Source organism: Trichosurus vulpecula, chromosome 6, assembly GCF_011100635.1.
Source record: "Trichosurus vulpecula isolate mTriVul1 chromosome 6, mTriVul1.pri, whole genome shotgun sequence".
In the NCBI taxonomy this organism is placed as follows: domain Eukaryota; kingdom Metazoa; phylum Chordata; class Mammalia; order Diprotodontia; family Phalangeridae; genus Trichosurus; species Trichosurus vulpecula.
The window spans coordinates 55,146,394-55,266,632 of NC_050578.1; the positions used below are offsets into that span (position 1 = coordinate 55,146,394).

General features: G+C 38.5%; 1 protein-coding gene and 1 pseudogene across 1 annotated transcript; both read left to right on the top strand.

The window, feature by feature from the left end:
• The first annotated feature begins 10,044 nt into the window (after positions 1-10,044).
• On the top strand, positions 10,045-76,829 carry LOC118853723 (sodium/hydrogen exchanger 9B1-like). Its single transcript, XM_036763907.1, has 11 exons — positions 10,045-10,083; positions 18,556-18,676; positions 30,384-30,554; positions 42,855-42,997; positions 45,784-45,911; positions 47,387-47,562; positions 55,579-55,685; positions 56,627-56,779; positions 69,687-69,795; positions 70,411-70,547; positions 76,626-76,829. The coding sequence occupies exons 1-11, from the start codon at positions 10,045-10,047 to the stop codon at positions 76,827-76,829; spliced, it is 1,488 nt and encodes a 495-aa protein (XP_036619802.1).
• A 39,461-nt stretch (positions 76,830-116,290) lies between these two features.
• On the top strand, positions 116,291-116,843 carry LOC118853724 (annotated as a pseudogene).
• Positions 116,844-120,239: the final 3,396 nt, after the last annotated feature.

Here is a 120,239-nt window from a genome sequence, read left to right on the forward strand (position 1 = left end):
CTGCACAAATGAAGTCACTGTTGCCAATAGCGGTAGGTATTGTTAATTTGTTTAGGGGAGTGGGATAGGAAGAGAAAATTAAAGGTGTTTACCATCATTTTCAGGTGGTATTTATTCCAGCATAAATGTTCATAATGAGCATTCTATATTCTATGTTCTGTATTCCATAAGTAAGATGTTCGTGAAAGTGCTCTGAAAAGAGTATCCCACTCTATACAAATGTTTGTCATTGTCAGTGCTTTTTCCCAGTCTGGTTTGTGTAAGTCTTGAGAGAGGCTGATAATCACTCACTCAGTGCCATACAGAGAGAAGCCATGACTTAAAAGGAGACCTTGAGACCTGTAATCAATTCAGGAAGTTTTCATAAAAGGATCATCTGCCCTTCTCAAAAGGTAAGCTATTCTTATGAGATGTCTAGAAGTAGTATGTGTTTTTCAGATTGAAGAAACTGGGGTTGATGTAAAAAATGGGAAATGGATAGAGGAAAGACATCAAAGCTGATTACAATAGTTTCTTACAGAATTTTAACCAATTTCACTCAATTGCTGTTAGAAGGGTAAAAGAACTCTTAATCAGCAGGTACTTGATGTCATGCAGAGAGATGGCACCCAGCAGTAGCACTGGTTTAGATTATAATAGCAACTCATTTGTAAAATTTAACATGGGAAAATAAAATAAAATCTTCCAAAAGACAGATGGTGGAAAATTATAGACAGTATCACCTTTACCACAGTAAAATAGCAAGATGCAATGAAGGAAACAAAGAGTTTAAAAGCTCAGCAAGATTTACAACTAAGCAGAATCATCCTGAGGGCGTTAAGGATAACACTGAAAAGAGGTCAGTAAGAGGTGAAAGATGAAAAAGATCTGCAAAGATTTTTATAGCAAACTCTTTTCACCATGGAGAACAGTAGAGCCACCATAGTTGGTCTCTAACATCACATTCTTGGATTATAGAGGAAGTATAAATAGTACTGGGAAAAAAACAAGAAAGGAAACTGGATGAAACCAAGTGCACACAAAGAAGATCCATGATGGAATCACTGCAGTTTTAGAGTGGTAAGTTTGTTTATCAGTATATCTTAAGAATGGAAGCTATGAAAGGTGTGGAAAACATTTTGGATCTTATTACTACCAAGAAAAGTCAACTGAGAGATCACTAATAAATACCAACTCACCTATGTAAACTTTTATTTTCCTATCTATGTAAGTTTTTATGAGAATAAGCATATACATCAAGGGCATCATGTTGAGGATAGTAGGGAACAGGTTTTTGTAAGCAATATTTCACACTGTATGTTACATCTTTGTCATTGTACACAAAAAAGGTAGAAAAAACCGAATACCACTGTGCTGATTGCTGACTAGATAAAACCTTCTGATTTGGTAAAAGAGATGTTGCCTTTAGAGGCTCTCCAGCAGTAAGATGATCCCCATGAAATATGTGAAAATCATGTTAGTTTCTGTAACAACATAGATAACCTTGTTAGATGCTCACCTCATCATTAATACGATGAAAATCACACAACAGGGAGACACATGCTTTCAATCACTTTCATAGAGGATATTTAGCACAGCAGCCAGATTAAAGAGGGATTCCTCGAAGGTGATGAAATCCTTGAGATGCTGCTGTTTTCAACATTGCACTGACGAGCCACACAAATGAGATCCACAAACATTTAAAAGCATGGCTCCTTAGCACTTTGTGTGTCATGGACTCTTTTGTCAGTCTGGTGAATTCAGCCTATGAACCCATCTAAAAATAATGTTTTTAAATAATTGAAGGGAATGCTAAATTTGAATCATGAGGCAGTGAAAATAAAGATGCAATTTTCCCATCCAAGTTCACAGACTCCCTAAAATCTATTCAATTCTGTCTTGGAGTTTATAGACCTCAGGTTAAGAACTCCTGCTCTACAGAGTTTGGTATTAATATTCACATAGGAAAAACCAAATAGATAAAGAATGCCTGTGGTCAGGTGATGGTATGAAAATGAATGGACGATCTACAACGCTCATCTACCCATATCTTGTGCAGATAGTGCAAACAGACAAGTAAGGCCCAGAACTGAACAGGAGAAAGAGAATGGACTGGATTATTTTGGAGAAATTACAAAGTTTTATGGTGACCTCCAAGCTCCTCCCTAATATTAATGCATATCTTTTTAATACCAGCATTCTTACAATGTTGTTGTTTTACTGAGTCATGGAACATTAAAATTTCCAGAGAAATGAACTTAAGAATTGGTAAAAGGGCAAAGGAAATGCTCATGGTGATATGTGATAAGCTAGGAATTCTGAAGAAGTGGGGTAAAGGAAGTTATCAATGTAATGCATGAGAGAAAGAAAGAAGCTAAGCTGGTCGTGTTAAAATGGAGGCTAACCGATTGTCTAGCACACATGCCAAGGACATCCTCACAGGGTTAGGAGATGAAATGGACTCACAGAACTTAGCAGACTATCTGTGGTCACTTTATGGACCTAGACAAGTGTCATACAGAATAGGCAGGCAAGATTGTGGCCTGTAAGGTTGGAAGGAATACCTGCACATTGGGTCAGAAATTCAACGAGTATTGAAGATTTGGGTAACCATGTTAATCAAAAGATATGTTGGTTAGGGATTGAGACCTAGTTCCAAAATAGATTGTAAAACTGCAGTTATTAGGTATCCTTTAAGTACAAACAACGGTATAACCTTTTAGGATAATTTCCAAAGATAGTAATCAATTGGCTTTTACCAGTACAATGCACCTCTTTGTCAGGAAGAAAAATGAAGATACTGTAAATATAGCTAATGTCCAATTGATTTTTAGTTTCATGAAAAGAATATCTTCTATATCTATCATCTCTAACTCTAAAAAAATGCTGCCTTTCAAATGTTGTGGATAGCATTGAAGATGTTGTGGATGGCATAAAAGATCATGGAGAAAAGCACTAAAGTGATGAAGGTAAAAGAACACTGAGGATAAAAACACATGAAACATCATTATTTGAATCAAAAGAAAAAAACTTTTATAGCATTTTCAAATGGTAATTTTATTCAATGACTTTTTAGCATATGCTTGTATATATATTTTTCTAACAACGAGATCAGTGTTGTGGAAAGAATAGTGGAAGTCAGATGACCCGATTGTTGTTGTTCAGTCATTTCGGCTGTGGCCTACTCTTCATGAGCCCACTTAGGGTTTTCTTGGCAGAGATACTGGAGTGGTTTGCCATTCTTTCTCCAGCTCATTTGACAGATGAGGAAACTGAGGCAAACAGAGTTAAGTGCCTCGCCCAGGGTCACACAGCTAGTAAGTGTCTGAGACCAGATTTGAACTCAAGAAGATGAGTCTCCCTGATTCCTGGCCTGGTGTTCTATCCAGTGTACCACTTAGTTGGCCAAGAGGGCCCAGTAGCTTTGGACAAATCATTTCCCCTTTCTAGGCTTCAGTGTCCTCACCTAAAAAATGGGAGAGGGACTAAGTGACTCTCATGGTCCCTTCCCGTCTAAATCCTACGATCTCGTTTTCGGGATGTGGATTATATTTAGGGGCAACCTATGTTTGTATCGGTAAGGACCTGCCTGGGAGTCAGGGAGACTAGAGTTGAAGTCCTTCCTCTGCTATACACTAGCCTTGTGACCCTCTCATTTAATCTTTATGTATGAGGCTGCTCCCTAAGACTACGAGATGCAGAGTGGTTGCTATTCTGCATTAGGAGAGAGAGTGGCCTCACCAAGAATACTGTGCAACAATGGAATTGCTGTCCTGGACCAAGAATATAAAAAAATGCTATCATTGTTCCTGTCCCATAGCTATAATTTACCTTAATCAGTCATCCAAATATTTATGGAACTAACTTTAAATGAAGAAGATATGTCCTAGTGATGCACTTGTGTGAGAGATTATCACAAGTAGATATAATTAAGAAAACATTCTAGGACATCAGAAAATGGGGTGTTTGGTATAAAAATGCTTTCTAAAAAGACAGGCCCACTTAGAGAATGAGTAAGTCCAGTCTCCAGGAAGATTCTCTGTGATGCAGCACTGACTCCTAGTTCTTTGAATATTGTTGGGTTGGGTTTCTTTCTTTTTGGGGTAGCATGGGGGAGGGGGTGATGGAGGGATATGGTTTGTTTGAGAAAGGAAAAGGGTTTCTTGGGCAGATTCTTTGGGGATTTTGAGGAGAGTAATCTCCTGGACAGCTGGAGAGAGAAATCAAGTTCCTAATTGGAGGTGGATTCAAGTTCCACTGAGTACCTACTCTCCTCCACAGTTCTTTTTTGCTCACCTTGAAACCTGGAACTGTTTCCTCAGCCTGCCTTGTCTCGAACAATGTTCAGTGTGCTGAGCAGGTATTCCAGGCAGAGAGACAAGTATTTTGTCTCAAGTTACATTGACCAGCTCAAACAAGCTATTAAAACAAGTCTTGTGGTTACAGAGATGCTCTGGCTCTCATGGATAGTGGAGAGGCTTCTCAAGATGTTAAGCCAGCAAGGAAAAAAGAAAATCTATGTCTTTGCACAACTGAGATTGAAGGTGATTGCTCAGGGAATGCTTTAGTTCCTTATGAAGCCAGGTAACCAATAAAGCTGAGAAGCAGATAATTGGTGATACTGGTGATTCCTCCCCCAGTCTCTGAGCTTTACTTAAGTCAAGCAAATTCAGATAGAAGGAAGTGATAGCCTTCTTCATAGCAATGGTCTCAAAAGTAGGGGGCTGTGGAACAAGTTCAAGTGGTACATCTGTGGCTTGATTGCAAGGATTATATGATCTGTAAATCCTTTTTTCTTTCCCCCCTCCCCACTATGACCAATTGTGGGACTGTTTCCAATACTCCCTCCCACCACTGGCTTTCTGTGTGGTTGTCCTGAGTGTGTGTCCCTTGGGGCAGTTCTAACCCAGTCAAACCTAGGCACCTGCAGCAGCTGTACAGACAGAATATGTGCCCTCCTCCCCCGATACCCCCAACGGCCCCAGCATCTTTGTTTCCCTTCACTGCTTCCTCAGGTATCCCTTAGCAGTTAGAATCTGTGATCTGATGCAAATGGCTAGTGAGTAACCTCTGTCCCCATTCCTCGACCCTGCAAATCAGACTAGGTCACTCAGCAAACCACTTAGCAAACTTCAATGGCACCCTAATGACCTTAGGATCAAATATTTTCATCTTTATAATTTTTTTAAAATTTCTCTTTTTGTAATTTTTATAATATTATATATTATATAAATATGTAACATTTATATAATATATAATTATTACATTTCATATAATATAATATACAAATACATAATATTTATAGTTTTATGATCAAGTTTATATAAGTGATATTTTTGTTATTTTTATAACATGCATAATCATTAGTACAGCAGTGCATGGATAAAATTTACAAATAAGTAAGTATACATATAGAATAGCTAGGTGGCACAGTGGATAGTGCCCTGGGCCTGGAGTTAGGAAAACTTTAGTTCGAATCCAGCCTTGGACACTTACTAGCTGTTTGACCCTGGGCAAGTCGTTTAACCCTCTTACCTCAGCTTCCTCATCTGTAAAATATGCTGGAGAAGGGAATGTCAAACCACTAGTATCTTTGCCAAGAAAACCCAATGAGGTCACAAAGAGTCAGATATGACAAATGACTGAGCAACCAAAAAAAATCATATGTTGGGATGCATGCTCAAGACATTTTTTATTGCTGGGGTGTATGATCAAAATAGATTTAAAGAACACTGCTCTACAGAAACATTTGCGGAACTGCCCAGACCAAGGGCCTATATAGGTCTACAGCAGGCAGAAGCACTCACTTCTCACTGATTTATGGGATTCGGTAGTATTTCAGGAGGACATATCTTCTTGGCCTCCTATCTTACTTCAGAGCTCTTGGTAGAGCAGAGATTCTGACTCAGGATATTGTTTATCTGAGTCTATGGGTCACCAGAAAGAGCTGCAGAGTTGGCCTTGTCGGGTTGATTGATAGGGACAAAGTCACTGATATGAACCGATCAAAGATCTTGTGTCTTAGTGTGGTTCTGGAGTGCCTTCTGTTGCTACTTTATCGATAAAGTATCTAGGGAAAAGCCAGCTATGAACTACAACATTAGGACCAGGCAGGTAGATGAGCAAGCTGAACGTACATCAAGGGATCAGGAGAGCCTCAGAAGCCAGATGTCGGACAGCCAACAAGGAACCTCCCACACGGCTGAGACCTGTCTGAGGTCAAGTAGCTTTCAGAGCAGTTCTTAAGCTCCTTATTTGCTGCTAATACCTGTTTCTGTTGTTCTTGTTGTTGTTTTTTGGCAGGGCAATTGGGGTTAAGTGACTTGCCCAAGGTCACACAGCTAGTACATGTGTCAAGTGTCTGAGGCCGCATTTGAACTCAGGTCCTCCTGACTCCAGGGCTGGTGCTCTATTCACTGCGCCACCTAGCTGCCCCCACTAATACCTGTTATACACAGTCCTGGTAATCCCTTTTTCTTTCCAGGATTACTGATCCCTCTTGTCTATTTTGATCCTACCTTGTCCGTGTAATACTTGCTGATTGCCTGGTTCCTAAATTTCTGCCAAGATCTGTAAGCTTCTGTTTCCTCATATGTTAAGCAAGGGTGTTGGATTTAGAAGTGCCTTCCAGCTCTAAATCTGCAATCCTAGGAGTTTCTGCTTGTCTGACACCAAGATTCTCTGCTTACTTGTACCTAGGCAATTCACCAGCTTGGGAACCCAAACCTAGGTCTGATTTGTGGCTTTTCCTGACCTTGCATCTTGTGTGCGCCCTACTTCAGACTGACTCCTTGGCACTGACTTGCCATACCTTTCCCAGGCAGGGCTACACCTCCTTATACATGCAGCCTTCTATGACATATATACCCTGGCGTGACAATGAGCAGCAATTTTGATGCCACACCCAGTTCAGTGAAATGAAACTCTTGTAAATGAGTTCTACATCTAGACGGATGGATCTTAGTTCCTCCTACGAAATTCTTTCTACTACAGCAGATAGATTCAGCCAACTGTAATTTATTAGGTGAGATGCTATGCAATAACTGAACTTTTGTTGAAAAATCTTCAAATTAAAATCCAACTAATGATTATTAACTACCATGTACAAGGCATTGTACTGGAAGCTGGGAATACAACACAATAGAAAAACAAAATGATCCGGTCCTTCCAGGAACAATGTGATGTCCCTAGATCAGCATAACATAAAGTACAGAGTAATTGGGGGGATGGAGGGAAGAGAGCCCCAAATCCCAGCATATTTGCTGATGGAGAGAACAAATTCAGCAGAAGATGATGAGGGCCGCGCAAAAGAGGTGACCCCTAGGCCAAGCCTTGAAGAAAGATAAAGATTCTGAAAGCTAGAGTTGAGAAAGTTCATTCCAACTGTGGGACATGGTCTGCCTGAATACAAGGAGGCCCAAGGATAAACTGTTGAGTTGGAGACCAGTGAATAGTCCATTTTTTCTGAAATGGAATGCATGAAGAGAAGTCATATGAAATAAGCCTAGAAAGGTAGGCTGAAGCCAAATTGTGGAAGGCCTCAAATGTCAGGCTCAGAAGTTTATATTGTGACATTTAAAAAGTTCAAGAGATGTAGTTTCTGGGTAATTAATAATTTTATTAATAATGCTAGCATGTTATTAATAAAAGAGGTCAGTGGCACTCTCAAACACCAAAGACCCCTCATGGTAGTGGGCTCACAGTTTATATGCCATCCACTCTAATTGGTTAACAACCAATGAGAAAATGAACATTATAACGAGATGTGGGCTCATTCTAATGAGTGTCTTTGGGGGTATGTGGCTTGATCACCCAAGTCTTGGTCAAAGAGACTTATCAATATACATATCAAAGAGGGAATCCGCTTCTACCCCAAACCTGCCTGGCCAAACACAATAAACAGGAATTCACCAGTTCTCTCAGCCTAGTTCAGTAAGTTTTTCCCAAGATTTTCTATAATGGTTGTTTTCAGAATAAGGATGTGGAAAATCCTTTAATCCTAATTCAATAATTGGTTTTTAATATGAGAAAGAAATGATAATTTCCCTCAATTTTTTTAGAGGTAGTAGGGAAGTGGAAACCTTCCATTGAAGGTTTGTGAGCCGAGGAGTGATCTAGTGACTTAGCAATATTATTTTAGTAGCCATGCAAGGAAAGGTGATTTGGAGAGGGAAGAATAAGACCAAATAGGATCCTATTGCAACAGTCTAAGCAGGAGATGATGAGTCCTGAGCTAGGGTGGTGGCCATGTAATGGAAAGAAGGGGACAGACAGGAGAGATACTGTGGAGGTAGAATCAACAGGACTTAGCAACCAGATATGGTGATGGATTGACAGGGAAGGAAAAGTCAAGGAAAGACGAATCTCAAGTTTTAACCCTGGGCGACTTGGAGTAGAAGTCAGAAAGTTTCAGGGAGGAGCAGGTTTGGGGTAGGGGTAGGGAAAGGTAATGAGTTCAGTTTTTTAGACATATGATGATGTTGCAACAATTTGGCTAGCAACTGTTGTGGGGGTGAAAGACCAACACAAGCCCAACAACAAGGACACTGCCAGCAGAGGTTCTTTTGATCTGTTTTACTAAGGAAAGCAGCGTTAACGGGTTAACAGTCTTATTTCAATCCAACATGCAAATATCATTCACTTAGTTCAGGGGAAAAAGCCAGCACCCGGAACTTCAGAGCAAATACAAACAAATTACAAACATACATTATAAATACAATTCATAGTTACCAAGAAACCAACATCTGAGTTCAGGAGCCTGGGAGCTCATAACAACGGCTGGCCCAGAGTCACGTGCCACTCCTCCTGTGGCTCAGAGCCCCAAGCAAATAGCTCTGTTCTCTCTTTTTATATACTCTTTAGACATCATCAGATGTCATCTGAGCGACCAGAACTTAGGCTCCTACTATTGGCTCTGGTCTTGGCAACTCCCCTTGGGACCCTGAGGGCTTCACGCCCACATAGGCTTAGCACCTGGTAGTTAGGGGTTTGGGCCTGGGGCTTTGCACCTAGTAAGGCTTAATCAAGGACAATTAATTTAGCATTCTAAAACAGTAAAAAAAAAAGTCCCAACTATTAATTGATATTACAGTTGAATGACCAAATTTTTGGTTATGTTGAATTGGAGGTGTTATTGTTAGGATATGTAGGTAGAAGATATCTAGCAGACAGATAGAAATGCAGGAATGGAATTCAAGTGAGAGATTCTGTCAGTCAACAAACATTTATTAAGATTTGAGTTGGAGGGAACTGATATGCAAATTCTAGTACAAATTGAAGTATACTTTTTAACTTTATTTTTCTTGTTTTAAGTGTGTTTTCTTTTGCAACATGGCCAATATGGAAATATGTTTTACATGATTCTACACGTATAATTGATATCATATTGCTTGCCTTCCCAAGGAGTGGAGGAAGGGTAGGAGCGAGGGAGAGAATTTGGAACTCAAAATTTTAAAAAATGAGTGTCAAAAAAGTTTTACATGTCATTGGGAAATATTTAATGAAATACAAATATATTAGAAAAAAAGATTAGAGTTGAACATATATATATATTATATACATATAATATATATATACCTGCATAGAGATCTTATATCTATATATCCATTGTATTTTAGAAAGAGAGTCTGAACAGAGCCTTGAGGGATACCTACTAAGTGTTGCTAGAAGACAGATGAAGAATTGGCAGAAGAAACTGAGGAGTAGTCTGACAGGCAAAAACAAATGAAAATTGTTGCTTATTTTTGCAATGTGAAGAGAGAAACCATAAGAGCCAAATTATTTAGAGTTAAGAGGTGTCCTACGTCCTTCTAGTTGAACCTCATCTTTCTCTAGGTGAGGAAAGTGAGTCCAGGAAAGGGTGAATGACTTGTTTAAAATCATAAAGGGTGAAAGTGGCAGACCCAGAATTTGAACCTAGGCTCATGACCCCAAACCTAGCATTCTCCTAGTGATTAAAAAGAAACATCTGAGGACAAGAGTCCCATCTGGCTTGATTGCTGAGTATGTGTTCTAGTTCCTTTTTCAGTTTTCTTTTCCTTTTAAATCCTTCCTAGCAAACACATCATGGAAGTGAAAAATGAAGACCCCCAAGCATTTACTCAGGTAAGGTTGGTCATGTCTTACAAAACTATTTCAATCATCAGACAGAAGGTTCATTCATATTTTTCTAGAAAATTTCATATAAAGTGTAAACACTAATCAAATTTTTTAGTGGTTGGTTATTCGAGTATGAGAAATGCTTTGGGGGAATGAGCAGAGGTTGGTTATGGGCATATAGAGATGCTTAAAGAGGGAGGGTGGAACAAAGTGATTACAGGATCAAAATAGGTTTAGGTAAAAGCTAAAGAGGTGGTGTTTGTGAGGGCTAGACCCATTGGCTTAGAGATGAGCGAGTAGTGTAGGTGGAACAAAGCTGAGAATCTCATCACTTGGTGGCCAGCCCTCTGATGATGACCCTCTCTAACCTTACCAAGACAATGACATCTAGACCATGTGTCCATAGATTGTACTCAAACGCTTTTATCACTTTTTGGGCCTTCTAGAGTTTCACCTGCCACACAACCCAGGGCATGAGATCTCAGTGCCCCCTAAATAATGTCTTTAGAATGTAAGCTTTCCCAAGATATATGTAAGGTCCTTCAGAATAGGTGCAGTTTCATCTTTATCTCTGTATCCCCAGCATCTCAAACAATGCCTGGCATAGTAGAGGTACTTGGTAAATATTTATTAAATTGAAAAGGAGTGAAAGGACTTGGGTTCAAATCCAAGCTCTGTCGCCCTACTATGTGACCCTACGTGTCCCCTTGATCTAACCTCTCAGAGTCTCCCTTTCTTCCTCTTTAAAATGAAGTGCTTGGACTATAATCTCTAAGGTCCTTTGTTAGCTCTTAATTACATAATGGTATAAGAATAGCTAGCCTTAGAAGGAAGTTCAAAATGAGACACAGACCAACAGAGGGTTTTGTTACTGATGTATTAATTAAATGTACATTTATATTCTCTTACAAAAGTTGTTGTGTTGTGTTGTATGTGGTTTGTCCTTCTTTCTCAAAGAGGACGATGACCCCAGGAAGGTGATGCCATGACTTGCAAGTGAAGTGGATTTAAGTGAGGGAGGGCTGTGCAAAAATCACCAGCCTCACTTTCTTTTCCTGAACATTAAAGAAGTTCATAATTGCATATTCAGTCTTTTTCTCTTCTTTGCATATTGAAATGCCCATGTTTGTTGATGTTTATTTCCATAATTTAAAAGAAAACTAAAAATTTTAAAAATAGGGTAGTTAACTTTCCCCAGAAGAGATGTGAAAATGCACTTCCCTCTTTTTTTTTTTTTTTTGCAAAGGTGGAGACTCTAGATGTGGGACACTGTGTGTAATATCAGATTTTTGGAAGTGTTGGTCAGTTTTGCTGAACTGGTTTTCTCCTTCATTTTTATTCTTTGTTATGGCTCTCTGAGACTGGGAGGGGGGACAGTACATTAGGGAACGTAAGGGAATGTAAAAACTAAAGATATCAATAAAAAAAATTTTTTTTAAAAGAATAGCTATTCTAGTGAGGAAAATACCACTAATTTGGGAAGGGGTTCCTTCCACATTCATTAAAAATCTGAAATACACAATATTTAAAATGGGGCAGCAAGGTGGTACAGCGGATTGCGGAGGAACATCCAAGTTCAAATCTAGCCTTAGATACTTACTAGCTAAGTGACCCTAGGCAAGTCACTTAACCCCTATTTGCCTCAGTTCCTCATCTGTAAAATGGGGATGCACTGGAACAGGAAATGGCAAACTATTCCAGCATCTTTGCCAAGCAAACCCCATGGACTATGATCATGGAGTCACAAAGAATGAGACATGACTGAAGGACCAAACAACAAACAACAACAATATTTTAAAAGTCATAAAATTTTATTACTTAGCATTTGCTTTATCATGCTAAGTAGTGCATTTAGCAGATTAAGTATATTTTAAATTCAGCCCCAGCTAGCTGAATTTAATAAATAAATATAAATTAAAAGCATTTATTAGCATATCATTAAGTACACTGATTCGATTCAACTGATATAGGTGACACGCTAATCAAATATGTAGATAACACAGTGCTAAGAGTAGGATACAAGAGGATTTCAAAAGCCTAGACTTATTGGCCATAATTTAAGAAATGTAAAATCCTACACTTGGGTTAAAAGAAATCTTTAAAAGCTTAAGATTGGGTAAGTGTGGCCAGGGGTGTGTTTTTGTATAAAAAAGACCTGAAGGTATTTGTGGACTGGTTGTTTGTTTGTTGTCCTTTGTGGCCGATCAGACAAATGTGAGCTTGGAATGCTCTACCACAGGTTGGGCACAAATAGTCCGCATGAACATTTGGGATGGATACTCCAAATTTGTGCGTTCTGCATTTCCTTTGAGCCGTCTCAATTCTGCTTTGCTCATACAGCACGGCACCTTCTCTGATGTGGGCACGCCATGCTGTGCCAGTGTCTCCCATGTTACACAATCCCAAAGTTCTTAAGAGAGACCTTGAGAGTGTCCCTGTATCACTTCTTCTGACAACCATGAGAATGCTTGCCCTGTGTAAGTTCTCCATAATATAGTCTTTTTGACAAGTGTACATTTTGCATTCGAACAACGTGGCCAGCCCATTGGAGCTGCGCTCTCTGAAGCAGAGGTTGAATGCTTGGCAGTTTAGTTTGAGTGAGGACCTCAGCATCTGGTACTTTATCCTGCCAGGTGATCTTCAGAATCTTCCTAAGACAAGCCAAATGGAAGCAATTGTGTTTCCAAGCGCGGTGCTGGTAGACTGTCCAGGTTTCACAGGCATACAGCAATGAGGTCAGCACAACATCTCTGTAGACCTTCAATTTGGTAATCAGTCTAATACCTCTTCTCTCCCATACTTTTCTTCTGAGCCTCCCAAACACTGAGCTAGCTCTGGCAATGCGTGTGTCAACCTGATTATCAATGTGTACATCCCTGGAGAGTACACTCACAAGGTAAGTGAACTTATTTACAGCATTCAAAACTTCTCCATTTGCTGTAACTGATAGTTCCACATATGGATGGTGTGGTGGTGGCTGATGGAACACCTGTGTTTTCTCGGTATTAATTGTTAGGTCAAAATTAGCACAAACAGCAGAGAATTCACCCATATTTTGTTGCATCTCAACTTGAGAGACTGCATTGAGTGCACAATCATCTGCAAACAGAAAATCATGCACCAATACTCCCTCCACTTTGATCTTGGCTTGTAGCCTTTTCAAGCTGAAGAATTTACCATCAGTGTGGTAGCTGACCTTGATGACGTGTCAATCTTCATTGAAAGCATTTGACAACATGACTGAAAACATCATGCTAAAAAGCATGGGAGTAAGCACACAGCCTTGTTTCACTCCATTGGTGACTAGGAAAGCACGAGCATTGTCCATTATACAGAACCTGGGCAAGCCTGCTATCATGAAATTGACATACAATGCTGGTGAAATTCTCCAGGCAACCAAATTTTGACATAATTTTCCACAAGCCCTCATGACTAACAGTATCAAAGGCCTTGGTCAGATCTACAAACATTGTATACAGACCTCTGCTCTGCTCCTCCTAGCCTTTCTCCTGGAGTTGTCAGGCAGCAAACATTGTATTGACTGTTCTTCGGCCTTTTCTGAAGCCACACTGGCTCTCAGGTAAATGACTATCTTCCAGGTGAAGGATCAGCCTATTAAAGAGGACTCTGGCAAGAATCTTGCCAGCAATGACTAAGAGAGAGATGACCACCCTGTGATTGTCACAGGACAATCTGTTTCCTTTACCTTTATAGAAATGGACAATGGAAGCATCCTTAAACTCATGGGGGATAACCTCCTCTTGCCATACAACCTGGAAAATGTCAGTCAGCTTTTGTATGAGCAATGGACCTCCTACCTTATAACTCTCAGCTGGAATAGAACCATCACCAGATGCTTTGCACACTAAAGGAGTCTAATGATATTCAAAACCTCTTCTTCCGTTGGAACTTCAGCGAGGGAGGGATAGTCTTCAAACTGAGGTAAATGGTCAATGGCCTCAGCATTGATTGATGATGGTCTGTTGAGAACACTATGGAAGTGTTCAACCCATCTCTCTAGGATCTTATCCTTATCACTAATCAATGTGGCTCTATCAGCACTGAGTAGTTGAGATGCACCATAGATCTTTGGCCCATAAATAGCCTTCAGGGCGTCATAAAAGCACTTTGGATTGTTACGGTCAGCATGAAACTAAATTTCATCTGCTTCTTGCTGAGCCAAGAATCCTGCATCTCTCTGAGCTTTGCTTGTACTTTACTTTTGAAGGCATGAAATGATGCCTTCTTAGAGAAAGATAAACTATCCTGCTGGTAAACCCTATGGAGTTCTCATTTTTCATTTAGCAGCTTCTGAATTTTCCCAACATTTTCATCAAACCAATCTTAGTGTTTACTAGTATTCCAGCCTAGATGAGCAAATACCAGATCTCTGAAAGCTGCCCACTCCTTTTCTGCTCCACTGTTGCTATTTTATGCTGGCTCAACTTTCCCTCCAAATTAGCAACAAACTCTTCCCTCTCAGAGAAGAGCTCTAATTTGTTGACATTAATTCTTCTGGTAGTCATTTTGCCTTGTGGCTGCCACTTCCATTGAATGTGAATATTTAGCTTGGAGAGGATAAGTCTATGATCAGTCCTACACTCTGCACCACACGTTTCCTTCATCATTCTCACATCCTGTCTGTCTCTTCTCCTTGCAGTCACATAGTCTATCAAATGCCAATGTTTGCTGCAAGGGTGCATCCATGAAGTACTATTGTGTTTAGATAAATGGAAGACAGTGTTGGTGATGAGAAGGTCATGAGTTCCACAAGTCTTCAGTAGTAAGTCACCATTGCTGTTGATGTTTCCAACTCCATTCCTCCCCAGGACTCTCTGCCAAGTCTGGTAGTCTGAGCCTACTCTAGCATTAAAGTCACCCAGAATTATAAGCTTGTCCTCTTTTGACATATTGATGCTGAGAGTCTCCAGGTCTTCATAAAATTTTTCTTTTACCTCACTAGGGTTTGTCATGGTGGGAGCATAGGCACTGATGATGGTGGCATGACATTTTCCTGCAAGTGGCAATCACATTGTCATGAGCCTATTGTTCAGTCCTTTGGCAGGCGTACACACTTTTTGACTAGATTAGTTTTGATTGCAAAACCTACACCAGCTTCACAGTGCTCCCCTTCACTTTGGCCACTCCAGAAAAACATGTATCCAGCTTCACTTCAGTAAGCTAGCCTTCATTTGCCAGCCTTGTTTCACTCAGGGCTGCTATTTGGATGTGATATCTGCTGAGTTCTGTCACAACAGGAGCTGTTCATCTCTCAGGTCTACTGGGTTTTGTGTTGTCTATAAGTCTGTGCGCATTCCATGTGCTGATGTTGAGTGGAATCATCTTTGCAGAGGTTTTTGTACTTTTTTTGTGTGTTTTGACCACAGAGTGGGATTCCCTGGACCTGCCACAGTAATCAGGCCAGGGTTGGGTAAGCAGACAATTTTTAGGGCACTTTTTCTAGCCCCTTCCTCACACCAGGAGGTGAGCAGTGTGATCCTTAAAAGACTGCTCAGACACTGAGGGGGCTGCCAAATCCCACTGCTGCTTCCAGTGAGAAACGACTCTGTGGCCTGGGCTGCCTGTGTGCAGGATTGTGACTACAGCTCCCAGTGTATCTGCACCCGCTGCTTCGTCACTTGATTGTCACTACAGGACTTTGAGAAAGGTATAAAGGTGAAATGGTATGGGTGATGTCTTTTGATTCGTGGGTAGATTGGATTTAAGTGAGGCAGAGTTGCATGAAGTTGTCAGCCTCACTCTCTTCTCCAGAGTCATCACAGTCCAGTGGTGAGAGAGTCAAGATGACTGGTAATGGCTCAAGATGTAGCGGATGACCTTGGCGTGTCAATGTCTAACCAAGCTCTAAGCTCTCCACAGAGCCTACTTCAGTGCCTTCATGGCCATTGGAACATGTCCCGCAGCGGTGGTGTCAACTATCCTGTGATGGCGTGACCATATGATGAAGTAATGAACACAAAAAGACAAAGACATGGGGCTAAGCGAGTCGTATAGTGAAGCTATAGACTGATTTTAATGGAGTTACTGACAGTATTTTATACAGGTTAATTGCTGAGTCATCCTGACTTCAAGGAAAAGTACAATAAAGCATTGACTAAGTTTTTTGTCTCCTTGTTCCTGGAAACGAGACGCCAGTATCCTACAGGCTAACAAATTGAAACATTCCTACTCTTTCCCATGTAGATAAACATACTGGAACATTTCTGTTCTTTCCCATGTGGATAATCAGCTGCGAAGGTGGGTTTTCTTTACCACATCTTCTTATCCTGCACCTGGCCTAGCCATGAATAGACCCATTTTCAATTGACCCTGCCTTGCAGAGGTCTAAGAAGCCTAAACAGGACATAGCTGGCTCCCCACAGGAACAAATTGTTCTCATCTGCCCATTTTACCAGGGGAAATCTTCATGTGCTTGGGGTAGACATCCCCCTAACTCACCAATGGGTTTGAGACCTGTTGGTTACCCTCGACCTGGTTTAGCCTGTCTGCTGAAACAGTTGACTGGGGTGTGGCTGCTGCACATGCTACAGCTTCTTGGAGACAGAGGTGAAAGTTAGGTGGAACAAGTGGACACCAAAGGTAGAAAGCAGCCCTGAAAAGGGCTCAGCACCCATCATACCGAGGTATTAGTCTTCCCTGAACACACCCTATATTCTTTTTGTGGGCTACAAGTTCAAGGACAGTGGAATATGACAGCCAAAAGAGATTTTGTAACCTGAGGTAGCATTGAAAATTTTATTGTCCTGAATATGGAAAGTGAGCCCATGAAACTCTGCCCTGATCATAAGTTATCTAGAACTATGTGCTCAGTTCTGAATGCTGCATTGTATTATACACATCGATTAAATCAAGATCCCCTAGAAAGGATGACCAGGACAGTGAGAGAGGTCTTCAAACCATGACATTTCATGATTGGTTGAAAGAACTGGGGATACTTAGCTTAGCCAGGGGTGGGGAACCTGAGACTTTGAGGCCATATGTGGCCTTCTAGGTCTTCAAGTGCGACACTTTGACTGAATTCAAACTTTATAGAACAAATCCCCTTAATAAAAGGCCTAGGCAATAGGAAATGTAACTGGGATGTGAGAGTACTCTTCAAGTATTTATGATATTGTCATGAGGAGGAGGAATTTGATGTAATTTGCTTGATGGTGTGGCATAGAGAAAGCCACTAAGCTGGCCTTTAATCAGGAACACTTGGGTTCTGACACATAATGACTATGTGACACTGGGAAAGTTATTTACCTTCTCAGTGTTCTAGGTGACTCTTAATATCATAAATTGCTGAAAGAGTGCAGACCTGAAGAAGGAATTTCTCTATATCAATAAAATCACAGGTCCAGTTCCTATCCTTATCTCCATTCTTGGCTCTAGGCAGGGTGCAGGAGTGGGGGAGTGGGGTGGGGTTAACAATTTAGTAATTTTTCTCATGTAATTCCAAATTGTTTTCCAGAATGCTTGGATCTGTTCAGATCTCCACCAACCAAGAATTAATTAGTGTGCCTGACTTCCCCACCACCCCTCCAACAATGATTTTTTCCATTGTTTACCCTTATTTTCAATTTGGTGCATGTGTGTGTGTGTGTGTGTGTGTGTGTGTGTGTGTGTGGTGATTTCTCAGTGTTTTAGTTACATTTCTCTTTATAATTAAAAAAATATTTATTTTTAAATGTGGTAGTTGATCATTTGCATTCCGCTATTTGAAAGCTGTTCATATTCTTTGACTTTATCAATTGGAGATAAGCTTAGTCATAAATTTGTGTCAATTTCCTGTAGCTTTTGTACATCAGACTTTTATTAGATGTTTTATGTAAAGATTTCCTAATCCATAACTTTTTTTAGTTACATTTGCTGTGTCTGTGCAAAAGCCATGGTTTTATATCACTATTGCATCACTATTGCTAAATTGTCCAATTTAGCTTTTATAATCTTTCATGGTTATGAATTTTTGAGGGGGACTTTTAATTACATATCTGTTATAAAGACACACATGACATCTACATAAATGTACACTTGAGTGCCAGACAATTCATGTTTATATAATTTTGAGTCAAGGTGAACTAGAAACACCATTGTAACTCCTCAGACTGCCACTTCATTCACTGTTTGCAAACTGAACCACTATATAAATGTAAGTATTAATGTTATAATTGTTATCAATGAAGACACCATAGGATATTAGTCTCTATTTGATCCCCATTTGGGGGGAAGGCAGCTGGGGTTAAGTGACTTGGCCAGGGTCACTCAGCTAGTAAGTGTCTGAGGTCTCGTTTGAATTCAGGTTCTCTTGATTCTATGCCTGGTGCTCTATCCTCCGTGCCACCTAACTGCCCCTCATTCCCATTCTTGATGGTAATAATAAAGGGTTTGATTTTTTAAAAATATCTGGTAATTTACTCAGTTCACAAAACATTTATCAAAAGTATACTTCTGATAAGATTTTATTATTTGCTTTAGAGCCTTGAAGATGAAAAAGTTGAAGAAACCATCCTTTTGGAAGAATCAACGAAAACTAAGAAGTCTAAATTATGCCCATTATGCCCACCCAGAGGGAAGTGCAATGAAGTGATAACATCTGGTATGTAAGATCAAGTTAGAAAGAAATGGGGAAATTCTAAGCAGAATACTCACAACTCACTTTTCTGTGGTGATTTAAGGGTTACAAAGAATTTTGCTCACAACAGCTTTTTATTATTATCCTAGTCCTACAGGTTAGGAAACCAGAGCTTAAATAGCTTAGTTTAAAAAGTCATCACAAAGCCCATTGCCTCATTCACTCATTATTATTCAGATCCTACAATATGACTGGCACTTGATGTAGGTATCATTGTCAATGAACGATTAAAACATTCCGCCAACCAGATGAGATAGTGGTATCACTTTTTGGTTATTGGAAAGGTTGTTGAAATAAGTATTTATCTCTTGTAGGTCTACATTTTAATCTTCCCTAGATGTTTTCATGTTGATTTTTTTTCTTAGACTTAGAAATTATTTGGACTAGATAGCTTAAAGTTCTGTAATTCTATGAAATATTTTCTTTTCAAATATACTTTTGACATCTATGTTAAATTTAAAAAAAATTTAAATACCAAAAGAGAAAGCATCTGCTTATATATTATATACACTAGGACATAAAAGGAGAGTTGTATATGAAACCATGAATCTCTATTTCATGCAACTTTCTAATAATTATCTAGTAATCCCACATATAACTTTTAGAACTGTCTTGCTTCTGTGTTTCTTTCTGAACTCCCTTCTGCCATTCCTTTCCGTGCTGTGGTGTGTGTGTGTGTGTGTGTGTGTGTGTGTGTGTGATTTCTATGGCCCTCTTTCTTTCTTTTTTTGGCATCACTATTGCTTATCTCCTCCTGCCCCTAATTTAAAAACCAGTAGAAAGGAGAAAAAAAAAACCTCTCATAACAAATAAGTATAGTCAAGCAAGATGAATCTATATATGTAGTAGCCATGCCTCCAAATGTATATTTTTCTGCACTTTGAGTCCATCAGCTCTCTGTCAATAGGTGAGTGATAGGCTTCCTCAGAGGTCCTCCAGAAACCTGGCTGATCCTCGCATTGGTTACAGTTCTTAAGTCTTTCAAAGCCGTTCTTCTGCACAGTGCTGTCCTTTAAAAAATTATTCTCCCTGTGCAGCATCAATTCACATTTTGAATTCTCTTCTACCATCATTTCTTATAGCTCAGTAATATTCTGTTTCATTTACATATCACAATTTGTTCAGCTATTCCTCAATTGATGGGCACACCCCTAGATTCTAGTTCTATTCTTTTTTCTTTTTCTTTTTTCCCTTTTAATTCCTCCATTCAGGATGAGAAAGTTTTGTTTTGCTTATGTAACTCTCATCTTCAAGAGCTAAGTGTAGGGGCCTCTCCTCATTGGTGCAGGTTGATTACTCAGTGTCCTAAGCATGTGTGAGAGGCTGAAAGAATTGGTGAGAGGAAGAGAAAAGAGAGATCCTGGCTCTTCTGGCTTTGAGAGGAAACATACATGTTGCAACCTCTCCTCAGGTCACTGAAGGGAGGAGACTCTGGTGAGAAGCCAAAATGAGAGGAACTGGCATTCTCTATCATTTCCCTGCCCCCAGATTGTTCCACTAGAGACTTCAGGGAAATTTGGCCAAAGGATTTTGCGTAGCCCGTGAAAAATGTAGGGTTGCCACTGTGCACTCTCCCCTGTTTGTCACATGACCCACAGAGACAAACCATACTCACTCTGTCTCTAGTCTAACCAAAGGATCCATGGTGAAACATGCAACCCACCTCCTAGGGACTCAGGATTCAATCTGAGACACCTATTTTTGGGACCTGGCCAAAGCAGGAATTAGTTTTGGTTTTGCATAGTTGCTATAAGAGTGGTTTTTTTGGTTTGGTTTTGTTTTGTTTTGTTTTGTTTGCAGGGGGAAGGCAGGGCAATTGGAGTTAAGTGACTTGCCCAAGGTCACACAGCTAGTAAATGTGTCAAGTGTCTGAAGTCGGATTTGAACTCAGGTACTCCTGATTCCAGGGCCAGTGCTCTATTCACTGCACCACCTAGCTGCCCCTGCTATAAGGGTTTTGCTTTTTTTTTCCTTTTCTGTAATGAGGGGAGTGACAAAATTTTTAACGAAAAAAATTAAAACTTTTAAAAAAAAGATAAAACAAGAGCAATTACTCTTGTAGAATTAACTTTAGGTCCCACTGATGAATAATTTGCATTTATCTCTTCTCCATGAGGTAGAAACCAGAGTTTTATACAGTTTAAACCAAATATTTCCTTTTCTCTTGTAACATTCCTTTTCTTATTGACTTCTTTCCTTCTACCTTCGCTCATACTTTTCTGATCTCTCTTGTTTCCTATCTGCATTTCTTTTCTATCCTTATGGAAATTTATCCAATATAGATTATTTCCCGCGAAGCCTTTACACACTGAATACACTGAAGTACAAACTGCTGTGGAATCCTTCTGTATCTGTGATCATAGATCAGTGGTTCCCAAGGTTTTTACTTGCAGGAACCCTTTTAACAACAAAGAAAAAAATATTATTTTAGATTTATTCATTTGTTGTTGGTCATTTCAGTGATGCATGACTCTTCATGACCTCATTTGGGGTTTTTTTGGCAAAGATACTGGAGTAGTTTATCATTGTCTTCTATCATTTTGCAGATGAGGAAACTGAGGCAAAAGAGTTAAATGAATTGCCCAGGGTCACACAAGTAATAAGTTTCTGAGGCCAGATTTGAACTCAGGAAGATGAGTCTTCCTGACTTCAGGCCCTGCAGTCTATCCACTGCATCACCTAGCTGCCCATAAATTTATTCATTAAGTGCTTACAACTACAACGATAACTTTTGCCTTAAAAAGCTCCAAATTAAGATTTACGTTATATAATTATAAAATATTTTGTTCTATCTATAAATATGAAAATTCTAGGTATAATATTATAAAATCCTAATTATGAAATAATTAGGAATATTTGATGTGGAATGAATGATGCTCTATAACAATCAAAATAAGTAATGCAGCAAGACCATGTATTTTTACTATTATCCAGAAGATTTCATATTAAACCTTTTTAATTTACAAATCTGATCAAAACATTTAAAATGGAGTGAGTTACAGTTTTGAAGTTTGACATATTATAATAATCATATGTAAACTAATTTTGATGTTGAACTTTTTTATTTGAACAGAAAAATACAGTCAAATTTTGTTCTACATCGACTTTATTCCTGTTTTTTATTTAAAACAAGAATAAAGTGAAAATAGTCAAACACCAATATGTGATAGAAAATGGTAGGATTTTTATAGGCTTTCTTGATGAGAGATGGAATTTTTAAAAGATGTTTAGCTTCTTAACTAATTAAAGAAAATTAATACCTAGTTACAATATGAAATATTTACCTTTCAACTGGCTAGTGACTAATACTGTATTAAATAATAAATCTACCTAAAGTTCAATTTCCTATATTGTTTCATTTTTAAACAGTGTTTTTATATAAACTAACATTACTAAGGAAGAAACCTTTTCAGCCTTGTCTTTCTTCTCTTCTCACACACTCACAAAAACTCTACTGAACAACCACCCAGTATTGGCAATCAGTTCATTTGGAAATCCACCAAATAAAAGAAAGGGAATATATGCAGGGGATAAATTTGAAATGGAAAACAGCCTTAATACCACAATGAGAGGTAATAGAAGGATTGTGTCTGCAAAAGTTTGCATTGGTCCTTGATGGTTTGTAGATGACATTTAATGTACATGCCACACTATCATGATGTTCAAATAACGCAAAATCTGAGCTGAAAGAATGCAAACCTTCCTGATCATATGATTACCTAGCCGATGAGTTACAATTACAAGGTAACCAAGAGGAAGGAGAGAGCTACACTAGTGCGGTGTACTGTACACAAATGAGGGTTTGTGCACTCATCTCTCCATCTGCTGGGAATTGATGTTCCAATGTCAAACCCTTATCGTGGTTCAGAAGTAGTTTGATGACTGGTCAAAACAGCAAGAACACAGTAACTTAGAAGCAGTCAGAGTTTGATGTAATTGCTGCACAAATACCAAAATCATTGTGTGTACATGATCATGAAAGTTTTGAATTGCTACAGAAACAAACCTAAAATGCTTCAAATATGCACATGTTTGCTGTTACAATGGGAAAATCTATTTGTCACATAATTAGGCAGTTATTTACAGATTTAGACGCCATACCAGAATTTTTAATGTGCACTCCTGGAACCATTGGTGTAAACCCCCAAGGGGTTTGCAAACCATTAAATAGGAACTACTGCCTTGGATTAATTTGATTCCAAGAGGTGTCAAACACAATAGTGACCTAGGGTTGGAAAAATTGTGAAGGATACTTTAGGGAAGTGAGCTCCCCATCCCCACCCCACCCCCTCCCTCCGCAATCACCCATTGTAACTTTTTCAAATCAAAGTGGAAATGAACTCCACAATGAGACACTTAGGAAGCTTCAAGCCTATTATGAACTCTGATGTCGTAATCTTAGTACAAAGTGCATACCTGGCAGAGGAAATGGCTCTGAATATGCCCAAAACATTTTTTAGCTTTTTTTTTCCCCTCATGGTTTTTCAGTAAGGATGGATATGGTATAAACAGAGAGGAGGGTTAGTGTGGTGAGGAACAAGAACAAATATCTAAGGACAGTGGGAATTCTCTCATTAACAATAGTCCTCCAATTGCTACAAACATTCTTTAAAACAAAATACGATGAACATTATATCACCAAAAAAAATTTTTAAACACATTTTAAGAACATTCAATATCCAAATCTTGTCTTTTTTTTTTAATTCCAAAGGAAATCAGGTATTGGCTAAGAAATAGAGGGGTGGATCAGTGGAATAGATACAATAGATATAATACACAGTAGTAAATGCCCATAGTAATCTAGTGTTTGATAAATGCAACGATCCAAGCTTCTGGGACAAAAACTCTGTATTGGACAAAAATTTCTGGAAAAACTGGAAAGCAATTTGGCAGAAACTCACACCATATACCAAGATAAAATCAAAATGGGTACGTGATTTGGACATAAAGGATAATTTGCTGTTATTCGGTCATGTCTCACTCCTTGTGACCCCATTTGTGCTTTTCTTGGCAAAGATACTAGAGTGGTTTTCCATTTCCTTCTCCAGCTAATTTAACAGATGAAGAACTAAGGCAAACAGGATTAAGTGACTTGCTCAGGGTCACACAGCTGGTAAATGTCTGAGGTCAGATTTGAACTCAGGAAAATGAGTTTTCTTGACTTCAGGAACCGTATACTGTCCACTGTGTGTCCTAGCTGCCCAATAAAAGGTAATATCATAAGCTAATTAGGGCAGCAGGGAATTAGTTTACCTGCCAGATCTATGGATAAGAGAAGGACTTATGACCAAACAAGAAATAGAGAACATTACAAGATATAAAATGGGTACTTTTTTAAATTAAATTAAATTAATTAAATTAAATTTAAAAGGTTTTACACAAACAAAAACCAATGCAGCTAAAATTAGAAGGAAAGTGGAAAACTGGGGGGAAATTTTAAAGCAAGTTTTTCTGATAAAGTCCTCATTTCTCAAATATGTGTGTCAAATTTATAAGACTATAAGTCATTCCCAATTGATAAGTGGTCAAAGGATATGAACCGGCAGTTTTCAGACAAAGAAATCAAAGCTATCTATAGTCATATAAAATGCTCAAAGTCACTATTGATTAAAGAAATATAAATTAAAACAACTCTGAGATACCACCTCTTATCTATCAGATTGGCTAATATGACGGAGAAGGAAAATGACAAATGTTGGAGGGGATATGGAAAAATTGGGACATTAATGCACTGTTGGTGGAATTGTGAACTGATCCAACCATTCTGGAGAAAAATTTGGAACTGTGCCCAAAGGGCTATAAAACTGCACATACCCTTTAACTTAGCAATATCACTACTAGGTCTGTATCCCAAAGAGATTTTTTTTAAAAAAAGGGAAAAGTACCTATATGTACAAAAATATTTGTAGCAGCTTCTTTTGTAGTGGCAAAGAATTGGAACCTGAGGGGATGCCCATCAATTGGGGAATGACTGAACAAGCTGTAGTATACGTATGTAATGGAATGTTATTGTGATATAAGAAACAATGAGCAAGATGCTTTCAGAAAAACCTGGAAAGATTTACATGAACTGATGAAAACTGAAGTGCGTAGAACATTGTTTATAATAATAGTAATATAATGATGATCATCTGTGAATGACTTAGTTATTTTTTTAAATCATTATTTATTATTTTTAGTTTTCAGCATTTTCACAATAGTTTGAAGTGCAAATTTTCTCCCCATTTCTACCCTTCCCCCCACTCCAAGATGGCATATATTCTGGTTGCCCTGTTCCCCAGTCAGCCCTCCCTTCTGTCACCCCACTCCCCCCCATCCCCTTTTCCCTTACTTTCTTGTAGGGCAAGAAAGATTTTTATGCCCCATTGCCTGTGTATCTTACTTCCTAGTTGCATGCAAAAACTTTTTTTTTGAACATCTGCTTTTAAAACTTTGAGTTCCAAATTCTCTCCCCTCTTCCCTCCCCACCCACCCTCCTTAAGAAGGCAAGCAATTCAGCATAGGCCACATGTATCATCATGCAAAACCCTTCCACAATGCCCATGTTGTGAAAGACTAACTATATTTTGCTCCTTCCTATCCTATCACCCTTTATCCAGTTTTCTCCCTTGACCCTGTCCCTTTTCAAAAGTGTTTGCTTTTGATTACCTCCTCCCCCATCTGCCTTTCCTTCTATTATTCCCCCTTTTTTATCTCCTTCCTCCTTCTTTCCTGTGGGGTAAGATACCCAATTGAGTGTGTATGTAATTCCCTCCTCAGGTCAAATCTGATGAGAGCAAGATTGACTCATTCCCCCTCACCTGCCCCCTCTTCCCTCCCAGCAGAACTGCTTTTTCTTGCCACTTTTATGTGAGATAATTTACCCCATTCTATCTCTCCCTTTCTTCCTCTCTCAATATATTCCTCTATCATCCCTTAATTTAATTTTATTTTTTTATATCATCCCTTCATATTCAACTCACCCTGTGCCCTCTGTATGTATGTGTGTGTGTGTGTGTGTGTGTGTGTGTATATATATATACACATATGTGTGTGTGTGTGTATTCCCTTCAGCTACCCTAATACTGAGGTTTCATGAATTATACACATCATCTTTCCATGTAGGAATGTAAACAAAACAGTTCCACTTTAATAAGTCCCTTATGATTTCTCTTTCTCATTTACCTTTTCATGCTTCTCTTGATTCTTGTGTTTGAAAGTCAAATTTTCTATTCAACCCTGGTCTTTTCACTGAGAAAGCTTGAAAGTACTCTATTTTATTGAAAATCCATATTTTGCCTTAGAGCATGATACTCAGTTTTTCTGGGTAGGTGATTCTTGGTTTTAATCCAAGCTCCATTGACCTCCGGAATAGCATGTTCCAAGCCCTTCAATCCCTTAATGTAGAAGCTGCTAGATCTTGTATTATTCTGATTGTGTTTCCACAATACTCCAATTGTTTCTTTCTGGCTGCTTGCAATATTTTCTCCTTGATCTGGGAGCTCTGGAATTTGGTGACAATATTCCTAGGAGTTTTCTTTTTGGGATCTTTTTCAGGAGTCAATCAGTGGATTCTTTCAATTTCTATTTTACCCTGTGGCTCTAGAATATCAGGGCAGTTCTTGATAATGTCTTGAAAGATGATATCTAGGCTCAGATCTTAAGCAGGCTGTGCACTCCCGCTCTGATCCACCACTTAATTCCTCCCACCAGGTGGGCCTGGGGCTAGAAGCAACTGCAGAGGTAGTGCTGTCCTCAGAGCTGCACCACCTCTGCTGCCTCCGGGGCAGTGGCTGAACCATGAATTCCTTTCACTCCAGCGTCCCCACAGCTTTTCCCACTAACCTTCTCTGTTGTCTTTGGTGTTTGTGGGTTGAGAAGTCTGTAACTGCCACAGCTCAATGATTCAGGGTGCTAGGGCCTGTTCCGCCTGGCTCCCAGTCTGGTCAGTCTGGGCACAGCCCACACTGGGCTCTGGTCTGCTCCCAGTTCCATGGGATAGACCTTACCCAGCGACCACCCAGGCTGTCCTGGGCTGGAGTCCTGCTTTCCTCTGCTATTCCGTGGGTTCTGCAGCGATAGAATTTGTTCAGAGCCATTTTTATAAGTTTTTGGAGGGACCTGGGGGGAGCTCATGCAAGTCCCTGCTTTCCAGCTGCCATCTTGGCTCCGTCCCATGACTTAGTTATTACTGGCAATACAATGATCTAAGATGATTCCAAAGGACTCATGATGAAAGATCCTATACACCTCCAGAGAAAGAAACAACATCGTCTGAATGCAGATCAAAGCACACTATTTTGACTTTCTCTTTCTTCTTTTCTTCCTCTTTTTCTTTCTTCTTGTCTGTTTTCTTTTACAACATGGCTAACATGGAAATATGTTTTGTGTGACTGCACATGTATAATCTATATCAAATTGCTTTGTCTTCTCAAGTTAGGGTGAGAGGGAGGGAAAGAAATTGGAACTCCAAATTTGAACAAATGAAAGTTAAAACTATTTTTACATGTAATTGGAAAAAAATTAAAATTAAATGCCAAGGGCTGGTAAGCACGGACTAGAGTGAGCTCCATACCCGAGTCCCTCCAAAAACCTATAAAAATGGCTCTGAACCAATTCTAGAACGGCAGAACCCACAGAACAGCAGAGGGAAGCAGGGCTCCAGCCCAGGACAGCCTGGATGGTCTCTGGGTGAGGTCTATTCCACACGGAGCTGGGAGCTGGGAGCTGGGAACAGAGTGGAGCAGAGCCCAGCTTGAGCGGCGTGGACGATCCAGACCAGAAGCCGGGCGGAGGGGGCCCTAGCGCCCTGAATATGTGAGCTGCGGCAGTTACCAGACCCACAAACACCAAAGACTGCGGAGAAGGTTAGTGGGAAAAGCTGCGGGAGTGGAAGGAGTTCGCGGTTCGGCTTCCAGCCCCGGGGGCAGCGGAGGTGGGGCAGCTACAGCTGTTGTTACTTCCGGCTCCAGGCCCACCTGGTGGGAGGAATTAAGTGGCGGATCAGAGCAGGAGTGCAACAGCCTGCTGAAGATCTAAGTCCAGTCTGGACTGGGGGTCCTTGGGGAAGGAGGAGTGCGGCTCTGACAGAGCTGGCACCTCCCCCCCAAACGTAGAACATAGAACTCGTTAGTCTACAAGCAGTCATACCCCACTGAAAAACTCAAGGGTCAAGTTAGTTGGTTGGGAATATGGCCAGGCAGCGAAAACGCGCCCAGATTCAGCCTCAGACTTTGGATTCTTTCTTTGGTGACAAAGAAGACCAAAACACACAGCCTAAAGAAGACAACAAAGTCATAGAGCCTACAACCAAAGCCTCCAAGAAAAACATGAACTGGCCCCAGGCCATAGAAGAACTCAAAAAGGATTTGGAAAAGCAAGTTAGAGAAGTAGAGGAAAAATTGGGAAGAGAAATGAGAAGGATGCGAGAAAACCATGAAAAACAAGTCAATGACTTGCTAAAGGAGACCCAAAAAAATACTGAAAAATACACTGAAGAAAACAACACCTTAAAAAACAGACTAACTCAAATGGCAAAAGAGCTCCAAAAAGCCAATGAGGAGAAGAATGCCTTGAAAGGCAGAATTAGCCAAATGGAAAAGGAGGTCCAAAAGACCACTGAAGAAAATACTAATTTAAAAATTAGATTGGAGCAAGTGGAAGCTAGTGACTTGATGAGAAATCAGGATATTATAAAACAGAACCAGAGGAATGAAAAAATGGAAGACAATGTGAAATATCTCCTTGGAAAAACCACTGACCTGGAAAATAGATCCAGGAGAGATAATTTAAAAATTATTGGACTACCTGAAAGCCATGATCAAAAAAAGAGCCTAGATGCCATCTTTCAGGAAATTATCAAGGAGAACTGCCCTGATATTCTAGAGCCACAGGGCAAAATAGAAATTGAAAGAATCCATCGATCGCCTCCTCAAATAGATCCCAAAAAGAAATCTCCTAGGAATATTGTTGCCAAATTCCAGAGCTCCCAGATGAAGGAGAAAATATTGCAAGCAGCCAGAAAGAAACAATTTGAGTATTGTGGAAACCCAATCAGAATAACCCAAGATCTGGCAGCTTCTACATTAAGATATCGAAGAGCTTGGAATGCGATATTCCGGAGGTCAATGGAGCTAGGATTAAAACCTAGAATCACCTACCCAGCAAAACTGAGTATCATGTTCCAAGGCAAAATATGGAGTTTCAATAAAATAGAGGACTTTCAAGCTTTCTCAGTGAAAAGACCAGAACTGAATAGAAAATTTGACTTTCAAACACAAGAATCAAGAGAAGCATGAAAAGGTAATCAAGAAACAGAAATTGCAAGGGACTTACTAAAGTTGAACTGTTTTGTTTACATTCCTACATGGAAAGATGATGAGTATGATTCATGAGACCTCAGTATTAGGGTAGTTGAAGGGAATATGCATATATATATATATATATATATATATATATATATATATATGTATATGTATATATATGTTTATGTATATATATAAGTGAATGTGTATGTATGTATGTATCTATGTGTATATGTATGTATGTGTATGTATGTGTATATATATATGTGTTTATATATATATATGTAAAAGAGAGAGAGCAGACACAGGGTGAGTTGAAGATGAAGGGAAGATATCTAAAAGAAATAAAATGAAATTAAGGGATGAGAGAGTAACATACTGAGAGAGGGAGATAGGGAGAGATAGAATGGGGTGAATTATCTCGCATAAAGGTGGCAAGAGGAAGCAGTTCTATGGGAGCAGGGGAGAGGGCAGGTGAGGGGGGAATGAGTGAACCTTGCTCTCATCAGATTTGGCCTGAGGGGGAAGACCATACATACTCAGTTGGGTATCTTACCCCACAGGAAAGAAGAGGGAGGAAGATAAAAAAAAAATAAAAGGCGGGGGGATGATGGAGGGGAGGGCAGATGGGGGTGGAGGTAATCAAAACAAACACTTTGGAAAGGGGACAGGGTCAAGGGAGAAAATTCAATAAAGCGGGATGGGTTGGGAAGGAGCAAAATGTAGTTAGCCTTTCACAACATGAGTATTGTGGAAGGGTTATACATAATAATACATGTGTGGCCTAGGTTGAATTGCTCAACTTCTTAGGGAGGGTGGGTGGGAAGGGAAGAGGGAAGAGAATTTGGAACTCAAAGTTTTAAAATCAGATGTTCAAAAACAAAAAAGGTTTTTGTATGCAACTAAAAAATAAGATACACAGGCAATGGGGCGTAGAAATTTATCTTGTCCTACAAGAAAGGAAGGGAAAAGGGGTTGAGAGGGGAGGGGGGTGATAGAGGGGAGGGCTGACTGGGGAACAGGGCAACCAGAATATAAGCCATCTTGGAGTGGGGGGGAGGGTAGAAATGGGGAGAAAATTTGTAATTCAAAATGTTGTGAAAATCAATGCTGAAAACCAAATATGTTAAATAAATAAATTGCATTTAAAAAAAAATTAAATGCCAAAGGAAGAACATCTTTGTTAATGTATTGGATACAGGGATATGCAGTATGTGAAAGCATGTACTCATTCAAACAGAAATAATTGCCTCCATAGAAGTAAAGCAGGGTCAATATGGGCTGTATAGCACAGAGAATGAGGCTTGTTATATAGTTGTGGATATTATAAGGATGATTGTGTATATGAATTATATATCTCTGATACCTATTTTCCTGACTTATTTCAGTTGCCCTCCTGGTGTTGTTGTGGGGTGTAATCTGGTCGTATACGGGCATAGAAGTTTATCCTGGTGGAAGCCTATTTGGAATGTTAGTAATTTTCTGTTGTGCCCTTTTGGGTGGTAGACTTATGCAATTTATTAAGATCCCTATAATACCTCCACTACCACCTCTTCTTGGTAAGTATAACATTACTCAGGTATTCTTCTTAATTCACTGTGCATAAGTTTTGAACATTTGGTATAGTTGTACGTGATAAGTTAACACTGAAAATCATTTCACTGTAATGATAACTGTCTTATTTCCTTTATGTACCCATAGGTAATATATACATTTTTTTCCTTTAAAAAATTAAAAGTTTTATTAAAAACTTAATTTTTGACATTAATAAGCCAAATAAATTTGCTTAGTAATGAGAGAAATGATTATTCCTCTCTTGAATTTAATAACTAATAATTGAATTAGGACCAAGGTTTTTCCCCTTTTCTTACTTCCTCGCTCAGAAATCAGCCCCTGTAGGTTACCCAGGCCCTTTGAAGTGCTGGGCTGATAGTGAGAGGGAGAACCCAGATCTTTTCACAAGACGACAAAAGAATTGATGGATTTTGGCTCATTGTGTTTTACTTAGACAAGTCTTGGAAAATGTGGATTCTCCCTTTTGTCAGATGGGTGATATGAATATAGATAATTCTTCCACTCTTCCAAGGGCATATAAGCATCGAGTGGGTTCTATGAGGGAGTCTTTTGATCTAAGAGAGACGACCAAATAACCATCCTTTTGTTAATAGTATGCTAGCATTGTTAATGAGATGATCAATTACCCAGAAACTATGTGTCTTGAACTTTTTATACATCACAGTAGCCATTTACACTTAAATTTATTTCCACACGTGAAGGACAATAACTTTTCAGTCACTCCTTTTCAGATCCCCATCAGGATTCCCCATTTTTATATTCATTTGACCAAGCAATCAATCAACAAGCATTTTATTAAGTGCCTTACTATGTGCCAGGCACCATGCTAGGTGTTAGGGAAATAAAAATGGAATAGGCCGTGCCAAAAGTAGATGTAAATATCTACTATAGGAGTTGACATGTGTTAAATGTACACATATAAATATATAATATATATATATATGTGTGTGTGTGTGTGTGTGTGTATATATATATATATATATATATATATATATATATATATATAACATGCTTATAATAAATTCTCCCTTACCCATATATAGTTTTCCTCTGGTTATGTTTTTTTTTCACTTTGAATTGTTTCACAAATTGTCTTTCCAGATTTGTTTTCCACATATTTGTTGATTTTGTAACACCATAGGATTCTGCTCTATTCTTGTGCCACAATTGAATCCTTCTCCTAGTGTAGAATATTTAGATTACTTCCAATTTTTTACAATTATGAAAATCTTTGAACAGATAGGTTTTGATAACACTTTCCTAACAATTAAAATTATTGTATTAGAGGGTATGATTTTTTAAATAGTTTTTGCTGTGCACAGACTGTACAAATTTAAAATTCCTACCAGTATGGAATTCAGCTACTCAATTGCTTTTGCCAATTTGATGAGATAATAACTTAAAGTTGTTTTAATTTACATCTTTTTCAAAAATTATTGAGGTTGGGCATTGTTTTAAGTGATTATTAATAATTTATGTTTTCTTCTCTTGAAATTTGTCCATTCATATCATTTGACCATTTATCTATTTTGCAGCAAGAGTAAACCACTACAATTTTTAAACTATTTTAAATATATTTTAGATATAAATGTAGTAAAAAAAAAAAAGTAGGGTCCCATGTGTAATAGACTCAAATATGACTCAAAGAGTCAGAGTAGACATTTTTTGTATCTACTGCTCCCACCCTGTTCTAAGGGAGACTTTCATTCCTGCCAGGAAAGTAGGAGGAAGGGGCCAGAGGCCAATCTGCTGTCCTCAGAGAAAAGGGATATTAGGCTAGAAAGATCTAAGGAATATGATTGGGTTCCATCTAACTCTTGCTTCCTCTGTAATTATTGAAGGAAGGGGACCCCAAGTTCTATATCCAAAACTTGACCTCTTCTCCACCAGTCCCACAACAAACACACATAGAGAATAAATAGCAAAGAAACGCATTTATCCAAATCATAGCAAAAAAAAAAAAAACAAACCCAGAAATCAGAGCAGGCATACGTAGGAGAATCTACTATATACCAGACAATACAGAGGAAAGGAGCTCTCCAGTTGGGAGCGAAGTAACTCAGTTCTACCAATAGAGACTGTCCTGGATCTCAACTCCCCAAAGTCTTTACTGTAGCAAGTTGGGTGATAGAGACATGATGGAGACTGCCCACCCCTCTCATGTCTTCCCAGAGTCTCTTTTTTCAGCAACTTGAAGTCAGATTGGTCTCATCCATCTTCCCTCTTGCAGCAGGAAGTCAGAAGTTCTTGAAGAATCTCAAAGCTCAAAGACAACTTGAAGCTTAAAGAGTCTCAAAGAGGACTTAAAAAGACTGGAGCTCTTTTGTCAGCTCCACCTCATCACTCACATAGGGCAAGGCATTCATTTCCACCGGTGAAGAAAGAGCCCCATACCAATGGGCTTTGGGGCAGAGACTGCATGAAATTTTTACATGTCATATTAGTGGTAAATATTTTTTCCAAATCTGATAATTTTCTAATTATTTTAATCATAAATAGCCTTATATTTTTTGCACTCATTTTTAAATTTTAAGAACACATATTTGCCCCCTAAGAATTCCTTCTATGTCAAATATTTTTTTAAAAAAATCACCTTTCTATAATTGAGATAAATACATTATTCTATTTTCTTCCATATTTTTAAAAGTTTTTTTTTATTTTTAAGTCTGTCATCAAGCTGGAATATCCACTAAGATACATGATGTAAAATGTGAGTCTAAATACATGCATCTTTTTCAAAGAATATATGCAAATAAAAATTTGCATATCGTATATAATATATATCTTTTGCCTAACTGTTTTTCTAGAATATTCTATCTTACTCTTTTATTTTATCTTTTAATATAACAATGTTGCCTTTCATTGTTGAAATAAGCTTTATGAAAAAGCAGAAAAGTCCTGGGAAATGACTATATTTTTTTTCTGAAAAGCAAGTAAAATTGAATGCTACTCTTGTTCTCATAATCAGAACCTAACATTTATCATAACAGCTGGTTGCTGCAATTCTTATGTATAGACTATTGAGGTAGCTAATCCAACTAGATATTTTCATGACAACTGTCTTTCAACATAATCAGAATACTCTGCCCTGTTTTATACTATTTTTTTATCTGCAAGTGACAAAACTGAGTCCCTGCAATGGTCAGATCACCCACCAACCATTAAGCAGAATCACGAAATCAATGCAAATTATCACGTACAATGTCACAGAAATAAATGTCCACAATGTCACAATAAATGTCTTGAGGTGTGAAAAGAGATTACTGGATACTATTAGTGGTAATACTGTATATTTTGAAAGACCATAGAGTTATTATAATTAATTATTCATAGAGAGGCAACCATGTTGGATTGGATTGAGATCTAGCCTCAGAGTTAGGAAGACCTGGATTCAAATCTACACTGACTATATTGACCTTTGCCAAGTCACACTTAACTACTCAGTGTCCCAGGCAACTCCCTCAAGACTGTAAGTTGCAATGCCAATACTGATATGTGTTGGTAGAGGGGGTTCCCTCATAGAGAGCTCTCTATGCCAATGAAATCACAGGTCTAATCCAAAAAAAGGAATTCCTCATACATGTGAGACTTGAGTGACCTTTGACTTTGACATATCCTAGGGAGAGGAAGAGAATGTTTCCAAAAGTGTTATTGAGAACACATATTTTCCTGTCCTTGTGAAACAGATTTATCCCACTCACGTTTCTTTGCTTTTCTCTACGGCCATTTGGTAGCATGCCCTGACACTTGACAGACATTTTACACAGGGGAAGGTCAACGAACAAGCAAAGGGAAAACCACCCAGTTATACCAGAGTGCTGCAGCCTCTCAGCCCCATTGCTTCCAGCAACAAAGTCTCACAACATATAGTCTTATCCTTTCTTTGCCCTACTTTGAAGAGAGGAAGGAAGGCAGTAGCCTCCCAGAAACACCAAGAAGGAAACTTTGCTTCTCTCAGCTTTTGTGTGTCAAATCCTGGCATTTCCTGTGTGTCAGAGGTGGTGGGGAGCTTTTGAAGGCCGTCAGTAGCAGCTATTAACAACCCATTCCCATAGGATAACTAGACTTCCTTTTGTATTCTGGTAACAATAAGCTTAATTAGTTACCATACAAAATCTGCATTCCTAAAGACTTTGGGAAAGCAGATGTCAAAAAATTTTAAAAAGAAATAAGGCCAAATGAAGCTAGCCTCTGAAATATGATATTCTAACTAAACACAAATCATAAATCATTCTAGTGAAGAAGGCTGAGAAGAAACCATGTAGACACACAGAAAGCTGTCAAGTTAAGTCAGATTGTGAAAGTATAGTTACAGAAGATGGGGCGAAGGGTATATAACTCAGGACAAATTTTTTTTAAAGTGGCACAGAATTGCCATAGTATCAGGCTAAAAACAAGGATAGTCTAAATCTTGTGGAAAATATAATTGGAACAAAAAGAGCACACTGCTTTGATTCCAATTTTTGTCTTTGTCTTGAAGCACGGTGTTCAAACTGGAATGGGTAGAGAAAACACTATCCTTAAAAAAAATCCATGAGAGATGAGAAGACAGTAGAAAACACTAGCCAGCTGCTTTTAATTAGTTTTGGTTTCAAGTATGGATAAAATTACATCCTTTGGCAATGAAAACATAAAAGATATGATCACAAAATCATGTTCAAGAAGTCATCATGGAGGATGATTCATAAGGAATAGGCTAGGAACCAAAAGACCAGAGATAGGTAAATATCCTGATTTTCAAAAAGAGGGGAAGATAGATTCCAGACACTATAAATGAGTAAACTTGACATTGATCCCTGAGGGGGGAAAAAGTCTAGTGTTGATTACATAACAAGTGGTTTGTGAGCACTTCAGAATAGAAAATGGTAATTCTATAGAGACAACACAATGCCTGTCAATCCTCTTTTCCTTTTTTAATAAGATAACTAGACTGGTAGATGAGAATGACATAGACATAGTGTATCAATTTCAGGACATTTGACAAAAGTCCCTCATTATGGCTTTGTGGAGAAGATGAAGTATGGGCTGGAGGCTAGTACGGTCAGGTGGACTCATAGCTGGCTGATCAACTCCATCCCCAAAATGTTGATTAATGGATCCTTGTCAACCTGGAGGTAGGTCATTTACGGTGAGCCACTGGCTATCTCCTTAGTCCTGATATGCTCAACATTTTATTACTGATTTGGATAAAGGCATAACAGGTATGTGATTTTAGGATAACCTAAAGCTGGGCAAAATAGTTAAATAATTTCATGACAGAATCTCCTTCAAAACCAAGTGAAATTTAAGGGGAAAAAAATCAGCGTTCAAGTACATGATTAAAGTAGATCTGTATCAGCAGCAATTCATGTGGAAAAGACCTGGGTATTTTAGTTGGCCATGAAGTTCAAGATAAAACTGAAAAAAATGTTTGTTGAAATCTTAAATTTAATTAATAGATAAAGCTGTCCAGATCAAGGTAGTATTCTCACTGGAATCTGCACTGGTCAGATTACATCTAAGTTACTGCATTCAGCTCTGTAATCTACCATTTTAAGAAGAATGTTGTCAAACAAGAGTGTCTTTGTAAGGGAAGCATCCAAACTGGCTAGATTTTTGAAAACTGTCTTATGAGTTGAAGTGAGGGACCTGGAGATATGTATCTGGGTATTGAGAAGGTTTAGAAAGGACCTATTAGCTTATATAATTAAAGTGTTTGAGAGAAAATAGACTTATTTTGTGTTGCTCCAGAGACAGAATTATGATGAATAGAGAGAGGTTACAAGAAGATAAATTCCAATTCATTATAAGCACAAAGATTCTGGCAGTGGTAGAGACCACTAATAATAAAACAGGTTCCTTCTCATGCAGTGAGTTTCTTCCCTATTAAGTGCTTGATTCTTTAAGTGTCTTTTAAGTGTTAGATGCCTTTAGAGGTATTATAGAGGGAGTTCCTTCTTCATATGGGAGATCGGACTCAATAACCCTCTAAGCTCCCTCTAATGTCTTCAGATTCTATAAAATTGACTTCTTTTCATAAAATTTTGCATATAGTCTTTGTCATCTCAAGAAACATGGGATTTTAATGCCAAGCTTTTCAGAAACAGATTGTAAAAGGTTGAATTTTACATGAATTAAAATTTTCTGATAATCCTGATATATTTTTGCGTATTTTGAAGATTTTTTCCTATTTAAGAAAAAAGTAATGTTGATGCTTTTTCTGTATTTTTAAATCTAAAAAAACTCATTCAAAATATATAGACACGTTGAATTAGTCTTTAATTCATTACAAAAAAGAAATTTAAAAATGCTTTCACCCTGCTACTCCCCAGTGATTTTTACCAAGGGGTAGAGATAGGAAACAGACCTGTAGTATCCTCCCAAGTGAGGAAACTCTCTCTGCCAATGGTAGATCAACACTTTCCCTGCAACTTAGTTGCCTAGAGCACTGAGAGTTTGTGACTCACCCACTGTCGCATAGCTAGTATGTGTCAGAAGCAGAACTTAAACCCAATCTTCCTGACTCTCTAACCACCAATGCCTCTGACTTTTGCTAATGGTAATAAAATCATAGAATGTTAGAATTAGAAGAAACCTTAGAGGGCATCTACTTCAAGATTTAATCTCTGGGTAACAACAGATCATATATCCTCAACTTGAAGACTTCCAGTGACAGCTCTTTTTTCCCATAGTGAGTTACCTTACCATCTCCAAAGCCTCTCATTTCATTCTGATAATTCTTATAGTTAGCAATTTAATACCTTGCAAGCTCCCTGAAAGGAGGCATTGCTTTTGCTTTTTCTTTGTATCCCCAGTCCTTAACACGGTTCCTGAAACATTATAAATACTAAATAATACTGGTTGATTGATTGTTTGATTGATATGCATATCCACAACCCTCTTTTGGGACAGAAATGACCAATTATAGCCAATAAGTTTAGTAAAATGTTCATGACTATTTTGTGAACAATCTCAGAATCATATTAGAAAGAAACTTGAAAATCATCTTGGAGACCAGCCCTTTGTTAAAAAAATAATTCTTACAAGTCAAAATATGCCTTCCTGTAACTCCCAACTTTTGACCTAAATTCTGCCCTCTGAAGTCAAGCAGACCAAAGCCAATCTTTCTTCAATGTGACAAAACTATAATTTGTTTGAGAAAGATAATGTTTGCCAAACATATACCATATTGCCTGCCTATTCAATGGGTAGGAGAATGAAAACATGGGAATGCTTAGATGAACTAGAATAGAATGAAATAAGCTGAACCAAAAGAAGAATATTTAAAAATGACCACAATAATATAAAACTATAAATAGAAATTAATCACTAAGAGGAATTTGGACTCTGAAAAAGATTTAACCAAATAATTATCCCAGAAAATAAATAATAAGCTATTCCTCTGTCATTTGTCAAAAGAGAAAACTACTAGTCCAAAACATATAAATTAACAGGTTACTCTGGGAGTTGTTGTAATGCTTAACTGTTTTTCTTTGTTACGAAGGAGGATTCAATATTGGGCTGGGATTGAGGGGAGAGAGAGACAGAAGGTAATAATTCCAGAAATGACTGCAATAGGAGAAAAAAATCAATAAAACATTTTAAAAATGTAGAACCCAGAAGTAAATGTTACAGATGTGATCTAATCAAGTAAAGGCAATCAGTCACTTCCATAATTTCATTAATGCATCCTAAGAGTAAGTCAACCTTTTTGATTGCCACATATTAACGTATAAACAGGAAAATTGGAAAATTAGCCAGCTGAATCTTTTTTACATCCTATATTGTATCTAACCATGCCCATCCTATACTTGTTCAATTGGTCTTTGGAGTCATGGTTTAGAAGCTGATCCCTATCAAATTCCATCTTATGCTATTTGATCCAGCTTTCCTGCCTGTCAAAAAAACTTTTAGGATCCCATTTCTGTCATTGACAGTTTTAGCTCTCCATCCTAACCTTCCTATCTCTAATTAAAGTCTGAAAAATATGTCTTCAAGTCATGGATAAAAATGTTGGATGGGACCAAGCCAAGTATCTATTCCCCTAGGAGCACGTCCTTTAAGGTTGACTTCAATCTATTAATCAGGACTCTGGATATGGTCATTCAACCATTTCTGAATCTTCCTAGTTGTATCAGCATCCAGCCTACATCTTCCAATCTTGTTCAAAACAAATGCCCAAGATTCTTTTGCCAGATACCTTGCTAAAATACAGGTATACAATATCTATGGCATTTCTCTGATTTACCAGGGTTGTTGTTTTTTTTAAAACTGTAACCATCAAAAATAATCAAAATAATTTAAATGCAGGAAAGAAAAATTACTATCTTTACTAAATATGAAACACACTGGAATAAGATACAGAGAGAATGATCACTAGTACAACCATTTTGTGTTGTTTTTCTATATCTATGTAGAAAGTTTCTATATTCTATATTCCTATATTCTGTATCTAGTTTCTGGATAACAGTGTCTGTTCATAAAGCAGTTTGTATACTGCTTTATAAATATGTGGTTTTAACAATTTAACACTTCATGATGATGTTCACAACATTTTAGAGTTATTGAAATCAAGGTAATCCGGTATCTTCTAAATCTGACATTTGCTGAGAAAGCACTTGATTGAAGGATTTCATAGGAATGCCCGCTATTCAGATGCCTTGAGACCCTGGGCTTGAATTCCGAAAAAACCTGGTAGCCATGTGACACTTGGACAGCTCACTTAACTCTGAGGCTTCAGGCAATTTCCTAGGATTTATCAACCGAGTCAGGGATTTTTCCGATCTACATTGGTAGAAGGAATTCTCACACTGAGAACTCATTCTCCAATGATTTCTCAACAGAGGAGCACAGACTCTAGTACAAAGTAGGCAATCAGAGGTACTAAATATTATTCTAATTCACACTAAAAGCATAGGTTCTTAACCAAATCAAGACAAAAGGAAGGGAATGTTTCTTTTTTTATATTCTTCAACAATTTGAGCAGACATGCTCAGTCCAATTAAACAACCACTTATTATAGATGCTAATGAGACATAATACCTATTTCAATAGTGCTTTAAATCAGCAAACATTTATTAAGTGCTTACCACACACCAGGTACTAAGTGCAGAAGGCACTAGCAATTGGTGGATGGGCATGGTGATGGAGTGGGAAAGGGCTTCTGCAGAAGGTGACATTTGAGTCAAATCTTAAAGGAAGCCAGAGATTCTTAAGAGGTGAAGCTGAGGAAGGAGAGGATTTCAGGCAAAGGCATGAAGACAGAGTGTCACATGTGTTGTTTTTGTTCAGTTGTATCCTTTCTTGACTCCATTTCAGATTTTCTTGGCAAAGATACTGGAGTGGTTTGCCATCCTTCTCCAACTCATTTTACAGATGAGGAAACTGAGGCAAACAATGATAAGTGACTTGCCCAGGGTCACACAGCTAGTAAGTGTGTAAGGCCAGATCTGAACTCAGGGAGGTGACTCTTCCTGACTCCAGGCCTGACATTGTATCCACTTCGCCACCTGGCTGCACCATAATGTCTGAGGAACAGCAAGTAAGCCAGCCTAGCTGGACTGTAGATTTTGTGGCAGAGAGTGATGACTGGAAAAGTAGGGAGAGATTAGGTGGTGGTGAAATTTAAATGGCAAACAGAGAAATTATATTTGATCCTAGGTAGCCACTGGAGTTTATTAATCAGATTTGTACTTTGGGAAAATCACTGTCACAACTGAGTGGAGAATGATCAGAGCAGAGAGAATTCTAAGTCAGAAAGACTAATACAGAAGCCATTGTAGCACCCCAGTTAAGAGGTGATGGGGGCCTGAATCAGGGTGGTGGCAGTTTGAATGGGGAGAAGGGGATATTTATTTTTCATTTATTTATTCATTTATCTATTTTTTGTTTGTTGTCTATTTAGTATTTTACTTTTCCCCAGTTACATGTAAAAACAATTTTAACGCTCATTTTTAAAATTTTGAGTTCCAAATTCTCTCCCTTCCTCCCCATCCCCCCTCATTGAGAAGGCAAGCATGTATAGATTATAATATGTCATACAAAACATTTCCATGAGAGTCATGTTATGAAAGAATACATAAACCAAAAAAACTAAAGAAAAATAAAGTTTAAAAAATGGATACTTCACTCTGCATTCAGATACCATCGGTACTTTCTCTGAAGATGGATAGCATTTTTATCATAAGTCCTTCAGAGTCTTGGATTGTTGTATTGCTGAGAATAGCCAAGTCATTTACAGCTGATCATCTTATAATATCGCTGTTACTTTGTACACAGTACATTTCACTTTGCGTCAGCTCATGCAAATCATTTCAGGTTTTTCTGAGAGCATCCTGCTCATCCTTTCTTATAGTACAATTGTATTTCATCATAATCACATAGAAGGGGATGTTTGAGAGAAGTTAATGGAGATAGAAAGATCTATCCAAAGATAGTGAGGAGTGGAAGATACCAGAGTAGCAAACCTAGGCTGACTTGGTGGGGATAAGGGTGCCCTTAACAGTAACAGGGAAGTTTAGAAGAGATATGATTCAGAAAAATAATCAGCTTTATTTTGTGCATGTTAAGTTTGAGATGCCTACAGGATATCCAGAGGGCATCTAAGAGGAACCTGAGTTTGTATAATATAAAACACTCCTTTTTGTGTCTCTTTGTAGACCTTTCTTGCTCCTTCGCTCTCTGTTTTCTGTGTTTTCATTTTAGTTCTTCTCTGTCTTTGTCTATTTGCATCTTGGTAGCTGTCATCTGTGATCTGTTAATCTCCATTGGCCGGGTTCCCACCTCCACCTGTGGCCTAGGGATGTGCCTCCCTGCCTTTAACTCTAAGCCACTCTCTTCTAGGCTCAGTCTCTACCTGTTTTTTCCTTCCCGGCTTTACAAAACACTTCTTCATCCTTCTCGTCCTTATCTCTGTGCTTTGCCTCTGGCCTCCATTTCTCTTCTGCCCTGTCTCCTTTCAGCTTCTTAGCCTTCTAACTATGCTGTCATTTGCCTTACACAAAACCACTTTTCTGTTCTACGAGCAGAAGGAAATCTACAAACATGCACATCTTGTGGAGAGTAAATCCCATTGCCGGGAAGAATTTTAGAATTTTTAGGGCTTGTCAGAGTTCTTTTGTTCAGGCCACCTGAATATACATATCTTTTCATCTCCCACACTCCGCGCTTGAACCACTATGTCAATGATCTGCCATCTGTGTAATAAAATCATAGAAGCTGACATTTATATGGTGTTTTCAGGAATTATGAAGTGCTTCTCTTTTTATTTTTATTCTCCTTCTCCCTATAGATTAAGAATGGTCAAGTTGACCTGGGATAAGAACCAGAATTACCTAGTGGCATGACCAAAAAAAAAAATGGACAATTACCCTCCCCCTGCTCCAGGGTTATTATATTCCTAGGACAACCTTTTTTCCATTGCTATCTGGAATGCCTTCATATTTCTCTGCATCTTAATTTCATTGTAATCTCATTTTAGATGTTTAATCAGTATAATTTGTGGCAATTTTCCTTCTTGCATCTGTTTTAAGGACTATACATGAAGCTATAAAAAGCCACATGAAACATTAGGCCAACCCAAACCACAACTGAGCCCCAACCCGTTTACTGATCCCCATCCCTATTGCGGTAGATAGGAATTAAGACTTAGAGCAGGAAGGCCCTGAGTTCAAATATCATTTCAACTACTTACTATCTATGGGACCCTGGGCAAGCCACTTAACTTCTCATCTGCCTAATGACAGAGTCTGTCTCAGGGGCCTCTAAGTTCCCTTCTGGCTCTAGGTCTACAATATTATCACCTTAAATGTATGCCCACTGGTAGAGTCTTTCCTCTGATTCCTTACCATATTTACCTATTAGCCTTATACTGCTCCTTTTTCCAAATAACAAGTGGCTTACCCCTCTCATTCCTCACAATCCATCACTAATGCCAGTAACAATAAATCATTTCGATTTTTGTCTCAACCTGTAGTTTTATAAGTGTGGAAGCTCCCTAACCTTGTCATCTCCTTTTATCACTGGCTAGCATATGTCAGAAACAGGAGTCAACCCATATCTTTCTGACTCCAAGGTGGGCCCACTATTCCCTATGGTCTTGTTGCTGCTGCGGAATAATGATACTGATGTCCATGGTTTATAAAGAACTTTATATAAAAATCTTAGTTCCTACTCTGACTTTTTCTGAAATAATAAGATATATTTTCTGTTTAGAGGGAGAATGATTAAACATCCCTGTATTCTCTGTTAGAAATTTTTTTTTTAAATCAAGACACACTTCTTTTTTTTCTCTTTGTTGTTCCCAGGGATGCTGCTTGCTGGTTTCCTGGTCAGAAACATTCCAGTCATCCGTGATTATGTTAAGATCAATCAAGTCTGGTCATCCTATTTGAGAAATACTGCCCTTACCATTATCTTGGTACGAGCTGGGCTTGGGCTTGATCCACAGGTAGATCATAACTTAGACTTTGAATTTGAGAGTTACAGAAAAATGAGAGAGAATTTGCCTTATAGTTTTTTAGAGTAGAGTTTGGAATCAAAACTAAGTTAAAGTCAAAGAATTTTGTAGAAAAACCATACCCCTTTAGAGTTGAAAAGGACATTTAAAGGACCTTTAGACAGGGCAACCAGAATATACGCCATCTTGGAGTGGGGGGGGAGGGTAGAAATGGGGAGAAAATTTGTAATTCAAACTGTTGTGAAAATCAATGCTGAAAACCAAATATGTTAAATAAATAAATTTAAATTTAAATAAAAAAAGGACCTTTAGAGATAGTCTTCTAAATTCCGCTTGAACATAATCAGTTTTAGCGAACTTGCTATTTCTTGAATCAGTCCATTCCATTTTTAACAGTTTTAATTAATATATGTGTATATATGTGTATACATACATAAAATATATATAAATTATATAGAGAGAGAGATAAGGGAAAGATATATGGATAAATGTATATATGTTTAGAAATACATAGAAAGAGGGGAGAGAGAGAAATATGGAGAAAAAGAGAAATATGCAGAGATAAAGAGGAGAGAAAATATATAGACACACACGTTTGTATATAAAGATAAAGTTATATATCCATATATATGTATACATTGAGAGAATCAGCTTTAATTTTTATAGAAAGAAAATTATATGGAGAGGCAGCATGGTACAGTGGAAAGAGGGTTGGCCTCCAACTAGCCTCTTTGCTCCCTCCTTTGACATATACTAGTTATGAGACCCGGGGTAAATCACTCAACCTCTCAGTTTTTCGTGCTTGTCTCTAAGGCTCTACAGTTCAGAGAAGGTGCTGACCTATATTGATAGGAGTTTCCTTATCTGACAGTGCCAATACCAATGAGATTGAAGATCCAGTCCCTATCTTTATGTAGCCCGTCATTATATGGAGCCACAATCCACCTCACTCCACCTGAGGATCCTTATTTGATTTTAACAGCACAAAGAATAAATCTAATCCCTCTTCCATTTGATGATCCTACGAAGTGTGGAAGTCAGTAATCCTGCCCCCTCTTCCCTTTGCATCCCTTCTTTCCTCCCAGTTAAATTAAACATCTTGGTTCCTTTAACAATTCTTATAGGATCTGGTTTTGTGTTCCCTAGTCAGCCTCCTGTGGTTGTGTTGAAGTTTCTCATCAGTGCTTCTCCTCCAATGGGGCCCTCTGCACTGACTGCAACACTTTAGATATAACATGACTGGGGAATACATCGGAACTCTCACCTCCCTCCCTTGCCTGTGTGTTGTGTATCATAACCATAATAATTTGAGGAGTAAGAAAGCCCTGACGATTAGGGAGATTGGGAGGTGAAATCTACTATTCTAGTACTGCACTACTCCAGGTACTAATATGTACCAAGTAGAAGACAAAAAAAATATGTTTGAGCTACATTAAGTAATACATTCAATGAATGGGAGGTAGCCCCGGATAATGTATTTGAAGATGGCAAGTTTTCAGATCCTGTCTCTGCTGTCGACTAGCTACATGACCCAGGGCAAATCATTTAACCTCTGTAAATCAATTTCCTCATCTGTAAAAATCTGGATTCCATGGCCTCTAAAGTTTTTCTTGGCTATCAGTCTATCAATATACGATCCTTCAAACTGTACCATTTTCTTAACGATCACTTTTCTTCTGCCTTCTAATGCATTCTAGCTAAAATAATAAAGTTGGACCAACAGGGAATGTCTCCCAAAGCAGTTCTTAAGTAGTAGCACCATCTTTCCTAAGAGGGCTTGTCTGTCAAGTCGTCTATAGGCACTAAGTAGGACCTGCTATATGACAGACACTATGCTAGGAGCTGGGAAGATGAAAATGAAAACCAATGAGTCGACATCTTATGGGGAAAACAATGGGCACATGAAAAAGTAGACACAAAATACAAAGTAATCTTAGGGAAGAAGACATTTAGCAGCTGAAGGGTGGGGAATCAAGTCAAGTCTCCTGTAGAAGGCATCACTGGAACTGTGCTTTAAAGGATTAAGTATCCAAACAGGTAAGAGAAGAACCAAGCAAGGGCAGTCACTATGAACCAGAGGGAAGAGAGTATCTAGAGGAAGGGCAGGGGAAGTAATCAACCCCATCAAATGATGCAGAAAGGTCCAGAAGGTGAGACCATTGGCTTTGGCAGAAAAGGATCATTGTGAATTTTGAAGAAAGTAGTTTCAGTTGAGTGTTGGGCTCGCTGGATAATAGATCTACAACTGGAAGGACCCTCAAAGGCCATATAGTTCAACCATTTAATTTCATTCATGAGGAAACTGAGGCCCAAGTAGGCTAAGCGATTTGCACGAAGTCACACAAGTAGAAAGCATCAGAATGCAGATTAAAAGCCGGATTCAAAGGGATTGAATAGTGAGAAAAGTAAAAAGAGAAGCTAAGTAGATAGGCAGATTTTCCAAGGAATTTGACTGTGAAAGGGAAGAAAACATAGGAAGATAGTGTGAAGGGATGGTAGGGTTAGGAGAAAGTTTTTTTTAAAGATAGGAGAGATCAAGGCATGTGTTTAGGCAGCAAATTAAGGACAGTAGTCATAACTCCTTAACCACTTTTGTTTGTCTTGAGTAGTAAGAATAAAACAAATAATTCTTCAAAATATAAAGCTATATATAATCAAATCTCTGAGGGTAGCAAGCCAAAGGAGAATAGTTATAATGCTATTCCTCCCAACCCTCTATAAAAACCACTTTTAAAAAAGCTATTGAGATTGAGATTTTGACTGTTTCTATGTTTCAGGCACTGGAGAAATTAAAAGGAGTTTGTTTAAGACTATCCATGGGTCCATGTTGTTTAGAGGCGTGCTCAGCTGCTGTTTTTTCTCACTTTATTATGAAGTTTCCATGGCGATGGGGATTTCTATTAGGGTAATTTATTCTCATTTTTCCTGTGAAAATAAGCAAGGCCAGGCTCCTAGGTTAAAAATGATAGATATATCTATTCTGCTGACTAGTCATGGTGTCTATAAATACATGTTTGAAAGTGTAAATGGTATATCATATTGCCCTTCAACAGCTTTTGTCTTTTTACCATGGATGACCTTAGAAATTCAACTTAATTCAGTTAAACAACGTGTGTTAAGCACCTATTATAGTCAAGACACTGTGCTAGGCTTTAGGGTTCATATAAACCAAAACCAAATGAGTTGATGACAGAGCGTAAAGCCAGGTTCATCACACAGCTTTTTTTTATACCTAGAATTCATAGCCTCTAACTCTTCTAGACACTAAGGGGCTAGCGGGGTGCCTAAGTATTGAATGGTTCATGTTCTGTAGTATCATTCATCCTTCTCTCCCATCAACTCAAAATAAGTTTTAGTGAGTCCAGGGGTGGGGAACTTTTGATGCTCTAGGTCCTTAAGTGCAGCCCTTTGATTGAATGAATCCAAACCCTGTAGCCTCCAGGTGTGGCCTGAAAGCCCCAGGTTCCCCACCCCTAGGCTGAAGGATGAAGAAGAAGTGTACTGAAAGGACTAGGAGTCATGAAAAATGCCACACTATTTGTCCAAAGGAATTTCATTTGTCTTCAAACACTTCTCAATCACCCAACAAATATTTATTATTACTACTACTATTGATACATTTATTATGTGCCCAGAATGGCCTTGTAAGTGAAGCTCAAGGAATTTTTAACTTAATTAACTACCAGAATAGCACCTAGGAAACACAAGACTAAAGGAGAATCCTGTTAAATCATGTAATATAGCTATTGAGTATTATAATATTTCAGGAAAGGGTGAGATAATTGTGGCCTGGGGTAGTTCTGGAATGGAAGAAATAAGGCTTGAGTTGTGCCTTTAAAAATGAGTAGGATTTTAATAGGTGGAAGAGAGTAATGAAGTAAACACAAAGCACTTTTAGGGATGTGATTATTACTATATTTAAGCAATTTCTCATTTACAACTATTTGTCTTCCCAAAAGTTCATTTGTAATTCATTGGAGTGCACTTTCTCTTAGAAATAATGTTAGATACACTGGTTATGATCTCCTTCTGGCCTTAATTAAGCCATAATGTAGCTGTCAGAAATTTATATTAAATGTCATTACATGCCTAGATATTCCATGTACAATGCCTTTTAAAATACAGTTCCTTGTCATGTGCTTATATTTGCATTTGTTACTTTTAAAAAAATTATTAACTACCAAGCAATTCCTGGACCATTCATCAAAAATGGCATGTCATATATAATTACTGAAGAGTAAATTACAGCCATCTAACTCAAAACTCAAAACAGAGTTTTCTTTGTGCATCAACTTCATGCCCATGGTCATTCAACTAGTTAGTGTCAGTGTTGTGTCTTGTTTAAGCTTTTAAAAGCTTTTTTAAGCTTTTTTTTTTAAGTTTTGTCCTAGGTGCGGTTTCTCCTGCTGTTGTGGTCCCCGCAATGCTGATGCTGCAAGAGCAAGGATATGGTGTCAAAAAGGGGATCCCCACCTTGCTGATCGCTGCCAGCAGCTTTGATGATATTCTGGCTATCACTGGCTTCAATTCATTCCTAAGCCTAACATTCACTACAGGTAAACTAGGCAACCCACAGCTTTGAGCTTCAGTTTTGTTATTTTGCTTAATAATTTTCCTGACTTCCTTTTTTAATGGGCTAATTAAAATGTAGAGCTTAAAAAGGATTTCATTCTTTTCATTTTTTCACAGGCAGAAAAATTGTTAGTGCATTGGGAAACCTCCACTTGACCCAGTGGCTTTTACTGGAGTTACCAGTGGGCTAAATTAATTAAGACATATATTTGGTGCAGGCCTATGATTTCATTGGTAGAGGCAACTCCCACTGAGAAAACTCCCCAACCAATGCACATCTACAACTGTTCTGTATCCTATAGCCTGCATTTGCCTAGGGCAGGAATGGGGAACCTGTGGCCTCAAGACCACATGTGGCCCTCTAGTGCTGGATCCAGGCCCACATGTGGCCTCAAGGCCACAGGTTCCCTCAAAGCCACAGGTTCCCTACCTTTGGCCTAGGGCACTGAGAGGAAAAGAGCCTTATCCAGAGTCCTAGCCAGTATGGGTCAGAAGCACCTGAAAAAGCTGGTTCTTTAGCCACTAAGCCAAGATGCCTGTCCTTATATAAATATCTGCTATCATCATCATCAACGCTATCATCATCATCATCGTCACCATCATCATCACCAATGAGCGATGAGTATAGCTAAATTCATGCTGAACACAGGACACATCCTAGAATAAATGGATTTTTTTGTTTGCTTGTCAACTTGCTTGATGATTCTCTGCTTCTTAGCTTGCCAGGTGTCTGTCACGTCTCAACTAGACTCTTATCCACTGCAAAAAGCCTTTTCCAGGCCTCCTTAATCTAAGTGCCTCCCTCCAGTTTTTCCTAACTATATCTTGTTTGTATATAGATCTTTATATGTTGTTTTCCCCATTAGATTATGAGTTCCTGGAGAATAGGGACTGTCTTTTACCTTTCTTTGTATCCATAGTACTTAGCACAGAAATTATGGAACAACATTGCACACAATAGACCAAATACACTAATCTCATTCAAGGCAGTTAGGTAACAGCTAGGTAGAGATCTTGCCCTGGAGTCAGGAAGACCGAGTTCAAGTGTGACCTCAGATGGTAGCCACTGACCCTGGGCAAATCATTCCTCTGTTACCCTTGGTTTCTTCAACTATAAAATAGAGATAATAACACCTACTATTATTAGGGTCAAATGCAATAAAACATTGTCTAAATGCTTAGTCCATTCCCCCTCCCCTAATACATAAGGAAAAGCATCAAGATCACATAGAGAAGCATACCTATAGGTCACACGAAGAAACCTAATCCATATACACATAGCATTAGCATATATAGCAAAGAAATTTGCTGGATACAAAATATTTAGGTGATATACAACACCTCCAGGGTACGCATGAATCACTGTGATACATGAATTCCAACAGGTGCATTTTGTCTAACTATGTGTGTAGCTGCTTCACACATTATACTTTAAGCATCTAAAGTTAACTCGGTGAATGACCAAAAAGTAAGGACATGTCTTTGTTGACATGTCGTCAATTTTGTTGCATTCCTGAGCTTACGGATGCTCCAGGCACTAAAGATAGCTTGTATTCCTTTAGGGACTGCTAGTGGTAGAATGTTGGGCAAAAAAAGACCCTCTGTATCAGAATAGAAGACCCTCTCAAGCTGGAATAGATCCAGCTGACTTCCCTGACCCTCTGACAAGTACCACTACAATCAATCTCTTCCTTGTCTAAATTTTTCTCCTTCTGATCTAGCTCTAATAGTTTATCTAAATGGGTGGGTGGGGACTTCTTAGAGCTCTTCTGGCTTGAATCTCCATTGTTCTTTTCTTCCTAGTTGCCAAGTGGTCCAAAGAATTCTTTAGTGGGCAAGAGATGGTTGTGATACATTAATAATCTTTGTGAAATACGAAGTGCTCTTGGAGACTGTTTTGTAGACAGATAGATATCTCAGTCTTTCAACTACTTGGTATGGAATGGCTTTCCATCACACCTCTATCTTGTGTATTTCCTGAACGCTGTGACTTCTTAGCAGGTACCTATTCCTTTGTTGAAATTATTGACAGAGAACTTGTGAAATGTATCATCACTTGCTCCTATCTGAGCTCTTCTGAACTGAGGACAAAGATATACTATATCAACTGGACTTTCAGCCAGAAGACTTAGTGGCTATGAGTCACCATAACTACTGTATCTTCTGAGACTGAAGCATAAATCAATAGGTGAACATGACTCCTGCTCAAACATAAGCAGATATAATATAAAACCTGTGGCATGATTCTTGGTTGTAGTATAGTATATTCATGCACCAGGAAAGTGATATGTAGAGTGCATCAAGACTTCTCTTCATGGTTCTATGTCCCAAATATATTTGATAGTTTGCCATTAAAAGGCTCACTCAAGCTACAGGTCTCCCTGAGGATGTTAATGTGGAGCTTCTGCTGAAGCCAGAAACCCCTTGCTGTCAGGATTCTATTATAGTCTAAATGTATCCTGGTGCAAAAAACAAAAACAAAAGCAAACCATATACAAATATTTCTCACTTTGCAACCAAATAATTTTTTTGGTTCCTCGTTGGATATGTTCACAATACAAGACAAAATGGTCTGTCACCACTAAGTGCTTATATTCTTCCTATTTCCTTTCAGAGATAAGATGGGATACATAAGCCTCAAAGGCTTGATGGTGTTCCTACTCGGCAAGCATAGAGTCAGAGTTGGCAGATAGCCAAAACCATCTTGGGCCCCTAGAATATGTTTTGTACAAACTTTGAGATTCTCTTTTTAAAAAAAAAACAATAATCATACTTTCTTTATTTTAACATTCATTTTTAGAAATTTTGAGTTCCGAATTCTCTCCTTCCCTTCAACCTTCACCCCCCATCTATTGAGAAGGCAAACACTATTATATCAATTACACATGTAAAGTCATGCAGAACATAATAGCCATGTTGGAAAAAAAAAAGCAAAAAAAGTATGTTACTTGATTCTCTAGGATTCTCTAAGTAAGTCATGATATCATCTGCAAAGAGTGATACCTTAGTTTCTTCTTTGCCTATTCTAATTCCTTCAATTTCTTTTTCCTCTCTTATTGCTAAAGCTAACATTTCTAGTACCAAATTGAATAATAGGGGTGATAATGGACATCCTTGTTTCACCCCCAATCTTATTGGGAATGCATCTAACTTATCCCCATTATATATAATGCTTGCTGATGGTTTTAGGTAGATGTTACTTATAATTTTAAGGAAGACTCTATTTACTCCTATGCTTTCTAGTGTTTTTAATGGGAATGGGTGTTGTATATTGTCAAAAGCTTTTTCTGCATCTATTGAGATAATCATATGGTTTCTGCTAGTTTTGTTGTTGATATGATCAATTATGCTGACAGTTTTCCTAATATTGAGCCAGCTTTGCATTCCTGGAATAAATCTAGTACTACAGTTTATCTCTACTGAAAAACAGTGACTCACCTGCGTGTAACACCTATGTACAAATAAAATGTCATAAAATCATCCTTGGTTTTACAATGATAAAAATAAAAATATTACAATTATACAATCAAACAAGATATACAAGGATTTTTGTGGGGTTTTGTTTGTTGATGTTGCCGTTCAACAATGAGAGCAAAATAACTTACTGGAATATAAAGAAAAAAGTTGAATGAGCATGCTAGTAAGAGAGAAAAGAGATATAGAATCAGTTTGCTTTTTTCCCCTCCCCATATCCATTTGAAGTTGATTAAATTAATACCATCAGCCACCTAATTGGTTTTTTTTAAAAGTATCATGCCAATGCCTAGTTGCCAGTTTCTTTATATACAATAAAGAGTTGGGGGAAAGGAATGGAAGAAGAGAGAAAATTTGTATCCATTAGATGGGATAGAAAGAACCAAATTTCAGCTGTCTAATTGTGAATGTATTGGTTGTTCTTGGGAACATGATTCAGGAATAAAGTTGCAGTTTCTCTTTTTAGTTAATGTTTTCTGTTAGTTGCTAGGGCTCATCAATTATGTCTTCATCTTCCATTTCCCTGATGTTCAGTGGTGTCCATTTAATTGATTGGTTGCCCATCAATATGAAATCTGATCTGCCTCAATAACAAACCCTGTCTTTCACAATAGTTTTATTAAGTGGCATGTGCCTCTTAATCTGAAATCTACTTCCTCCTTCAAATTAATGTGATCTCTGTTTTCAGCCTTGATTTCTTCCTTAGGTTTCTTGAGAGCCATGGCTTCTTCAGTTCCATCTTCTCTCCTCAGGAGAAGTTTAAAACCAGCTTCTCATCCTCATAAGAAGGTGTATAAATTATTTTCCAAACATTCTCCTGAACCTGGTCTTATCAAGGATTCTGACATGTACCACTGCATGAACCAAATCTCAGAATACAATATTTTTGTCATCTTTTATCACTTTAGATGATACCTGACATTTACCCAAACTGCCTCCCCCACATACATGCCACATAAAAGTTTCTTCAATATCTTTATCAAACTATTCCAAAGATACTCCCCAAAATAGTGGTCCTTAATAGGATCTAATCCTGATAGTGTGCATCACTTTTTTAAAGAATTGCATAGCCATGATGCTATTTTGGTTCAACCTCAATCACAAATTCAACAGTTATCAACAATTAAAAACCCTGTAATTGCATTCAAGTATGTGCACACCAAGCTGGCATGTTGAATACCATAGGATTAAAGTCAAAGTGAAACAAAAGTTGGACTCTTCAAGACTCCACACTGTCAATTACAGCCTAAAAAAGATTAAGAAAAAGTAAAATCAGAAAAATCTTCAGTGGGCCTTGCAATGCCAAAGGACATAATAACCTCAGCCTAAACCAATAATTAAATAAGCTCACAAAAATAAAATTTAAATAGGTCTTAAATGAAGGCCAAGAGATGCAGCATGGTTCTTATGGGGTTATGGGCAATCTATCCTTCCCTATTGCTCTACAAGAAATTTACACAAGTGGTACTATCTTTGATTAAGCCCCTATACCACAGCTAACTCCCTCCTTTTAGATCTTCATGCAGATCTCATACAGCAATAAAAGAAAAAGAACAATTTACTTAAAATAGAAAACATTATGATATCAAGAAGGAACCCCATTAGCAAGAACTCCTGATACCCAAAGCCCCAAGCAAAGTGATTTGTCTCCTTCCCATCACCCTGGGATGGAAGGTCTAGCCTGGTCTTGGCCCTGGCCCCATCTTGGTCTTGAGGTCAATCTAAAGCAACAGGAAACGTAGGGATAGCAATTTGCCCATGATCACAGGAAACTGTCACATGTCCTTGGGATCTAAAAGCTATGCTGCATGACATAGATGTTTTTCTTCTATGGGAGTGAGAGTATGCCAAGGTTTGGAAGAGCATGGATGACCACATAAAATCTATAAGACAAATATCAGAAGGAATGATTAAAAGTCCTAGCACTTCATCAGTATAATATATCAATACCTGTTTCCTGACTTCAGAAAGAGAGGAGGAGGAACCTCTTAGTAGATTGAACTCTCAGCACATGTGGAATGTGTTATTTTTATTTTCTTTGGCCTTTCTTCCCCTATGCCACTACCCTTCATATCTACTCTCTCTCTCCTACTTCCTCTACTCACAATGGGTTTAGGTACAGCTAAGTTTTGGGCCATGGTGTGGGGTAAATGAAAGGGAGGGGAGGGGAGGTTGGGCTGTCTTTGGGTCAGGCTACCCCTTTTCCTGTTACATAGCACCTGACAGGGGCAGACTGTCTTGGGGAGTTATGGCACATAGCTTTTATCATAATAACTAGCATTTAGATACTACGTACTATAAATTTGCAAAGTTTCATACATGATCTCATTTGATTCTCAGCATAGCCCTGTGATTCAGGTGCCACAGATGTGACATCTAAGCCATTCCTCTCACTCACGGAGGGGAAGTCAGGTACCCCTGTGTCTTCTTCCACCAAAGGAGCAGAGTCCCATGTCCTTTTCTACCATGGGACTTCAAATTCTCAGACCTGCTCCATCCCCATATGAATTTAACCAGTATATCAAAGCTATGGTGCTGTTTGTGACATATGCACATAATGATAATTACAGTTGTATACATGTAGTATACATCTAGGGGGCACAGAGGAAAGAGTGCCAGGCCTGGAGTCAGGAAGACTCATCTTTCTGAGTTCAAATCTGGCTTGAGACACTTACCAGCTGTGTGACCCTGGGCAAGTCACTTAACCCTCTCTGCTTCAGTTTCTCCATCTGTAAAGTGAACTAGAGAAGGAAATGGCAAACCACTCCAATATCTTTGCCAAGAAAACCCCAAATGGGGTCACAAAGAGTCAAATATGACTGAAATGACTGAGCAGCAACAAAAATATGTAATTACTCAGTAGATGAAGTGGAATGACATACTTAATACAGCATGTCCTAAAAGTCCTGCAGTTTTAAGCTTTAAAAACTTCATAACTTATTTAAAAAGCAACATTTGAAAAGTAAATTATTTTAAATTCAACGTAACTACTGTCTTGCATTATACATCGCTCAGTTGATTGTCAAACTTTGTAAAAATTCTAATTGGCTGTTGCTTGGTGACTTTGTAATGTTAGCCGTTTTGATGTGTACATGACAGATTTGACATGACCCCACAAGAAAAAGTCTACTGGATATAGATGAGGTGATAAAGTGGTCAATCAAGAAGACCTCCTCTACCATTTTACTGGTCTGAGAAAGTGTCATCCAAGAACTGTCCAACATGTAGTGCATAATTACAGTGTGCTTCATCTCGTTAAAATTGAAATTCAAAATTTATTACTCAAAGTTCATAAAACCAAGCAATTGTAAAAGAGGTCATTACATTTTCAAATGATTTTTTTATATCTGTAGCATTCATACTTCTGAAACTATTAACACTTGAAACTGCACTATGACTTTTGGGACATAGCATATTAGAGGCTGGTTTTCATGTATTTGTTTTAGGATAGATCTATTCTGCTCTGTTAGTAATGTTGGTTTTGTCCATGGTTGGTGGTTTGGTTTTTTTCTGTACAGGGGAACACTGATAGGGTAATGTTTGTCTTTCTGTATTTTATTATATTTGGACATATATTTCTTTAAAATGGTCTGAGCTAATATGACCAAAAAAATGATAAATGTTGGAGGGGATGTGGGAAAACTGCGACACTAATGCACTGTTGGTGGAGTTGTGAACTGATCCAACTATACCCTTTGATCCAGCAATACTACTATTAGGTCTGTATCCCAAAGAGATTTTAAAACAAAAAAAGGAAAAGAACCTATTCGTACAAAAATATCTATAGCAGCTCTTTTCATGGTGGCTAAAAATTATAAATTGAAGGGATGCCCATCTATTGGAGAATGGCTGAATAAGTTCTGGTATGTGATCATAATGGAGTATTATTATGCTATAAGAAATGACAAGCAGGATGATTTCAGAAAAACCTGGAAAGACTTACATGCACTGATACAAAGTGAAATGAGCAGAAGGAGAACATTGTACACAGTAACAACAATATTGGATGATGATCAACTGTGAATGATTTAGCTATTCTCTGCAATACAATGATCCAAGACAATCTCAAAAGACTCATGATAAAAAATGCTATCCTCATCTAGAGAAAGAATTGATGTTGTCTGAATACAGCTCAAGCATACCATTCTTTTCTTTCCTTCCTTCTTTCTTTTTTCTTTCTTTTTCTTCTTCCTTCCCTCCTTCCTTTCCTTCCTTCCTTCCTTTCCTTCCTTCCTTCCTTCCTTCCTTCCTTCCTTCCTTCCTTCCTTCCTTCCTTCCTTCCTTCTTTCCTCTCAATTTATTTTGTTGCATCTTTTCGCAAAAAATGACCAATATGGAAATGTTTTACATGATTGCACATGTATAATTTATATCAGATTGCTTACTATCTCAGGGAGGGAGGGATAGAATTTAGAACTCAAAACTTAAGAAAAAGATCGTGTTAAATTTTTTTTACATGTAATTGGGGAAAAGTGTTAATAAAAATCAAATAAAATGGTCTCCTTATAATGTGTTGTTTGTTACAGGTCCTGTATATAAGAATATCATCAAGGCTGTTTTGGAAATAGTAATTGGTATAACAGCAGGAATTGTTATGGGATATTTTATTCGCTACTTTCCAAGTACTGATCAGGTAAATAGGAAATAAATCTATTTAATGAAATGTGGTATTTAAGCATTTAATAAGAAAAGCTATAATTTGGGAAGACATAAGATATCACTTATTACATTTATTTTTATGAAAACTGTTCTTTGAGGTAGTTTCATATTCCTATTACTTGATAACAGAGTCCTTAATACTGATTTCAAGTGAAGTTTCTGCCTTCTTACTTGGTGAATAAGAAACTAAAGAATAATCTACTTAGCTCAAATGGACAAAGTTCTTCCTTTATATTCCTGCCTTCTGGCTTTTAGAAGTCATGACTTTGGGTATGGCAGGCACTAATCCTTTCCTCTCCAGATCCTTTCCCTGTAAACCTTCCTGGGGGAGATAGAATTTATTTTAGCGGTATCCTCAGTTCTTCCTCCTCTTTCTTCCTACTGTATTGGCCACAGTTAACTTAAATACCCCTGATGCTTGTATAGACAGCACAATTATATTTAACCCTTCACTTCTCTGTTTTGGCCTAGCCAGCTCCTCCCTGACAATTGTTGAAGACTGGACTAGAGTTTACACACAGGGTGTCTTTTACCAATACAGAAAAGGCATATCCTTAAATATTGACTTAAGTTGACTTATTTAATCTAATTTACTTGCAAGTCAATTCTTAATTATTCAGAAGTTGTTTGAAATAGGAAGTCCTGTTTCTTCTCCCTTCTCCCACTAAAAACTTGATGGTTACTAATACCAAGATGGTGAATCAAGGTAGATACTAAAAATATGTTAATGTTGCTACTAGGTGGAAGCTCTGGCTCAAAGATTTTTGTAAGAAAGGAGATAGAATGTGCAGATATTCTTAATATGATTATTGGAGATAGAGACATCATGAATTGTAAAATTTCGTAGATAATGCAAAACTTTTCTTGAATGTTTAATGTAAATTAATCTTTAAATGTCTTTGTCTCTAACCCTAGCCTACACTTGCTTGGAAGAGAGCATTCCTCCTTCTGGGTTTATCTATTATGGCTGTCATAGGCAGCGGGCGTATTGGGATACATGGAGCTGGAGGACTGGCTGCAATAGTGTTGACTTTTGTTTCAGCAATCGGGTGGAAGGATGAAAAAAAGGTGAACTCTTTACTAGCATACTTAACATAGCAACTCCATGCTTTTTATTTATATAGTGAATGGTCAGGTAGTTCTCAATTTTAAAATGGACTATGTTCCCAGTGTTTGTTTGTTATTCAGTTATTTGGAATTCAGGACATAGTTTCCAATAGAAATAACTTTATAAATGGGATGTTGGGATCGTCAGTTAACTCATAAAAGGCAATTTAACCCACTATATCACTGCAGTACAATAATTCGCAATTAGTATTGTTCCTGCTAGTTGAAACATATGCTAAACTTAGTAATCAGTAAAGAAAAATCATTAAAATACACAGAAATAAAAAAAAATGATAGAGGAAAGCACAGTTAATTCCTTTATTTGAGGCTTGTTTTTTTATGCAAAATAGCTTTTAAAAAGTAATTAAAATGTCCTGTTCCCTTCCTTATTCTTTTTGAAGTCTGTCTTCCATGCATGTTTTCAGATTTCATTATTATTATCATCATTTCTGATTACATTTTATTTAAAAATACTCTATATCACTTTACATACATCAGCCCAAGCTTCGTTGTATTCATTTTATAACCCAGTATTAAGAATTTTGTTCAGTCGTGGGTGACAGTTGTGGTGCAATTGTGATATGTATGTCACAATTTGTTTGGCTGTGCCTCATTGCTTGACCCATGGATTGTTTTCAGCTATTACTGTTTTTGACATTTTTGTTCTTCTAAATAATGTTGTAATAAATGTTTTCTCATAAATAAGTCTTTTTTTCCTGACTTTTCAGTAATGTCTATTTACCCCTAGAACTTCAATCATTTAGCTTAAAGACATTACTAAAGTAATATATTAATTCTTCCACTACAATCCTCTGTCATAACAAAGCCATCTCTTAGAATAATTTCGAAAGAAATGTGCAGTATTCACAGTGTTCATAGAAGGAAGCAGAAGGTCAAGTGATTGCCCTTCTGAGATGTTCTCATATCGGCTTCATAAGCATTCATCCTACAAAATATTAGGCTAATGGTTCAAGGTTGTCTTAACCTAAAGCACATTTTCACAAAAATAAGTGATGTCCTTTTAGTCAGAAACCCTAGAAGTATAAAATTGGATTGTAGTTTGGGAAGATTTCTTGGAATGTGTTTCACCTGGTATTTAGCAGTGTTCAGATTTAAAGGGTTTCATAGGGTCTCATTTCCAGATTTTCATTGAGTTTCACCTGTAATATTGGAATAATTGCCCTAGATATACTGAATTTTTATGCTTATGATACTTAAGATTTATATCTGCATGTTTTCAAGTGTACTGGCATAATTTTTCAGGGACTACAAAATATTTTGTTGAGAAGAGGAATGTCACACTTAACTTAGGATTGTCTGTTTTCATTTTTGTTTTTTCGTACCAGGTGTAGTTTCTACCTAGGCCATATCAGGTGGAGAGCAGAAGTGCAGGAGGTTGGAGAGGATTGTCTAAAACTATGAGCATAACAGTAGCTACAGAAGGTCATTAATGCCTGTGCTAAGCACGGCATTTAGAATCAAGGTGGTAGACTGCTTTTTCTTTACTGTGCTGAAAAACTGTGAAGGAGAGATAGGTCAGGGTAGTACCCCACAGAAGTATGTGAGGTCATTTTGCTGAGACACATGGAATGAGAGAGTTGGACTGGCAGTGTCTGAACTACTGGTGGGGAGGATGTTGAGTACAAGGAAAGCCCCACCTGAGAGCATGTAAGCTTGTAGTATAAATTTGTGAGACTCTGGACAACAGTGGCAGCGCAAAGGGACATCAGAGAACTCTGACAGTAACCTTCATGCTCTAGAATTCATTGAAGAATCAGTCAGGAAACAATGGCTACATCTATTGAAGTTGGGGTTGGGTCATTTGCCATGCAGTAAACTAAATTATCTTCCCATTTTCAGGTAATGCAAAGTTTAAACTGACTTGGGAGTTTATATTTCACAAGGAATGGTAGGTCATCCCTCACCTGGAAGTCTAAATAACAATTTATTTTTATTTCAGGCCTTATGCAAGTATTCTAAAACATGACATAGGTGTTTTCTTTTAATATCATGTGAAGTTGGGAAGGAGATAATATTAATGGGAAATGGGGGCAAATACAAACCATTTGTCATAAATTTATAAAATACTTCATATTAGTGATTTTACTTTTGTAACCCTCAGCTACACTGATATAAAAACCTTGTCCAGGGCCTTAGGAGGGAGGAATCCAGATGACCTCCTGGTCTTTGGGACTCTCCCACATTTTGGTCTGGGACCCACAAAAATGTAGGTGCATCCACAAAAAGGAAAAAATCCTTTACTTGTCCATATCATCATCACCCCCTTTTATGCGGGGGAGCCTGTCCCTCTGTATTAAGATGGAGACTTGTATGTCATGAAAGCATGTCTACTTGTCTTGGTTTGGACTCAAGAACTCCGCTGTCCGGTGAACATGTGGTCTGTTTCAGGGTCTGGGAGAATGAAAGTCATTTTGAATCTGAAAGCAAAATATCAAGAGGAGTAATAAGATCTTCCTGGGTACAGCAGTAGTATGAACACCCAACATTCAGTCTTGGCGGTGGGGAGGAGAAGTCTCAAAGTCTCCAAAGGCCTCAACTGTATGATGAGATACAGTGGTCACCATAATCACACATTTTCTTCCACTATAACCACCTTTTTTTTCTCTGCCTCCAAGTTTTCTTTTCAAAAGCTTCTCCATGAAGAAAATTTATCTCCTAGGCACTGAGCATCTCAGGAGGAAAGGATAAGCAAAACAATTTTGAAACATCAAAGAATTGGCAAAGGTACCAAAATACCTTTTTTTACATAACATTTCCTTTAAACCTTGCTGGAATTCTCCTTTGTTGTTGGCCTAGAAAGATGTTGGTTTCTCCAGCCTGCTTTCTTCATAGTAGTCATGAATAGTAGACTGAGTAGTCATCTCCACATTATTGTGTGTGTATTTTTTGTCTTCTGCTTTTTTGCTTTAAGTTCTCTTTTATCTATTACACCAGAATGTTGGCAGAACTGGGTGAGAGATGACCAGTAAGGTTAGTAAGAGGAATCTACGTGAGAGGGCTCTGGAGGAACCTCATGTTTAGGTAAACAAAGATTCATGTCTAGAGACGTTAGTTATGGCAGGAAAGATCAAGCAAGCAAGCTAGCATCTGTTGCTGTTGCTGAGTCATTCAGTCATGTCTGACTCTTCATGACCCCATGAACCATATAGTATGCCAGGCCCTTCTATCCTCCACTATCTCCCAAAGTCTGTCCAAGCTTATGTTTGTTGCTTCCATGATGCCATCTATCCATCTCATCCTATGCTGTCACCTTCTCCTTTTGCCTTTAATATTTTCCAACATCAGTCTTTTCCAATGAGTCCTGTCTCCTTATGTGACCAGAGTATTTAAGCTTTAGCTCCAGTATTTGACCTTCCAATGAGAAGACTCAATTCATATCTTTAAATATTGATTTATTTGATCTCCTTGCTCTCTAAAGGAGTCTCAAAAGCCTTCGCCAGCACCACAATTCAAAAGTGTCAATTTTGCAGCACTCAGCTTTCCTTACAATCTAGCTCTCAGTCCTATTTGCTACTAGAAAAAAACCATTGATTTGACTATACAGACCTTTGTCAGCAAAATGATGTCTTTAATTTTTAGTAGGCTGCCTAGATTTGCCATAACTTTCCTTAAGGAACAAGAATCTCTTAATTTCATAGTTGCAATTGCCAACTGCAGTGATCTTTGAGCCCAAAGACATAAAATCTCATGCTCTTTCTATTTCTTCTCCCTCTCTTTGCCAGGAAGTGATGGGACCAGTTGCTAAGATCTTTCTTTGTTTTCATGTTAAGCTTCAACTCTCTTTTACACGCTCTTCTTTCACTGTCATCACATGGCTTCTTAATTCTTCTTCATTTTCTACCATCAGAATGGTATCATCTGCATATCTGAGATTGGCAACCTTAATTCTAGCTTTGATTCATTCAGCCTGGTGTTTCTCATTATATACTCTGCATATAAGTTAATTAAATAAGGTGACAATATACAGCTTTATCATAGTCCTTTTCCAATCCGGTTTTTTTTTTTTGAGGGATGAAGGCAGGGCAATTGGGGTTAAGTGACTTGCCCAAGGTCACACAGTTAGTAAGTGTGTTAAGTGTCTGAGGCCAGATTTGAACTCAGGCCCTCCTAACTCCAGGGCCTCTATTCACTGTGCCACCCAGCTGCCCCTTCTCCAATCTTAAACCAATTAACTGTGCCATGTTTCGTTCTAATAGCACAATGTTACAGATATCGGGAAGATACAGCAGTTGATCTGACATGGACAAAGGGCAAGAAGTCAGCAGCTGCTCCCAGGAGCCTTGATGAGGATCCTGAGTTCTCTCCCATGCTAGGTCTGCTTGCAGTTAGCACATAAAACACATGAATAGCACATAAATAAACTCAGGCTGATGTTTTTAGGATGTCTCATATTGCTGTTGCAGAGTTAGCTGTTCTTGAAGGAGGAAGAAAGTCAAATGAGACTCCTTTTTTGTCTTATTTTTTATTTTTTCCATTAAAAAGAATTTATAACTCTCCTTCCCATCCACTACCCTCGAGTAGGGAAAGAAGAGAAAACAGAAACAAAAGCCATGTAACAAATAAGCATAATCAGGCCAAACAAATTCTCATACCCATACTGGCTATGTTAAAAAAAAATGCCTCATTTTACATCTCGAGCCCATCAACTCTCTCAGGTCTGACTTCTTCCCAGCAGAGCAACATGGCAGTTCTTTTATATTATGTATGTCCCTGAGAAAGTCTTATGTGTCAGGTAATGCTGCTGGGCTATCTGAACTACCTCACAAGTAGGAGGAACTTGATCAATCTTAAAATTCTATGGAAATGTTAGATGTTTATTAAAAGTCTAGGGTGCAAAGGATACTGAAGAGCTTGGAGGTACTATATCTAGACCCCACGGTCAGTCAGCAACTGCCATGTCTCTGATGATTCCATATGTCAGCCTCTCTTCTCCATTGTGTGTTCCCATGTCCATGGTCATAAGGCCCTGATAATTAGCATCATGGACAAAACCCGCTACCTATCCCATCCTCCTGTAAATCTAAATGGTCTCATGGAGTTGCCCAAGACCTTGGTAAACAACTATAGGAGCTGCTGGTTCCAGCCATTATCTCCCTATTGATATTCCAGGGGCAGTGGAAGCAGATTTCCCTTCTATATACCCCTTTGCCTATTCACATGGCCACCACTCTCCTTTAGGCATTTACCACCTTTAGAAAGAATGTTTAAAATTAGGCCATTTTATATTAATAAATGCTAATTGGTTGGGTGACTGATTCTCAGGGCAACATGAGTTAGCATTCAACACTCAGACAAAAAGTTTTTATCCAACCTAGTTCACCTTTATTATTTACAAATTGGGAGTAGGACTATCCCTGGTTGAATGTCATTCTGATAGAGGAAGGTAGCCTGCTACTGGAAGATGGCTGGCAGTTTTTTGGATGGTTTTTCAACAGTGTTTAGGTTTCACCACTGGAAATAAGATGCAGCAAGTGGTCTCAGTGCTAGAAATATTCTATAGCTACTGATTACTAATCATTTACAAGAATGAATTCTGCCAGGTAGAGCTATCTTGGATTGACTTATGGGGAAAAGTGATATTGACAGAAGTATTAAAGGAGTTAAGCAAGTATCCAAAGGAGACTAGTTGGTGAGGTACACCTTATCTGATAACCTGGTAAATCTAAGGGAGATCCAATTGAAAGATTATCTAGAAGACAGGAAGGAAGGGGGAAGTAAATAAGGAACTGAAAAGCATCTGTTGGTTCTTTTTCTTTGAGAAGGAGGTCATTGAGTAGGTGAGAGAGCCAAATGCTTATATGGGTCATATTTGATTTCTCCTAAGGGCTCTTAATAACAGAATCGCTATAGCCTATACTTCAAGGGTAGTGTTCTTAGTATTCCGGAACAGAAGCTGGAATAGTGAGGGGAATCCATAAGAAGGTCCTCTTCATCAGATATATTTATTTATCCCTAATCTTGCTTCTAAACTCCTATTCTGTATAACCGACCGGTCATCTCTAATTGGTCATTGGTGTCCCATAGGTATCAAAAACTTAGTATGTTCAAAGTAGAATGCATTATCCTTTACACAAAACCCTCTCCTCTTCTACACCACCCTATTTCTGTTGAGGATAGCACTGGTCTTTGCTGTCCCCCAGGTTCCCAACCTTAGAATCATTCTGAACTCATCACACTTGTGAGAACCAGTGTCCCTGTCAATCACTTACTTTTCATAGACAATCAGTTGTGAGGTCTTCTTGATTCGACCCGTACAATATCTCTCATATTTGTCTCCCCCTCTTACCCAAGCAGCCATCACCATCACCTCTAGCTGCCTAACTGATCTCTCTCTCTCCACCAATCTGTGATCCACACAGTTGCCAAATCAATATTTCTAAAGCTTAGGTCTGACCGTTCCCTTCTCCTACTCAAGAGGCTCCAGTGGGCTCCCTATTGCCTCTTGGATAAAATACAAACTCCTCGTGACATTTAAAGCCCTCCATGATCTAACTTCCTAGGATTTATTGCACATTAATCTCCTTTGTGAATTCTACATTACATTATTGTTATTACATTATTATTACAAATTGTTCTCCTGTTGCTAGTTCTCCATACACAATGTACTATCTCCCACATTAGTACCTTTGTAGAGGCTGTTCCCTATGCCTATAATATACTCTACTCCCTCATTACCTCCACCTCAGACAATCCCTACCTCCATCCAAAGCACAGCTCAAGTGCCACTTTCTACAGGATCTTCTCCTGAACCCCACCTTTGCTAGTGTCCTCCTCCCCTCAAATTACATTGCATTTATTTTACATTTACTTTTCCTCCAATGGCATATAAGCTCGTAAAAGTGGATTTGTTTTTGTATCCCCAGTGCTTAGCATAGTGTCTGGCATATAGCAGGCAATTAATAAATGTTTATTGAATTAAATTGAACCATAGGCTCACTGGGACCTGTTTTCAGAGAAGTATCCCAGCATTGCCTAGGCAGTATAAACTGAGAGTGAGAGAGCGAGAGTGAGAGCAAGAGAGCGAGAGCGAGAGCGAGAGAGAGAGAGAGAGAGAGGGAGAGAGAGAGGGAGATTTATTAGGGTAAGAACTAAAGTCAATGCACTTTTCTTGAATGAGGTTATGGAGAAAGTATATAATCCAAAGTCTTTCAGTGAAAGAGTCTAAAAGGTGCCAAAATGCAAATAGAGTAGAGTTAAAGCGATGCTGTTGAACATATGTCTCTCCAAGATAGAGAGGAAGTATGTGTGTATATATGTGCACCTGTAGACATTAATTAGTCTCCCTTTTCTCCCCAGGCTACTCTTGAGAGATCAAGTTATAAACACCCTAGGAAGAGGAAAGGAGAAGTACATGTTTTATGCAACACTTGTTATGGCAGCTCCTTCTGTAGCAAAATATTCTTTGTTTTACCCCTTATTTTCTGCTAGATGCCAAGAACAGATGGATGTGGGCCTGGGTGTGAGGAAAGTATTTGGCTAATGGAAAATGCCAAGTCAGAGGGTCAAATGAGGTCATAAACTCTGGTGGGAATTTTAAAAGAGAAAAGCAGTCTTTTGGCTGGCCGCCCCCTCTCTCTGGCTATAGGAACAATCTTCCTCCTGAGAGAGGGGACTCTGTCTTTCGCTTTTTCAGTTCAAGCTCGCAATATAGGTTTAGAAAGTGGTCCTCTTTTGACTTGAGTCGTGATTCCCCCGCAACCCCCCAGTACAGCACAATAGCAGAAGATCCAGAAAACGCTCCAGTGATTAGACTGTGATGTATCTCACAGCATCTTCATCTTTCTGAAAGCTAGGAGGACAATGAAAACTCACAAATGCAATAAATGGTGGTCATTTACAAGTCCAGCCAGATGACAAAATCTAGCCTCACACACCAAAATTCTGGGGGAGTCTCATCCTCTACCAGCACAGACTTTGGGAACACTAGTTTTGATTGGGGGTGGGGGGGGGAGGCAAGGAACTGAGGTTTCAGACTTCAACTCCAAATAACAGATTTTCTGCTATTCCGGAGCTTTAAAGGGGACTGCTAATTTTAGTGTTCCTTTTAGTAAAGAGGTTAGTGTAGTAAATAGCTCATTTATATGTAAATGAGAAATCTTTTTAGGTCTCTCAAAGTTGAGGAAAAAATTATTAGAATATCAGTGGAAGGGAGACAGACAGGCTGCAAATGAACCATCAATTATTAGGGGAATCTTTGTATCCCAGAACCAAGGCACTAAAAAGAAAGATGAGGAGATAACATAACCAAGCCAATCCTGTCTGCACTTGAGGACCTGAGAAGGAGCTCAGGACTGAGAGCAGCTCAGTCTCCTGCACCTGGGCAGTAAGTACAAGAGCCCTTGAACAGCTCAAGCATGCATTGCCACCTTGTGGCTTTTTTAGGTTTTGCGTGCTAAGTAGCCACCTGGAGCTTGCCCTCCTCCACACTAGTCAATGAAAGACTCTGTTATACGTGTCAGAGTGAGGCGTGGTGTTGGATTTCAAAGACACAATCACGAAGAAAGGACAGTTGATCTTTGAGAGTAGGAAGGCAAGAAGTAATTGTGGCTGTTAAGGTCTGTTGTTCCCAGGGAGTTCTACTGATAGAAATTGTGGATGTGATTACTGTACTAGTTATGATCAGTGATGTTCCCTAAGGAACAAAGGTACAAAGGAGACACCATAGGAGTAGAGGAGGGGCAAAAATCCCAATTTTCAAAAACAAAAGAGGGGGATGTCAAGAAAGAGAGTCTATGATCTGTAGGCCAATGAGCTTGCTGTTAATTCTCATCAAAACTCTAGAATGCACCAATAAAGTGATGGTTTTTACTTTAGAAGAAAATAAACAATTACTACGAAGCAGTAGGAGTTCAATTAAAAACAAGTCTGCAAATGCAGAGATCCATGAGGTGAATAGAAAACACTGTTAAAAGATTTGTTCACAAGGATGAAATGCACCTAAAAGAATGACTACTTTTAAAATTCTTATTTTTATTTCATTTTTGCTTTTTTTCCTCATCTTTTTTTGTTGATGTGGGGAGGTCCCAGTAATGAACTTCCTCTACCCAAACAGGTCGGCCCTTCCTGTGTATCTTCATCTGAGAGAGCTACCTTGCCAACTAAGAGCCATGGCCAGGATCAGCCAGCCAGTACGTGTCAGAGGCAGGACTTAAACCCAAGTCTCCTTGGCTCCAAGGCCAGCTCTCTACACTATACTTATTATTTTTTTTTTGTACAATCACTAGACTGATCAATCAAGGAAGTTCCATAGGTGACATGATCAGATTTCAGCGAGGCATTTGACTGAATCTCTCATGTGCTCCTTGTGGCCTGGATGATGACATTTAGGTGGATTCTGAACCAGTAGAATGACAGGACTCAAGAGTGTTGATTAATGAGACAGTTCAACTTGGGAAGTTATTTTTCTTAAGAAAGCACTGAAGAGTGCTTAAAAGCTCTGTCTTGGACACATACTGGCATATATTTTTATCAGTGACTTCTCAGGGGGTCCCAAAAGGCTTAATGCAGTTTTAAGCTTTAATATCCTCGATGGTTTGCTTTTAAGATTTGCAGATGTTACAAGACTGGAGGTTGAGATGGAGAACAGATATGCTTACATATCCTCTAGATGAAAAGAACATGATTCTCACACAACAACCTGGAATCATAGGCCAGTTATCCAGTAAGATGGAATTTCAAATTAAGTCAACAAGCATTTATTAAGCATTTACTGTGTGCTAGGCATTGTGCTAATCACTGAAAATTAGAAAGACAAAAATAGTCCTTTTCCTCAAATAGCTCATATTCTAATGGGGGAAACAACATGCATGCAACTATATACATACACAATATATGCAGGGTAAATTGAAGATAGTGTCAAAGGAAAAACTCTAGTATTGAGAGGAACCAGGAAAGAATGCTTGTAGAATGTGGGATTTGAGCTAAGGTTTGAAGGAAGCTAGGGAAGCCAGGGGATGAAGATAAGGAGGAAGAGAATTTCAGGCATGCAAGACAGCCAGGGGAAAGGCACTGACTTGGGAGATGGAGTGTCATGTTCAAGGAAGAATGAGGAGGCCAGTGTTCCTGGATCTCAGACTATACGGAGGGGAGTAAGGTGTAAGAAGACTGAAAAAGTAGGAAGGGGCCAGGTTATGAAGGGTTTTAAGAGCCAAAAAGAGGGTTTCCTGTTCGATCCTGGAAGTGATAGGAAGCCACTGGAGTGTATTGAGGAAGGGGTTGACATAATTAAGCATATGTTCTAGGAAGGTAGCTTTCACATTTGGGTTAAAAAAGCTGTACAAATATACAAATTTTATGTGAAAGATTAGGAGCTTCATTGGATTGCAGCCTAAATATGAGACAACAACATGATGCGGCAGCCCAAAATTTATTGTGGTAGTGGTTTGCTACTTTCTTCTCCAGCTCATTTTATAGATGAGGAAACTGAGACAAACAGCATGGTCACACAGCTAGTAAGCATCTTGGGCCAGATTTGAATTTAGGAAGATGAGTCTTCTTGACTCCAGGGTTGGCACTCTATCCACTGTGCCACGTAGGCACCCAACCTAACATTATAATTATAATATCTACAACAAAGTAAGGGATGGTCTACTCTGGTCAGACCATATCTGAAATACTATGTTCATTTCTAGGTGTCACATTTTAGGTAGGGAAACCTAAGAGGATATAACACTAGCAGCTAGGGGGACCAGAAAAGACCATCTATAGGTTTTTGATATGAGTCTTAAAGAAAACAGGGATTCCATATGTAGTGTCATGTGCAAAGAAAAATACTAGGCCAGTTTAGCTGTATCATAGTGTGCAAGGGGCAGTAGAATTGAAATTAGAAAGGGAAGAAGGGGTCAGGTTGTGAAAGGATTTTGTATTTGGCTTTAGGACAGGGTTTCTTAACCCAGAGTCCATGTACTTGTTTTTAGATAGCTAGATAGATGGATGGATGGATGGATGGATGATAAATTTTGATATAACTGCTTTCTTTTGCAATTTATATATTTAAAAATATTATTCTGAGGAGTCTATAGGCTTTACCAGACAACCATAGGGATCCATGACACAAAAAAGGTAGGTAGGTAGATAGATAGATAGATAGATAGATAGATGGATGGATAATGATAGATTTCAGTATAATTGCTTTCTTTTGTAATTTATATATTTAAAAATATTATTCTGAGGAGTTTGTAGGCTTTACTAGACTGCCAAAGAGATCCATGACACAAAAAAGGTAAGAACATGACACAAAAAGGTTAAGAACCCCAACGTTCATTGTTCTATTTTGGACATGTTGAATTTGAACTATAGGACATCCAGTTCAAAATGTCCAATAGGCAATTGATGATGTGGGACTGGTCCTTAGAAGAGCAACTATGGGTGGATAAATAGATCTGGGAACCATCTCCACAGAGATATATATAGAGGATTTTGCCTTGGAAAACAGAAGGGCAACCTAATCATCAGATTGGAATGGGGAAGAACATAGTGAGAAGTAATGACAGATAAACGTGAGATGATGAGACAGGAAGAGGAAGGGGTTCTCAATTTTTTTTAATGAAGTATGAGTTGGGAGGTGGTGTGGGAGACTTAAGAAAAGGTCTGGAACAACTACTGTGATGAATGGGATTAATGATCAATTAGGGAGGAGGAGTAGGAGAATTGCCTTGTTGAAGTGAGGGCTCAGTTAAGATTAACTAGCGTATATTTGTAGTGGATCCAGTCATCATGGTTTCATGCTCAGTTGACCAGCTCACAAGTATAGTAGAAAGAGGCAGATAATGGGAATAATCCAGGGCTGGAGTTTGCCAAGGTGTGGGCAGCAAGAGGATGAGGGAACTAACGATGCAAGAAGAACAAATAGTGTAGAGTTGAATTGGTTCACCGAAGGATCTAGACTGTGGAAAGAGCAGAGTGTGTAACCACTGGGAAAGAATTAAGGGAAAAAGGAATTGGAAGTCATAGTGAGGAAGAGGACTAAGTTTAGGAGGAGTGGAATATAGGGAGAGATGGAAAGATAAGCAATTTTGATCAGAGAGAGGAAATTCAGAGCTCTTAGACATGGAAGTACAACTCTTGTGGGTGATGGCAAAATCAAGGGCATGGCCATCCCTATGTGTAGCTGAGGTAGAGTGGAAGAAGAAGTCATGGGAAGTGAAGAGCAACTGGGCAATTAGGGAATTTGAGAAATATCAGTATGTATGAGGAAGTTCCCTAGAATAAGAGAGCTCAGCAGTCAGCCCAGCCTCCTCATTTTGCAGATGTGGAAGTGGAAACACAAGAGTTGAAGAGAAAACAGTATTAATAGACATGTTTCACAAGGATAAAATGCACATAAAAGAATGACTACTTTCTAAAATTCTTGTTTTTGTTTTATTTTTTGCTTTTTCCTCATCTTCTTTGGTTTCCAAATGTAGAGGGATAGGGACTAGAATAAGGATTGGACCTGTAATTTTGTTGATGTGGGGAAGTCCCAGTGAGGAACTTTCTCTACCCAAATAGGTCAGCCCCTTCTGTATGTCTTCATCTGAGAGAGCTGCCTTGCCAAATGTGAGGCTAAGGGCCATGGCCAGCAACACCCAGCGAGTATATGTCAGAGGCAGGACTTGAACCTAAGTCTTCTTGGCTCCAGGGCCAGCTCTCAGTCTACACTACACTTGCCTCTCTTCAAAATCTAGAGCAGTACAAAAACAAGTCTACTAAATTATCAGTCTGGTGCAAATGGGCTGGAAAAGGGTTGCTCTCCCAGAACTGGACTTTTTCCAAGATTGAAATATCAAATATTTATAATGAAATAAAATTATGTCTAATGTGCCTCAGTTCTCTAATAACTTATCCATTTATTTTCCTTTTCTCACAGGCAAGAGTGCAACAAATAGTTGCAAATTCATGGCTAGTTTTTCAACCACTTCTTTTTGGCCTGGTTGGAGCAGAGGTGTCTGTTGAGAATCTTGAATCAAATACGATTGGTAAGACATTAAAGAAGAAGTTTTTAGGAATATTGAATAAAATAATACCTTGGAGTTTCTTTTACATTGTCCCCCTTGCCCTTTCTTTAACTTGTTCAGCAGTACAAGCTATATTCAACATATTCGGGGTTTTTTTATGTGTTATAAACAAATATTGCTCGAAGTAGCCAATCTGAATGATTTGGAAACATAAAATCAGAAGGGATTTCTATCTATAGATCATTTTAAAAGCCAAGCTGACATGATAAGCACCTTTCTTTATGTGAAAGCTCAGGTGTCTGTTGACATAAAATGACAGAAACGTTGCCTCTCCTGGTATTTATGTTATCACCATAACCTGGTACTATTTTGTACTCCATCAATGGAATCATTTTTACCAGAGCCAGCAACAGTAAGTTTTGTTTTCTATTCAATCATATTTGCATTTCTTTATTTTTTAAATTTAAAAAAAGGACATAATGATAATACGTGTGAAAATGCTTTGAAACATAAAAAAACAATGCAAAACTAAGGTGTTATTGCCATGGTTGGCAATTAGTTATCCTCAAGAAGTTCTTCTTGGCTAATAGGTTGTCAATATGAATGATTAACTCAGGCTTTTTGAATTTGTTCTAGGCATCTGTGTTGGTACACTGAGCTTGTCTCTGTTGGTTCGAATTTTTGCCACATTCTTATTGGTGTCTTTTGCTGGTTTTTCATACAAGGAAAGAATTTTTGTTGCCTTGTCATGGCTCCCCAAAGCCACTGTTCAGGTAAGGATGGGAAAGAACAGTTAATGATACTAATTGCTTGTGTATGGCTCTTGGAATTACTGAATTATGGTGGTCATTTTGAGTTGTCTACTAGAAGCCCGATAGACAGGCAAATAGATAGCGTTCTAATCACAAAATGAAAGAGAACCAGCACAGTTCAATGGATTCAGAATGGTTAGATGGCCAAAACATGTTCCTTACAGGTTCAGCATCGACTTGGAAGGAGGGCTGTAGTGTTTGACCCTGTAGTGCTTAGCATTTTTATCAGTGACTTAGATATAATCCTAGAGTGTAAACTTTTTATATTCCCTAGTGATCTTGAGATGGGATGCATTCCCAGATTTAACATACTTGGTAGGTAGGTTGGCAGTGTGGGTGGGAGAGAGTGTTAGCCTTCAGGTAACCCTTGGAACTCTGTGATTCAGAACTTTGGAAATAATTTGAAAAAGCCAAGCTACCTAATAATGTTGATATATTCTTTTAAAAATTTCACTTTCAAGAGGAAAACTCCTTATTTTTATGAGAGATATTTTTCAAAATACTAGAAAGCAACACTTTGCTATTCAAAATGTAAATTAGGCTTTGAAATAAGAGGTACTTTTTCTGACTTGAGTGTGATCGATAGAGTCACCTGTTATGTTCTGAATGTCTCAAAGTCTATAAGTCTTCTAAAATTACTGCCTTTTATTGACATTTCCATACCAATCTCCTAACTGCATAGATTATACCCACAAGCACTTATTACAATGAATAGAATTGAATCTTTTCACTATTTCCTTCCTTCAGAACCTCTTCCATAAACCTTGTAAATGTTACAAAATTTCTTGAAATTTAACTAAAGTAAAACTACTTCCTTCATCTCAGTTTTCCACTTTTAATCAGTGCCACAGAAAGTTATAGAGTAGAGAGGAGATGGCCTACCCTTCACTCACATCATGCTGTTGTTGGCCTCAAGCAGGCAGGTTTTGGTGCAGTGGGAAAAGCATGGACTCTGGAACCAGAAGCTCTGGGTTTAAATCCTGCCTCTGATGCATATTACCTGGATGACCTTGGGAAAGTCACCCAACCTTCCTAAATTTCAGTTTCCTCATCTGTAAAATGAGGGGATTGGAGTAGAAGGCCTTCAAGGTCACTTACAACTTGACTTCTCTGATTATTAGCCTCAAGCTTGTTGTTTTGTCAATTAGCCATATCTAACTCTTTGTGACCCCATTTACAATTTTCTTGGTGAAGATACTGGAGTGATTTGCCATTTCCTTCTCAGCTCATTTTATAGATGAGGAAACAGGCAAACAGGGTTAAGTGACTTGCCCAGGGTCATACACTTAGTATCAGTTAGTGTCAGAGGTTGGATTCTGCCCTAGCCTCAAGCAGAGGTGCACGAAAAGGAAGGGGAAGGTAGCTTGAGGCTAATGATGATTCTATTTGCTCTGACCTCCTAAGTCTTGCCCAGCATAAACTAAGCTCTTTCAGGAACAAAAATTATAAAATAGAATTGATCCATTGTACAGGTAGATGTGATCCAGTTATTAGCAAAGTCTGGTCAACTCTTTATCCTCAGTATGGATGAAATGGATAGAGTGGACAAATGGAATCTTCAGCTATATCCAAGGTTAGAACTTACCCCTTCCACCCCAACTCCCATGAAAAAGTAGCCAGATGGACTCTTCTTGCTCCACTGTGTGGTAGAGATGCTAATGAAAATGACAGATGAGAAGATGAAGAGGTACAGATAACCCACAGCTAGAAAATCAGGACCTGAATAATAGTTTATTCTCTGTCTGAAGAAAAGCTGTTCAAATTTAACCACTGGCAGGAGGCAATAGTCATCAGGTATTTGGGTTCAAAAAACAGAAAGTTGTCAAAACTACTCAACTACAACTTTTTATTGCTGTGGTCACTCCTAAACTAGCTGAGGTATAGGACAACTGTTCTTCATTTTGCAGGTATATGCAGAAAGTGTATCCTTGATTGATCCCTTAAAAAAAACTTAAGGTAATTTTACAACTGAATTAGAAAATATAAATAGATGGGATTATGGAAAAAATGTTTTAAAATTATTTTAATGAATGATGTTGAAAGACAGTAGTGGGTACCTTGAAAACCAAAATATTGAATACCTTGGATATAATTAATACTTCTGCTTCCTCCCCCTCCCCCCACCTTCACCCCCACCAAAATCAGTCTAAATAAATAGGTGTTTGATCTTTTGAAATCGGAAAACAAAAATGCCATTCCTCAATCTTCCTAGATAATCTGACAACTGTAGTTCATCCTGGGAAACCTCAAGCCATTCCAGGTGTTTGAAAGCCCTGTGGTACAATATTTCTTGAATTTTTTGAGATATGAAAACACATTTACTAGGCAAGGTATACCTTTGAGCCTCATTTTTCTTGTCTGTAAAATGGAATAATAATACTTATACTAATTATAATATAACATACTTCATATGGTTGTTGGGGGAAAGCATTTTGTATAACTTAAAGGGCTCTTTAAGTATGAGTTGTTTCTAAGAGAAAAAAGAGAATAGAGGAAATTTGAAAAAAACATTAACCTCCTTGAGAGCAGAGATGGCTTTCTGTCTTTGTATCCCCAGTGCCTAGCACATAATAGACACTTAATAAATGCCTGTTGATTGGCTGATTGAAGGTCCTGAATCCTCTTAGGTACAGTATAGGTATATGTGTGTACAGGTATATATACATGTAACAACAATGCTGCTTGCAGCTGCTGTGGAGGTATAAGACCAACAATGCCAACACACAGGAGGGCTGCTAGCACAAGTTCTTGGATCTTATTTTCTAAGAAAAGCAACTTTATGGGGTTTACAATCTCACTTTAATTAAACATACATATATCATTCTCTTAGTTCAGGGAAAAAAGTCAGCACCCTGAACTTCAGAGAAAACACAAACAGAAATTACAAGCAGAAATTAAACAGAGAAAATAACACAAATCAACAGACAGAGTTTCTAGCTGTCTGACCATTACATACATACATAGTTACCAGTGAGAGAAGCACCAACATCTGAGCTTTCAAAGCCAGGGGTGGGGGTGGGGGGGACTCCTTAACGGCTACCCAGAGTCTCGTCTGGCCGAGTCACAGGAACACTCTTCCAGTGAGTGAGCTCACAAGCAAAACGCTAACCTCAGCATATATATACACTTCTTCAGGGTCAGAGGGTGTCACAACCATGTGATTCAAACCCGTGTGACTTAGGCTTTCTTGTGACCCAAGCAGGTCATCAAAGATTCTTGATTCAATCAAAGACTCTTGATTGAAATAAAGACAAGACTCAATCAAAGGCATTTGATCACCCCGGTGCTAAGAAGCATTCCAAAAAGAAAAAACAGCAAAAAGTCCCACCCTGCTTGCCACCACAGTACAGTACATAGTATAGGTATATGTGTGTGTGTCTATGTATTGAGGCAGCCTGGTGTAGGGGACATAGAACTGTCCTTGGAAACAGAAAAGACCTGGTTCCAACTGTGACTTCTGACACATGATGGTCATATGACATGGGGCAAGTCACTTAAGCTGTTCATGCTCTAAGCAGCTAAGTCAAAGAGAATTTGGCAGCCCACTTTGGTGAGAGAGAGTTCCCTATTCCCTTGAAATCACAGGCCCAGCCCCTGTCTTTGTCTGTGTGTGTGTTACTTAAATTACCTAGATAACCTAGCTGAATGAGTATTTGGTGGTCAGTTTCACTTATTAGATTTTGTTGTTCCATGTTTCCCACAGTTCTCTGTTTCAATGTGAGTGTGAACTGTGTTTTACAGAATCATTAGCACATGTACATTTTCCTCTCAAGCTCGTCATTTCCAAAGTACTAAAAAACCTACAACTTTTGAATAAGAATTGATTCATCAGGAGACTAACATTACTAGGAAATTAGACACAGGACTGAAAAAATTGTCTCAATTTGGCAAAATGCCTAAAGCCTCAGAAGCCATAACTACTTAACCAGGGTTAAAATGCCAAGATTGTTGAATACAAAGAAATTTAATTCTTTCAAGAATCTTTGATGTACATTAGTTTTCAGTCTGTAGTAGTTGAAACTTCTGAATTTACATACTGGTTTCTTTTGATTTGGTACTTCATTTGGTATTGCAAAGGTAAAAATTAAAGTTTTAAACTATTTTGAAAACTAATTTCAGAAATTTCAAGGTTCTTCATTTATCGAGCATGTATTCAGGGACTGCCATGTGCCAGGCAATGTTGATAGACACTGAAGATACAAAGAAAAAAATAAAATAAAATAGTTCTTGCCCTCAGGGAGCTCACATTTTGTTAAGATTAGGGAGAGGAGGAGGACACGTATAATTAAATACAAAACACAAAAATTAAATACAAAATACAAAGTAGATACAAAGGATTCAGACTTGAGGCACCAGTAACTGGGAGCATCTGGATAGTTATCCTTTAAGAGCTGAAGCTTGAATTAAGTCAGGAATTCTAAGAAGTAAGGGTCAGGAGGAAGTGCCCTCTAGATATGCCAAAGACATGGAGATAGAATATGGAATATTATATATGGGGAACAGAAAGCAAGTTTCAGGTGCCTCAGTTCAAGTATTTATTGAATGTCTGTGCCTGTGGGTGTGCAGAAGTACATATATAAAGATAAAGATCTTACCCTTTAAAAGATTAGTCTTTAAGGGACACCAGGAAGCACATAAAGAATGGAGAATCAGATAGATATAAAATAATATCTAATGAATGTACTAAGTGGAATATAATCAAGTACCAAAATTTGCAGTTAAGACAATGTATTACAGGTGGAGAGGAAGAGGAAAGGCCAGTGTTAACTAGAATTGTAAGTGAAGGTTTCATAGAGGATCTAGAACCTGTGATGGGAATTGAAGGATAGTTAAAACCTAGCTAGGTGAAGACGGATGAAGAGGGAGAATAGCAAGAGCAAAGTTAAAGAGGCAGAAATAAACATTAGAGTGTATATTAAGTACCTCCAATGTGTCACACACTGACTCTACCAGGATGGGACACAAGCACAAAAATGAGCTGGTCTCTGCCCTTCAGGAAGTGACATTCTATCAAAGTGGCACAGTAGCTAGGAAAGTGTTCCCCCTACCTACCACCTGAAATTTCATCAAGCTGATGCTCTGCCACTTTAGCAATTCCCTCTCAGGAAGCTACAACCCATTACTTTGCTTAGAGCCCTCACATAACTCTCTCAGACTCTCTGGTGCAGATCGGGAGCCAATCTGCCTTGGCACCTTACACCAATAAAATCACAGATCTGGTCAAAAAAGAAAAGGTCACATCTGGCAGGTCAATGACTCTGAGAGTGACTCATTTTTACATATTATAGATATATATTTACATATTATATATATATATATATATATATTATAGGTATATAGGTGTAACATATCTATTGTTATATTAGCGATCTGATGTTATACCATTATCCTGCCCCTCCACCCCTCTTTTTTTCCTCTAAAATTAACCTTAAAAGCCCTGTATATTATTCCTTCGTTCTTCCACCAAATGCCTTAAAGAAAAATGCTGAAGGTTCCTAGATTTCTTTTTCTCGGAAAAGCTACTGTGTTACCTAATTCTCACTTAGTCTGATACCAAAGGTAATTCAGTTGATCATAGATTTTGTGTTGTAGAGGACCATAGAGGAAATCTAATTCAACCCAGTGAGGAAATCAAGGAAATGGGCCAGAGAAGGAAGTGACTCCCTCACTCACCTCCCTACTCACACAAGTAGCAAGAAGTAAAGCCAAGATCCGAATCCAGATGGTTGGACTCAAAGTCCAAGGTTCTTTTCTCTACATCACGTTTCTTGTTCTTTATGAGAGCAGCCCTAGAATGGAATGTTTATTTCTTAAGCGTTTTCAGTATTTTTTATTTATTTTTTCCTTTTTGAATAACGAACTGACACTTTATGAACTGGTACGTTTATATTCCTTAACATGATAAACTTATCATGTCCCAACCATACTAAATGCTGGTTATTTTAATAATCAAGGAAGGTTTTATGCTTTTTCTTAAATATAAATGATTTATTTAACTTTTTTTTCTTACTGCTTCAAACTTTTCCCTCCTAAACATAGGCTGTATTAGGACCTCTTGCTTTAGAAGAAACAAGAACTAAGAACTTTCCTCAATTGGAAGTGTATGCAAAGAACGTGATGACCATGGCATTTCTGGCAATCTTGATTACGGCTCCAAATGGGGCACTACTCATTGGCTTAGTGGGGCCTAAAGTGCTTTCATTAGATAAGCCTAATGAAGCAGGAGAAACTGTTTCACATTAGATGGGAGAAAGAGACACTTTTTTCAAAAAGTGAGAAACATTTTTACCACCTGTATCTGTTAATAAAATTCTGAAACTGAAAGGAAAGCGAAAATTAAGTAATGGGAGCAAGACCTAAGACTGGTACACACCCATAATTTAATTACATTGCTTTTTCTACTGTTTTCCTCTTCAATTTTCTACCATCTTCTTTCGCACAAATTAGTATGGCTTAACTACAGCTTAGTGGAAGACATGATCACTGTTTAGAAACTCCTGCAAGGTGTGGCTAGAAATAACTACAGAAAGAAAATTATAGCATAAAGTGATCAAGCAGGCCTAAAAGGAGTAGGAACAAAATGCACCAAGCAAAAGAACAAAGAACAAAACAAAACAAATACTGCTCTGCTGAATATTAGGGAGGGTAGAGGTTGAAGGTAACAAAAAAACACTACATTGCTATTCATAAGTAAATCTCTCAAGAGACATGAAAATCTCAAGAGACATGTTAAATCAGTGGGCTGCGAGAGGTATCAGCAAAATACTGCAAGTGAGAAAACAGTTCAGCTTTGAACAGATCAACTTATTGTTAGAATTTCTCTTTCATTAGAAAGCTGGTCTTAGTGGACCCCTGAATAGATCCTGTTTCAAGACTAGAGAAAGAACAAAGTTATAGTTTGACTACTTCTACCCTATCCTTAACAAATGAAACACTGTTCAAATAATGATTTCAAGCCAATGTTATTTGCAGCTATGAAAAAATATATTAAAATGGAAGTAAACAGAAATTTCATGTTTTTTCATTTCTTACGAAGAAAAAAAAAACATTCTGGCATTGAGAGCAAGTTGTTTTTAAGACTCTTCAGAACTAAAACTGTCACAGACTCCATTGTAGTGTTTACAATATTTTCATTTTCCTTTCTGGTACCAAAGACTTTTTATCTTACATACTTGTGGAGTGAACTGATTATGTCTTGTGCTGTGCTCAAAGTAGAGACCATCCTAAAAAGTCACAATCCATTTGTCCTTAAGATTTTTCATTTGGACATTTCAAGGACAATGCAAAAGCTAAGGACCATGAAAGACACTCTCTGCATTTTTATATATCTCTAAGGTCTAGAGTTCTATCACTTCTCTCCGTATCTGCACAAGCAAGGATGATATTGATCCCAGTAGCACAAGGTAGGACATTTACACACTCTTTTATAACAATAGAACTAAAATGATGGGTCCATTCCTATCCAACCCCTTTTATGAGGGGTTCACCAAAGGTAGCAAAAAACTGTAGATATTAAACTATGTAAGAACTAGATTTTTTTTTCTGTAAACAAGTTAGTAAAGATATAAATAAAACAGTATATAACTGATAGTTGGTGTTTATCCTTCCCTCTGTCTCAGATATCGACATTTTTTTAAAATGCTCATTTTTTTCTGGCCTGATAATTTAAAAACTAATTTTTAAAATCAGGTCTAAAGTACAATAGTTTAGATAATACATAATATAAACCATTTTGGCCATATACTATCCCTTCTAGGAAGGAAGTAGAAAATGACCTGTGTCTTAAACAGCAATGCCTCTCCTCTTGCTGAAGTGAGATAGAAAACGAATCATTTTAAGACAGAAATGCATCCTGAACCTTTAGCAATTCTCACTCTACTCCATTACAGAGTTCTCTATGAATATTAGATTTAATTTCTTACATGTTCATTGTACCCAAATGTTTCTGATTTATAAAAAGTGTGATATAGTCTTAAACCTTTTCATAACTTTAGACATGTAAAATTTTTTAAATGTACTTATTCATGTCTGTATGTCTACCATATATATGTGTATATATTTATACACTATTTATTTCCATTTAAAATAAAATAACTTAGTTTTTTACCATATAAATTTATGAAGCATCTTTTTATCCATTACATTTTTGTTTTTGTTTTGAGAGTTTTATACTTCCATTTGTAACTTTATAGCTAAATATACTACACTTGATTCTTCACCCTGTTTCTTATAATATATTTGCATTTACTACTTGAAAATAACAAAAAAAGGAAAGGTATTAAAATCAATGAATATGCACAGGGGTAAGAGATGAGCTATGCACTTGTACCATTAGTTTCTTGTCTGAGGACCTGGTCTGTTACATTCTTCCACCCCTTGGGTTCTCCAGTACCCTTTGAGGATCGAGGGAGTCTCTGTTCTGCAATTGACTTGACTCTTTTCTCATGATTTGCTTGCATCACCCTCATTTCTCTTCCCAATTTTTCCTCTACCTCTCTTACTTGATTTTCAGAATCCTTTTTGAATTCTTCCATGGCTTGAAATCATATTTTTCTTAGAGGCTTTGGATGTAGGAGCTCTGACTTTGCTATCTTCTTCTGAGTATGTGTTTTGATCTTCCTTGCCACCATAATAACTTTCTATAATCAAGAAGTTTTTTTTTCTATTGTTTGCTCATTTTCCCAGCCTATTAGTCAACTTTTAATTGTTTGTTAAAGTAAAACTCTGCTTCCAGGGTGGAGGGATCACCGTCCCAAATTTCAGGAGTTTGTGTAGCTGTTTTCAAAGGTACTTCTAGGCATCATCTGTGGGCAGAGAGCTCCAGAAGCAGTTGCTGCCCCTGCTGCTGCCACTGATGATTCAGTCATTCCCAAGACCTTCTCCTGGTTTATTGGGGCTAGGGCCGTGCTGTGGATGGCTGTGCTGGAGTGTGCTCTACTTCCACCCTGATATGACAGACCCTTCCTGTTGACCTTCTAAGCTGTCCCTGGTGTCTGTGGACCAAGAAGTCCAGAAACCACCACTGCTGCGAGTGATTCAGTCACCCATAGGTCTGCTCCAGCTTTGCTGGGGCCTGGTGTGCATTGGCGCAGCCTGCACTGGCCTGTACTCCTCTCTCAGCTTGGTGCAACAGACCTTTCCTGCCAATGTTCCAAGTTATCTTGGGCTGAAAATTTATTTCACTCCATCTTTTTATGGGTTCTGCTGCTCTAGAATTTGTTTAGAGTCATTTTTTAAAGGTATTTGGAGGGTTTTGGTGGAGAGCTCAGGTGAGTCCCTGCCTTTCCTCTACCATCTTGGCTCTGCCCTGCAATTGGCTTGAAATCCCACCATGTTCTCCCCTTTTTTTAGAGGCCAGTGCCTCACTACCCCCCTTCTGTTTGACCACTTAATATCAGATTAGCTTTTATAAGGGAATATTTTACTTGAAAGGTATGGCGAAAACAAACGTACAAACATTTCCTTCCAGCACCCAGTAATTCTCCTTGCCTAAGCCAGGCCACTTCAGTATCTGGAGAAGGGAGAGAGATTAGTCTCAAAGTTCAATTCAATTCCTATATAGTGTTAGTCTCACTGAGTTCAAATTTCTCAGGTCTTCCCTGACGGGCAGATGGTAACTTCCACCCTGGAATAATAACCTTCCCAGTCCAGTTCATCCTCCATTCTGCTAGAATGACATGCAATTCTTGAAGCATTATATCTTTATCAAATAGTAGTCTGACTGTGTCACCACTTGTAGGTAATCTCATAAGGAAGGCTCTAGCATTGTGGGAGACCAGAAAAAAGCTTCTTGTGGAAAATGGGATTTGTTGTTGTTGTTCAGTCCTTTCAGTTGTGTTCAACTCTTCATCACTCCATTTGGAGTTTTCTTGGCAAAGATACTGGAGTGGTTTGCCATTTCCTTCTCCAGCTCGTTTTACAGATAAGAAAACTGAGAAAAACAGAGTTACATGACTTGTCTAGGGTTACACAGCTAATAAGTGTCTGAGGCCAGATTTGAACTCACGAAGATGAGTCTTCCTGACTCCAAGCCTGGCACTCTGGGGAGGTAGGTGCTGTTATTATAGATGAGGAAACTGGGAGAACAGAAGTGTCTCACTCAAGATTATGTAGCCAGAATGTATCTGAGGCAAGATCTCAGGCCCAGCACACTATCCTCTGCACCAACTAGCTACCACCATTTTTGCTTTTCTTTGTGCTATGTGCTTAGCATACTGTAGGTGCTTAAAAACGCTTGTTGACTGGACTTGAAAAACTAGAGAGCCTAATATCAGGAGGCAGACTTGATCTCACAAGTATTGCTGAGACTTGGTGGGGTGAGAGCCATGACTGAAATCCTTTTGGGAAGAGAATGGGAGTGGAGGTGGGAAGTTCTAGACCTGCAACATTGTTATTCATTCTTCATTTTTGAAGAGGGCCAGTGAAATCACAGGGTGATGTCTTGACTGGGTGTCAGGATAACCTGAATTCAAATCTAGCCTCAGACACATCCTAGCTGTGTGACCCCGTGCAAGTCACTTAACCTCAGATTGCCCGACAAAATAGATCCATTTTGGGAAACTCCCTCTACCAAGATGGATTGACAACTTATTTGTATCCCTTACAGTCTTAAAGAGTTTCCCAGGGTCTCATAGGCAGTGTGTGTCAGAGGCAAGACTGAACATATGTCTTCATAACTTTTAGACCTGTGGTCTAGCCACTATTCCACACTGCCTTTCAAGTTATAATTTCCCACCCCCCTCCCCCACCACCCCCATCCTCAAAGTAACAGGAAGTGATCTTGTCTTCAGAGTATGCAACATATATCAACTGAACAGAAAGAGGAAGGAGGTGAGGTCAGAAAAGCCTGTCATAGAGTTCCAGATTACAAGTCTGGCCTAGCTGTAGTAGGGATTACAAAATATCAGTTAAAAATAGAGCAGCTGATCATTTTTAGTTACCTTAATGTTGATTATCTCATCCTGCAAAAGTGGGGAAACCAACCTGGGGAGGGGGAAGGAAGGGAAGGAAGGGGAAGGGAGGGGAGGGGAGGGGAGAGAAGAGGAAATCCTGTTCTCAATATGATTCTCATCAAAAATGAGGAACTGGTTGCTAGGATGAAAATGATGTGAACCTGCTAGGGAAGTGACTATTCATTCTCAGAAATTGTGAAGGAGAAGAAAGTTGTGAAGATGCTGACATGCCCCTCAGATTTTGGAAGGGCAAATATCAAAGGGTTCATTTAAAAATAGGGAGGATCCCAGGGCCTCAAAGTTTACCAAGTGACTTAAATCCAGGAAGGATGAGAACTTCCTGGGAATGAAATTCTGAAAACATGGGGAGAGGCCATCCTGATGAGGAGGAAAAAGGAAACAGTGTTTAAAGAGATCAAGATGGTTTTATACAGGGTGTATCAGTAATTAAGGTGGGACTTTTTTACTGTTTTCTCTTTTGGAGCACTTATTTAATCAAGTGCCCTTAATGAGTCGAGCCTTTGTTTCTTTGATTAAATCAGGAGTCTTTGATGACCTCCTTACCTCAAGGGAAAGCCTGATTTACATGGGTTTGGGTCACATGTTTGTGACGCTTTTAGGTCATGAGGGTTTGAGTTGCATGTTGTGACCCTGAACAGGGTATATAAACCCAGAGGTTGGCGTTTTTCCTTTGGGGCTCTCACTCACTGGAAGAATGTCATGTGACTTGAAGAGACTCTGGGCAGCCGTTGTTAAGAGCCCCCTGGCTTGTAAACCTAGATATTAATGCTTCCCTGGTAACTATGAATTGTGACTTAAATCAGACAAGGTCTGTTGGTTGATGTTTGTAATTTCTATTTGTACTTGCTCTGAAGTTCAGGGTGTTAGCTTTTCCTCCTGAACTAAGTGAGTTATATATGCATGTTTGATTAAAGTGAGATTGTTAACCCCTTAAAGGTACTTTCCTTAGTAAAGCAGATCAAAGAATCTATGCTGGCAGCTCTTCTGTGTGCTGGTGTTGTTGGATTTTATACCCCAACAGCAGCTAATAGCCACATTGTTGTTACAACATGGAATTCACCAACCAACAAATCAACAAGCATTCATTGAATTTTAACAGAGCTAAACAGATGATATTCAAGGAGGGGAGGTACTGGAGGATGATTTTTTTTTAATGGCCCAATCCTGTAAGAATACTGTCAGTAAGGCTAAAACCAAGGATAACAAAAGATTGTTTAAGAGTTTTGGATTTGTTATTGTTCAGTTGTATCTGACCCTTCATGACCCTATTTGGGGTTTTCTTGGCAAAGATACTGGAGTGGTTTGCATTTCCTTCTCCAGTGGATCCATTTTCTTCAGGCAATCTGAGGTAAAGTGACTTGCCCGGGATCACATAGCTAGGACATGTCTGAGGCTAGATTTGAATTCAGGTTATCCTGACTCCAGCCCTATCCTCTGAGCCACCAGCTGCCTCTGTGGTTTTTTGTTTGCTTGTTTTAGTTTTAGTTATACTGGGGGAAAGGAAAAAAAAATCAAAAAATACAATCACCGTTTGCAGTAGATTAGATGATGCTGACCCATGTCGTGGAGAAGATTGAACTGTTCAATCCTTTATTGCTTCTATTTTCCCTGCTCAAAAGAATGATCTTTGGACAGAAAAGGACAGAACAAAAATAGCTAGAAAGGAATTGATACTGAAAGTTCAAGTCCCCAGGCCCAGACAAACTACAACATGTTGTACTATGAGAATTTGGCAAATGTGATTGCTGAATTACAATCAGTGATATTTGAAAAATCATGGAAAATGTGAAAGATGGAACAGGATTGAGAAGGGTGAATATCTTGATCTTTAACAAAAGGAACCGAGTAGAGTATGCAAATTGCAGGCCATTGAGCTTAAAAATTTGATTCCTGACTAAATTCAAGGACCCATCTTCAAACAGATGGCTGATGAACATCCTACTGGTTCTGAATCTACCTGATTGTATTATGTAATCTTGCACCTCTCCATATTTTCCAGAAGAGACTGTGAAATACTTAACTGAAATTTAAGGAAACATCTGCAACATCCCCCTGAACTGCAAATTAAGTATTCCTATAAAAACAAAAAAGAATTAGATTAGTATGAGATGGCCTGTTCTTTGATCATTGCTTCCCTTTCTAGATATTTATACCCATGCACAAATTGAACCCTCCTTTGCAACTGAGGAAAACAAGCAAAAACAGCTAACCTAGTGATCTTGTCTATATGCAACATTCTGTTCTCACGTGTTTCATTTATCTGTTCTCCAAGATCAGAATTGGTTTTCAGTTATTCAGAATTTGGCTCCCATCCCATGCAATAGCCTGCAATATAAAGCAAACTATTACATTACTGTAGTGCAGCCATTTTCAAAGGTACAAGGTACAAGGATGGTAGAAGGATGCTTTGGGGTCTCTGAGGTCATTTCAAGGGGTCCACAAGGTCAAAGCTATTTTCACAATAATATTAAAATATCTTAATTTCAAATATGATAAATATCAACACATATAACCCACATAAGTAAAAACTCCTCTATTGAGGATGTATTCCTCAATAATTTTTAAGAGTGAGACTTGAAACAATAATTTTAGTAAAGTAGTAGGATATAAAGTAAATCCACATTTCTATATCTTACCAACAAAACTCTGCAAGAAGATATACCTCACTTAAAATAACTGTAGACATTATAAACTATCTGGTAGTATACTTGTCAAAACAAACTCAGGAACTGCATGAACATAATTATAAAATACTTTTTATACAAATAAAGTCAGTTTTAAATAATTGAAGAAATATTAATTAATAATAATATAATAATAATAAGTAATTTTTCATGAGTAGGCAGAATCAATAATAAAAATGATAATTCTACCTAAACTAATTTTTTATTCAATGACATTCCAATTAAATTACCAAATTTTAAAAACTTTATTTAATTTTTTTAAAATTTAAAATTTAAATTTAAAATTTTAAAAATTAATTTTAATTAATTTTAAAATTAATTTTACTGAGTTAGAAAAAAATAACAAAATTCATTTGGAAGAAACAACATCAAGAATTTCAAAGGAGCTAACAAAAAAGCATAAAAGAAGGAGGTTTAGCAGCACCAAATTTTAAACTATATTATAGGGTAGTAATTATCAAAACTATCTAGTATTGGCTAAGAAATAGAAAGGTAGGTCAGTGGAACAAATTAGATATACAATACACAGTAACAAGTGAATACAGTAACTTTGTATTTCATGAATGAAAAGATTTAAGTTTTGGGGATAGGAATTCATCACTTAGTAAAAATTGTTGGGAAAGTAGTCTGGCAGAAATTGGGCATAGACTAATATCTTACACCATTTACCAGGATAAGGTCAAAATGGATACACGACCTACATAAAAAGGGAGCTGTCACAAGAAAATTAGAGGAAAATGGAACATATTAGCTATCAGACTTATGGATAGGAGAACAATATATGAATAAATGAGATCGAGAGCATTATGAGCTGTAAAATTGATCATTTCAATTAGATTAAATTAAAAAGGTTTTGTATAAGTACAACAAATGTAGCCAAGATTAGAAGGAAAGTGGAACATTGGGGGGAAATTTTTATAGACAGTTTCTCAGATGAAAGTCTCATATCTTAAACATGTGAAGAACTTTGTCAAGTCTATAAGAATACAAGCCATTCCCTAATTGATAAATGGTCAAAGGAGGTGAAAAGGCAGTTTTTTGATGAAGAAATCAAAACTATATATAAACATGAAAAAATGCTCTAAATCACTGTTGCTAAGAGAAATGCAAATTAAAGCAATTTTGAGATATCATCTTATATCTATCAGATTGGCTAAAATGATAGAAGGGGAAAACAACAAAGGTTGGAGGGGATCTGGACAAATTGGCGCACTCATTCACTATTTGGTGAACTGTGAACTGATCCAACCATTTGAAGAGCCATCTGGAATTATGGCCAAAGAGTTATAAAAGTGTGTATACTATTTAACCCAACAATACCACTATTAAGTTTTTTTTTCCTAAGGTGATTAGGAAAAGTGGAAAATAACTTATATGTTCTAAAATATTCATATTAGCTCTCTTTGTGGTGACAAAGAAGTTGAAACTGAGGGGATGCCCTTCAATTGGTGAACAACAAGTTGTAGTGTATGATTGTGATGGAATGCTACTGTGCTATAAGAAATGATGAGCTGACTGATTTTAGAAAAACATGGAACGACTTACATGAAACAACGAAAAATGAAATGAACAGAACTAAGAGAAGATTGCACACAGTTACAGAAATATTATCATAAGAACAATTTCGAATGACTAATTCATTTTGAGTATTATAAATACTCAAATCAACTATGAAGGACCTATGAAGGAAGATGTTATCTACCTCAAGAGAAAGAACTGATAAATAGACATGTGTATAGCATGGCTTTACACACACACACACACACACATACACATATATGCACACACATACACATTTGCGACTAATGGTAGCCTTCTCTAGGTTGGAGTGGGGAGGGAGGGAGAAAAAAACTAAAAGTGCACAGCAGAGAACAAAAGAAAACTTAGAAGGAAGCACAGAAAAGCAGAGTAGCTTTGAAAATGATGAATAATATATATGACAGTTGGTTTTTTTTAAAGTAACCCATGAAATAGAAATTCATATTTTTATATGGAATCTTCTTTAATCTTCTTTTTATGTTGTAGTACATACATGGAAGAGTTCTTTTTGTGTGTGTCTTTTTGTATTTAAGTTCAAAATGGATTTTTTTTTAAAAAGAAAGGAATGTTTAAAAAAAAAAAGAGATCAAGACTTATGATGAAAAATGCTATCCACTTCCAGAGAAAGAACTTATAGAATCTAAATGCAGATTAAAGCACTATTTTTATTTTGTTTTACTTTTCATGATTTTTTTTGTCTGTGTTTTCTTCCACAACATGATTAATATGGAAATATGTTTTGCATTACTGCATATATATAACCTATATCAAATTGCTTGCCTTCTCAATGAGGGGGGAGGGAAGGGAAGAAGGGAAGGAGAGAATTTGGAACTCAATTTTTAAAAAAAAATGAATATTTTAAATTGTTTTTACATGTAAGTGAAAAAAATATTTTAAAAAATTTAAAAAGTGAGACCAAACTTTATGAAACAAAAAAGTTTGGGAACCACTGTTTTAGTCATCACATATAATATTCTTCTGGTTCTGCTAATCTCATTCCATAATAATTTAAAAAAATTTCATGTGTCTCCAAATTCTTTAAGTTCTTCATTTCTTACTCTACAATAATATTCCATTAATTTCATGTACCACAGCTTATTCAGCCATTATTCAATTGATGGGCCTCCACTTCATTTCTAATTCTCCATTAACATAAAAATTACCAAAATGTATGGGGAATTAACACAAGCATATAAGGCCGAGAGCCATTCTGAATTGGGTAAGTGGTCAAAAAAAAATATGAACAAAGAATTCTCAAAAGAATTGCAGACCATTAACAACCATATGAAAGGAGCAGGTAGGTGGTGCAGTGGATGGAGTATTGGGTCTGGATTCAGGAAGACCTGAATTAAAATCTGGCCTCAGACACTAGCTGTGTGACCCTGGGCAAGTCACTTAACCCTGTTTGCCTCAGTTTCCTCATCTATAAAATGAGCTGGAGAAGGAAATAGCAAACCACTCCAGCATCTTTGCCAAGAAAACTCCAAATGGGGTTACAAAGAGTAGGACATGACTGAAATGACTAAACAACAGCTGTATGAAACAGTGCTTCAAATAGCTATTAATGAGAGAAATGCAAATCAAAACAACTCTGAAGCTTTGCCCCACACCTCAAATCAAATAGCAAAGATGGTTAAAAAAAGAGAGAGAGAGAGATTTCTTTGACCCAGCAATACCACTTCTAGAGCTTTATCCCAAAGAGATCATAGAAGTGGGAAAGGGACCCATATGTACAAAAATATTTATAGCAAAAATATTTGTGGTGGCAAAGAAGTAGAAATTAAGGGGATCCCTATCAATTGCGGAATGGCTAAACAAGTTGTGGTATATGAATGTAATGGAATACTATTGTGCTATAAGAAATGGGGAACAGATGGACTTCATAACAACCTAGAAAGACCTACATGATCTGATGCTGAGTGAGGGGAGCAGAACCAGGAGAACATTATACACAATTACAGACACACAGTATCTGTGATGCCTAACTTTGATAGACTTGGCACTTCTCAGCAATACAAGGTTCAAAGACAGCTCCAAAAAACTCTTGATGGAAAAAGCTATCCACATCCAGAGAAAGAACTATGGAGTCCAAATGTAGATTGAGGGAAACTATTTGCTGTCTCTTTTTTTTTCTTCTTTTTTGGTTTTGTTTCTTCTTTTTCATGATTCATTCCATTGGTTGTAGTTCTTCTTCACAACCTGACTATTGTGTAAATAAGTTTAATGCAAAGGTATATCTAGAACATATTTCAAATTGTATGCCATCTTGGGGGGGAGGGAGAAGGGGGAGGGAGTGGGAGAAAATTTGCAACTCAAAAACTTGTAGAATTGAGTGTTGTAAACCAAAAATAAAAATTTTTTAAAATGAGATTAATGTTGGAAGGACTGCAGAAAGATAGGAACACCAATGCATTGTTGGCAGAGCTATGGATTGGGCTAACCTGTAAAACAATTTAGGATGATTTAAAAAAAAAAGACAACTAAAATGTCTATACCCTTCGACTCTGAGACCCCGCTGCCTGGAATATTCCCCAAGGAGACCAAAGATGGAAAGAAATGTTCTGAATACACCAAAATATTCACAACAGATTTTTGTGGAAACAAAGTAGATGCCCATCAATCAGGGAAAGACTGAAAAAAAAATGTGGCAGATGAATGTGTGGAAGCAGACAAAATCTCACCTAGTTACTTTTAGATATATTCTGAAAACATTTTGAAATTATCCTAATAGGAGCCCTTAGGACTAATTTGAAGGAAATACTCTTATTAGTCTTTAACTATTAGTTTGAAAAAAAATGTGGGATTCCCCACACTTCATCTAAAGGAAGGACTCTTCTATTGAAGTGATTATGATTATTAGGATAAGAGCCTGGGGTTCTTGATTGGCCTACCTGAAGAGATTAGATAATACAAGATTATCAATTATTGACCTACCTAAAAGCTGTGTGCTCTTTCTCTCATCCTGTGAAGGTCAATATTTGTTGTTAGGTTGTTTTTTTTTTTCCTGTCATTTCCAATTCTCTGTGATCCCATTCAGGATTTTCTTGGCAGAGATACTGGCATGGTTTGCCATTTCCTTCTCTAGCTCATTTGACAGATGAAGAAACTGAGGCAAATAGGGTTAAATGCCTTGCCCAAGATCCCATGGGTAGTAAGTGTCTGGGGTCATATTTGAATTCTTCCAAGGTCCAGTTTATTTTGTCCAGTTGTCAGAGAACTCACAACTTTCATTCCTCTACTTACTACCACTATATTCATAAGTCCCAATTTTTGTTTTTAATCTCCTTTAGGGCAGGTCTCAAATGTATAAAAGATAGGGCAAGTGAATGTCAAAAGAAATAAAAGTTTGATTTATTCAAAGGGTCAATCCACCAGGTGTTATAAACAAAAGGTACAAATCCAAGGAAATCAAAGGCATCCAGAAGACATCAGAGAAACCACCAGTGGTGAAAAAGAAGCAGGAACAAGGATACAGGATGGAGAACAAGCCAGGATTTGAGAGTCTGAGAAGTGGGAGCTGACAGCCAGAACTACTCAGCTCTGACTCATCAATTATGGTCTTTTACTGGAGGAGCTGAGTGTTAGTCACACCCATCCCTGCCCAATTTCTGGAAACTATTTAGTACTGAAGCCTATGCCTCACTCCTTCTCTTAAAACATCTGTCTATGGCCCAGACACAAGGCCAGGTAGAGTATTATTGGTTAAAATCTTTCAGGAGTTTGGGGGCATGCAGACTTCGTATAGCTTCCCATGTCTTTTTTTGGGGGGGTCATGGCCCAGTCCACAAGATATAGGAGATGACCCTAGTAATGTCCAAAATCTGAGATCATTATCATCAGGATGGGGAATTTTCAATAGGTGCAAGTCCAAATTCAGGTATTCTCACTGCAACCTGGATTGGTTGAGTAGAGAATGCTTGTGGAACGAGACAAGCAATTTTATCTTGTGAGAGCTTCTGAGCTCACTACCCATGTGGTGAAATTGAGATTGCTTCAATTGCTTAATATGCCAAATCCTGAAAGAAACTAGATCTCAGCTCTAACCTGCAAGTCGTTCCTAGAGGTTTGTATTGGTTATCCTCCTTGTAAGTGACTTTAGCCATCTACAGAAGTACTATAGATTGGCCTAAATAGTTTCTGATTAGGTAATTATCAACAACCAGATTGTGGTATGAAGAAAATCCAGTAAAAGCTATGGGTCACCTGGAAGAAGAGACTTTGGGTAAATGAGTGAACTGAGCCATTTTACCAGAACTTTGCCATGGGTAATAATGCCCATGTTGTTCTGATAGTAAGAAGTACAACATAAGGTATTTTTTGAGGACATGGTGGTACATTTTATCTGTCAAATTACCAATGGTATGTAGAAAAGAACTGAAGGTTTTCCTGAAGGGTGACAAAAACAAATGAGAGAAACTGAGGGTCCAAGTAGGAGCTAAATTGGAGAGAATACCATGAAATCAGAAAAATCTTCCAAAGAAGTAAACGGACTACCTCAGTGGTACTGGTCAGTTCAAGCCATCTTGGCTAGTATGTCAACATCCACCATTGTAGATGATATTGCGCTACTTACTTGAAGCCCCAGAGCAATGTAAAGCCTCTTGGATGACCACTGAAAAGAATCCAACCTGACTGCACAGGAAGAACAGTATACATGAAGACTGTCTATTATGCACATCATGTTAGGTAGTTAAGGAGAGACCTACAGCACTTCATCAGTATAACAGACAATTATTTAGTCTCAGATATGAGCAGAAAGAATAGAGCAGAATGGATTGCCTTCAGGAAATTACAAAGCTTCTTAAATGACCCTAAACTTTTCTCTGATCCAACTTTCTCAAGTTCCAAAGGATATCTGGGCCATGTTAGACCAGTCAACTGACCCTTTAGCATGACTGAGAACATGGAAGATCAGGTAATATACATGATGAGACTAAGTATATGTTTCATGTGTCTTTACCAGAGGATGTATTCACTGATAGGCTCCTCTACTACTGGTGCCAGTAAGGGTTAAAAAGAGAGTCTTTCTCTCACTGGGCCAGGATTATTATGTACATGACATTTTCAGAAGCTCTATAATTCACACTGTCTTAGACCTTGCACTCAGTAGTCTGGGAGTTCAAAATTGATAGGGTTCTAGGGCTTAAATAGGAAGACGTTCTTTCAAAGCTCCCCATTCCTGACAGTAGAAAAAATTTCCAGCCTTTTGTAGGGAACCATGCCTTTTGAGAAGGCAAAGATAAAGTTAAAGATAACTGTCTGACTACAGCACAGACAGTTTCTCCCCACTGTGGACCTGTTTGTCAAGAGCTGATCAAAGTTGGGTCCCCTTTTGCAGCAGGTACTCTTCCTGAACAAGGGTGGGAGGGTTGATGGGGACTGTCAGATTGGATGCAAGGGAGGCAAGTTTCAACATAAATATATAATGTCAGATGAATTCTGAGAGGGCATCAGCCAGCAACACCTTGACCAATCTATCCTGAACGGGACATGAGAGGTTTTCCAAGTCAGATAGTTAACTGTGACTAGTCTTGTTCCAATGCAAATTTTGGCTCAGGACTCAGAACGAGCTGTGATGTGGAACAACAGAACTTGCTGAAGTCTTTGGAGATAGCAATTGACTCAATCATTTCTGGGATGATTGTTCAAAATCTTCCTGAACCATTGGAGGAAATCCCTCCTCAAGCTTCCCATAGCTCCCTCTCCTCTTCTCCTATAAGCTGAGAACCTTGCCTCATATTTTACCGAAAAAATTGAGGCCATTGTCTGAGAACTTCCTTTTTCCCCCTTCCCCTCAACTCACATCACCCAGATGCCTTCCTCCACTATCTCCTTCCTCACCCCAGCCTCACATGATGAAATAGGCCTTCTCCTTGATAAGGCAAATTCCTCTAAATACACAAGTGGTCCTATTCCATTCTGTTTTCTCCAGCAAAGTGCCCCCTGAGTGGCAGCTTGGTGGTGCAGTGGATACAGTACTAGGACTGGAGTCAGGAAGACCTGAGTTCCAATTTGACACTTACTAGCCATGTGACCTTGGGCAAGCCACTTAACCTTTGTTTGCCTTAGTTTCCTCAAGTGTAAGATGGGACTAATAATAGTATCAACCTCACAGAATTGTTTTAAAGATCAAATAAGATAAAATTTGTAAAGTGCTTAACACAATGTCAGGTACATTGTAGGCACTATGTAAATGCTACCTAATATAATATCAGCTCTCTCTCTCTCTCTCTCTCTCTCTCTCTCTCTCTCTCTCTTTCTTTTTCCCCTACTTTCTCTCTTACTCTCCTCCCCCTCTCTGTCTCTTCTCAAAAGAAGCTTTGGAATTATGCATGTCTCTCTGAAGAATCTTTAGAACCCACTCCCTAAGTCCCCTGGATATGTATATAGCATGGCCTTGCACTCAGCATTCTCTCTGTTGATCTGGACTTACATTTTCCTCCACATCCAGAAGCAAAGAAAAAACTCCAGGCTTGTTGGAAGTCCAGTTACATTAGTAAAACATTTTTCAAATGTTTAAGTGCTATATGAATGCCAGGTAGGAAAGCAGGTCCAGTTACCATGAAAATGGCCAAAAAGAAATCAGAACATTGTTGCATAAGGTAAGCCAGGTTGTGAATTGTTCAGAGATGACAACTTGAACTATTTAATGGCAAGTCAACACTATGCCTTTTAACTCTGGAGATAGAACTGCATGTTGACAGCCCCATGCCACACATGATTGGGGCTCATTAGATCTCCAGTTCTGACTTGTCCAGTGTGTTGTTGTAGGCATGCTCTTTCAGGCATTGCTGCTTCCAGCAATGAAATTCCATTATTCTGTGATCTCTGCTCACACCTTCACTTCTCAACTACCATTAGAATGTCTCCATTTAAATACCCTGCCATCATCTCAAACTCAACAGGACCTAACACAGAGGATTATCTTTCCCTCCCCCAAGACCAACTGTTCCCTCCTAAATTAACCATTCCTATTAGAGATACCACCCTTCTCTTAGTCACCCATGCTTGAAACTAGGCAGCCATTATTAAGTCTTCCCTCTCCATTACACCCAGTCAGTCTAGTCCTGTAGATTCTTCCTTTGAAATGTTGATCAGGTTCACTTTTTTCCTCCCTGTTAGAAACATACTTACATTGTCTAGGAATAAACAAGACTTGTTGGAAGGCCAAGAAGGTTTTAATTATATCTTACATTTATTCCTCCTGAATAAATGAGTACGTCCCCTTAACAGAGTAAGGGGAGTATAAGAGACCCAGACAAATGCCAGTCCTTTTATTGGCTCCTAATTCAAATCTCCTACCTGGCTCTTCATTGGCCAGGTGCAACCCCCTGAACTGCCCACATCATGCGTCCTTCACACAGCTGCTTAAGCATGCGTACAAGCCTCTAACCTTTAACCCGATCAGAAGTCTAGTCTCTGCTCTAAAGCTGGGGAAGGGGGGAGAAACTTTCAACTCTGTGGAAACAAAACTGCTTCCACCATTTCTCACACTCCCCATTCTTGTTGCTAACACCTTAGTTATTGCATGCTTCAGTTCCTGCAAGAATAACCTTCCAATTGTTCTTCCCACACTTAGTCTCTCCATACTCCAAACTATATCGCGCACTGTTTCAAGACTAATCAAATGAGATAACACATATTAAGCATTTTGTAAATCTTAAGATGCAATGAAAATGTTAGCTATTAGTGTGGTTATGGACTTCCAGGAGCCAAGATGGCAGAGTAAGCAGTAAATTGCTGTAGCTCTCCCATATTGTTGTTATTGTGCTAGCTATTAATCGTCCTAGAATATCATTTCCATCATGTTACTCCTTGCTTGAGAACCTACAGTGGCTATCATGGCCTACGTAAATCAATCAACAAGCATTTAGTAAGCACCTATACGTCAGGCCCTGCATGAGGCTCTGGGGATATAAGTAAAATGTATAAAACAACCCCTATTCCCAAGGCATTTACATCAGAAAGGGAAGACAAGAGAGGACTCTGGGAAGATGTCAGGAGTAGGTCAGCAAATTCCAAGCTTTCAAGATTTTCCCCCACAAAAGAGATAAAATAGTACCTTAGGGCATACAAAGTGTGGGTAAAAATAAGTAAGTATTGGGGCACAACATGAGTCTTCCTGGGAGAGTTTGAGGTTAGAAGAAAAATCCCAGGATGAGGTTTGGTCCCTGTGAAGTTCAGTAAACAGCTCCAGGCTAGGGTCCCCTTTAACTAAGAGCAGCAAGCCTTGGGGGTAGCTGGGTTAGGAGACAGCCTCAGCCCCAGCCACAGGAACTTTTACCCTGGGAATAGTGAGGGGAGTTGGGCTTCTTACCTGGGGAAGATCAAGGGAACCTCAGCTGACAAGGAATGCCAAACCCAGCTGTGCTGTGGAGAGCAATGGGAGCGAGAAGGAACCAGCACACGGACATTGAGTTCAGAGTCAGTGGGGCAGAAAGCCCCTGGCTGTGGGCACTTACAGGAGGTTGGAGGTTTGGCTTTGGTTTTGGGCTAGAAGGGACAACCAAAGATCTGGGGCAAGAGGTACCATTCCCCATACCCCAGGGCTAGAAGTGATTACAAAAATTAAGCTATTACCACAAAAAAAGAATAGGCAAAGGAGAAAGAATCCAACCACAGAAAGTTATGGGAATAGAGAAGCCAGGATTCATCCTCAGAGGAAGATATTGAAGTAAAGGAACCCCCAAAGAGTAATGTCAAATGGCCACCTGCCCAAAAAGAATTTATAGAAGATCTTTAAAAAGACTTTAAAAATCAAATGACAGAGATGGAGGAAAAACTTTAAAAAAAAATAAGAAGTAGAATCCAAGGAAAACAAGGTTATGAGAGGAAAGTCAACCAATTAGAAAAGGATGTAGGTCCAGGGGCAGCTAGATGGTGCAGTGAATAGACCATGAGCCCTGGAGTCAGGAGGACCTGAGCTCAAATCCAGCCTTGGACACTTGACACTTACTAGCTATGTGACCTTGGGCAAGTCACTTAACTCCAATTGCCTTGCCTTCCCCCTCAAAAAAAAAGAGGTCCAGAATCTTAAGGAAGAAAATGACACCTTGAAAATTAGAATTGGGCAAAGTGAAGCCAGTGAAATTATAAGAGATCAAGAAATAAACAAAATATGAATAATGAAAAAAATAAAGAGAAAATGAAACATCTTGTAAGAAAAACAACAGATTTGGAGAATAGATCAAGAAGAGAAAATATAAAAAATAATTGGACTAACTGAAAGTCACAATCAAAAAAACAATCTTGGTACAATAATACAACAAATAATTAAAGAAAATTGTCCTGAAGTATTAGAACAAGGGAGGAAAGTAGAAACAGAAAAAAATCCAATGATCACCACTTAAAAGAGATCCTACGAGGAAAACTCATAGGAATATCATAGTTAAACTCTAAAACCCCCCAGCTCAAGGATAAAATATTAAAAGCAACAAGAATAAACCAATTTAAATGTGATGGTGCTACAATTAGAATTACACAAGACCTAGCAGCAGAGACATTAAAGGACCACAAATCTTGGAATACTATATATTGAAGAGCAAAAGAACTGGGGCTCTAGCTGAAAATATCATACCTACAAAATTAATCATAGTCTTGAATAAAAAAAAAACGGACATTTGATCAACTATCAGACTTTCAAGACTTTGTTAAAAAAAAAAAAACAACCTGAACTTAATAGAAGATTTGACATACAAGAGCCAAGAGAAATATAAGGTACATACCAAAGACTGATTATAAGGGATTCAATAAGGACAGACTGTTTGCTTTTTATATATGTAAAATATAAAACATATGTCTAAGATTCTTATTAATAATTGGGTAGCTCATAAGAAAGATTGGGGCAAACCTGGATAAGATATGAATTTAAAAAGTAAAACCATTTAGGAACAGCTAAAAAGAGTAATCATTTTATACAAATGAGGCGCTAAAGGAAAAGTTGATACAGAGGAATTAGATGGGGGAGGGGAGTTGGTAGTTCTGGTAACCTACTTTCCTTGGGAATGGGCTTAAGAGGGAACAATACATATATATTTAGAAGAGTATAAAAGTCTTCTAAATTCAGAAGAAATAAAAAGCTAGAGGAATAGGGACGGGGGAGAGGACAAGGGAGGGATCTCTAGAGGGGAGGGTAAAGGAATAGGTAAAAGGAGAGTGTAGAAGGGTGTTTAGATTTATAGGAATGGGAGGATGGGGAGGGATCCTTGGATAGTAGGCAAGTAATAGGAGGGCAAGGTAGTGGGTAGAAGTAAAGTAGAGGAAGCGGGAGGGATAGGAAATAAGAAATACGCAGAAACATAAAAACAAAGATTAGGAGTAGAATTTGTTTGGGAAAGTATATGTCTAAATATATATGTGTGTGTGTGTGTGTGTGTGTGTGTGTGTGTGTGTATGTATGTATGTGTGTGTGTGTGTGTATATATATATATATATATATATATATATATATATAAATATGTAAATAGCTATAGAGAGACATATCCAAATTTAACCGTAGCCTTCTGGGGGAGTGGGGGGAAGGAAAAAAAAAACCAAAGTAAAAAAGTACACAGCAGAGAACAAAAGAAAACTTACAAGGAAGCAAAGAAAAGATGAACAGCTCTCAACATGTGTATTATTTATCATATGGGCTTTTTTGAAATGAAAACTTATTGTTACATATTTTGAATCCTCTCTGATGTTCTGCTATGCACATGACATGCTTTTTTTTCTTTCTTACTTCGTATTTAAGTTTATGATAAGTTTTTGTTTCTTTTTTTGTATTCTGTATTTGTGTTCTGGTGTTTCAATCTAAAATAAAATTTAAATAAAAGGATAGAAAGACATATATATGTATATACAGAATAAATACAGAAGATTACAGAGCAGTTAACTACAAAGACATTTGGAAGGCAGTGTAATGGCTATTTGACAAACACCTCAGGTAGGAGAGACCATATTAAATAGGGAAAAGAAGGAAAGGGAAAGATTTTAGAACCTCCCTAAGCATACTGCATTTAGTCTGTGAAAGGAGGACACTGGAAGTTGGGAGATTAAGGAAAGGATTCATGGAGAAAGCGATGATTGAGCTGTGTTTTAAAGGAATAGAGGGATTCTATGAAGTAGAGGTAAGGAGAGAGTGCATTCCAGGCATGGGGCATGACCCATGCAAAGGCACAGAGACTGTAAATGGAAGTGTATGTGTGTGTGTGTGTGTGTGTGTGTATGTGTGCGAGAGAGAGAGAGAGAGAGAGAGAGAGAGAGAGAAGATGATAAAGAAGAAAAAGATGACAAAGGAGAAAAAGAAGTAGCAAAAGGAGAAGAAGGAGTAGGAGGAGGAAGAGGAATGATAAAGAAGAAAAAGATAATGAAAAAGGAGAAAAAGAAGTAGGAGAAGGAAAAGAAAGAGAAGGAGGAGGAAGAGGAAGACGTCAAGAAGGGCAGTTAGGTTAGATAGCAGAATATAATGTCTAATGAGACTAGAGAGATAGGTTGGGGTAAGGTTGTAAAGGACTTTATAAAAGCCAAAGAGCGGAGTTAATATTTATCCAAGAACCAATATGGTACCACTGTAGTTGACTGAGTAGGGCAGTCACATGCTCAGATCTATACTTAAGGGAAATTATTTGTAAGCAATATGGAGGATGGACTACAGTGAGCAGAGACGTGAAGTTGGAGGATCACTCAGAAGGCTATTGCCACTAGGTGAAAGGTGATAGAAGCCTGAACTAGGAGAGTACCTGTGTGAATGGGCAAAAGGATTCGTAAGCAAGAATGTTGTGGAGGTAGAGTAGCAACCGATTGGATATTTGGGGTAATGAAGTGTGAAGAATTGAAGATAATGTTGATGTTATGAAGCTGGGAGATTGGATGGATGGCAATACTTTTAATAGAAAGAGGGAAGTTTGGAAGAAAGGATGGTTTGAGGGGAAAGATGAGTTACGTTTTAGAAAGTTTAAGTTGAGATTCTTTAGGACATCCAGTTTGAAACGTCCCAGTAGGCAAATGGTGATGCAAGACTGAAACTCAGTCCAGGGCTAGATAACTAGATCTGGGAATCCTATTTGCATAGGAATGAAAGTTGAACCCATAGTAGTTGATGAGATCTCAGGCTGTATTACACAGATCTGTAAGTCATCTGCATGGAGATGATAGTTAAACTCATGGGAGCTGATGAGGTTACGAAGTATTGAGAGAGGAGGGCTTTGGATAGAATGTTAACATGTTGAAGGAGTGATATTGGTGGTGAAATAGCAAAGGATATGAAGAAAAGGCAGAGGTAAGAGGTTAATTAGGAGAAAGTGGTATCATGAAAACCCAGAAAAGAAACGGTATTGAGGGAAAGAAAGTTGTCATCAAGGTCCAGTACAGCAGAGAGGAAACAGAAGAATGAAGACTGAAAGAAGATCCTTTGACTTGGTGATTATTGGTAACTTTGAAGGCAGCAGTTTTACTTGAATGATGAAGTTGTAAGTTATAGTACAAAGGGCTGAGTAGTGATTGAGATGGGAGGAAATAAAGATAGCAAGCTTAGAAAGCTTTTTTCTCCCCTAGGAGTTTGGCCCAGAGAGATAAGAGATAGAAGACCAGGGAGTGGCAGAGTCTAGTAAAGGCTTCTTAAGGAAAGGGGAGGTATAGGTAGGTTTGAAGGCAAGAAGGAAAGAACTGCAATATAGGGAGAGGTTGAAGATTGGCCAGCCCCAGCACCTGCAGCAGCAGGTTCCCCACCCCTGTTAAGATAGAGGAGGAATGACTGAGGTTGTAATCTCCTGGAGAGGATGGGAGGAGGTGAGAGCAATGGCTTCCAAGTCTCAGCTAAAGTCTCCCCTTTTGCAAGGATCTATTCCTAATTCTCCTTAATCCTACTGCCTTCCCTTTGAGATTAGCTCTAAATTTATTCTGTATATATCTTATTTTTAGTAGTTGTTTGCATGTTGTCTTCCCATCAGACTGTGAGCTCCTTGAGAGCAAGGACTGTCTTTTGCCTTTCTTTGTATCCTAGAGCTTAGCACAGTGCCTAGCAGAAAGCAGATGCTTAATAAATGTTGACTTGTGGATGTCTACCTTCAATCAACCCAAGCTGCTCCTACCACATTCATGAACCAGAATCCAAACTCTGGGCATACTTTGGTGACAGAAGTGATTATTTTTCCATTATATTAATAACCAATTTTTAAATTAGGATTAAAGCTTTTTCTCTTTATTTCCTCATTAAGAGACTAGTCCCTGTAGATCAGTCAGCCAGGGGCATGAGATTGCCCAAATCCTCTGGGAACATGCTCTTCAATCTTGGGTGGGACCCTACCCAAATAGGAGACCTTACTTCTGTTTAGAATATAAACAGAATCTAATCTAGGTGAATTCCAGCCCTAAAGCATTAAGCCTGTGCCCTTACACCCCTCCATAGGATTATGGAATAACCCAATTTATGAAGGAGAAAACCAGCCAGAGTGGTTTGGGTAGAGACGGATTCTTTTGTCCAGATTGCTGGAGGTTGGCTGAGTCTCTTGATCAAGTCATGGTCTCAGCAGGAGGTGCAGAATGCTTTCAGCCTACCTCCTCATTTAAAAGTCCATTCCCTCATTAATTGTTCACCAATCAGGGTTGAGTTCTCCTACCAGGGGCATTCCCTTTCAAAAAAATATTTGAGGCATTCATTGTCTCCATTAGGTATCTTTGGTTACTGAGAGAAACTAATGACCATCAATTTATTGATTGTCAGTGTGAGAGATTGGTAAAAGTTAGGGAAAATTAGGTTTCCATGGAAGAGTTAAGAAGTTAAGTTAAGAATTAATTACATGTCAACTTGAACAAAGAAGGAGTAAAAATTAACCAGGATGAGGGTCCCTAGCCAATGGGAATAAAGTTTGCAGTTTTGCAGAAACCACAGATTCACGATGTTTTCCAGGATGTTAGGAAAACTGGTCTAAACTGGCCAGGTAACGGTCAGGGTTGAAGAGAAAACTGGGACAAATGGTTACCACGCATGCTTAATTGGCTAACTGAACATTACACACCCAGAGGGAGGAGGTTGCTGCCATTTTTGAACATGGGACATATGTGCAGGAGGGGAGAATATACCAAGGAGCTGCATATTGGGGGCGTATAGGGAAGATTGTAACCCAGAAGGGAGCGGACCAATCTGTTGTCTGAAGGAAGGTACTGAGTTGATGGTGTGTCAATCTATGTCAGTCTAACAGAATAAAGTTGGCCTCACTTCAGTATCCAGGACTCCCCCTTTCTAAAGAATGGTGGAGTGCAGTCCTGGCCAGGAACATTTACCAATTCCTTTGAATTCCTCAATGATAATAAATTGCCCTTTATACCTGAATTTCAGTGTCAAGCATATTTCTAACATCAGCTAGCTTAGTTAATAAGTTGATCATTAATTACCCAGAAACTCAGTCTCTTGGGCTTTTAATTTGTCTCACTGAGGATAGGTCTTTAGTTACTCACCTGATCCTCCTATAGAAACTACATCATTATTATTTGGTTTCATGTGCAATTGTTCTTTCTTTTTCTTACTCTTCATAGGATCATAGATTTGGGTTGGAAGGGAATTCAGAGGCCATCTAGCTGAGCCTCTGTAGCCAGAATGGCCTTTGTTTTCTTTGAATGACTCAGCTTACCTCATTGAGCCTCTGGACACTGTGGCTTGCTCTTCCGGGGCAGGACCAGACAACTTCCTGTGTGATGAGTCATGGGGCTGGCTGAGGGGAGGTGTTAACGGCTATGCTAGGGGGAGGGGCCAAGTCAAGAACCAATCGGCCCTGGTCGTTCAGGCGGTGCTTGATGATGTCAAAAACTCTATAAGAGGGGAGAGGACAGCTTGAAGATCCTCTCTTCCTTTTCCGGTTGGAGCCAGCGACAGTTACAACGACAGTTACAGAGGCAGTTACGACAGTTACGTCAGTTACAGCCACAGCCACAGACACAGCTGAAGCAGGAGCTGCCAGTAGCAGAGCTAACCTACGGGAGAAAGCTGAACAAAGACTTCAGGCCATTACAGCGACAGTTACAGCGACAGTTGGAGCCAGAGGCAGTTACAGAGGCAGTTACGACAGTTACGTCAGTTACAGCCACAGACACAGACACAGCTGAAGCAGGAGCTGCCAGTAGCAGAGCTGACCTACGGGAGAAAGCTGAACAAAGACTTCAGGCCAGTGGGTAATCTTATTACCATAGAGGGGGAAACATGATTTTGCTTTACGCAATCATGCTTCTCTGTAGCCTCCTGGTTACTCTTTCAAGGCGTACATATTGGGCCTGGAAGCTTTTCATCAATATATCAAAATGGGGTTGCTGGTTCATGGGTTGGTTACTGTGGAGCCTAAATAAATGTTTTGATTCTTCTGCCTTCTACTTTGAGAGTTTCTTATATCCGGCGATTCCGAACGTTTCAGACATGTTTATGATCCTCTTTGAGATTATAAACTCTGCCCTCCTAATACATTTGGCGACGAAGTGGATGGGATCTCTAGGTATAAGATCTCTATTTAGAAGCAGAACAATTCCAGAGGAAGAGATGAATATCCCAGGATGGGAGGATCCATTTTATTCCTCCCTAGCAAAAGAATTGGCTAAAAAAGCTGGACCCTGTGAAAACTGGGAACCAAGACTACGGAGAGGAGATCCTAGGGATTTGGAAAAGTGTTTACGAGAAGTTGGGATTCAGTCAGGGGCATCACTATCTAGGCAAAGCTGGATAGTGTTATCAGCCTACCGGCTAGTATACGAAAGATTGAGATTAAGTGAAAGACATGGGGGCACTCCTACCCCACAGGAAGAAGAGGAATCTCAGATAGCAGGAGACCAAACTGACTCAAATGAGAACTTTTCTATTAATGTGGCTAAGAGCAACAGGAGACCAAAAAAGCCCAGAGTGCATTTCAACCCAGCCCAGAAAGAGCCTGACTGCCTGCTTCGTCCTAGCCATGGTGGCAGAGGAAGTGAGTGGGGAGAGAATGAGACAATGTTAGGGGCTGAGGCACAAAACACTACTAGGGTTCAGGATGTGCATCACACAGAGAATAGGAGATGGTTAAATGATCAGACAAGGGCTCGACCCATACAAAGGAGGAAGACAGAAACCCGAGGTGAAGATTCAGTTACAAGGGAAATTCAGGAAGATTTCTCACCGCAAGAGGTCACAGATATTTTGAGTAGATTCAGCCAAAGAATAGGAGAACCATTGATATCTTGGATGGTAAGACTCAGTGATCAAGGGGCCAGTGGAATATCAGTAGATGGGACAGACTGCATGAGATTCATAGGTATCAGCCATGATCCTCTAGTTCAACAAGCTTTTAGGGAACATCATCAGCAAGGAGATGGTGATAGCAGGACTACTCTGTTGGCATTAGCCGCTGTGGGATGCAATAAGAGATATGCTACTGATTCTATGTGGCCCACTGAGCACAGACCCTGGTATTCACTTAGAGATTGTATCATGAGACTAAAGGAGGAGGTAATGAAGACTGCCATTATGACAGGAACTGCAGACAAATATTACAATGATCCAATGGGACTGCCTCATAGGAATTTAATAATTAGGACAGCTCCCCCTGCTTATAAACAACTAATTTTGAATTTATTACTTGGAGAAGTAGGGAGCCGTCTTACAACAGTGATAAATAAGATTTTACAGTTATATGACTTAGGTGACTGGGGAAGGGATAGATCTCCTCGAGAGAGAAGAGTGAATAACCAGCAAACTTGGCGCCAAAGGAGAGTAACAAGGAAAGAAATGTTTACTGCTTTATTGAGAGCAGGGGTAGGTTTTGAAATGATAGATGGAATTCCAACCAATGAATTATACAGAATGTATAGAGGACTTGATAACACGAGAAATAGGGAAATAAGAACTGCTCCTGCAAGCCACTCAGACTGAAGGTGACCTTGTGTGATTAACGGATGAAAACTTGTACATTTGGGGAAAGGCTGAGAGAACAATCTTAGTCTCTATCTAGGGTGGGATCCTCTTGGCTTCCTCATTGAAAAGAAACATTTCCCACCTGAGTTTGGCTCTGATGTTGGATCTTTGCATAACTGAAATCTCAACCAAACTTGAGATGATTTTATTTGAAGAATTATAGTCCATACTTGTCTATTCTTTTTGTCCTTTGTTTTGGCTAACCTTGTTGCTAGTTTTGTTTCCTTCAGGCTTAAGCACCCTGCACTTTCCGGTGACTGCCTAAGCATGTAGTATTCTTGGAATTCCTGCCAGCTCGTTAAAGAAATGACCTCTGGAATGGGACTTTTTGGGGGCAGGGCCATCTCTACATCCAATTTCAGCATGAAGAAGCTATGGAAAATGAGACCTTCACCCCTCACCCCAAGATTTTGAGCCCCAATCGTTCAAGGGGGGTGGAAATGATGATAGTGTTCTGTTTACTTATTTTGTGTTATCCTTGCTGTGTTGTTTTATTGTTATGATATTATTGATCCTATGTAATGGATACAAGGATTTAGGGGTGGACATTTGAATTATTAATAATTATTTTGGGGATGATTGATTGAAGAGATTATCTTGCTGGGACCTAGGGGTGGATCACATTTGAATCGTAAACCAATATTTAGGAATGTCACCAAATGATATGTTTTGCTTTATAATGAATGATATGTTTTAGTTTCCTTTGTAATTGGATCACAATGTATGTTCTAGGATACATGGCTGATTAGATTATGTATCCTATAACAAGGGGTGGAGTGTAGCCAGAATGGCCTTTGTTTTCTTTGAATGACTCAGCTTACCTCATTGAGCCTCTGGACACTGTGGCTTGCTCTTCCGGGGCAGGACCAGACAACTTCCTGTGTGATGAGTCATGGGGCTGGCTGAGGGGAGGTGTTAACGGCTATGCTAGGGGGAGGGGCCAAGTCAAGAACCAATCGGCCCTGGTCGTTCAGGCGGTGCTTGATGATGTCAAAAACTCTATAAGAGGGGAGAGGACAGCTTGAAGATCCTCTCTTCCTTTTCCGGTTGGAGCCAGCGACAGTTACAACGACAGTTACAGAGGCAGTTACGACAGTTACGTCAGTTACAGCCACAGCCACAGACACAGCTGAAGCAGGAGCTGCCAGTAGCAGAGCTAACCTACGGGAGAAAGCTGAACAAAGACTTCAGGCCATTACAGCGACAGTTACAGCGACAGTTGGAGCCAGAGGCAGTTACAGAGGCAGTTACGACAGTTACGTCAGTTACAGCCACAGACACAGACACAGCTGAAGCAGGAGCTGCCAGTAGCAGAGCTGACCTACGGGAGAAAGCTGAACAAAGACTTCAGGCCAGTGGGTAATCTTATTACCATAGAGGGGGAAACATGATTTTGCTTTACGCAATCATGCTTCTCTGTAGCCTCCTGGTTACTCTTTCAAGGCGTACATATTGGGCCTGGAAGCTTTTCATCAATATATCAAAATGGGGTTGCTGGTTCATGGGTTGGTTACTGTGGAGCCTAAATAAATGTTTTGATTCTTCTGCCTTCTACTTTGAGAGTTTCTTATATCCGGCGATTCCGAACGTTTCAGACATGTTTATGATCCTCTTTGAGATTATAAACTCTGCCCTCCTAATACAGCCTCCACATTTCACAGAGTAGAAAACTGAATCCCAGCAATATTGTGACTTGCCCAAGGTCACACAGGTAGTAAGCATCACAGGTGGGATTCGTAGTCAGGTCACAGGATAATCAAAGCCAAATAAATTCTGGCCAACCACAGATTGAAAAAATTTGAAACCTCCCACTATAATACATGTACTATCTTAATACTGTCAATGAAGATCAAGTATGATATGGTTCCCAGTGAGAAATTGAGTTGGTTCTTTTGTAATTGTACACATATATATTTCAGCAGAAAAGTATCAATTTACCTGTGTAATCCCAGTTTGCCCATGGCAATGGGGTAAATTTCCAATACTTTAGATTTTTAAAAACATATATTCATAGATGTGTTTATACATACATAATACATGTATGTGCATATATATGTGTATATAATAGATTATTATACAGGCATGTCTTATTTTATTGTACTTTGCTTTATTGTGCTTTGCAGATAGTATATTTTTTTTGTTTTGTTTTTTACAAATTGAAGGTTTGTGGTAACCCTGCTTCAATCAAGTCTATTGATAAGCATATTGTCACTTCATGTCTCTGCGTCATATTTTGGTAATTTTCACAATATTTCAAACTTTTTCATTATTATTATATCTATTATGGTGATCTGTGATCAGTGATCTCTGATGTTACTATTGTAAATTGTTTTGGGGCACCACGAACCACATGCCATATAATCGATAAATGTTGTGTATGTTCTGACTGCTCCACCAACAGGCCATTCCCTGTCTCTCCCCCTCTCCTCAGGCCTCTCTATTCCCTGAGATATAATAATATTGAAGAATATTACATAAACTTAGTTGATAAAGCAATGGAGGGTTTGAGAGGATTGATTCCAATTTTGAAGGAAGTTCTACTGTGGGTCAAATGCTATCAAACAGCATTACGTGCTACAGAGAAATCTTTCATGAAAGGCAAAGTCAATCAATGTAGCAAACTTCACTGTTGCCTTATTTTAAGAAATTGCCACAGCCACTCAAACCTTCAGCAACCACCACGCTGATCAGTAAGCAGCCATCAACATCAAAGCAAGACCCTCACAGCAAAAAGATTAAAACTCACTGAAGGCTCAGATGATAGTTAACATTTTTTAGCAGTAAAGTATTTTTTAATGAAGGTATGTGAGCCAGATTTTTTTGGACGTAATACTATTTGCATACTTAATAGACTCCAGTATAGTGTAAATATAACTTTTATATGCACTGGGAAACAAAAACATTCATATGGATTGCTTTATTGTAATATTCATTTTATTGTGGTCATTTGGAAACAAATTCACAGTATGCCTATGTGTGTATGTATGTATGTATGCATGTATGCATGATAAGCAAGTATTCCTTTCTGTTAAACAACAGGCACCTGCATTTCATATTGTTAGAAGCATGGTATTAACAAGATGCATTACGTTTATAGCTCCCCTATTTTATGTTGTGTTTGTTTGATTTACTCAAGACTGTGTATCTCAGTATCTTTACTCTGACAATATAGAAGTACATGCCAAGAAGTCTAATGGAAAACCACAAGTCTGGATAATTTAATGGAGATATTTTTATTTTTCCCATCAGTACAAGATTCGTCTGTATAACAGCAATTTATTACTCTTTTCCTCTCTTCTGTTTAGTCTTTGAAATACTTTAGCTTCAAAATATCGGATATTAAGACTGGTAGGTAACCTGGTATCATTAGGGCTGATCATTTCTTTGACTTTTTTTTCTTTTTGGCCCATGATAGAAACAGTAGTGCTGTTATCATAATTGTTGCCAAAAGAGTTGCTTTTGCTAGGACCCGAAGAGTCACATGTGAAATCAAACAAAAGAACTGCAGAGTCACCTTAGCTTAGCTAAGGGGCAACACAAATTTTTGTTGAGGTCTTCTTTACCACACCACCCCCTTCTTTCTCTCTTCCCTCCTCAGATCATCTTGTATTTACCTACTTGTATTTACCTGTATGTAGATGTTGAGTCCTCCAGTAGAATATAAACAAAGGACTCTTTTTTCCTTTTCCTTTTCTTTTATTTGGTGGGGGATAGGAATGTTTTAATACATATGTTTAATTATTCCGTCCTTCTACATGACTGGCATGTATATCACCTGAGCAGCTCCTTAGAGTCCCTGTAAGCCAGGTTTTACATACAACTTCCAAGAAACAACCTTTAACACTTAGGTAGAGAAATGTTGCCTATCTGCCAGCAATGCAATGTTGATTATTGCAACACAACTTTACTGGGTTTCATAAGGAAATTTATAGTGGCACTTTTTGTCATAATAAATAATAAGGAACAAAGTAGATGCTCATTGACTAAGGAATAGGTATCACAAGTTGTGATACATGAAAGTAAAGGAATACTATTGAGTTATTAAGAAATTGTGAATATTAAGGATACAGAGAAGCATGGGAAGACTGATAAACTGATACAGAGTGAAGTAAACAGTGCCACAAAAACAATATACATAATAACTACAACCATGCAAATGGATGACTTCTGGGTCACATGACTAACAAGATGGCGCAGGATTAGACATTTTCTCTGATCCCCATGACTATTCAGACCTCTCCAAAACAGAAATTATGTGCCAAAGATAAAGCCACTTCAGCTAGAATAGCTAGAATCCAAAAGGAGGTAAAAAGTAAAACAACCCCTCCTCTCCACTGACACTTACCCTGAGCTCACTCAGTGCCCCTGGCCCACCAATCAATAGGCTACCAGCAGTGAGGCTGCATTAGCTGACCCAATGACCCAACAAATGGGCTTGCAACAAAATCCAACTACACACTCCAGTCCCACCCCAACCCCGTTTTCAGTGCCTACAAGATCTGGACTTTAGACTTCAAACATTTACTTGAGCTGTGAGGGCAGCATTTTGTGCTGTCTTTTTCAAAAGGTCTCTTCAGGCAGCAAAAAAATACAAGGAAAGGGGCAGGACATGTTACTGGGCTTGAACTAGAGCTCAAGCCCACACTCCACACCTGTGTCCTCCCAGAGTCTCATGGACCCAATCTAGAAGAATCAACCCCATACCACCACTGTTACAATACTTTTAACTCCTGGTCCCAGGCCAGAGAAGTGAGGAACAGAGGGAGCGGGACAGGACATCAGGACAGGACACCATGTGTGTATGTATGGACTCTACAGCACTCCACTATGCCTGAAGGGAAAGTTTAGCATCCAGATGACTCCCTCCAAAAATCACTTGGGGCAGAAACCTAAGCTGGTGAACATCGAATTGCCCAATGGGAGGAAGCCGAGATATTTTGAGATCCAGCCCCAAAGGAAACCACCACCAAAGAGGTTGATTAGAGAGAAGATCCTGTGGACTTTGAAGAGAATATGGAACCATGAGACACACTACCTAACCGGTTTAAAAGAAAAATGAGAATTACAAGAGCAGAATTTATGACCTGCACAGCAAAATAATGGGCAGAATAGAAAATTGTGAACATGTGATGTCAAATCTCACCATCATATCATCTGCAAAGACTAATAGAGAGGAGAGGAGAAATTAAAAAAAGAATAATCAGAACATTTTATGCACAGCTATATGCTAACAAAACTAAGAATACAAAAGAAATAGAGGAATACCTTCAAAAATAAGAAATATCTAAACTATCAGAAGTCCAGATATCTTAAATAACCGAATCTCAGTAAAGGAAATAGATCTAGCTGTAAAGGAATTACCAAAAGAAAAAACATTCTGATCCTAAAGGATTCAGAGAAGAATACTATCAAACTTTTTAAAAAAATGAATAGTCATACTTCACAAATTATTCTCAAAAATTGAGAAAGAAAACAGCCTAACAGAATCCTTTTATGAGACATATCCAGTCCTAATTTTGATCAAGTGGGATTTACTACCAGAGATACAAGGATAGTTCAACATTAGGAAAACAAACAACATAATCATATTAAAACTCCAAATATCCTAAACTATATAATTATCTTAACAGGTTCAGAAAAGAAGGCTTTAACAAAGTGCAACACTCATTTATGCTTTTAAAAAAAATCTTACAAAGTATTGGCATAGAGGAACCTTTTACAAATATCACCAAAAAGTATCTGAAAGCATAAGCAAGCATCAAATGCAATGGGGATACACAAGAATCTTTCCCAAAACATATGGGAATGAAGCAAAGATGTCCACTCTCCCCACTATTAAATAATATCAATAGCAATAAAACAAGAAATTAAAGGCATAAAGATAAGTAAAGAGGAAATAAAGCTATGTCTATTTGCTGATGATATAATAATATACTTGGCAAATTCTAGGGAATCAGCAAAGATACTAATTGAGACAATGAACACCTTCAGCAAAGTTTTAGGCTACAAAATCACCCTCAACAATCAATAGCATTTTTGTATATTAATAACAAAATCTGAGAAGCAATAATGGAAAGGGAAATCTCATTCCTTACCTCAGTACAAAACAAAAAAAAAAAAGAAAGAAAAGATTTGTATGGGTTCAATTACAAAGTATTCCTTGAAGCAATAAAAGACAACTTAAATAGCTGGAAGAATATTCAGTGCCCATGGCCATGCCAATATAATGAAAATAACATTGCTGCCATAGAAGAAATAGATAAATCTGAATATTCTGGGGTGCTACTCACACACCACCTTACAGGTCAAAGAAATCAAGCCTGCAGGTTTGTGTAAATATAAACTCTTGGTCTGCATTCTATTCTTGTTCTATCTCAATACCTCCAGCCCCACCAAGAGGTCTGATGAGTTTAACTACATGGAACACCAAGGTTAACAAATTAGAAAACCAAAGGTAACAGGTCACAACACCAAACTTAAGACATTGCCCCTCCCCCATCACCTGACATCCAGTCTGTATTACTCAATCTCCCAAATAAGGAAAGTGAAGGTATACCTTCAATGTTCCTTTTGCTGCCTGCCCTAAAGCTATGTGAAACCCTATATAAGATATGTATGCTTCCCCCCCTTGTTCTGTTCTGGAGCTTTTTTCTTTAAAGGGCTCATTTATGGCTTGTTCAATTCTTTTCATAAGATAAGGTTATTAAGTATTCTATATCCTGTTCTGTTAACCAGGGCAATTTATATTTTTATATTTTTTCCCTTTCATTAATACTGTCAGTTTTATTGGCATACATTTGGGCAAAATAGCTCCAAATAATTGCTTTTATTTTATCTTTACTGGTTGTGAATTTATCTTTTTTGTTTTTGATGCTGGTAATTTGGTTCTCTTCTTCTTTTAAATCAAATTGCCCAGTGGTTTATCTATTTTATTGTTGGGTTTTTTTTTTTAAACCAGCTCCTGGTTTATTAGTTCAAGGGTTTTTTTTTTTAACTTTTACTCTTGTTAATTTCTCCTTTGATTTTTTAGGATTTCTATTTTGGTGTTTAATTGGGGATTTTTAATTTGTTGGTTTTCTAATTCTTTTAGCTACATGTCCAATTCATTGATCTGCTCTTATTTAGAGATATAGATTTCCCCCTAAGTACTGCTTTGGCTCTGTATGGGACAGAATTTTTAAATAATAGGAGAGACATCTTTAAGAGAAACAAAGTAAATTTATTCTACAAACCTTGCAAGATTTGGGCACAACTCCATAATGGAGGAGGCGAGGTAAAAGGGAACCTGCCTTAATTTATAGTCTTAATGAAAAAGATTCCCACCCACCTCTATCTCTTCTCACCATTGGCTGGGGGGGGGGGGGGGGAGCTTACAGTCTAGGTTTGAAAACTACACAGAGGACCAAGATTGATCCGGTTCGTTCAGGTTTTTCCCTATCAGAACTCAACTGCCAGGGTGGCGTCTGAAAGTCTAGGAGAGACCCTTCCTGGATCAGAGAACAAGTAGCTCACAGGAAGTTCATTATCTTCTAACATGTGAGAGAGAGGGGGGGAAGGGCATGCCTTCCCAAAATTACAAGGCCAAATCCCAGAACCTCTCCATTCGATATACCCTGTGAAGTCTTCACAATTATCCACCCCATACAGCTGTATCTCACAAGTTTTGGTGTATTGTGTCATTGTTGTCATTACCTTTAATGAAATTTTTTTTTATGATTTTTTCTTTGACTCACCTATTTTTTTTAGCACTAAGTTCTTTAGTCCAACTAATTTTTAATTTATGCTTCAAAGGTCTTTTATTGAATATAATTTTTATTGTATTATAGTCAGAAAAATACATTTAATATTTCTACTTTTCTTCATTGGTTTGTGAGATTTTTATGCCATAATATGTGGTCATTTTTTTGTGAAAGTGGCATGCACAGCTGAGAAAGAGGTATATATATATACTCTTTCCATTCCCATTCAATATTCTGCATAGGTCTATCTCTAACTTTTCCAAAATTCTATAGATCACCTTAACTTCTTTTTTGCTTATTTTATGGTTAGATTTATCTAGGTCTGAGAGTAGTAAATTGAGGTTCCCCCACTATTAGAATTTTATTGTCTGTTTCCTCTTGTAACTCATTTAACTTTTCCTTTTTGAATTTAGATGCTATGCCATTTGGGGCATATGTATTCAGAATTGATATCAATTTATTGTGTATGCTACCTTTTAGTAAAATGTGTTTTTCCTGTTTTTTTTTAATTAGTTAATTAGTTCTGTTTTTTTGTTTTTGTTTTGTTTGAGATCATGACTGCTACCCTTGCTTTTTTTTACTTTAACTAAAGAAGCATGACTTAACAACAATTCTGGATTCCTTTTGTTGTTGTTGTTTGGTTGTGTCTGACTCTTCATGATCCTATTTCAGGTTTTCTGGGGAAAGAAACTGGAGTGGTTTGCCATTTCCTTCTCCATATCATTTTACACGTGAAGAAACTGATGCAAACAGGGTTAAATGACTTGCTCAGGGTCATATAGCTAGTAAGTGTCTGAGGCTGGATTTGAACCCAGGTCTTCCTGACTCCAGGCCAATGCTCTATCTACTGCACCACCTACTAGAATCACAGGGAGGGAAGGATACAGATTAACAGCTGGTTTAATTAGCTTCCCACAAAGTTATTAACAAATTAAGTTACAAAATGCAAAGGCACTTGCATGAGTCATCATCTGAGAAATAGACTCCAAGCTGAATTGTAATACCCCTTTTGTAATGCAACCTGGTTAATTACTCATGTGAATCATCACACCTGGAAACCCCTCTAAACACCTTATTTACCTGGTGTTTATGTAATGGCCATGCTCATTCACTGAGTAAGGCAGAAAGTAATTCTTTGGGTTAGCGACTCAGAGAGATAACTCTGGAAGCCAATAATTATATGACAATAGATCAAGGGCAGGGTGGAGTTTCTTAGTAACACAGAACAGTAGTTTTTCCCTGGCCAAAGCATCTTCCCTTAGATTATCAATTTAGATCAGGCTGATTTGAGAACTGCTTGTTTTAGGAGAGATTCATGCAAGAATTATGACAAAAGTAACTCCGGAAGAACTTAGTAGGGGGAGGAGGAGATAGAATTGCATATGAAAGTAAGCAGCATTATCATAATTCACATTCCTATAGTGCTTTAAGGTTTACAAAATATTTTATTCACGATAACCCCATGGAGCAGATAGTCCAAAACATTATTACCCCCATTTTAAAGATCCGGAAACTGAGACTCGGCAGGGTGAAGTGACTTGCTCAGAGCCACCCCACTAGTAAGTATTATAACCAGGACTAAAACCCAAATCTTTTTACTTAAAGATCAATGCTCTGAAATGAACAGTTTGCTATGGGAATGAATGTAGGCAAAGGTAGGGGAAAATGTGGGCAAGAAGCTGGTAAAAAAAAAAAAAGTTAAATTTTAATGTCCTTCACTATGACACTTGCTGTTTCTCCTAGGCTGTTGACCACATTTAGATTGACTTTGTTTCCTAAAGCTAAGGTAGCAGTATGAAATATGGTCTGAAACACATTTAAAGTAAGAAAGAGCCCTTACACTACCAGTCCCTGATAGGTCCACGGCACTCAACTAAGCCAAAGGTCAACACAGGCAGCTTGTTAGAAAGATTACATAGAGCTAAGGTGACCAAATAGTTAAAAAGAATCCAGAAGCTCCTCAAAGAAATATGAAACTACTGAGAGGTTCCTATCAGACCCCACAGAGAATGAGATTAATTTCTACATGGCTCTATAGTAAAGACATTAAGTATAATACAGTCTTAAGGTCTGATGAGATGCTGGCATGAGCATTTCTCAGCCTCCTTATAGAAGTAGTATCCTAACAAAACACTTTAAAAATATACAGAACAGAAGGATGTTCAAAAAGACACACAAATAAGCAGGGCAGGGTTAAATACATTTAACCATGTTAAATTTATAGTTTAACAAATAAGCTGTAATAAATTCAGTTTCATATATACATAATCCTCTGACCTTTCATTGATTGAAGTTTTCATGTTTGTTAATGATTTTCTCATTCATAATTTTAAAAATAATTTAAGTAATATCTGAAGTGGCCCTTAGGCATGATTACAGTCAAAACTAGGACAGGGTGATGCATGCCTTGTACCAACACAGAACATTTAATGGGTGGCAGACAGCACTTAATTTCTTCTAAAGAAAGCAGGGGTGAGGCCTGTGGTAGGGCAGAGCCTATGACAGAATGTTGAAAGAGTCATAGCTGATTCAAAGAGGAAGCAGCTTAACTATGACCAGTGCCATCTTGAAGGGCTCCTCAGGCGAGAGAGGACAAGGTGGAAGCCATGAACCTGAGCATTATCATGATCTAGAGCTGGAGAGGGATCATCAAAGGATCTTAGATTCAGAGTTGAAGACATTTTAGAGGTGAGGAACCTGAGGTGGGGAGTGATTGCCCAAGGTTATGCAGGTGGAAAGTGGCAGATTTGAGAGCTTAACCAAGGTCCTCTTTCTTTGGAGTCAGTGTTCTTTATACTATACCACACTGTGGTCCTGGTCTTGACTCCAGGCTAACCAGTTTTGTCAGGGCCCTCAAGGGACCATTTTGTAGCATATTCTACCCAGGAGAGAAGAGTAGCCAAGGGCCTAGTTTCAGACTGGAATCAATTCCTCCCCATTTGCTATCAAGGCACAGAAGATCAGGGGGTGCCTCCCTTTTGCTCAGGGAGAGGGTAGGCATTTCAAGCAAAGCCAAGCCCAAGAAGACAGTCTTTTAGCCTCTACTGGAGGGCCATGCATCCCTGAAGGAACTTGTCTGCCCCAATTTAGGGACCTTTAATTTTCCTCCATCCTACCTAAGGGAACTCTGGGGGAATTTGGAGCCAGAATGCACATGGAAGGACATTCTCTACTAAATAGCTGGTGCTGAGTTAGGAAACCAAGAGCTACCACTCTGGAAAAGTTTGTTCCCACAAGAGATGATAAATTTTAACCTGGCTGAAAGAACTTTGGCTTAGGTAGGGATTGCGTCCTTGTTCTGATACTAACTGGGTCTCTCTTTTCTCTTCTGCAGAATGGGGCTGGTGGTGGTAGAAAACAGTCTCTAAGGGTCTTTCTAGCTTTGACTGTGCATCTATGAGATCTGGAGTGCATATACACTCCATCTCAGCTCAGCCCTCATTTCAGTAACAGTTCCATGGGCTTGGTGACCTCAGCTCCCTCTGAGCTTTAGTTTTCTCCTTTGTAAATTGGGTTGGATTATCCCCCTGTTATGGATCATTTTAGTTCTAATATGATCATCTAAGTGTTTTGAGGAGATTGGTTTAAAATTCTGTCATCTCCCTCCTCTAAAATAAATGTTTATTCAAGGGTGCCACTCCACACCCCACCTCAATAATCAGGCTTCTTGGATTGAAAAAAAAAAAGATTGTTAGTACCTACATATCTAAAAGAATTAGTTGAAATAGAAGCTACCAAATAATCTGCTTCCTCTCTAGGTAGGAAGCCCCAGCAGTGCTATGTTGTCCCTTTCCCCAGTTCCATCAACTGATATTAATATGTGTCTTTCACCATCCTGGGTGCCCTTCTCTAAAACAGTCTCCAAATTATCAGTGTCCTTGCTAAAGTATAGTATGTACCTGAAACTGAAAACAATGTTCTAGATGGCACCTGATGAGGGCAAAGTACAGTGCAACTGTCAACCTATTGCTAGACAGCCCTGTCTCTCAATATAGCCCAAGATTATATCTGTTTTCCTGGCAGCCCTAACAAATTGTGGGAGTTTGCATTCCTCCAAAACCCCCAAATCTTTTCCAGGAAAACTGCCTTTTAGCCATATCATACCTCCCTTATCTTGTACTGAGGAAGCTGAGTTTTTTGATCCATTTATTCCTATTAAAGTTCACCTTGTTAGATTTAGCCCACAGTCCTAGCCTATATTTTGTTGGTTGGTCATTTCAGTCTAGTCTGCCTTTTCATGACCCCATTTGTGGTTTTTTTGGCAAAGATACTGAAGTGGTTTGCCATTTCCTTCTCCAGTTCATTTTACATACGAGGAATTGAGGCAAATAGGGTTAAATGACTTGCCCAGGGTCACACAGCTAATAAGTGTCTGAAGCCAGATTTGAACTCTATCTAACCAGCAGTGGGAAACCTGCATCCTCAGAGCTGCATGTGGCCCTCTAGGCCCTCAAGTGCAGCCCTTTGACTAAATCCAAACTTCACAGAAAAAATCCTCGTATTTTATTATTATTAAGCTACATATATTGTTGACTCAACTCATTCATCTAGTGTTAGCTATTCTTAAATTCATGTTATCTTAAGCTTTTCTAAGAATGCCTTTACATAAGTCATTGATAAAAATGAACAGGGCCAGTTGTTAAATCTGTGCATTGTTCCACTGGAAATTTCCTTCCAAATTGACAATAAAACATTAATTAATGGCAACTCTTTGGGTGTGGTAATTCAATCAGGTCAAAATTCACCCAAAATTTGTAGTCATTAGCCTACAACCCTCCCATCTTTTACACAAAAAATAGAATGAAAGACAAATGTTTTAATAAAATCTAACTAAACTTTATCTACAGCATTCCCCTGATCTACCAGTGTAGTCACTTTTCAGAAAAGAAATAACGTTAATCTGGCATGTCCTGTTCTTGATGGAACCATGAGGGCTCTTGTGATCACTTCTTTTTCTACAATTACTAGGTAATACCTTTAATAAAACATTCTAGACTTTTGAAAAATTGAAATCGTGTTCACTGTTCTATGCTTGGTAGTCTCCATCCTCTCTGCTTTAAAAAAAAAAGTCAGGATAACCTCCCATCCCCTAATTCTGTAGCTCCTCTTCTATTTTCTATGATCTTCCAAATATACTAACAATGACTCACCAATCAATTATGCCAATTCCTTCAGTAAACAAGGATATATTTCAACTGGGCCTGGTGACTTGAGCTCTTCAACGGCAGCTAGGTATTCTCTTAGTTTCTTTTACTTCTCTTGGTTATCAATTCTCTATTAGCTATTTTCATTCTGTCATTTTCAGACCAAAGACCAGAAGTAAGGTTGAGGTTCTTCTCTGTTTTCACCAAATGAGCTAAAAAACCAAACACATTTTTTTTTAAATTGGCCTTAGGTTTCCTTTCTAGGCTCAGGCTCTAGGCTGAGCTTTAGTTCCTCTGACACCAATCTTATATAGCCCAATGCCATGTTTCATATTTATTACCTGTTCCCACTCCTTGATTCCATTTTCTGTATATGTCTATTTTAAATCACAGACTACCATCAGGAAAAGCTTGATCCCAAGTTCTAGGATGCCAGGATGCTCTGACCTGGGGGAAAAGGCTGTCTCAGATCATTACTTTCCTGCGTAATGGCAAATTACCCATTGATACTAAATCAATTGGCTGAAGATTCCAACCAGACTATGTTCCTAACCTTTTCTCAAAAATATGTCATTGGCTAAATTGTGATATGTGAACGTAATGGGATATTATTACACCATAAGAATGATCAAATAAGGCAGCGTCAGAGGAGTATCGCTGCCCCTGTTGCTTCAGCTGCCACAACTACCACCATTGTCACAGCCACTGCTGACATGTTCCAGGGGCAGGGGAATGAGGGCAGCAAGCCAAGCTCCAGGGTAATGAAAGCCCCTGGAAGAGACTCAAGCAATCTCTTTGGAACTCCAGAAGTTACAGAATGGCATCTAATATCTTTGGAGCATCCGAGGAACCTCAGAATACACCCAAAAGTTCAAATCCTCCACGGGGCAAAGGAAGTGGTATCTTTGAAGAGCCTTCTCCTGGGCAATCTCAATATCATTTGAATCTCCCTGGTGAGAAGACCAGTGACATCTCTGGGTCTCCAGTCACCATTGCTTCACCCTTAACACACCCAAACAAGCCCAAGGATCATATTGTCTTATGAGAAGGTACAGACACAAAATTACAACTCAGAGCTACAGAGAATACACAATCTTCAAGAGAAGAACATGATGAGAAATGTGACAAAGAAAAAGAGGAATGAGCCAGGGAAACTGAGTCTAAACTCAAGATTGACAACCATGAGCTCAGGTTGGGCCCCAAGCTGGCTCACATAACGAAGTCCTCAACCCACCAGGTGGCAAATCCAGCATCTCTTGCTACTAAAGGAAATGAATACTGACATCTTCAGACTAGAAACTCTTCTGTTAGGGTGTCAAGGTTTATAGTTTCTAATTAGTACAAGTTGGAGTGGGGTGGGGAGGGGTTGATGATTTATGTGAAGATTTTCACGTAGCTTGCTGCTCAAACTTGTCTTCTACAAACAGCTAGGACCAGGGGACACAGAGACTTTCAAGGAATAGAGAAAACAAATCTTATGGGAGCAATAAGGAATTCCCCGGGTGTGCATCCAAAAATTAGTTCCAAATATGAGAGAATCTTTGATGCAGTGAAAGAAAATGGGGAAAGGGTAGGATCTTCATAGGTACTAGGATGGACATCTAGGAATGGCCCTGCAACAGTAGCTATTGACAGTGTCACTAGGGGACTAAAAACCCATGTGAATGATGTGTTGGACAGCTGCCCCAGGGATGCTCCCCCTCCCTTGTCTGGTAAAGGGATACAACTTGTGTTTCAGAAGGGTAATAGATCATTTAGCTCACAGTCCTTAACTTACAGAGCAATGATATAGGACCTTTAACTTTTCTGGGGGCACTACTACCATCTGAGAAAATGGGTGTTAAATCTGTGTCTTTCTAAGTTCGCTTCCATGATGCACTGTTCCGCAGGCATACTATAAGGCTTTTGACTGCTTTCCCACAAAAGCCAGGGACTCACTAAGCTGCGACTTGAAAGGGGTATTGGACTGGATATGACCTCTTGCAAGTTCTTTTCAGTCAAGCCAATTTTCCTTTTCTCTTTGTAGGCCTATTCTTAATGTCAAATTGTGCACCCAGATCTTCTAGAGGCATCTGTACTTTCTGTCATCTAGAAGCCCTTGGCCCTATCTTAGAATCAAAAGACCTGCTTTACAGAAGAGAGTAAGATGGATCCCTTATTAACTGATTTTCAAAGTGAATTTCTCCTTGCCATTCTCATAAGCCTCAAATGCCTTTGACTGCCTCTGCAGGTCACCAGTGGTGTGAATATACTACCTTTACAAACCACAATTCTTTTCTAAAGAGGGAAAGTGGGGCCTTCCAGTCTTTTCTTAAAGGCCTTATTAACCTATCCAATTTCTTTTTGATATTTTGGTTATTTATATTTTTTCTAAGACTTTTTTTTTTAACCATAATCACTTGATGGGGAGGAGAGCAAATCACTGAGACCTTTAGTTCTTCAAAATAAACATTTTGGACAATATTTAAAGAGCCATTTTTTAATGCTGTTCAAATACCAGCTTCACAAACTGCTGATGACTTTGAAGCATTTATGTCACCTTAATTACATAAGTACACTAAAAAATAAGCAGAAAATTCCCTTGTATGAGTGACTACTCATTTGGGGGAATCTCTGCAATCTTCTGCCCAGTGAAACCATAAATGTTAGATCTGGAAATTAACTAAATCTAATAACAGGGGGTAAAATATGAGTTTTTCAAGTGGAGATAATAGACTACAATTTTCTTGAAGCTATTCCAATCACATTTAACTACAGAATTATGTCCCTTTGATCCATTTAGGGAAATGTTCCTAGTCAGACAAAATAGCACTGTATTTTGTAATTCCATACCTCTTAACATTTTGGCAATCTGTTATTACCATGCAAGTAGAACAAAAAAGGTTTCATGATGGTGGGTTTCTTGATGGATATCTACAAGGTGAGCAGCAAATTCTGGAAATATTGTTCTACTTAGAATATTTAGCAAATTGACACCTTGTATTCATATGCACCCACTGTTATCAGTATTTAAGGGCCTATAGGAAATTGCTGTTAAACACTTCTTTTTTGGCAAATTAAGGGGGAACTAGCATATGGGATTTATTAGCCAAAGATTTTACCTCTTGAGGAGGCAAAATGCTCGATAGCCAAGATAAGCTTGCTATTTTCCTATGAGCCTGTAAAGACAATACCCAATTTAACTAATGGGCTGTGCTCTGAGATACTGGAAGTCAGTTGTTTGAAACTAGGAAATCATTTTTATGTAGAAACAATGTTGTAAACAGTTATTAAATTCTTAGGCTGGATAACAGAGGTCTACTTCACCCCGGATGTAGCTGAACTATGGAAACTAACCACCATTTATAACAGTGTTTCTATGGGAAATCACATTTTGGGTGCCAGCTTATGGTGGCAAAAACACACCTCATTAGCCACATCCGTGGATATGATAATTCCCCCTTTCCACCTGCGTTCTAAAGCTCTTAGCCACTAGTGGTGACTCCTAAGAATTCTAGTGCAATGGGGTGGTGAGCACCAGGGGTGGAGTATCCAGTAAGAAAGATAAGCAGAAGTGTTGTTCTAAGTGGCAACAGTGGGATGTTTTCTCTCTCCTTCTAACTCTCTTTTCCTTGTTTCCTGACATATCTTGTTGCTGTGGACCCTGAAACTGGGTGTAGAGGGCCTCTGGAAGGGTGGGGAATGAAGGTAGGCCATGAACACATGATTGGCTAGCAGGAAGAAGTGTTAATGCATCCATGCTCATTTGTATGTAAAGGCAGCACACGTCTGGCATTTGTTTGTTGTAACTGCCTATATTTGGAAGATCCAAAGACTCTTAGCATCCTATTCTCAATCTCTTGTAAAATGCATTAAGAAATTATTTGTACTTGTGTTTTTTTTATTATGCCTCAAAACCTGTTTTTTAAATGCAGTTGGTGTCAACATTTTCTTTAGAACTATGTCAGGAAACTTTGTGCTTAAATTTTACAGTGCAATTTCGATGGGACCATTTTCTTATTTTTGCAGGGCAGAAATGGGACTAACAGTTACACTGAACCTGGCAATCACATAGTCAAAAAAAAGAAAGAATGATTAAATAAACTGACAGTTGCAGAGGAAACTGGGAAGACATAAGCACAACTAGGAGAACAATTTACACAAAGACAACATCATGAAGAAAAGCAAGTTTGAAAGACTTCAGTACACTACTATGACAAACCACAATTCCAGAGGATCAAAAATGAAACACATTGCCCACCTCCTGTTAGAGAAGGGATGTTTTTAAAATGCAGAAGTAAACAACACAGCCAATGCAGGAATTTTTGTTTTAGACAATGCATATTTATTATGAAGGTTTCACTTTTCTTTTTATATGTGTTCAATTGTGGGGCTAGAATGGGAAGGAGAAATAACAAATGCTTGTAAAAAATGTATCCCCATTAAATATGTATGTGTGTGTGTGTGTGTGTGTGTGCGCGCGCACGTGCACATATGCCACTGGTCATAGCAAATGAGGCTGATTCAGCACAAACATATTCCCACTCCTGAAAAAAAAATTTATGCTTGGTCAGTAGCATTTTCTTCACATATAACTAAATGAATGTACTGAACACTATCTATTGCCAGATACTCTTTTAAAATGAGAAGTAACCCCAAAGTACATGGAAATAAAACAACCTA

What these genes read in the sequence shown, in the direction of transcription:
- LOC118853723 (XM_036763907.1), top strand. Translation starts at nt 10,045, where the DNA reads ATGGAAGTGAAAAATGAAGACCCCCAAGCATTTACTCAG. An exon ending in CAATGAAGTGATAACATCTG is followed by an intron (nt 18,677 to 30,383) that starts GTATGTAAGATC and finishes GACTTATTTCAG; the next exon opens with TTGCCCTCCTGGTGTTGTTG. An exon ending in TCTTGAATCAAATACGATTG is followed by an intron (nt 69,796 to 70,410) that starts GTAAGACATTAA and finishes AATTTGTTCTAG; the next exon opens with GCATCTGTGTTGGTACACTG.